Source organism: Melospiza georgiana, chromosome 16 (assembly GCF_028018845.1).
Source record: "Melospiza georgiana isolate bMelGeo1 chromosome 16, bMelGeo1.pri, whole genome shotgun sequence".
NCBI classification, from domain to species: Eukaryota; Metazoa; Chordata; class Aves; order Passeriformes; family Passerellidae; genus Melospiza; species Melospiza georgiana.
In genome coordinates, this window is record NC_080445.1 from 6,082,994 (window position 1) to 6,227,172 (window position 144,179).

General features: G+C 43.7%; 1 protein-coding gene across 1 annotated transcript; it reads right to left on the reverse strand.

Annotated features, from left to right (window-relative positions):
- Window positions 1–24,928: 24,928 nt before the first annotated feature.
- FAM20C (FAM20C golgi associated secretory pathway kinase) lies at window positions 24,929–81,274 on the reverse strand. Its single transcript, XM_058035765.1, has 10 exons — window positions 79,561–81,274; window positions 77,470–77,645; window positions 68,952–69,030; window positions 38,040–38,132; window positions 36,181–36,296; window positions 29,088–29,268; window positions 28,490–28,599; window positions 26,988–27,069; window positions 26,832–26,891; window positions 24,929–26,105 (listed from the first exon to the last, which is right to left on the reverse strand). Exons 1-10 carry the CDS (start codon window positions 80,079–80,081, stop codon window positions 25,853–25,855), a joined length of 1,671 nt encoding a protein of 556 aa, XP_057891748.1. The 5' UTR covers window positions 80,082–81,274; the 3' UTR covers window positions 24,929–25,852.
- Between the last annotated feature and the right edge of the window lie 62,905 nt (window positions 81,275–144,179).

The following is a 144,179-nucleotide window of genomic DNA, read 5'->3' on the forward strand; positions in this document are numbered from 1 at the left end:
TTTTTTCTTGTAGTTATTTTGATATAGGATGAGGAGAAGGAGACTTCCCCAAACTTGGATGGATATTTGGCTCTCCCTGTGAGAGATCTCATGGCATTCAACTTGGTGACCCTTTTTCCTAGGAAAAGGATGAGGCTTGTCTCACTGCCCACCTGAATTTCACCCTAAATGTCTCTCTGCTTCACCCACACCCCTCAGCTGAATTCCTTTCCCTTCTGCATCTCCTTTGTGTTCACGTGCAGAACTTCATGGAAATAAAATTTCCACCGCAATTTGTGGTTTTCTGCTGGAGTTCAGTGAGAATTGTTTATATTTCCTAGCTAGGGGGTTATTTGGAAAAGCATTCCTCATCTGTATGCCTGCTAGCTGCAGCAGTGTAGAGCTCATGCATAAAACCCAGCACGTGTTTCTACCAAAACAGGAACGTGGGTAAGGAACCTTCAATGAGAATTCATCACATCAGAGGTGGAAAATAAGTGAGCAACTACAGACATTCAGACATTTTTATCCCTGCCCTGGCTGCATGAAGAGATCCACAAGGCATATGTGAAAATTCAGTTCTGGAGATTCATTCTCAGTTGTGTTTTGGCAGTGAAGAATAAGAAAAGGAGGATTCCCAGGGTGAAAAGTCTGTTGTCCTACCTACTCTGGTGTTTTGAGTCTTTTGCTGTCATGAATTCATGGCTTCAGAGACAGTGGAGGGAGAATGTGGACAAGTCTCTAGCTTTTAGACACTTATTAAGTGAAATTCTTCAATTTTTCTAACACGTTTTCTACTTAACCCCAAATGTAATGGATTTAATATTTTAAAAGTTTTATAAATAATTGGAAAATAAATAAATAGTTACTTTTGGTTTGACAAAATTGTTTGGGTGGACCCAAAAGGACAATTAAAATTTTATATTCCATCCTTGGGTTGCCCAGCACCTTTCTGCTGGAGGGATGTTGGTGGTTAAAAGGATTAAAAGGACACATCCCTGTTTCTCTTTTTGATATGGGTACATGAGGCAGAGGTTCAGAGTTTGTGTGCTTCTGATTTGGCATTCTTCTCCTTCTTGGCAGCACAAAATTGAATCTCTCTGTCTGAGATTGCAGATAGAAACACAGGAGGGGATGAGCAAGCTTGCACCAGGGACCTGCCAGGCAACCACAGAATGGTTTGGATTGGAAAGGACCTTCAAGCTCACCCCATTCCACTCCTGCCATGGGCAGGGACCCCTTCTACTATCCCAGGTTGGTCCAAGTCCCATCCAGCCTGGCATTGGGCACTTGCGGGAATGGGGAAGCCTCAGCTTCTCTGGGCACCCTGTGCCAGGGCCTCACAGGGAATAATTTCATCTTAACGTGTAGTTTATCCTATATATTAGTGGGATTTCTTCTTAACATGTAGTCTATCCTATACATTAGTGGGATTTTTCCTGTTTCAGCTATGAAAGTCTCTGAAATCCTGATCCATGGGGCTTTGGAGCCAAGAAGGAAGAGCTGAGGGTGAGTTGAGAGGTGATGCCCATTCTTTGCCACACCTTGGGCTGGCACCACATTCACCCCCCAGCTCAGAGTGAGCTTGTTTACCAGACATGGACACAGCCCTGGCACAGCTGCCTCACCTCGTCCTCCTCTGGCCATTGCTCATTCCAGCTGTCCAGAATCATTTGGCCAAAGGCCTCCCTTCATACATTGTTTGAATTCTGCACCAGACACAGCTAATAACTCGGGCCAGGAAACTTGTTCCAGATGTTAATTAACTCCCTCTGCATTAACTGGAATCACACAATTAAGGCCTGATTATTTATAAAACCATTTTGTCAAGAGAATTAGGAGAATTAGAAACATCCTGGCTCACACTTTCACACAAATGTCCATGTGCTGTTAAATTGTGGAAACTGGCACGAGTTGTCCCACACATTTATTTTCAGCCATCATAATTATTCCAGAGGAGAAGGGGCAAGAGTCAGCCAGGCGTGGAGGAGCAGCACTGGAGCAAAGGAACAGATTCTCAGCTGGGCAAAGGTCTGCTGCTGTGGTACCAGCATCCCTCAGAGATTCCAGCTGTCCCACAGGCAGGGTGTCTTTCCTAGGGCCATCAAGCTCAGTGATGCTCAGACACAAATTGCAATATTTAGGTACTCAGGAGCTGAGGGCCAGAGCTTTGTGGGTCTGTGGTGCTTTGTCAGCTCTCTACCACACATCCATTGGTTTAAGGGATTTTTCTGGGGGTCACACAAGCACTTGACAAATCCAAACCAGCAAATTTGAACTAATCCAAAGCTGTTCCTCCCATCTGCCTTGCACACATTTCAGACAATCTGGGAGTTTTCATTCTCTGATATGGACAGAATGGACAAATTCGAGGCAAACAAATGCAAGGAGCACAAGCTTTGCCCAGGCTGGCTGGACACACGAGGTCCTGCAAAGGGAGTGGTGATGCCCCATGGTGATGCAGGGGGTGGATGAGGAGGGGAATGGATGGATGGATGGATGGATGGATGGATGGATGGATGGATGGATGGATGGATGGATGGATGGATGGATGGGTGGATGGGTGGATGGGTGGATGGATGGATGGATGGATGGATGGATGGATGGATGGATGGATGGATGGATGGATGGATGGATGGATGGATGGATGTGGTGATGCAGTGGGTGGATGGGGAGGGGGCTCTGAGCAGCTGGAGCCCATGCACAGCAGTGTCTGTGTCTCCAGCCACCAGAGACAGTCCCTGGGAGCAGCTGTGACCCTGCAGGGGCTGTTTAAACCAAGGCTGAGTGGTCAGCTGGGGTCAAGGATCCCCTGGTGGATCAGCAGAGAGGCTGAGCAGGGGATGGTCACTCACTGCCTCTTCCTGGACCCTGCTGACCCCTTCACTGTCACAAACCCTGCACCTCAGGGAGCAGGGGGGATAGGGAGAGGCAGCACTGTGTTTTGCTGATTTTATTTTCCTTTGAAAGCAGTAATTCATTCCAGTTCACTTACTCACAGCTCTCCCCCACGCAGAGGTTTTCTGGGAGCTGCATGAACAATCCCAAAACAATGCAGATCAGACTGGCAGGGCAAAAGCAACTGAAAACTGGCCCCTATGCAAGTGCTGGTATTTCTTTAGGGGAAGGGGATGGCAGGCAGGTTTACCTCCCCCCAGGCTCTCAATGCACTGGTTTCTCTTTGGTATAATCCCTTCAAATTTATCCATAAGGTGCAACCTGTGGATGCACAAACTTCCTAGGATAGTCCAGTTTTCCACAATCCCCACCTTTATAATAGAATCACATTTTGTCATCTGATTCCCAAATCTTAATTACCAAGCAACAATAATATTTCACCATTACCAATATGACTTCTTCTCTCGCATAACTCAACCCTCCTCACTCATAATTCTGATTTGATGCATTTCACCCTGTTAGTAAATTCAATTGTCAAGGGTTTTCTTCATTCTGAAAAAAAAAAAAAACCAACCCAGTTCATGTTTTGATAATACCAGTTAAACTATTCAACTTCCTTCCAGGATAAACACTTGATGGTTAATGTGTCAGGGACATGGGATTACATTTTCCTCAAAGCCAGACATAAGCTGCCTTCTCTTCCTCTGAATTAGAATTACCATTCACCGTTCATCATTTACCATCCTTCAAGTATTTGGTTTTCCGCCACATGAAAGCCACTTGCAGCAGAGAACCAGAGCTAACATTGTGTTCTGAGGTTACTGCTGATAGCGCCTTAAAGAGCTGTGAACTCCCTCCTTGCTTTTTTCCCTCCTTTTCATCTTAAGAGAGGCTTTCTGATGCACACGGCAGCGTCTAAAGAGAAATAAGCTTTGATCTCTGCCACTTCAAGTGCATCCTCACCATCAGTAATTTCAGGTGAAAGTATTTGTAGAGTAATGCCAGTCCTCAGTGCTGCTGAATTGAGCGAGGTTGGGAGCTTCGCTGTGTGCCTGTTTGTGAAGTCATGGTTTATGTCTGAGCTGGTTAAGTGTAATAAAAAGACTCTCCACATAAATATAAACCAGCTTTTTTTCTGCTTCTTCTCATTAAGTTTTGACTTTAGATTATTTCTTATTATTTATTAGATTATTTATTAGTTACTGTTATTTAGGTTATTTATTATTATTTAGTTATCAGCTATGTTATTATTATCAGTTATCAGCTTGAAATTTCTTTGGGATTTTTTTGTAGCACCAGAAGTTTTTCATTTTCAGTGTCTTTTAGGCAGGTGAATTTAACAAAATGGGACCTTCAAGAAGCCAAGTATTTTAATGGAAGCTCAGCTTTTTCCCATTAATCTGGTGTATGGTGTTTTTAGAAATATATAGGCAAGATCTCAGTAAACCACACATCTTGATTAAGAGTAGATTTTGTTATTTGTCCTGTGTATTTTCTGACTAACCTTTTCTGCAGCAGTTCATTTGGCTGTGTGTAAGTGAAGGACTCGTTATTCACAAGCACATCTCTCTGTTAATGAGTATTTGTGAGAGTAGTTTATTTTTCTTTATTATCTGCCTTATTTTCCAAGTTGTTCCTTCATTCCTATGAATAATTCTCAGGAGTTCTGAATTTAGAAATTATGGTCCTAATTCTTGAGCTCTGGCTAGAATGCTTTTAGGGAAATAATAGAAGGTGATTTATAGTATTTTGCTGCTGGTGTGAATTTCCAGGCAAACGGCAATTTATGAAACTTCAAGGATTCAGGACAAGGAGTGTGTCTATATTTAATTGCAGCTCCTGTTGTTAATGATACTGTGAAGGAGGAACTTTGGGGTTACCATTTGTAGGCTGGTCCTCAGCAGGGTGATCAGTGGGTGGAGGTGAGATATGGATCATTTCAACCATTATTTCAACCATATTTTCCATTTCATCCATATTTTACAACCATTATTTCAACCATATTTTCCATTTCATCCATATTTTACAACCATTATTTCAACCATATCTTCTTTAAAGCTGCTTAGGAGTCTTGAAAATTTGACCTCTTCTTTTGTTCAATACCAGTCAATTTGGAAAACAAAAAGATAGCCAAAAGGGATTTTAAATGCTCAGATCCTGATGGAGAATGTAATGACTCTCCAAATCATGCATTGCCCCTGCCCAGCACCCTGCATGGTTGAAATGAAGCAATGGTACAAATCCTGGTTATTTCACTTCATATCTCCAGTTTCAGTCCACCCAAGCAACACTGCCCATGCTGAAATGATAAGCAGTGATCTGCAGGACCAGTGACCCCACTCTGGAGCTGCCTTTTCCACCAGTACCCAGCAGCAGAGCTCTTTGCTGATTTACCTGGGCTTGGTGGCTCTTTGTGATTTCCTCAGGGAGTTTGGGAAAGGCCTGAAGCAGCCCCTCTGCTGCCTGAGATGGGTTCTGGGCTGCTCAAGGCCATTTGTGCTGTGGCAGAAGCCTACAAACAGAAACAATCTGGAAAATTGCTCAGATGCATTGGTGCTGACAAAGGACACTGGGGTGGGAAAGGGTTTCTAGGAAGCAGGATGCAAAGAAGGCAAATTTTCACTTAAAATAAGCAGAGAATTCTATTCTGGCATGTGCTGCAGAAAGATCTGCTGGTGGTGCATCACTCTGCCCTGGTGGTTGGGAAAACTGGAGCATGGGAGTTTTAGGGGTCACACAATGTGCTTTGAGCTATTCTGCACTAACTGAGCTTGGGAGGAAACACATCTTTTTTGTTTATTTTATCCCATAAGTAAAAATCAGGCACCAGGATGAGAAGATTGTAGAAAGAGTATCTGAATCATTAACTCCTATTTGCATTTTGAAATAGAACTCAGTAGAAATCTTGGATCCCAAAGCCCTCTAAATTTGGAGCATTCAGAATTCATCCCAGTTTTTTGTGGTTAATGGCTTATATATCTCTATCTTTTGTGGGTAAAGCATCTTCTAGGAAAAAAAAAAAAAATCATTGCAGCTTTTTATGTTTGTTTGGTACAGGGCTGAACAGCATTGAGCAGAGAGCCAGAAATGTATTTAGAGTCATTCCCCTGGAATATGAGTGGGGATAGACATGTTCTTAATTAACTCCTGGAGTTTAGAAGATTGTTTCCCAAGGTTTATTTTTGGTTGCAGAAGTCTGGATCTGAAGCTTGTTGCCTGGCTCCAACCCCAATGCATTCATATCTGATTTGGGCAGTTTAGAACTTAATCTTTATTTGGAAGAAAAGAAGAGCAACCATTCCCCAGTTTGAAGGGGTGTCCCCAGTTTCCTTAGGACAGTGTAAAGCTGTTTGAACCATCTGAATCTCACAGACCTCCCCATCTTGCAGTAATCTGAGTCTTACAAGCATCTCTCCTGCAGCTTGTCAGTGTATTTTCCTGCCAGATGGGAAACCTCTGAATTTCCTGGAGGAAAAGACACCACCTTTGGGGAAGACCACTCAGCTGAATAGATTCCTCATCCTGTTCCCCTGCTCTGGCATCATCTCCCCATGTTTTGGTGCTCACATGGCCCAGGCTGTGCCATGGTGGGAAAAGAAATGGGAATGTGCTGGAATGGGAATGGTGCTCCATCAGGAGCCCCTGATTATCCATTTGGGGCTTATTTAACACAATTCAAAGGGGCTGAACTGCTGTAAATGCTCAGTATTCAGAAGAAATAACTAATGTGTCCATTCTGAGGAAGCTAATCCAGTGCAGATAATGAAAGCATCCTAAAAACCTGCATTGCATCAGGTCATCAGAAGCAATTTGGTTTCAAGTTGTGACATCAATTTGCATTCAGGAACTGGCAAAAATGGGAATTGCATGAAGACATGGTCTATCTGCAGCAGGAAGTTTCTTGCCTCAATCTCTAGGCTTATTTCAAACAGTTCTAGCAGCAGTTGAAACTGTTATTGAATTAATATTATTGATGATTTGTTTATTAGCTGATGGGAAAGCTGAATTTGGACTTACTGGCTGTCTGGGACACCACAGTGACCTTTTTGCATTTTGGAGGCAGAGATTGGTGGATTTGCCAAGCTTTGCTGTTTCCTGGACATGCAATGTCTTTCTTGTCATGAGGAGCCCCAAACTCAATCCAGGCTTTGAGGGACAATCCCTGCCCTGGTCCTGCTGGCCCAACTATTGACCCAGGCCAGGTGCCATTGGTCTTCTTGGCCACCTGGACACACCTGCTCACGTTCATTCACTGGTCCTTTCTCACTGGGCAGCTTTGCCAGCACTCTGCCCCAGTCCTGCGGCACTGCAAAGGTTGTTGTGACCCAAATGCAGGACCTGGTACTGAGCCATGGTTGGATGTGTTAATAACCTGATAATAAACTGATTAATGGTTTGATATATCAGATGTCACACTGCAAAGCAGGAAATACTTCCCTTGCCAAATAAGAGGCCACTACGAAGCCTAATGTGAATTTAATGAGAGCACACACACAGCTGCTGGCTCCAGGTGGTGGGCACAGGTCAGGGCCATGTCCTGTGCTCACCTTGACAGCAATTCACACAAAGAGAGGAAAGTCTTTTCATCAGCGTGTGTTCCAGCAGAGCTGCCCTGATGGCAGCAGGGACATGGGAGTGTTTTCTGTGCAGTAGGACAGAGCAGTGTCTCCATCACTGGTACCCTCCCGAGCCGGGTGATGCTGCTGCTGCTGCTGCTGCCCTCTAGATGGTGCAGTCCGATAAAAATTTGAGAGAAGACAATAATTTGCTTCGACTTTTTTTTTTTTTTTTTTTTTTTTTCTTCTTCTTTTCTTTCTTTTTTTCTTTTCTTTTTCTGGGGAGAGACTTTTTAATTGCATTTACAGGAGGGCATATTGCTAATGGGTGAAAACTGGAACACTGCGCTGCTGGTGATTCCCTTAAGTGCAGGAGTGGGAGCCTGATCCACCTGGTTTATGCATATTTTGTAAAACCTGGTACCGTATTGTATTTTGAGACATTTTGCACTTTAAGTTTCTACCTATACTGTTCTATATTCATTTTTTTATTATAATTTTTTTTCCTTTAAACCAGGATTCTGTGTAATGAAATGCAATGTGTTTTGGAGGTCAGACTGGGAAATAATCACAGACCCGAGTACAAAACCTGATTTAATTGTTTGGGTGTTTCTATCTTGGAATCACAGGTTGCTGACTGCAAATTTTTAGAGAACAAACCCAGTAGTGTATATGTTGTGCTGCAAAGGAGATATTTCTCTAAGCTGATCACCACCAAGTGGAACTGATAGAAAAACCAAAAGAAAAAGGAAAGAAAATAGGGAAAATAGGAATAGGAATATGCCAATTCTTAAAATGCAAAATCTTCACCTAAGACAGAAAACAGCAATTTGAGGTGAAAGCCTGCTTTTGATCCTCTGATGAAATACATTCACCAGCTGGAGTGAAAAAAAGCAATCTACACCACATGGGGAAATGTGTGTGCAGGGATGGGCAGCAGCCAAATCAGACTGGGTACAGCCATTTGGTACAGAAAATAAATGAGGTGAAGATAAAGATCCAAAAATCTAGAGCAGGAAGGGTTAAGAAAAACAAAAAAGATATTTGTTTGCAAGTAAAAACATATCCTAGCAACATCACTGGGCTAATATAAGGTGGAGATACTGATGCTGGTGCAGCCATGAGAAAGGGAGAGGTATCCAGAAGATGCTTTCTGTATCTGGAAAGCCACTCTCTTCTCACACAGCCTTGGCTGTAACCTCCTGGTTCAACCAGCTAGGAAACACAAGGCATCATCTGCTAGAGGAAAAATCAGATTTAATTATTCTCACCACTAAGCATCTCAGAGGAAGTGGCCAAAGAAATTTCTGGCCGATGAGAAATCATTTTTGGGTAGGTTGGACACAGTAAAGTCCAGGACTACAAAGATGCTGCTGCTACATCAGCATTAGAACCAGGCCAGCCATTCCTGCTCACGGGACTTTTTGTCATCCAAGAGGTGAAGAGTGAATCCTATGAAGATAAAATGCACGGACAGGACTATCATTAACACTAATCAACTGGAAAATGAACTTTCTAGATAAGATCTAGGTTTACAAAGCTGGCAATTTCCTAGGTGGGATCTGACTGGAGAGGAGGCAGACAGGAGAAGGTTTGGTTTTGGTGAATACCAGTGCTGGGGCTGTTCATGCATGGAGGGGTTTGGGAGGGCTGGCAGGAGCTCAGCAGAGACTGGCACTGCCAAACTGGAAAAGCTGAGCTGGAAGGAAAGCTGTAAGGGGATGTGACTGCAGGATCTGTATAAGGTGGTGAGAGGGGACAGAGCACAGGGGTGACACATTCAGGCTGGAGAGGAGGCACTGGGCTGGAATGGAGAGCATGAGGAGAATGGCCAAGGGAGCAAATCATCACTTTGTCATTCCCTTGTGGTTTCAAACCAACTGGAGCTGCCTTTCAGGTAACTGCTGTGGTCATATAATTATGGGGTCACTCTGGGGATAATGGGTGAAATGTTGACAGAAGGAAGATCAGGTTTAGATCTGGTCTGAGGTCTCTTCCTGGCCTTTAACTCTGGAGCTGTGAAAATCATTCTGAAGAAAGATTGATAAAGACAGTGCACAAGAGGAAAGGGAAAAGCTGGAAGTTTTCTTCTGCCCCTTGTTCTTGTAATTTGAATTTCCTTATTTCTTATCTCAAGCTTGTGCACGTCCACACCAGCAATAATCTGCCCAGCAATAAGTCAAAACAGAAAGCTGAAAATTTGTCTCAATTCATTTTTTTGTGCATTTTTAATTTTTTAATTTTGAAATCTTTACTCTTCTGAGTTTGCAATTGCTATTTCCAATGAATTCTCCCTCTCCTGCCCTTTGGAAGTGGCCTTTGCTCAGACCTTGCCTCTTCTCCAGGCTGTAAGGGGGACAGCAGGACTGGAGCAGCTGTGGCTCCATCAGAACAGGGAATGTGGTGGCAAAGAATGTGCCTGTTTTCTGCAATAGAATCTAAGCTCCAGTCCAGTGGGTTTTTAAAAGTATTATCAGAAGTGAAAGGCTACATTTAAAAATGTATAAGCAGGAACTTTCAGCACTGCATGCCTTCATTCATAATTCACCAGTGCTCGTTTCTAAAGAAGATTTGATATTTTTACAAGGTAAATGTACTTTAAAACCTTTCTTTACTTTGCAGTGAGTGTGCAATTAAGTGAACTTACTGAAAAGGAGAGGGAATCAAGGTTTAGAATAGAGTTGTCCCGATGGCCATGAAATTATCGTAATTTTCATGTAACTCAACTTTGATTGGGAAATGTTGCTGCATTCCTGTTAATAGTAATGCCATGTTTGGGGCTGGTGTAACACCTTTTCTGACAAGATCTCCAAATTTGTGGCTGGTGACTTTACCTGCACCTTTATGCCCAAAGATCTGTAGTGGAGAAGACACAATTTTCAACTCACATCTCCCAGCCCCACATTTCTGAAACCAGCTCAGCAGCCTGGTGTGGCCTGGAAGTTGCACCAGCATGTCCCAAGACCCAGAGCAGCTCCCAGGACCTGCTGGTATCTGTGGTGCTTGCCCAGAGCTGAGCTTGAGGAAGGATTGAAGTGTTTATTTCGACAAGAGATCCCCACTGCTCCAGTCTCCACAGTAATTATGGGGGACAGAGCACTTTGCAAGCACCTTCCCTGCACCTTTCCTACAGACACAGCGTGAGCTGCAGCCATTAATCAGACAAAGCTGCTGGAGATAACTGCTAATTAAGAGCAGCAGTGGCTCCCTGAAGTTCCCTCCCTCCTTCCATCCATGCTGAAAGACATCATCACTTGTTCTTTGTGTTTTTGTTCTTTGTGCTGCTGCTCAGGAGCAGGTTGTGCTTGTACTCCTCTGCTGAGCAGGGTTTGGAGGAGGGACAGTGTTTATATAAAATACAGCCCATGTGTTTGTGTCCACAGAGTGAGACCTGGCATCACCATTCCAGTTCTGCAAGAAGAGGGAAAATGGTGAGGCTGATTAGGAAGCAGTTGGAGAATCTCCATGGACATCCGACTTTGAACATCCAAACGGGTGGCCACCAGCATGAGAAGTGTTTGCAGCTGGTGCTGGAAAACTCACTGAGGCTGTGTTGCAGTGCCCATCACATCAATGTAAGGAGGATATGTTTTTTGGACTAATTATCCTCTTAAAGCCAGAAAGCCACTGGTGGGGAAAAGTGCAGCTCAGCAGCAGAGCCCCTGAGCAGGACTTGCTGAGTTGACACAAAGAAATGAAGAAAAAACTGTAATCACAAATCTGTCTGGATAAATTAGGTGGAAAATTCATGGAAAACACTGAAGTTCCAGCACAGTGAAACCAGAGTTAAAGGAATCAGCCAAGCTCTATGTCCCAGATGTGCCACACCACACTTAGCAATCTCCAGACAAGGTGACTTTTACCTCAAACACTGTGGAACAGCACCTGCTGCTTTATTTTCTAGCCAAACCCAGCATTTCCACCCTCACTCTCATTTTCTGCTGATGGATCCATTGTCCCCTATCATGCTCAGATAAAAGGGCTCTATTAAAAAGCAGGTTAAGACGGGATGAACTACAAGAGACTTTTGGCGTGGCACACCCCTCTTGGGCACTCTTGCCCTTCTCTTTGGGGCTGGCATCAGCAGTTTGGGCCCCTCCAGATGTGCAGGGTGGGACAGGGACAGTCCCCTTGTTGTCTCTGCAAGGGCATGGGGAACTACCACTGGCTGGACCCAAGAGAACTCTTTGTTCCTGTTGGAACTCAGGGCATCCCTCTGACTGTCCTGGATTGCCTGAACCCCTCCCAGGGGGCTCAGAGATCCTGGCACAGAGCCCATGACACCTGTGATTTTGATTATGACCCATGGAAAAAATTACCAACCTTATATGAAGATCTGCAAGCCACGAAATTTGAAGTAGAATAATAATTAATTTGTCATGGGGTGAAAAATAGATTTTTTTGGGTTTTTAGAATGGGGGTTCAGGAGGCAAGATGGAGGAATCTGGGCATGTCCAGCCTTTCTCCTTCTTCTTCTTGGCCTCCATCTTCTGCTGTGATGGTGGCACTTTTAGATTGGTTTAAGGTAGAAGCTCACTGTCTAACATAGGTGATAGGCATTGGGAAGTTATGGTAAATAATGTACACGTAGTTTTAGTATAAAAGGATAACACCAGTGTGCCTCTGTCTGACCTGCTGAGCAGACCTTGGCAGGCCAGAGAAAGAATTTAATAGATAAAAAACAATAAACAACCTTGAGAATGAGAACTGAAGAGTTCTGACTCCTCCTTCAACAGCTGGGCTGGGAAAAGAGAATTTCTAACGCATCTCACGGTCCCTCTGACCAGCAGAAGTCCCAAAATGTTCCTGCTTGGTTTTGTCCCTAACTCCATTTTATTATTGAAAGGAAGTCTTTCCAGGGGAAAAGTCTCTGTCCCTAACAGGGCCATTTGGGGACAGACTCTGTCTAAGCTTGTTCCCATGTAACCCTCAGCTGGGTCTGGCTTTTTTCCCTTCACTGCTCTGTTCTTCATCCTTTAAGAGTTTCCCAGGACTTGGGGATGAAAGCCTGCCTCCTTCCCTCAAAGGATCAAATCATTAGGCCTGTTTTCCAACTTGATTGATGTTTATATCTATTAATTGTTTTCCCTCTCATTTTCTGATTTCCTACTGATATCACAGAAAACCCTGAAGAAAACAATCTTTGATGGAGAATAACATATTTCAGAAGACAACTTCCCACCTCCAGTGTTTGTGGGTAATTAGAAGATTGAATATAAATGGCTTGTGAAGCTGTTTATTAACATATTTTTCTTACCTAAAATCATCCATTCCCCTGTGCATTTTGGACATCCCGGGACCTTTTCCATGCCAAAAGCAAAGGTCACTCCCTCTCTGCCTGTTGTCCATGTTCTGCCAGCTGTAAAATGATAAAAATATCATATTTATCATATTTTTAGCATCTGCTGTGAGGTGACTCCTGGTGTTTACATGCTGCTCTATCTTCCACGTGCATTAGCAAGTGGGACCAGGCTTCCACACCCTTCCCAAGGGATACAGATCCTGCCAGGCTCCAGAGATGGACAAACGGAGGTGAAAAACCCAGTGACACCATGAGACCACAGGGGCAGTCAGAATGAACTCTGGAAATGGAGATTTTCCTCCCCAGTGACCCTTGGCTCCACATGAAGGGATGCATTAATGATGGGATGTGACCTTATCTAAGTAAGGTTAAGATTTTTAACTTTGAACAAAGACCAAGCTGGGAATTCAACGGAAAAATCTTTTGAGTCATACTATATGGCAAATTCATATTCAGGACAGATGGTATTTTCTAAAAGTAGCTGTTTACTCCTAGAATTACTCTTCTTCCTTCCTGTGGCATTTTTTTTCCCCTCATTCTGTGGTTCTTCTGCCCACAAACTTGTCTTTTTCAGTAAATTTCTAGTGACAATTTTAACGATCTCCTAAAAAAACCCAGCTATAAAAAAACTCTCTCCCTGTCCATGTCTTCTTACCTTCATGACCCTCTAGGGCAATATCCCGCCCTAATTATGGATTAAAGTACAATATTTAGCTATTTTGGAAAATGTCTTTTGTCTTCATACAGGAGGTCTAATTAGGAGTTAAGTTCATCTTGCTTTTTTGTCCAGCTAAATGCCACACTCTGTTTGTGTTGCTGCTGCTGCTCCCAACTAATTAGGGAAATCAAGAATAGATTGAAAAAAACCTCCAAAAACTGCCAAAAAACAAAAAAAAACCCTATCTTTCTTTATTTTCTTTTAGAAAACGATTTCAGCTGCACTCTTGTCTCCTCCTTTCACCCTTTGAGAAGGAGAGCAGGCTGTTTCAGATTTCTGCCACCTCGATCTCTCCCCTCTGACAAATCCCCTCTGACTTGTGCCCAGATCCAAATCCAGACAGAGCAGGACTTGGCCCAGCAGCCCCACCAGGAACCAAACACAGGGCCCAGGCACCAAATGGGGCAGAACTAAATTAAAAACCCAATTAATGCCCCAATTAAACACCTTGAAGTTGCAGCCTGTGTCAGCCTCATGGTCCTGTGGCAGGGCTGGGCTCTTGGATTTCCCAGGCACAGTCTTGAACGTTAGGTTTTCTGTTATTTAAGTAATATTTTCTTTCAGTTTGGACGGCAGTGGCTTTCCACTGGCACCACACTCATTAGAAGGTCTCTAAGTCCACAGCTGTATTCAGAAGTGTTGCTCATTAAACCTTGGAAAGCAGACAACCTTCCTCTTGTGTGATGGTGAGGATGAAAGATCTTATAAAAGTCTTCTTTGTAGAAATAAAAATAGTCCCAGAAGCACAGTTTTTGGGTTTTTTTCCTTCCTATTCCACACAGGGTTCTCTGTTAACAATTGCAGCTAATTTTGTCTTCTGTTATTTCTGGATATATTTATGATAACCCCAGAATAATCTGACAGAGATTCTTCTCTTCACATAAGTAACCAGCATTCTTGCTGTAGTGTCTCACTGGTACCCATCACCCTGGTTTCAACACTCATTCCAGATATAAAATTAGAGACACAGATGCTGAATATTGTACTATTCAAAATGCTACATTTTGTTTGGTCTGCTTCTTTTCCTTTTAAGTTTGCTTCTCATTAAATTAAAGACATTCCAACTCTCAAATTATGGAGCAGCACTTATTTTAGGGATAATTAACAGCAAACGTGGTCATTAACTTGTTTGCTTGAGGGAGAGAGAGAAAAGGTAAGAGAATTATTGTTGGACCAGCAAAAGAAATAGGAGAAAAAAATAGCTGGCTTCAGATTACACATAATATGTGACTGACAAAATGGAGCCAAGTGGGAACCTGCGACGCCAAACTCCAATTAATCCTGGCTCACCAAAGCTTGAAAAGCAGATTTTCAGCTGACGTGAATTGCACAGCACCTTGATTGGGCAGGCAGCAGCTCCCTCAGCTGTCTGCAAGAGCAGAATTGGGGTGAGCAGGGGCAGGAAGGGGCTGTGGACATTCAGCCTGGTTGATGCTGCTGAGGCTCTGCCTGCTCCAGGGGGATCAGGGTAATGGCATCAGTTAAAATCAGATTAAAACAGCAAACAAAATCCATGCCTTGCTCAGTGCACAGTGCAGGGCTGGATGTGGATCAGATGTCACCTGTGCAGGGCAGCACCAGAGGGACCCCAAACACCCCAACAGCAGCAGCAGCATCACTGCCAGGGCACCACAGCTGGGCAGGAGTGAACAGGATTTTCAGTTAAAATATTGTAAGGTTACATGTTAGGAAAGAGTTCTGTTAATGAGCATTTTCAGCATCACTTTCTTGTTCTTACTAATTTTTCCCCTGTGAAACAAAAGCTCTTTTCCTTTCCATTCATCTGAATTTTGGTCTTTGAAACCCTGTTTTTTGTAAGTTTTAAAAAGGGGTTAGGCTTTAGTGTAGGGATTGGCATTTAAGGAGATAAATCCCACTTTACTGTCAATTGAAAAAACATACTGTGAGATAACTCCTGCAGCTGAATTCCCATGGAAGACTTTGTCCGTCTTCCTTGCCTGGGTGGGTCCATTCTCCAGGTCTCTTCCCAAAGTCCCTGTCCTTGTTTGGGTTTGGTTTTATACCTCCACCTCTGTTTTATGTTGCTGAATTGGAAGTGTGTACATTATGCAAGCAGCTGCCTTGAACCCAGTCAGGTTTTCCCCACCAGAGCCTGTTCATAAATCTGGGCATGCAGGATCTTTAAAGACAATATTTAATGCTACTGTAAGGGCAGGAAAGAGCAGCTCCTTTCATTGGCAAGCACCAAGCATATTTCTGCAGTCAGACACAGAGCAATGGGCTCATGAGCAACACTTACTTCCACTATTGTTCATGCCCATGCCAAAGATTAATCTCTTTGCCCACAGCAGACTCCTTGTCTGATTTATTTGTGTGTATGAAAGGGACCCTGCCCAGGGCTCTGGCTCTGGGCAGCCATGGCAAGGACATCCAATTATCAGTTCATCATTTTATTTGGATTAAATGGTAGTTATGATGAACAGCCCCACTTGCATTGCGTCCTCCTTTGTGTGGCTATTAACACATGCCTGGCATGGCTGCACAAGAGAGCAGCCCTTGCCTGCATGCAAAGCCAGCTGGACTCAAAAAGAGCCTTTGTAGTCACTTCAGACAACCTTGGAGCCAGGCTCTGATGTAAAGTATCACAAGCTGGTAGTGATAATAATTTGCTTTTTTCAATCACAGGAAACTCCATGCTTCTAGATGCAACCAGCTCAAATAAATACATATTCAATAGAGAACACACCATAGGTGGGAAGAGAAATATAATTGCACCCAATTTTGCAATTGCACTTGTCCTACAGGAGCTAAAATGAGATTTTTAATATACTTATTTTGAATATGTGCATCTGCTCTGTCATTTTTGCATAATGAGCACATTCCTGATACTTAAAGAATTAGCTTTCTCTCTTGCTAAGATATAGGCAAAATGAGCCATGCTGTTATTCATGGATTTATTTATTCATTCATTATTTCTTTTGCGTGAAGCACACTGGGCAATCCATCTCGTTCCCAGGAAAACCCCAGGGGCTATGGGGAAGGCTCAGCATTCAGCTCTGAACTCAATTATCACAAGTCTCATCCTATAAATTAGAACGTGTTGCAGAGAAAGAAGAAAATGCAGCTCCCTGTAGTAGATTCCCTGAAAGAGAGAGAAAATGGTTTTGGACTGATGCTTTGAGAAATGCAGGGAGGGAGTTTATCCAGTCACCCCCAGATCCATGCTGCAGCAAGGGAAGGGGCCCTTAGCTCTATTTTCAAATATGTTTTGCCATGTCATGGTTTCATAGATGAGCAAAGTCCAAAGCACAGGGGTGGACATGGACAGCCCACAGCAGCCTCCACTCCAGGATGCATCCAGAGCTCAGGCATGATCCTCCCCTCAAAGGAAAGCAACTTTTCTTGCTCAAGTGAACCAAATAATGAGCTTTTATTTCCCCTTTTAATGACTCAGAGGATAGTTCTAAAAATACATTATTTCCCAGAGTAATTCAGGTGCCAGAAACCCATCAGGAGAGCACCTACAGGATATTCCTGTGGCGGTAACTCCATGGTAGGTGACCCATGGAGCTCCCACAGACCTGCTCCACAGCTGCAGGATGTGCACCAACACCTCTGAATGCTGTGATTTAGAGGTGATTTCCAGAAAAAGAATCACCAGCTCCTGGGTTTTGACGTGCTTGTAGCACCAGTCTTGCTAACAGGTTGACAGAGAGGGTATTTTCCTCCCAGTGGCGTTGGTGAGAAGGTGTGATTCACAGCCAGAATAATTGCTGGGGCCCTTCTATTGACTGCACTCCCAGCCAAAGCTGGACACCCACATGTGCTGGGAACAGGGGAGCAGGGTGTGCCAGGCGTGCTGGTGAAGCTGAGGAAGGAGGAGCTGCTCTTTAAAACTCACTGATACTGGTGCGTTGATGACTTTATTTAAATAGCGCTCCTATTTAAGCATGTTTCCTTGTTTTATATAAATTTTAAACTTATTTAGGTTCCGAATTATCCTGGGCATCTTCCATAGCCTTTGTGGCAGTGGGACATCACTGTCCCTACAGGTTTGCTCAGATGGCCAAGCAGCACAGACAACCACAGCTCCACGTTGTGCTGGTTTAGTTGAATTGCTGCAAAGGGGCCTGAAGGCTGATGAATGAATAAGAAGCTTGTTGTCTGGCTGAAGCAGAGTCTAAACAGCCAGCTCACCACCATCCCTAGCACCAGAGGGGACTGTGAAGCTCTCTCAGGCTGCTGTGGGATGCTGTCAGACAGGCAGCATCCCTGCAAATTGCCAGCATTCCTTGTTGGAATCATTCAGTCTGGGGTGCAAAGTGTGGAGACCTGGTAAAAATAGTGTCTGAACCTCTCAAAATGCTAATCAACCATCACAGGCTTGAGGTAGGATGTCTAATAAGGGTGAGGATGTGAGATGTTGTCATAAATATGCAGCAGCCTGCCAGCTGGTTTGGAGACTGCACAGGATCGTGTTGTCCATATTTTTTCTTTTGACTTCTTACCCTCCCTCCTTGGTAGGGAATATCTATTTTCTCCTGCTGCAAACTGAAGCTCAGGTAAACAACTATGGCATTACTCTTTAAGTAGGAACCACATATACCACCACCAGGTCAAATAAAATAACTTTTAATTTTTAACATCCCTGTTTTCAGGGCATTTCTCAGAAGCTCAGGTGAGCAGCTCTGTATCTCTGCAGCTGCTGTAGTCTGGATCCAAAGAAAATTGAAACAGCTTGGAAGGTTTCCATTAACTTCACTAGACTGGGTCCTGTAACAGGAAAATATTCCTAATTTCAGGCTTCATGGGATGGCTCTGCCATTGCCTCTTTAATAGGTAAAAAAATGAACTGTGGGGACCACACATCCTGAACAGCACAAAACCAATTTTTCCACTAGAGCTATAGAATCACAGGAATGTTTAGGTTGGAAAAGACCTCTGAGATCATTGAGCCCAGCCATTAATGCAGCACTGCCAAGTCCACCAGTAAATCATGTCCCTCAGAACCTCATCATTAAATCCCTCCAGGGATGGTGACTCAGCCACTGCCCTGCACAGCCTGTTCCAGTGCTTGGCTATCACTGAAACATGAGTCATGATACATTTTGTAACCTTATCTGAGCTTCTCCTGGAAGAAGAGCTTCCTTCCACCTCCTGCATCAAACCTGAGGACTCCTGGAGGCTCCTGTGGTTTGCCTGCTCTGAGGAGCTGCTGGAGCCTTCAGGACAGCAAGGAATCAGGAGAAAACCCCACACAAACTCTGGTGTTTGAGCAGTGCTGGAAATTCAAAACCTCAGGTTCAGTGCAAGAGCCAAGATAACAGCTGGAGTCAGGAGGATCTGTGGGTGCTGAATCGATGAAACTGGATTATTTCTTACACCACACAAGGGGGTGCCAACAACATTTACAATCCCTCCCGATAAATTTAAGGAGGAGTAAGTGATTTCACAGGAACTACAGAATCCTAGAATGGTTTGGGTTGGAAGGGATGTCCAAGATGATCTCATTCAAACATCCCTAGACCACATTCCCCCAGACCAGGTTCCTAAAGTGCCATCCAACCTGGCCTGGAGCACTTCCAGGGATTCTCACTCAAGCTCCTGTTTCAGTCCACCAGACATGTCACAAAGTGAAGGCACCATCAAGGAAAGGAAACTTGCTGCAAAACTAGAAAATAAAGTTCACTTCCAGCATTTAAAAAAAGCCCTAATTACAATGAAAAGGGTTGGCTATAGATGCCTCAAGTTATAAATAATGAATGTTGGTGTTTATTCAGGCAAAAACCACAACCATTAAAAATGGAAATCCAGTGCAAATCAGTGAAGCAAACACCTAGAAATAGAGGGAAAAGATAAACAATAATAATAAATTATTAAAGCTTATAACTAAGAAAGCCATGGGAATGTCAGAGAGACCATTCATCTGTAAATGGAGCGGTGAAAGAACATAATGCACCTAAATTCTACATCTGTGAAACTCTCACTGACTTCACTGGTTAGGAAAAAGTTGCTTAAAAATCAGCAGAAAGGGTTCTGATTTGATCTAGAAAACAATGCAAACTTCACTCAATGGATAAACCAGAAATGCTTTTTATCATTGCTATTTATAAATGCTGCCTGTGGCAATGACTCCTGGTGCATAAATTTGTTATGGTGAAGGACTACCAGGAAAAGCTACAAGGAAAGCACTTTGCAGTTTTGGATAGCCTGATTTGCTTAGTTTACAATCAATTTGTCCTCCATCTCCAAAGCTCAGACTGATCACAGCAATAAGTGCTGCTCCTTAGGTGTTGGTGTTCACAAGAATGGATTTGGCCATCAGCTTGCCTCTGTCATTTTTGGGTTGTTCCTTTTCCCCAGCTCCCTCAGCTGCATTCCTCACATTTTGCTTACAGCTTTAGCTCTCATTTCTCATTTATGTGTGCATGAGGAGTCAGAAGATGCTGGCAGATTGCTGTCCTGCCTTGATTTATGGCACCTTATGCAGCACCCAGGTGCTCCAGTGATCCAGGGTGCACAGGATCACCGTGTTCCAGGGACACAGGGATGCTTCTGACACAGCCACAGCAGCTGGGGGGCTGAGATTTTCAATTCTCTGTCTTAAGACACCCTGGGATGTTTTTTGAAGTTATGTCAAGGTCAACCAGCAGATGCCATCGGTGCTTTTGTGCATGTGTCCGTCAGCCAGCACCTTTCCAGAAGTGTCAGAGGAGTTTATGATGAGATCCTAATGCAATTCATGACTGTGGCCAAGGCACAACGTGACCCAGATTGCCACATTCACGGAAGTGGAGAGTGCTCTGACCTGACATCTCCAATTTTGGGATGCTCTGTTTTGGTTCCAGCTGCTGATTCCATCTGCAGGCTGCTGGGTTTGGGCCCATACCTGAGCAAGATTCAAGGTTTAACACAAGTTAATTGTGACAGGGGATGGGGATGATTGTGTAGCAAAGTCATTTGAAAGAGAGGAGCTGATCTCCCAGCACCCAAATCCTCACAGAGAAGATTGGATACAGATGTGAGCATTCCCTCCATCCTGCTCAGAACCCCCTTAGCTGGTCATCATAATTACATCAGAGTAGTCTAAATGGAAAACCATGAAAAATATTTAATATGTCTAAAATGGTGGAGCACCTGGTATTCCAGCAGCTTTTTTCTAGACACAGATCTTTGCTCTGCCCTTGCAGTGGGGGAAGAGGAATTGGTGCTGCCACATCAACAGCCTCCTTTTTGCTGATGCTTCATTCCTAACCATGGCCAGAACTTGGCTGACCTCAATTCTCGAGTCTTTTGACCCACCAAATTGAATTGCTTTTAATTTTTTTCTAGCCAGCCCCCAAAAGCATTGAAGTGGTACTTTACTGATGCAAATGGAGAGGGGAGCAGATAATTGAGTTTGATCTGGTCAGACAGAGTTAGGGCTGGAGGCTACCTAGGAAGACTTTAAGCATAAAAATATTATTCTCAAGAAAGCCATCAGCTTCCAACTGGTAATAACTTGAAATTCCATGTGAAAACTCATCCCACAACACTCAAAATTTCCTCCAAACACACTCAATTTAGTTTCAAAAGAATTTTCCTTGTGCACAATTATTTCTGTGTATTGAGCCCCAAATAAACAACCCTGGGCAAGAAATTCTGTAGTAACAACTGATAGCTGGAATAATTTCTGGAAAATGAACTTTGTGGTTATACAGTAAGTGCTAGAAGAAAGATTTTCTCCCTCAGGATGCAAATTATCAATGGTTTAGTGTGTGTCCAGCTTTGAGCAGGACACTCAGCACTTTCAGGCTGGGGTCACAAGAGCCTTGCTGGCAGGCATTAGTGGGGTCTGGATGTGCCAAGGGGACAAAGCCATTGCTGGACTATTCTATTTGCTAGAAATGCCCCAAGGAAGGCAGAAATGATGAATCTGACTCCGTGTTCTCAGAAAGCTAATTTATTATTTTATGATATATATTATATTAAAGAATACTATATTATATTAAAGAATTCTTTAATTCTTAATTAAAGAATTACTAACTAAAGAATGTTAGTGTATTATAACATTCTTTAATATAATGTAGTAATATAACTACATTATATTAAAGAATGTTATACTATACTAAAAGTATAGTATGCTAAAAAGTATACTATGCTTTTTAGCATTGAGTAAGTATTGTTTCCTATACAGAAAGGAAACTTACTAAATGCTAAAAAGATAATAATGAAAACTCCTGACTCTCTCCAGAGCCCTGACACAGCTTGGCACTGATTGGCCAATGAGTCAAAATAACTCGCACCAGAAACCAATGGAACAATCACCTGTGGGTAACAATCTCCAAACACATCCCACATGAGCACAACACAGGAGAAGCAAATGAGATAAGAACTGTTTTCCTTTTCTCTGAAGCTTCTCAGCTTCCCAGGAGAAAAATCCTGGGCAACGGAATTTTTCAGAGGATGTGGATGCCACAGTGCAGGGGACAGCAGGGTGTCCCCCTCGGACCCACACCACGTCCAGGCCCAGCAGATGGAACCAGAACAGCCTTGGGATGCTCGTCCCTGGAACGCCCGCTGAGGTTCATGTTCAGTTCAGTGCCCAAGGGCAGCAGCCAGGCTGAAATCCCAGTTTCCCTCCTCCTACACAGCACATCTTGCTGCTGCTTACACTGCAATCTGCTCCAGGCTTCCAGCCTGTGTGTACATCACGGCCTCTGCTGATCACAACACTGATACCTACTTCAAACAATGGGAGCTTTTTGCCTGCAATTTCCCTTTGATGCTTAAATAACAAAAAAACCACAAAAATAAATGAAGCTCTCCTCTGAATTACTCAGGAGAATACGGTAAACTATTCTGTGCTGTCAGATACTGTTGTAATTAGGTGCTTTTAGAAATATATTATCTATTTTTATCCGTTATTTATTGTGCATACTGTATTTATTGTGCTGAACACATTATGCCCCTGACAGGCTATCACAGATTTCTCAGTGTGTTAATTGCCTGGGCCCTGCTGCTACACCAGCTTCTGAGATTCAGAGACAAACCAATTGAATTCTGACATTTATTTATCTTCCTAGAGTGAACATTTTTGTCTGGTAAATATGTAGGGCTCCTAAAGAGATGTTACACCACGTCACACTAATCCTGCCCAGTTCCTGATTACTGACCAAACACACAATGACAGCATTCTAAGAGCCACGGGCTCAGACAGCAACATCCTTTGCCTAAAGGCAAACCCACAAGGTTTCCAGAAGGAATTTAGACCAGCTGTGTCTTGGGGCAATGCAGATGCACCCCAAAAGTGGGGGTTTGCCCCTCCCTGGGCTGTACAGAGCCATCCTCAGGGCTGTGTTACCCCAAGAACTGCAAGGCAGAACCCCAAGTTCACTCCCTGGCTCCAGTTTCCTGTCTCTTGTGCCCACTCACCCCTGCCCACATAAAAAAAGCAATAGCAGAACAAGGCAATAATTCTTTTTCCCTTCTCAAAATCCTAGAAAATGAACATGAGTCAAAGCTCCAGCTGCCTGGCAGCGGGAATGCAAACACACTAGAGCTTCCTGGTAGATACTGAGGAGTAACTGCACAGCCTTTTAATTAATTAATTAATCATCCCTTCCAGCCCTGCAGCATCCTGCAGATGAGCTGTGTCCTCAGCTGCCCGGACCACAGGTGGGGTCTGGGCTCAGCTCTTGCCATCCATCTCCTGAGCAGCCTGCAGTGAATTCAGGCTTGCATGGCCCACGTGGGGCTCTTTCACCCCAGTTTCTCATCAGAGGCACCAGAGAAAGGAAACCTCTCCTTCATGTGAGGCAGGGTCTCCATCCTTCCAAGGTATGTGCATGTCTCATGCCAAAGAAAAGCTTCCCCTTCAGCTTTTCTGTATGCCTGATTTAAGAGTAGAAATGGGAAGAATTTTTATGAGTCTAGAAAGCTGCAGCACAGAGCTTACAAGGGGGAGCATCAAAGTCCAGGAGAAGGAAACTGGAGTCCCTCAGAACTCTTTACAATGTGGCAAGGATTAATGACCTTAAGTTCTTTACACCCTGTACAAACACTACCTATTCCATACTTAGCAACATTTAATCTATAAAAACCTACTGATTTTGCTTGTAGAAATTCAGAGTCAGGTCCGTAACAGTAAGTTCATATCCCTGACAGCACCAGGCAGCCTTCTGCAGAGAGAGAAGCTTGAACCACCCTGGCAGGAGCCCCTGACCTACACCCAGCCCCTAAGGAGCCAAGACCTTCACTGATCTGATCCTCTTTGAGCAAAGAGGCTGCCAAGTGCTGCTTTCCTAAAGCAAACCAGGTTTGCAGAGCTGAGCCCAGAAGCAGAGAGCAGAGCTGCCCTGGGAAGGTGATTCTATCACTCCTCTGCTGCCCTGGCACAATTTCATGGTGAGAAAAAGCTGCACTTGCAGGAAAACCACAGCCAGGCATTGAAGATAGACCAAGGATAATACCACCCATTTCACCTTTTTATATTCCCATGTTTTGGTTTTGGTTTATTGGTTTTTTGTTTTTGTTTTTGTTTTTTGTTTTTGGCTAACAGAGAACATTGCAGTTCCAGTGCTGTGTTGCAGAGGAATCCTTGTCATTATAGGTGGGTCTTCAAAGGTGAAAAAAAGCCATGAAAATTTCCAAGTTCATGAACAGCTGTACAATTTGAGATATTCTCTTGTCTTTGTATGCGTGTATGTGCGAACCATGGGAATTCAAAATGGGCAATAAAATATAAAATACATGTGTTTTTTAGTGATAATATATCCACCTAAGAAGGGAATGAGCCAATAGAGCAGCTTTTTCTCTCATTCATAATTTTAATATGCTGAAATGCCTACATTTTAGTCTACCTGGCTTTTAAAGTATATGGTTATGAATCCCTGGGAAAAAAGACATCAAATGAAATAAATGGCAGCTTTGAATTAAAGTTGTGATGAACACTGTCACAATAAATTCTCTCCTCACCCAGAGGAGTGATGAGGGATTCCTGCTGTACCACACCATGTTTTCACAAGTCAAATACAGCCACGTGTTCAATTTATAGCTTGCTTTTGGGCTGAGAGTCTCCACAAATCTTAAATGGATGCAACTAAGCATAATTCAAGGCTATTTGGATAAGAATACCATGTTTCCAGCTAATTTAGGCTGGGATTTTCTAGGCTGTGCAAAGGTTTTTGCAGCCCAAGTCAGAGGCACTGGTGTTTCTAAACCCTCTGGGCAGCGTGTCAAGGCGTAATCTTTGAGAGCTGTTGCTCCACAGCTTGTTTCTACAGCCATAACTGCAAGAGGAAGGGATGCTGAAATGACATCAAAACAATGCTTTCATAGGAAAGATTTAACCCTTTTCAACACCCCAGCCCTTACTGGCACTGCAGTGTGCATTAATCACCAATTAATCACCAGTTCCCTGCTCCAGCTCCATTTGCTATTCCACAAAAGGGGATGGCAATTTCAACAACCACTTGGCTGGTGCACAGAGCTTTGCTCTGAACAAGATGAATGAATCCATTTAGACAAGATGGCTACACATTTTGCATATCTTTATTGCACTTTTACCACGTTGCAAACAATTCCACAAAAATGCTGCAAAAGTAAGCCTAGAGCTGCTGAAAGCAGCTTTTTACCCATATATGTATATATTTACACAAAACTATCAAAAGCAAAATTGAAAAGTAGCAGCTCAGCTATAATAGTCTAGAAAGATAAGAGCTGCCACCTCCTTATGGACAAATAGTACAACTTGTCATTTTACATCACTTTGTAAAACCAACATTCAAGTATTCCTGTCAAAGCACAATTAGTGAAATTCCCTTCTGGTAACCCCTGTATTTATTATCATTATTATCATTATTATTATTATTTTTTGCCTTTAAAAGTTCATAATGCCTTAACCCTTTAAATGCTGAGTAGCTGGGGGGAAAATAAGCATTCAATTTAAATAAGATACAGTGGATTAGAGCACTTAAAGGGTTAACACAAAATACTAAGTGGACTGTCACCACAAATAAAGTGTGAGTCACAAAACTATGCTGTCCCTCTTAGTTAAATTTGGAAGGTAGGTCTGGGGTTTCATAGATATACCATATATAAATACAAAATATTAAGTAAAGGCCTCCTTTCTATACAAAAAGGACAGGAGGTGTTTTGCTATCAGACTGCTGTCTGTCCATGATTGAGTATTTTCTGAATCTTTTCATAATCTCTCTTCAGGAACTAATGAAAAGCATCACATTAGACTTATTTTCTTAATGAACTAATCCTTTGCAGAGTCTACACTTTACCTACTTTGGGAACAATTATATCTCATTTCTGAATTCACTGAATTCACAAAGTAGCATACACAGTCTTTTGCAAGACTTTATTTTTATTTCGTTGCTGTTATTTTGCTTCTTTTCCTTCTTTGAATCTTCTTGACTCGGCTGGTAAAAACGTAGTCTTGCCATTTCACTACCTCTCAGTGGCAACAGTGTTAACATCAGTGTTAAAGTCATTTTCCACCACGTTGTCATAGCCATCCTTCTCTATGCAGTCACTGACCGCCTTGAGCACAATCCGCAGCCGCCTGTCCATGGCCTCCAAGTGAGGCTGGTACAGGATTGGGGCTATTTTGTCTTTTAGCAAAGATTCTTTCATCAGGAGACTGAGTTTGTACTCCTCCTTGGCTAGCAGCTGTAATCGCAGATAGGTAGATTTCCTGATTCTAAGAAAAGGAGGGGAAAAAAAATGCAAATCAGTTATTTCCACCACTGTTGATCTCGACAGTGCTAAAAGGCCAGAATTGCAGTAATAGTGTAATTATTCTGTGATCTGAAATGAGGAGAGCCAGGCACTGTCACAGTCCTAGCGAGCAGCTGGCGTTGTCACCTGTCACTGCTCTTTGGGGCCCTCAGAGGTGCAGAGGTTTTGGAGCGCAGATCCAAGGGGCAGAGCAGGCAGCCCTCACATCCCTCACCTGGAAAAGCACCAAGTGGAGCTGGTGCAGCATTCACAGGGCCGTGTCCACCTTGGAATGACACGTGTGACACACATGGCACTGAGCAGGGACATGTGTGACAGCAGCAGGGGCTCCTCAGGCTCACCCTGCAAATCTGAAACTCTAAATGTCACCCTCTGAAAACCCTGAACATGGGCACCAAGGAAAGCTGTTGAGAAGCACGTGAACAAGCTAGGGTTTTGTCACTTGACTTCCATGGCATCTGTATTTTGTCTTAAAGCTTCTCTCCCAACATCTCACAGCCGTGTTCCTACAAGGTCCTGATCCCACAGAGCACTGAATGTGGCAGTGCCAATGCTCAGGGCTAGCTGGGCAGGATCACACCACCTCCTCCTCTCCACAGTGTGCAATGAAAGATTCAATCAAAATTTTCAGTCCTGTTAGTGGAAACCATGGTACAAACCAAGAAACACCTCCAGAGGGAAAACATACCTGCAGCACTGGTTTAAAGGCACCAAAATGGAAAGTTCATCATGGGAATATTTTCCAAACCTATTTAAAGATAAGAGCAAGAATGTAACAAAGGCTGTTTTAAAGACTGACTTTTTTTTTTCCTTTAACCCCAAAAAGATTATTAAAGATATTTACCCTCTTCCATTATCTAAGTGGATAATAAAAGTTTCATTTCCAAACTTCTCAAAGGTTTCGTAGTGATGTCGATCCATGTTACCTATGGGACAAAGAGAAGAAAAAGAACATTTTCACTCTGGCTTGAGCCTGCAATGCAAAAAGCTAGTGCTCCCCAAAAATGTAGCAGAGAAAGCATCAAATCTGCAGAGCTCATTTGCTCCTACAGCAGACACCCCAAAGTGTGTGATACTGGAAGGGCTGTTAAACCTCTGGCAGCTTTTCAAGTTCTCTGTGCTTTTTGTACTTAAGCTCTAAAAGGCCCATCAGGAGGCAAAGAAACCTTTCCCCCCTCCATGAACCCCTCCTGGGGTACACCAAGGAACCCCCTCTCCATCCCCAGGGATCTCAGCAGCCTGGGGAGCCTGGGCACCTGCAGGGCAGCTGTGCTCCTGCTGCTGCAGCCTGGGCTCAGCAGGGTGTGTGAGGCAGACATGGAACATTTCACAAGTGCAAGGGTAGGAGAAAATGCCCTGCACTGAGCAGGGGTGTTAACCCTGATCACTTTGTTAATACTGCATTCAGCTTCCTGAACCCCAACCAAGCATCCTGGTTTTCCTCTGGTAAGAAGTTTGCCCCAGTTGCTGGCTGCCTGGGAAGCCAGAACAGCTTCATGTCTGTGAAATATGGACCAGGATGGCGCTGATCTGCACAGCTGCACAGCTCTCCCTGTGTGAGCTGCTTTTTAAGGCCAATGTGCAGAGCACTGCTGCCAAGCTGTGAATTTTGTCTCACTGGCAGGGGTCTTGAGCTACTTATAGATGCCACATATGGCTCCTGAGCTGTCACCTGGCCTCTCCTGCTGGAGCCCAGTGCAGCAATCTCAGTGGGGGCAATGGCACAGGATGTGTCCATGCTGGCATGTGCCCAAGGATGTAGGTTAGTTACTTAGAGGTGTATTTGCTGCAGCAGCAAAGGTTTCATATGAGAATGAGAATTAGGCTTGGAATGGATCACTAGTACCTGGCTGTAAATAATTATTTTATTGAGATCAGGTTACATTAACAGAAAAATTCCTGATACAATCCACAGCTGCCTTTGTGACAAAGCAATGCCTCTTCCCCCCCAACACTGACATTTTATACAGAACACTCCTGCAGGATGAAAACAAAGCACCATAATGAGCAGTCCTTGCATGTGCATCCAGGAGCCATATATTAGAGGGGCAAAGCACTCACTAAAGCAAACTGTGAAGCCCTTCACTGTTGTGAAGGAGACTGGCCTGACCTGCATTCATCACCACTCTGCATTTCTGAACATCTTTGTTCCTTTAATCTGCACTGATGGGAATACATAACCATGTAAATCTGCATTTTCCCATAATCATCTAGAAAAGCACATACAGTAAATGCAGCTTCAGCCACGCTTTAGCAAACTGCTGAGCTATGCAGAGCAGTGCAGAAAGAAATGGTTCTTATTCTAATTAAATGTTGCATTTAATTTTTGAAAGAGATGAAACATACCCATTAGGAAATCAAAAACTGTCATATCCATTATATCCAGAATTCTGGTCCCACTGTCATATGGGGGTGTTTGTTTAACCTCTTCACAATAATCTGGATCAACTTCCCATCTGGAAAAGGCAATATTTTGATATTTTATGAGACATACAAAGCTTACTGAAAATGACAAAAAAAATGTTATTTTGCAAAGATCTACTTTTATCATGATTAAGGGCAGGGTCAGGTAGAGGCAGCAAATTCCAGCAATGCAGGCAAGCAAGGAAGATTGTGGCTGATGAAAAAGGAAGAAAATCACAAGACTGAAAGCTATCTGCTTCAGGATTTAGGAGACTAGCTGCACCCTTAGTGATATGGTGCAAACAGCTCAGGGCTGCTGAGATCAGTGCACCTTTATCCCTCTGACAGGACTTGGACAGGTCCCATTGCATCCTGTCCATGCCACTGGAGGTACCTGTCCCATGAGGGAACTGTGCCACTGAATTTGTGTTCAGGAGCACAAACTGCAGCTCCTGGCATGTGAAATGCTCTGTCCCTTCCCAGGGGCAAGGACTGGGTTATTTCCCTGCCACCCTGTGCAGCTCTGCTCCCCACTACTCACTCTGCTTTCTTGCGCTTGTGGTAGGAACGCCTCCAGGGGTTTCTCCAGGTTTTCCTTTTTGCTAAGGACAAGTCAGGCAGGAAAGCAGCCAGGGACCCCTCGATCTGGTCTGGTTTCCCACACAGGGCGTGCTCTGTTGAGCAGTAGTAGGAGCACTCCCCGTAGAAGCAGATGTTGTTGGCTGGCAAAGAAAGGAAAAGAGCTTTAAAGCCTACCCTTAAATTAGTACTGAGAATTCATAAAAGCACTGATGTATGTAGGAGCAGAAATAAATCCAAACCCCTGTTACCACACATAGTTTTCCTCCACTGAAAACACTACAAAGACATTATTTCAGTGGCTCGGATCACGCCCTGTGCAAAGCTCTTTGTGACTATTTCCAGCCTATTTATATTCCCCAAACCATTTTTTTTTGAATCCTGTCCTTTCTCTTTTGTTTTCCCAGACTGATACATTCCTTGAGAGCTATTTGCTACCCTAGGCTGGAACCCCAAATCCCACAGCTGAACAAGTGGCATGTGCCCAAGATTAAGTCACTTCTCAAAATCTTGGCTTGTTTCTTTAAGACCAGAGAACATTTCATTCATTTCCTTGCTGGTATGAGAAGAACTGGCAGTTTTTGCAAGGAGAATTATTTACCATCCAGAGTCCTGTGGGGGTGTGCATGGAAGGTGGAAATAGCACGGACGTAACGCTGTCAGCACGCATCTCAAACACTAATTCCTTCCTCCACACCTCACATTACTCCAACAACCACAGAAAAAGAATCTGCAGCAGGTTTTGGACCGTGTGTTACCTTAAAACCTCCCCAAAACTGCCACCACATATTTCTGTACCAACAGGAACACCCACATCTTTACAAGAACATCCTGCCCACAGGAATTCACTGAAGGTGAGAGAGAGCAGCTCATCCCCAAAGCCCACCAACACCAGACTGTGCACAGGAATAGGAGCACACTGCTGCTCTTGCCAGTGTGCTACAACTCTTGTGACATTGCTTTATGCACATAAAATGTCATTAGACGAAGGCTGTGCCTTTTCCTCATGCTAATGCATGAAGCTGAGAAGTCACATTGCTTCCTGATTCCCCACAAGGCCTCTAAATTCAAATATTGTTTCTGAGCTCCTCTCCCTCTGGGCAGGCTCGGTGCAAATGAGGCAGGAAGGGCTGGGAGTAGCAGGAGGTGATTTTCTGCCTGCCATGGGAAGGTGAGTGTGGGTTTGCATGGCAGTGGTGCCCTGCAGCACACAGCCCTGCATGGCACTGTGACATCCCACATCCAGCACAGTGCCCCGTGCAGATGGGCACTGCCAGGGGGAGATGGTGAGTCAGGAGGACAGGGACAGCTCTGGGGATGACAGGAGGGAGGGAGGAACACAGCAAGGAGCTGTGGTTGAGCAAGGAGGGGTAGGGGAACATGGAACAGCAAAAGGTCTCCTGATGGTTTTATTAATCAGCTGCATTATCTGGGGCTGGCTGTTAAACCATGGAATTATTCTGAATAACCACACTACAAGGCTGATGTGTTGCTACTTGACAACCTGTCCCAGCTTCCCACTGATGTCCCAGCTTTCTCTGTTGATGGCCACCTGATTTGCCCATGAAGTTGTGATTGCTTTACCCTAAGACAGCCCTTTTGCATCACCCTGCTGTGGCTGACTCATGAGGGCCACCCATCCATCCATGCTCAGAACAACTTGCCCAAACTGTATATTTATATTTACAGGGATGGATCATAGCAGTTAAATATATCCTGGCTAAGTCCACAAATATTTACTCTGTGGCCAAAAAGCTTGTTGACAATTACTCAAGGAAAAGAAAAGTACTTCAGGGAAAAGAAGAACAGAAATTACAAAAGGGAGGAAGGGATCACTCAAACATGTCTGTACTTCTGAGTTTATAATTAAAGAATTTTACTAAGTGGAATATCCTCTCAAAAATTGTGTTTCTGCTGATTTGAAGCTGCACTGGGGCTTGGGCTTCAATTCAGCTGTGTCAGCATCACCCCCTCATCATTGGAGGGAGGGAACCATGCAGATTTATCTTGACTGCCTGAGATAACTTATCTTCCAGGTTTCTATGACTTGACTTCCACCTGGCAGCAGGAAGCCAGTGCTCATTTATCTCCTCCAGGACCAGTTCTGTAAAGAGCAAAAGTCCCAGCAAACACCCCCCACACCATCACAGCCTCTGCTGCTCACTATGTAAATCTGACCTTTCAAGAAAAAGGAGTTGTATTAAACACAGCATTTTGCTCAGTGGGAAGATAAATACTCTGTTTAACAGTTTGTTTCTGCATTCAGCTTGGGGAACAATGAAACCCTGCTCTGTATTTTCAGCGAAAGCAACTGGGGCTAATCAGTAATCACACTGGTACCCAGGTAAATCTTGAGGAGAGCTGGGGGCTCTGCTGTTTGCTGCTCTGCAAACAGGGCTGTGCAGTGAGCACATGTGCTGCCTGCCACTCATCCCACTCATCCCTGCCAGCATCTTCCAGCTATTGATCCTCCACAGAGCCCCATTGCCTGCTCCAGCATCCAGGGCCCTGAGCAATGGCAGGATGTGTCCTGCCACTAAGAGAGCGAACTTGCAGTAAAACCACAAGTGTATTTCTCACTGACAAGTTACATTTAATGGTAAATCCTTTTCTGCCAGCAGTTATTCCCCCCCATGGCCTCAGACCTGTGGTACCCACTCCCTGCAGCTCCTGTTCAATTTCTGGGGATAGCAGAGGTGCAAGGATGCTGGATCTCAAGCTAAAGAAATTAACTGCCTTGATTGATGCAGAACAGACATCTTATTATGTCTGCCCTAGTCCTTACATACCAGCAGTAAGATGAAGCAGCCTGAATTATCAGGGGAAACATTCATTTTTAAGGCTTTTAAAAAATGTAAGGAAAAAAAAAAAAAAAGAGGGACCAAATATAGAAAAGCACAGATCTCATTTAAGACTTCAAGGTGCTCCAGCAAGGCTCTTTGAAACCTAAGTAGGTGACCCACATTCTGCACAGCAGGCTGAGGGTGAAATTCCAGCTAGAGACACAAGCCCAGCGCTTGATGGCAAGCCCACGCTGAGAGCAGGGTTTGGCTTCCCGAAGCAAAAACCAGAGAGAAAGGGGAGATGAGCTCCCCACTGGGGCACAGCCCTTCTCCTCTCACTAAAATTGCCCAAACCATATCTTCCTCTCACAGATAAAGGTGTTTCTTGCATAAGTACACCTGCAAAAGGAGCAACAGCCAGGAATTTGTGCTCCTGCAGGGTGGGCAGGGATGGCAACAGCAGCAGTGCTGGCAAACCAGACAGGGAGGGGTGTTTATACATGCTGGCATGTCCAAGTGCTGAGCATTTCCAACGTGCAAAAACACTTCTTCACTGCAAACCAAAATTGTTTCCCCAAAGCACCAGAAAGACAAGAGAGCCCCGTGTTGCAGTGTCTGATTTTCATTATCTGGGGAGGAATGGATGTGGTTTGTAATGAAATGCAGGCAAAAATCATGGTCTGGTGATCGAAACTCCAACTAATTACAACAATTAAGAACCAGAGTGTCTGTGTACTCATCTGCAAATTCTCTGTGCTTCCTCCTGATAGCTGAACAATAATTCTTCTCAGGAAGAAAAGGAACAAGGGGGGATACCTTGAAGCAAATTGCTCAGCAGAGCAATTCTTTTATTCAGCTTTGCATGACTGTTAATAGAGGACATTTAGCAAGCATATGCAATTGGAGTACTGGGAAGAATCCTGAATATTTACTACAGCAATGCATGAAAAGATCTTTCATTTACCTGCTCAAAATAATAGGTAATTCTGAACTCTATTGTATGCTGAGAGGGAAAAAAATCCATAATCTCTTGGAATTGGTTAATATGAACAAAAACATAGTGCTTACTAGCTGTGTAACATTGATTTCTTTAAGCTGCTGCCTCAATTACTTCCAAAATGAAGGCTGACATCATTAATATGTCTCTTTTTTCCTAGCAAATTACCATTCATTTGTAAAAGTAGCAGGGCTACTGCAGTCTGCCTTGCTGCAAAGGACGTAAAATTAATTTAAATAATTACCGACCTAATTCCATTTCTCATGTTTAAGTCCAAACTGCCTGAAAGTGCACTTTTCTGCAATCTGCTTTCCCTCTGAGTGCAGCCTAATGCATCCCCCGACCTGCCTGCTCACAGCCATTGTCACTTTTCCATGGGAGCAGGGATGCTGCTGCGCTCTGAAGCTGCCTGCGGCTCCCTGGCCCTGATTTCCACGCCTGATGGGACAAGGGAGGGGGCCCGGGAGTGGAAATGCAGGGAGGTTTCTTCCAACACATCCCCACACAGGTCTGGGGAATAACAAACTGTGTGCTTGGGGTCCCCTGAGTAGGGCCAGGAGTGGACTTAATGACCCTGATGGGCCCCCTCCAATTCAGTGAATTCCATGGCCCTGTGATTGATTAATATTATCAATAATCATCCCCTGAGTGTGCAAACCATGGGCTCCCAGCTCAAGGGGAACATCTTCCTATAAAATCAATTTCACTTAGTGCTCGTTTGTTTTTAGAGCTGTGTATGTGTGCATGGAGAGGGATATTCTGCCAGCAGGCACCAAGTGTCCCCATGGCCATTGACTGTCACTGCTGGGGATGGAGATGCAGTAACAGAGCCACCTGAAAGGGGGTCCCAGAGGGTCCTCCACAGGCTAATGTTGGTGCACAGCCTGGTTTGTGCATGCACACAGAGGTCTCACCTCCATTCCTCACCTTTGGAGGCATCTCTCCCTCAAAACCAGCAGGGGTTTGGAGGCTCACACCTCAATTTCTCACATTTTGAGGCATCTCTCCCTCAAAACCAACAGCCTCAGCCGCCCTCCATCTGCCAGAGGGGCAAGTCAGCCCCTGAGCCTTCCTCAGGCTCCCTATTCCCTCTTCATCCTCACCTCCCAGATCATGAGTCTCACCCCAGCTCCTCCCTCTTCTCTTCCTTCCCTGCCCTCAATCTGCTGCCTGAGCTGCCTGCTGGCCTTGTGGAAGTTGTTCCTAAAAGCTTAATTTAGGTTCTTTGTTATTTTTTCATTAAGCATTAATTAATGCCTGCCTTTTAAGGTCAGTGTGAAGTACAAGACAGAGGTTGGGCATATGTTAATGAGAATCTGACTAATTAAGCTGGGGACTTGTAGGGAAGAGTTCTGACAAGTAACCAACATGATTTAACCAAAGTATATTGATTCAGGAAATGTAAAATGGACAGAAAAATTAATTGCCTGAGCATTTTATTCTCCAGAAAAGCCTGATTCATAGTTAATCAAATATTTTAATTGAATTTATCTGAGACCTCCAAATAAATTTAAATAAAGGATTATGCTTGGATGTCTGGAATTTCATAATGGCAAGATAAAGATCTTCATCCAAACCGGCAGCCTTAACTCTGTGTTGCCCTGCTCTGGCTGCTGTACACTGCTCAGTACTTGAGAACAGTTTGTAATTCTCAGAAACAATTCAAGTTCATCCCTAAGTCTTGAAATATAACCTAGGAACACCAAAAATCAAGCAAACCCATTAATCCACATCTTACTTGCCAAAATAGGAATAAAATGGCTTATGTTCACAAAGCACCTTGTGCACAGACAAAATATTTTTTGCCATTTTTTGCACGTATTTACAAAAATCAAGCCAAAACAAAAAAAAAAAAAAAAAGAGTATAGAGAAACAAAGAAGGAGGGAAAGCAAGTAAGCAAATGCAGAAATGTTGTGTCCCCCAGGTTTGGTGAACATCTATTGTCACTGTAACTGTGCATGTAAAACTGGAGTGCTCATAATGCAGGGTAGAATGAAACCTTCTGCAATTATGTAATGTAATTTACAAGTGAAGTTCCTGGAATAAATAACTGTCTGCTCAACTGTGTCCTGCAGAGCTGAACATAAATAGCTAAAAATAGCAGCCGTAATAATGACTTTATTGGGGATCAGAAAAGTGTGATAAACATGTTAAGAGCAAAAGCTCGGCAATGACAGGGCCCTGGTTTCTAGCTAACAGCAATAAATTACAGTTACATTGGGAGAAACTGTAATTAAGTCTTTGGATCTTGACTTTAGGGATCTGGGATAAACAGCTCCTGGCCAATCACACACAGAGCAAGGGAGAGATCTCCAGAGGTTTCTGCTCCAGATTGCCTCTTACACAAGTCACAGCCTCAGATCAGCAAAGCACACTTGCACACAGCTGAAAAAATATGAATTCAACTACTGGAACGTGGCACTGTGCTTTAAATTGAACATACAACCTATAAATTCTATATGTAAGAACAAACTTAAACATTTCTGTGCCTTAACTCAGAGCCTTAATTTCTCCATCTCAGCATCCCAGATGTTAAATAAGAGATGCTACCACTTTTGTCCATTTTTCCCTATTCCAGTTGTATATTCTGGTGAGCAGGATAGGGTTTTATCCTGTGCCTGTAAAATTCCCACCTGTGACCAGGTCCACAGAATGTTGTGAAAGGCTGAGGAGTGAGTGGTATCAGCTTCTGGGTCAGCCCTCGAAGCAAGAGTGAGGACTGGGAACAATTCAGGTCACCTCTAGCCCAACAGAGAATTTGAGCTGCAGGCAGGATATATTGCAGATCTATTTCCTGATTTTTTTGTCCAAACTCCTGTTGTAATAAAACCTGAATGGCTCTGAGAAATTAGGTTTGCTACTCCAGTCAAACCCACAAATAAATGCATCTGACCAACAGAAGTGACAGATCACATTGCAGTGGGAAAAAAAAAAACAACAACCTGAATAACTAATGGGCTGGGTAATAAGGGTTTGGATAAACTGAGAACACCAGAAAAAATTGTATTAGAAACTGTTCTACATAAAACATTTTTTGAATACACTTTGGTGAACATAAAAGCCTCTCTCTGCAGATAATTTGTCAAGGGGAGAAGGCACTCAACTCAAAACAATAAAGTCTTCTTTGTAAGCTATGTCTCCACATTTATTTTTATTCAAAGCTCCAGAAGACAGTTTTATTAGAAATATCTGAGCAATTAGGCAATCTACACATCGTTTCCTTAAGTACGTGTTCAGCGGGATAGAGAGAAGAGAGAGTTATTTCCAGGGCTACCTGGTGAGATGAAAAATGTTCTCCACAGCTTCTTGTCACGAGTAACATCTCGAATTTCCCTGGTCATGTTCACCAGCCTGCCTGCCACCGGGGGCACGCGCCGGAAATCCAGGATCCTGCAGGAGGCACAGGAGACGCGGGTTATGGAAGGGATTAAAGTGTAATGAGAGTTACAGCTTTTAGGAAGCTTCATTACACTCTGAAGGCACATTTATCTGTGGGTTTTAAAGAGTATAAAGCCCATCACTTTAAACTGGATAATTCCTCATGTAGTGTATTACAAAATATGTCCTGATTATGATGAGCTCTGCATTGCCTATGTAGTGTGGAGTAAAACACAAGAAAAGTATGGAGGGCATTGTTCCATGATAAAAATGAAGATACATATGATTCCAAAGACCAGAGACAGCAAAAATTTATTTTTTCACTTTGTGCTACTTCATGGTTGTTATGACATGCATTTTGCTCACCAGTTTTTAAGTGAGTTGGGGAATGGGATTTCAGCCTCTTTCCTCCATAAACACCATGTAATTCTTTTTCTGACAGCCTTAGTATGTGTTTGATTTATTTCCTTCTGCTCCTCTCTGCTTTAATACCCTTATACCAACCTAAACAATCTCCCTGAGACCAAAAATCTTCCCACAGGCAAAGGCTGGGAGAAGAGCCTCTCCCTACCCCAAACCCTCCCGCCTTCATAGATCATAAAACCTCCCTGTGAAGCACTGCTATGAGATACAGGAAAAGAGCAAAGACCCCATACAAAGTCTCCCCATAGGCAGGATTTTTATATCCACTGTCTGCTGTTCAGATTTCCTTCACTGGGTAGCAACTGCTTTTCCTGCTTAGTGTGTGGATATTTAACACACCCCCCGTAGGAACTCCACTGATGTTTTTTTCTACAGCACCATCTGCTTAAAACGGCAATATAAAATATAAAGCAGAAGGGATCAATCCCAAGGTCAAGAACAATGAAATAGAGAAGATCCTTGAAGGATCTGACCAGGGTTGGGTTTTACTGGAAAACCTACCCTGTGCCACCCACTGACACGTTCCCATACCCCAGCCATCATTCCAGAAGGCAGCAATGCTACACAAAACCCCAAATAATTTGTGGCCCCAAAGCTTTGTGCTTGTGAAACGATGTTTCTTGGCCTTTCACAGTGTGAAAGATGCTTCAGTGAAATGCCACAGTTTCCAGACATACTGTTAATCACTAATTAGTAAATAAATCACTAATTCCACCCTTAATCTGGGCAGGCAGGGAGAGCTGCAGTCTTGGGGTGTCCACCATGCCCTGCACTAACTCTGGAGGGGGGACATCTTCAGCAACAGGAGCATGAGATGGCCACCACTGCCCTCTCCTTCCCACCAACTTGTGCCATAAATATGCTCCTGACGTGGGACAGTCTCAGCCTTTTGCTGTGAATCCAGAACTCCCTTCCATCTCAAGGACTCCTCTCTGAATGCACCACTCCCCTTGGCTCCTTTGGATCTCTGTGCCCTGGGGCTAATTGGGGTGAGCCAGGCTCCTGTCACACTAACGTGACACATTCCCTGGGAGATGGGTCCTCTCCACATCTACTGCAAGATCACAAGGGAAATTAATTTCTCAGCTTCTCTTCAATATAACTACTCTTTCTTTTTGAGAATTACTTATTGCCAGGTTTCTCATTCCCAGAGTAAGTCGCATTTCCTAATTATTAACTTACTCTTTCATCATCTGCCATTTCATTTATTCATGGCACTTGCCCACCTTTGTTCCACTTTCCCCTTTTAAAAAGTAATTCAGTTTCAGGAATGGCCAAATGCAGGAGCTTATCACAATATTTCCCCTTTTAATGTAAATCTGTTCCACTTGCCTGTCGAGATGAAATGCTGCTATTTCTGCATTATGTCTCTCATAGTCTGAGAAGTAAAAAAAGTCAGGCGGGGTTTCTTGTTCTCTGGTTTGCCTGCAAAGGAAAACAAGGGAAGTGTTTTAATGAAGGGTTAGCATTCCTAAGGAGCAGTGCTCAGTCATCAACATGCTGTTCAGGAGTTCAGTATTGTTTGCTTAATGGAAGACCTTTAAATACCTCATTTGTGCATTATTTGCCATGCAGCCTTCATTTAATCTTCTTTTTTGAGCTACTCTAACAAAAAAATAGGAATTCAAGACTTGTGCAGGCAGTGTGCTGTCACAAAGCTGTTCCACTCAAAACTCTCGCTCTATTTAACAAGATCTGTTTTATCACTCTCAAACATTTCATTAGCGATAGCAGTGAAGACAATGTCATTTCATTAAATTATCATTAACTGTAATTATGAAATTTCCAAAAGTAATAACATTTTTCTTTCATCTTTGGCAGCCATGCAGCTCCCATCTAGAATGTGCCTCTCCCTTTGTATTACTTAGAGCCAAAAGTGACATGTTTTTCTCATTTCAGAAGGAACAGGATCATTGCAGTTTGATGGCCACAACACTTGTCATGTTTCAAAGAACATTAACAAGACTGTGCTTGAGAGAGGATGCAGAGTTTGGTGTTTCTTCAGTTTAGGAGCAAATAAAAAATGTCATTCTGATAGGAAGGTTGGAAATAGGAAGGCTAAAGCTTCCACACCACAGAACAAGAAAAATATAAATCTCTGTGTAAGAGAGGATCAAATCTCTGTCTCACTTCAAGCACCTTCCAGTCCTTTTGGATGGAGCACAGCTCAAGCAGCTGACCAATGCAACATCTGGGTTCCACCTCTACCTGTTCTGAAACCCTCAGAAGGAGATAAGCACAGCAAAGCCGCCTACAGAGCATCTGCAAGGGAGGACAGCTCTCCAGAAGAGGAAAATAAAGCTCTTTCTCTTTCCCTGCTGCCACAGGTGGCCCAGCTGACAGCTCATGTGTCACTCATGCTGCTTGCTGGCAAATCAAATACAGCTCCTGCATGGGACCTTGGTGCATGGGAGGCTTTGGGATCATGCTGGTGCAGAGCTCAAACCTCCCCTGAAGTCCTAATTTTGGGGTTGTTGGGGACCTGAAGCTGTGTCTGCCCACCACTGTGACTACCAGAGCTGCTGTCTGCCCACAAACCCACCTGGGGCTCTCCTAGCTGCTGGAGAAACCAGGTAAGTGCTGTGGTTTTTGGCTGTATGAAGATTTTGCTGTGCACCCAGCAGGATTTGAAAGCCTGATATCCTTTCTCAGACATTAACATCTGAGCAAGGTACTCTATCTTGCCCTAAATGATGAACAACATCAAGCTACTTGCGTCCAACAGAACCCAAGGTCAGAGTGACCTTAAACACCCCAGTGATGCTCTGGCAAAATGTCACTGACCATTGTCACAGCATGGTCATGGAGGTGGCCAACACCTGGCAGAAGTCCTGCCAAGGACACAGAGAGTTCACAAGAACACAAGCTAAAAGAGAGCCTGGCATAAAATAAAAAATAGTATTTTGCTTTGTCTCCATAAGAAATGCAAAAGGGAAAGGAGCACACCCACAAAGAGCAATAGGGGAGAACAGAACCTCTCACTAAGCAGTCAAGACAAGAGTTAGGAGAGCTGCAAGCTCATTGTGCATATTCCCTTAAAAGATGAAGGAAATAAGCCCTGAATATTAATTCAAAGAAAAAAGATTAACCTATTTCTGCTGGCCATAAAATTATATATTTGTATGTTAGCTACCCTCCTCTTCAGATTTAAAAACGGTTGATTTCTTCAACAAATCCTCACCCTAAGATTTTGCAAACTTTGCGCACATCAAGAACAACAGGTTAAGTGCAGAAAATATTACTAATTAGCTAATCAATGCCATCTGCTTTTTATCTCCTGGACACTTTAGAAGAAACCATGGCTGTTCCTTTAGGAGAAAATCTTGCTGCAGAAAATCAGACTGAGCTGGGGGCTGGATCTCAGCCTGGCAAGCACAGCCCTGCCCCAGCCCAGTCCAGCTCCCTGTGCTCCCTGCCACCCCTGCAAGGGCTGAGGATATTTTTCATTTGAGAATAAGTACAGCTGTCCTGCAGGCTCAGGCTTGTGTGTACATATTTTCCTGCTGTCATAATGTATTATCAAGTGGTTGCACACCCTCCTAAGCAAATAATGAAAATGATTGCCCTAAAACCTTCAAAAACGGGCACGGAATCCACATTGCAATACAGACAATGGAAATACCAGTGTTTTTTGAACCTGATGACACATCATAAAACAACTCCCAAGTTTCTGCAGTGCTTAAGGTGCTTCCCTCTACAAAAAGCCACTTTTCACTTGGTTCCTGCCCATGTCCAACACATGGTACTCACTTCTCTGCCTCTTGAAAATACCATGTTATACAGAAAGTAGACTGTAAGGAGGATTTGCCAACCCCTCAAGATGCTTTACATTCCTTATATTCCTCTGCAGAGCTCTCCAGAACTAAGACGTAGCAGAACCAAACATGAAACCCTCTCCTGAACCAACCTTGAAATATCCTTTGTGCTGACTTACTCCCATCTTCCACAGATATAACAGAAACCTGGTTTCTTGGATCTAATATTAACTAGGCAGGTTTTTACTCAAGCAGATATTTATTTTTAATTTGATGTGTGCAGTAGTACCTGAAGAGGTTCCTTGGGAGTCCCCCAGGCAGAGCAAGCTGCCACACCACCAGCAAACACTAACATGTGTGTGGGTTGGAGCCCAAGAAACACAACTGAGCTCACAAAGCCACATCAGTCTGACAGAGCTCTGAACCAATGCCATTAACAGAGAATATGAGAATGGCTTCAAGTGTCAAAGGGCACCTACATCATAATCTAGAATGTTTACTTTATCCAACTGCATTGATATATAATTTTATTTTATCCATGTTAAAAATTACCTTTTTTTTTTTAGATTGTGCACAATCTAATCAAGTCTGGTTTTTGCCTATTCTAATGATTTATTCTGATGGAAAAATATAGAGAGGTGGAAGATTAAACTTCTCTCAGCAAGTCCAGTCAGTTAGATCATGGTAACTAGTCTTCAGCCCCTAAGTGACAGGCTGGGAAAGGGGAATGAGCTCCCAGACCCTTCCAGGTCAAGTAAAACATCTTTTAAAACAACACTGGAACTGATCTACACCAATGCATGTTTTAAATAAGAATTGCATTTTAAAAGGGAAAAAACCCCACCCCTACATACCAGTTAGTTTGATTTTATCTGATGGTTATTGAAGGTTATTGTCTAATAAAATGACACATATGATGAGATACTTGAGGCAAGAGACCACCACAGCTTCTGAGGGACAATGAATTCCATTCTGAGCCCCCCAGTGCCAGCAGTGCCATCCCACCCCGAGCAGGGACAGGTTCTGCACAGGTTGCAGACGGTGGGAGAGGATTTTTTGGCAGCAGCTCTTATTTTGCAAACAGTTGGAATCTGGTGATCCTCTCTTTGGAGAAGGATTTGGCAGATATTTATAACGGCAGGCTGGAAAGCTCTGGAGGAGAGACAGATGGAGGTCTGTTGATACTGCACACAGTTAAAAATTACACGGTGGCACCAGCCCAATTACAGCATGAGGAAAAGACAAATCAGCACGGGAACACGTGTAGGGAGGAAGGAAGAACTAAGGGGAATCAAAGCCCATGAAGATTTTCCCACCATGGCACAACTCAAAGAACACATAGGAAGCAAAGAATGATTTTAAACAGGACAGGGATACGTTTGTGTTGACACAAGACAAGATGCAACTGTGATCTGATCTGGTGGCTATAGAAGTGAGTCATGCTTACAAAGAGAAGAGAGAAAGCTGCTCTGATAAATGAACAGTCATGAATAAATCTGGTGAGTCAGCTCCTTTCTAGCTATGGTTGGGACCTGGTTGGGTGTTCAGTAGTATTTGGATAAATCAACATAGTGATTTGTGTTCAGAAATAATTGAAAATTATTTCTCAAGCTTGAGAAATAATTATTCATATTTATATTTCAAGCTTCTCTTCAATGTTTCTGTAAACATTTTTTTCTTTTTTTGCCAATTACTTGGTCCCCCAGCCTCAACATTAATAACTTCTCAGGAGTTTTCTTTTTGCTCTTCACGAACCAAATCACCACAGGGCAACTGCAGGCACTGCAGACACTCTGGTATTTCAGAAAATAGCATTATAAAAACCAAACCTCTGCCATGGAAATCTGTGTTTAGTTTCTAGGATCACTAACATACACCTGCCTAAACTACCAGGATTAATACCCACCAGGGCTGTGCATTACTCGAAAGAATCCTGCTCAGTGCCAGACTTCCTCTGCTCTGGAGGGGTTCTATTATCTGTACAGCAGCCAGAAAGCCAGAAAATAGGGCAAAGAGCCCAAAGTGAGCTAAGTGCTATCCTGACAGACACATGCTGTCCTCCCATGCTGCAGCCCAGAGCCATCTCTGAGACACCTCTTGTGTCAAACCCACATCCCTGAGCTGAGGAGAGGAAGTGCTGCTGCTTGGAAAACAGCTCCTTTTAAACAGGCTGCCCTCGTGTTCTGACACATAATCAGGGGAATCAGCTGCTGGGATTAGGGGTGATTAGGGAGCACGACAAGGAGCTTTGCAGCAGCAGGGAGCAGGTTTGCTTGGGTCAGGCCATTTTGCAGACAGAGCCCCTGCCTGACCCAGCCAGGGGAATTGGGCAGCAGCAAACTCACTAAGAGATATAAACCAGTGAGGCTTTGTAATTGCATTGGCAGGGACAGGACTAACCCTGATAGGAGCATAATTTGGCTATGGGAACAGATAACAGGAGATTAACTGGGTCCACCCACAGCTATAGGTTGCTATTCTTCTCCTTTGGAAAGCAGCTTTCCTCTCTTCATGTGGAGCACTTAAATACCTGTCCTGAAGCCCAGTTGCAGGCTTAACAGTTCATACACAGTGTTAGCTAAATGATAAAACATAGCTAATACCAGACTAAAAGGATAGTTACTGCAAGACTCAAAGGTAGCCACTCAGCAGTTTGCTGCAGTTTCAATGATTTTATGGCCTGGAATGGACTTGGGAAGTCACAAGCAGACCCTTGATCCAGCACAAATGCTCCATCAATTCCAGAGAGCCTTTCTTCCAGCACAGACAGGCATGAAATCTCCCAAGCCCCCGCTGATGAACTTCTTCTTTGTACTAATGGGAAACTCAGACTGAAAGTCCGGTGTCTGCTTGCAAGATTTTCTCCCTCCCTCCCCTCCATGCAACACTTATGTCAAATTGGATTGTGCAGCAGGGGGATCTAGAGTGCCCTGAGATCATCTAAAGCTTATTATTCTAAGTAAAGGAGGCAGCCCATGGGAAAAAAGAAGAAGAAGAAAAAAAAAAAGGTGTCTCTGAGGCAGCTGCAGTCTTTAGGAGGGCACTGAGATTTTGCATGCAGAGTTGTATCCTCTGGGAGGGTTTTCAATGCACTTGGCACCAGTTAGAACAGGTGGGAAAAACACCATTTAATTTTATAATACATTTTAATGGCTTAGAAAGTCCTTAGGACGAGAAATGATACGGCTAATGCAGCTACATCTACAGCAGCAGAGATATCTGGTGCCTATTTCTGCCTCCTTATGGAGCTTTGGCAGCTGATGGCTCTGGCTTTATCAAAGCATTGTGCTACAAAGAGCACTCCCAGGGACCATAGGAGCTGTTTACAAGAGCAGAATATGGGCCAGAAAATGAGTGGCCAACGCAGGAATGCAAAGACATGCAATTTGAGTGGTACAGAAAGGATGTTTGGCCCCTTTCACCGCTATCAACCAAATGACAATATGGGCCCCTGCAGGATATTCAGGCTTCTCCAGTTTAAGTAGCAGCTCTGCAGCTTGGAAAAATGAGAGAATATTTACTGTGGCAGAGAGACAGAAATCCGAGCAGGGATGTGATAGCAATAGGAATAATTAGCAAACTGCCAAAAGGATAAATACCCAGATCATGCTCTGGTGTGCCAGCCCCAGAGCACTTTTCTCCTGAGCAGACGGAGAGAGCTTGACAACAGCACATGCTCAAGGACCAGTTAGCTTAATATAAACCATAAAGTTATGCAGAGAATAACAATAAGCTTCTGAAAGCACATTTGTATGTATAAATATCTTGTTACCTGGCACAGAAGGACAGTGGGGAGAAGAGGGTACGAAAATCCACAGGGACACAGTTTATTGAGGTGGGTTTTCTTTCTGTTTCCAGTGGAAAAGCAAAAGGAGGCTCAGGAGGTCACCTAGGCCATCCCCTGGCCCCAGGGTGAGATCAGCTAGAGCTAAATCATTCTTGACAGACATTGCTTAAACATGATATTCAAAATGCACTTTTGTGATCACACAGCCACAGCCCTCCTGCATGCTGGCCTCCCTCCCCTGCTTATTCCCAGCCTTGCTCTTTCCCCTCATTCCATGATCAAGGCAAAACCACCCCAGAGACACCTGCTGCAGCTGATGTGAGTGCCTTTCTGAGGGGGGACACATGTGACAAACACAGCAAAGCAACTGGCTCCATTCCTGAAAAGAGCATCCCCAAGCCAAGACCTGGGAATGAACACCCTGCAGATGCCTCAGCTTCGAAGCCTCTTCTTTACTAAGCACAATTAATTCATTTTTAACTCATTAAAAATCCAACTAACCCAGAGCCCTGGAAGCCTATTTTAGGTTTTGCCATTGAAACCTGCACTGTTGCTAAAAGATAAAGAAGCAATCTCTAATTCCTCTGCACAGGTCAGTGCATTTGTGAAAATGCTGTGAAAAATCTGTCCCTTGCTAGGAGCAGCACCAGTGGAAGGTTCCTGCCATTCCCTGCACTAGATGTCTACATATAAAAATAAATAAATAAATAAATAAATATTTTAAAAAGCAGATTTTCACCTGAGCAAAACATTGAGTTACCACTCCTGGCTACACAAGCAGACACGATATGAAGGGATGAATAATCCAGGAAAATAATATGATCCAAGAATATGACAAATTGATTTTATTCTCTACTAAAGTATAAAAATAATAACACACCCAGACATTTTCCTCTTTTGGGGGGCTTTTCTGTTTCTTTTAGTGGCATTAATATCTCAAAATGCACCTTCTCTATACTGCTGCCTTTACTGACATTGTGCTGACAGTAAAGTCAAGGCATAATCTCACCAATCATCATTTCATTGTCTACCAGCTCAGAAGAATAGCTCTTTTCTCATTCATTCTTTTGTGCTTTCAAATGCATGAGACATGAAGAGAATCTTTGATCAGCACAAAATACATAAGAGTTTGATCAACTGCGAAAATTTCCCTCAGCAATTCAGAATATCACTTCCAGCTCTGCCCAGTAAGTAGCTGACTGTCTGCATGGGAAAAGCAAATGGAAAAAAAATCTATTAGTGTAAGCACATTTATCAGGATGCGTTCCCCACCTGTGCTTTTTGGTGCGACAGCCACTGGTCCCCTCTCTGTCCCCTGGGAATGTGGCTGAGGAGATGGGGTGAGATGGGTGCTGAGCTCAGCTTGGTCAGAGCTCAGATTTACAGGATGTTGTGATTCTTATTCTTATTTATTCTAATTCTTATTCTTTTATTCTTTTTCTTGTTGTTGTTATTGTTTAGGAGGTGGCTGTAAATAAAGCCACGTTAATGAAATGCTGTTACAGAGCAGGGAAGCCCTACAAAACCAGAGAGATGAGCTCCAGCGCTACCCAGCTCCAGATGCATTTTATGTACATACAGCAATATCTAACACTGCCTGCTGTGGTTTGGACATGATGTGACCAGACAAGTAGGATCATGCTTTGTAACATTTGCCACTATTTCCCCTGCACTCTGCAAACACTAGTGAGGTGCTTTTTTGCCTTTCTTTAAGAGATCTTTAAATTTAAAAGGCAGGCATAGTGTTGGAAAGCACACAAGTTTTAAAAACATTTGAGGTGAGATGAGTTTTTGCAGTGATTATGGGGCTGGTCTCAGTTATTATGGAAAAGCAGCCACCCTGGATGCTGAGATAAAGGAAATAAAGCTGCTTTCACAACCACTGCAGGGCTGGCACACACAGCTGCTTCATGGCCAGCAGTGGGGACTGGAGTCTGTATTCCCAAAATCAGAAGCTCAGATCTTCCCACCCTGGTTTAGAGAAGCCTTCCCCAGCCCAGGGAGCTCAGCAGGAGGGTTGCAATCCATACTGGAGTGAATTGAAGTGAATTGCGCTGGAGGCAGCACACACCCCCAGGAATTACAGGGGTGCAAAGGTGGGACTCGCTGAAATTCATCTTTGTCTCCCTCCTTGAGATGCTGATGGGAATAGGGAATGTAGAGAGCAGATGAACACTGATGCACAGTGGCTAAGTGGCAGTGCTTGTTGGGCAGAAATGTTTTTCCATCATCCAGAATAAGCAGGGCTTGCACAGAAAAACCAGAGTCACGGTGTGAAAAGAAAGGCAAGCTCTGGGAAGCTCCTGTCACTAATTTATGCTGCAGATAAAACAAAATTCTTGACCCAGAAATAAGGTTTGGTTCATCCTCGAGGTAGAAACCTGACTTGACATACAAGAATTGGAAGATTAAAAGGTACTTGACAGCACAACAAAAGACCTCCCAGTGCCAATGTTAACATGGTCAATGCTGTTGTCACAGCAGGGAGAAAAAATCCTCACAGCAATTAAAAAAGCAGGAGATGTCATTAATGAGGTGTTGCAGTGATATTTTGTGTCTTTTTAAAGACATCTTCATTAAGAAATTATACCACCATTAATATTTTCTGTCCCTGCATGGCCTAGATTCCTTTATGCTCTTAAGCAAGGGGTGTGAGCATTTTTGCCATGCCAAGCCCATGCTATCTGTCATGTTTTATCCCTTTGAGGCTCCACTGTGCATTGTCTGCTCACCACAAATTGCAAACATGAAAAATGATACAGCTGCAAAAACTATATCTGAAAAACTGTCAAAAGCAAACAGAGCTCCATGTGAGCCCAGTTACCTGCAGCCTCCCTTCAGAAAAAAGACTGCAGAGTATTTTCTACAGAGGTTTTTCAATATATAACACATTTAGAGGTCTGAGAGCACAGGAGGAAAAAAATATGTGTAAAATTAGAAGTCTGAAGCATTTCTTCAGCCCTGAGAATGTTATTTAATATGTCTGGGGTCATGAAGGGTAGGGATTTAATGGAACAATAATATTAAACATATTAGAAGCATAGCAGAGCTCAAGTTTCTTTCAGCTTTTTGGATTTTTTCTTCTCACTGTACGTGATGTATGTGCCCATTGAAATTCCTGGGTTCACAATAGGTTTATAGGTTGGAAAAAGTAATTACTGTGAGTCTGATGTATTGATACATAATTTCTTCCTTTTTATTCATGAGTTTCCTTGCTATCATTACTAGAACCATGAATACTAGTAAGTTTGTCCTCAAAATCTCCCAGGAAAATCTTAGTCCCGTTTTTCAGCAAAAGCTGCAAAACCAAGGAGCTATTAAGGATTCAGCCCTGCCCTGAGCGAAGCACTCGAGCCTCATTAAGCACATGCTTAACTTTGGGCACACATCTAGCCAGTGAACTGTGTGTGTCCTTGACAGCCAAGCACAGAATTAATCCTTCCTCGGAGCTGTTTGTGCTCAGCACTTTGCAGGAAGGAGCCAGAGATCAGCACCAGACCCCTGCAGCAGCCCTGGCCACTCAGCCTGGCCCCTGCCACACTCAGAACTGCTTCTCCTTCTCCTTCTCCTTCTCCTTCTCCTTCTCCTTCTCCTTCTCCTTCTCCTTCTCCTTCTCCTTCTCCTTCTCCTTCTCCTTCTCCTTCTCCTTCTCCTTCTCCTTCTCCTTCTCCTTCTCCTTCTCCTTCTCCTTCTCCTTCTCCTTCTCCTTCTCCTTCTCCTTCTCCTTCTCCTTCTCCTTCTCCTTCTCCTTCTCCTTCTCCTTCTCCTCCTCCTCCTCCTCCTTCTCCTTCTCCTTCTCCTTCTCCTTCTCCTTCTCCTTCTCCTTCTCCTTCTTCCCACCCATGACAATAACAACAACTCCTTTGAGGAAAAAATCATTCCCCCAAAAGCTTTCTGCCAAAAGCACAAGTCAGTTTGGCCGCAGGCTTTGGTAGGCCCCAAAGTCAACTTTGAGGTTGGCCCTGAGGCCTGCAGTTCCCTGGTGGGATCAAGACTCCTTAAAAGTGAAAAAAGAGGCTCAAATCAAAGTTTCAGTACAAAATGAGAAAACAGGGGATCAGAGCATCTTGCGCAATCTCCTGCTGCAAATCCTAGAGCTTGTGAGTGCCAGCAGACAGCTCAGCCCCATTCTGATTTCCCTTGAGAATGCCCCACAGAGGGGCCAGAGGATGCACTGGTGCCCATCCTTCAGCCCATCAGAGGGGACTTTCACCCAGTTTTATTTCAAGCTTGCTCCAATCCCAGATCCTGAGACTCTTCCATAATTCTGCCACTGAGGACGGCAGGCATGTGGTTCCTGTGAGATAATTGCTCCACAGGACTGTATCCAATTCCTCAGAGGTGTGAGTTCCCAGTAAAGCACACACACCCCTGAACTCGCCTTCCTGCTGCTGTGAACATTCCTTAACCTGTGGCAAAGGGTGATGTGCCTCTCTGAGCTGGAAAGGAGGTGTAATTGCCTGCCTCAGACTGCTTCATGGTTACAAAAGAAAAGGGAGCTGCTTTGATATGGTGTGGTTATTTCATTGCTCTAATAAAGCAAACCACGCAACCTCTCTGTTTCCTCATTTATTTTATTTTAACTCCTGCCTCATTACCACTCCTGCCAGCAAACACAATCTCTGTGAAGAGTGCCCAACTTATTCTCTGCCCTCAGCTGCTTCTGCAGTTTGTGGGTAACCCCTCATTTTCTCATGTGTTTTCTTCCCAACCAGAATTTTGCCTAGACAGGGAATATGGAGCAGCACTTTGCTGCTGGCTGAGCTCTGGCACTGGCCCCATCTCACTGCAAAGCCCTGCAGGTGCTCAGTACACCTCTGAGGCTGATTTCCCCTCACCCACACACCTCCCACCTGGATTATTTCCATCTGCAGAGGGTTACATGTTTGGCAATGTGCTGATATCACCACTTTGAGCGTTTCTAAGGGAGTTACTTACTGCCTGCGGACTGCCAAGGTGACTTACAAGTGCAAATATTCCTGGGTGCTCCTAAACCTCTCAACAATTTGGGAACAGCATTCCTCAGCCTCAGTCAGAGGATGCCTTAGCTTCTCAAGTAGAACACAGTAGAAGTAGTGGATTATCTTGGTATTAACCCAAATGTTTCACTTCCTGGCTAAATTTGATGTAGTTAACTCCATCTTCCTCAGCCTTGGTTGTTCATTTATTGCATGAGAAAGAGCATACTGGGTTGGAAGCTTTTTTAGTAGCCTTTTCACAGAATAATCACACTGTTTTACAGACCTATAAAAAAACCCCTTTTCTTTCTCTCTAAACTTCTCCTTTTCCAGGCTGGAAACCTTCCCTGCTAATCCACACTTTATATTAAGGGCACCACATGAGTCACAAATTACTCTGGAAATTACACATCAGGGTCCTTTAAGCTTACAAATGTCTGCATGAAGTGTGGGTTCATGCTCTGCAGCCCACAGGGAGTCACTGGGTTATTCCCAGGGGAAAATCAAACCATATTAGCATCTCTTCCCTCTTCTCCACCTCCACTGAGAAGGAGGATTTCAACCTCCTGGCCTCCATGTGGGCCCTGCTGCTGGGGAGCTGCAAATATAGTCCCTGCTTGCCACAGAGCATCATCCTTCTCCTCCTTGTATCCCAGTTACAGACACAGCATTTTAGGAGAAAAATGGAGGTTCAGCTTTGGAGGAGAATCACTTTAAATGGCAGAGGATGCAGGATTTCAAAAGGGCTCAGTATTGACCTAAACTCCTTTTGAAAAATAATTTTTAAAAAAGACCTATTGAAACCTCTGAAAAATATTCCATATGAAAAGATAAAGAGCAAAAGGATGTTAGGGGAAAGATCTCTGTGGCCCTGCAAGGGAAGGAAGGCTGTGGCTGGCTTGGCTGCTCAGGGCAATCACTGTTTTATATAAACATCTCCCATCAAGTGCAATCACTCGGGGAACTCCCACGCTCGAGGTGCAGACCAATATTCACGCTCGGTGGGTTGCAAAAATGCACCCACTCAGAGCTGGAGTGGAGATAAAGAGAGGGATCTGTGTGTGTGTGTGTGCAGGCAGACACAGGGAATACTTCCCTCTGCTGTGCTGAGCCAGTGCTCAATGTGAAACAGGTGTGCCCCACTCTTAGACATTCATTTCAGCTGATTTAAAGTCTTATCTACATTGAGGATGTTTGGTAAGATAAGGGGAGATTTTAATAAAGTGTGTGAGGGGTGATAAAAAAAAAGCAGAGCTCAGAAAAAACAACACGTGAAAAAAACAGGCAAGAGTAGAGGACAAGAGAGGGGAGGAAAATTATGCAAAAGATGAGGAGTAAAAGCTTTAGTGAAATGATATTGTTGCCAGATTTTTTTCTTTTTTTATGGAGCTGATTTATGACATGCAGCTGCTTTTCTCTAACAGTGAATGTCTGGTTACCTCTCCTTGCATTTTAAACTGTGTTTAAATGTCTACAAAATGTGAAACTTATCTACTGTATGTACAGTGTGGTAGCTGTGTGTGTGCACAGCCCACAGAAGTTTGATTTCAAAGACAGAATGATGTTTTTCCCAAAGCCAAGGACACTTGTATTTCAGTTTTCCTACTGTGTGGATAAGTAAATGGCAGAGCAAAGCAGTTGTGTGCTTTAACCATTGGACTTCATTGTCCCATTCCTGCAGCACTTACTGCTTTTCCTCTGGGTTTGATCCAACTTTCCTTCCACTCAGTGAAAGGTTTCCCATGAGTTCAAGGTGAATTAGATCAGGAAAGACAGAGCCAGTTCATAAACTGGGACCTGACCTGGATGTACTCAAATATAAAGAACAGTGAATTCATGGGAAAAGCTCCCTGTTGACTCCAGAGGATTGTGGAGCAGATGCAGACTCAACCAAATAACTGAATGAGCCACCTGTGACAGCAAACACCCTGTTCTCATCCATGCCTGGATGAGGGGGACAGAAGACATAACCTCTGGTTTTAGCATTTAGTTTGAATACACCCATGATATCCTCCACAGCTCTTGCCAATATCAAGGAGGATAATGCAGGATTAAGCAAGAGCAGGAGCTGAAGAATATTAAATTAATATTGGAATTTCCACTCTGTCTAGAGCACAGTGAGTGTCTGACACTTTCAGGACCTAAGATCTCAGACAGCAAAGAATACACAAACCATCTTTTTGTGTTTTATTACAGGTCCCTCAAGTTCCCTCCTTAAGCAATCTCCAATAGTCTGCTCTTACCAAATGCCTGAGTAGATTCCAATAAAATTGAGTGAAGATCTTCATTTTATCACAAATATTGGCAAGAATTAAACCTGGGGTTTTTTTCTTTTTTTTTCCCTGTGTGCTGTTTTCCATGCAGCTCACAGGCAGTGATTGTATTGACAGGAGTGCTCAACATCAATATGAATGTCAGGGAAGTATTACAGGATTAGTTACAGACAGCCAGGGCACCTCTGGACTCAATCAGCTTAGTGGTTCAAACAAGTGGAAGAAGAAACCAAAAGAAAAAAAACAAAGTGGTTTCCTTGCTCACCTCCAGAAAAACGAGGAAAAGGTGTAAAGATTAAATTTGACATTTCATTTTTTATACATATACAGATCTTTTTAGTCACCTCTTTAAAAATATTAGCTTTAGCCTTTGATTTCCAGCATCACAAATGCTGGTGCTACAATGTCACAGTATTTTCAATGTCCCTTTTGCTCCAGCAGGTGCAGAGGCCAGAGCAATGGGGACACTGAAAACACAAAAAAACTAAAAACCCAATGTTTGCATAAAATCCTATAAGAATTAAACACTCAGTTGTTCTTAATCCTTTTCACCCAGAGGAGAAAATAAGAGGACAAATCAAGTGAAGTCTTTTAGGGCATATTTCCAGCTACACCTTTTCAATAAGTCTTTAAATGACATCCTAAATCTGATTGCCTTTGTAGCTGACCAGTAAGCCCCGTGGACAAATAGCAGATCTATTTTTGATATGACCTTAATAGTTTAAACCCTGCCATTAGGTACACGCACACAGCTCCCAGGGACATAGCAAGAGTTCTCCTTCATCTTGCAGTGCTGGTTTTGCTAATGATTAATATTCAGCTCTGTAAGCTTAATGAAGACATTGTTTCCACTTATCTACAGGTCAGATGGCAACTGCAAAGCAACTGAGTTGTTAGATGGCTGTGGATTCCCTGCTGATATGTCTGATTATTTATGCACAGTGTGCATTTTTAATAGATGACCATATTAAATTATATGCTTCTCCCTTATTTTTTCATGATTTTTAATGGTTTTCAATTTGTAAGAAGGAAGGAACAATGACTCAATCCTGCTAATGAAGTACCTATGTACCATATCTGCATCTTTAAAATTATTGGAATTTCTTCCTTGAGAAATATCAGACCATTAGCTTGAAATTGTTGATTTTTATCACGAAAATAAAGATGAGAATTAAGATTGAGCCCTTTTTCTGAAAAGTGAGATTTTTCTTCTTTCTGAACTATTCTGTGTGATCCGGCCAAAACTTTTCACAGCGAGCCTTGTGCCCAGCTGAATTCCCTCCTGCACAAAGCTCCTTTGTGCCAATTCCACCCAACTCCAGCTCTGAAAACTGATCTTCTCCAACACCACTGGGCAAACACCTGCACTCCATGCAGGTATCACCTCAGAGGGATGGAAAAACCTGTCCTGGAGTGCTAAAGAACAGCCACGGTCCACTTCCAGAGTAGAGCATGTGGCTCAAGCAGGCTGGGAGGGAAGGAGGAAAGGCACAAGGGCCCACAAAGCTGCTTTATTTAGTTTAAATCCATGTCTGAGCTGCCACTCCTTCACCTGCAATCACACAGGCACGTGGCACTCAGCTTCTCCTCTGGGACACAGAGTGTGGGGACACTGAGGGTGGAAATGAGATCCAGAGAGAAGGGTCTGTCAATTGCAGGAGAATTTTCTCACTTCTTTATAAATGTGACTACTACTGTAACGTTATTGAACTAAAAATAACCGAGCCAGTTCTGGCTCCAAATGTGATCAGCCCATAAATAGTGGGATAAACTCCTTCCAGGCACATCATGTACTTGATTTCCATTTGCAACACGTACTAAAGCTCTGCTTGTGCATAAGTAATGCCCACGGATGGGAGATGGCAAATTTTCCTTTTTCCACCACACAAACCACTCTCACCTTAGTGAGCACAGACATGATGCTGCTTTCACACACTGAGTGATCTCTGAGCACTGCAAGAGCCACGGCTGGTTTTCTACAGGGGAGGTTTTAACACCAGAATTGCAGATTTCAAAAAGCAACATATGCTCACAGACAAAAGCAAGGCTGTGAGGAATTTATGGGGACCTTACATTTTCAGAACTGCTTAAAAGAAATTCCATTTACACCATGCTCATCGACTGTGTGTGTTTGGGGTGGCTCCAGAGCTCTTCATTTCCCTTCACTTATTTTGCACTTCCAAGTCCTAACCCTCGGTTACAAATTCAGAGCCACTTTGATGGATCACAGTTTGGCTGCCATGATGTTAAGTTAAACAACAGTCTCATTCCACACAATAATTACTGCAAACAATTTCATTGTCTGAGGGGTGCTTTGCAAGGTTATGCATTAGCTAATGCTGCTTCTGTCACTGTTCATCACATGAATATTCCCTTTACCTGCTGTGTCTGTGTGTGCCTGAAAGAACTGTGGCATTTTTAATGGCATAATTTCCCGGGATGAACTGAAAATCAGCACAGCATGGCCTGCATTATTTATATGCTGAGTCCTACAAATGGCAAGGAAAATACTCCAGTTTTCCTGGAAATAAATATATTCATTATCTTGAAGCTTTGTGCACAGTAGACTTCATGTCACTGAAAGAATTTAATTACTACCTGAAAAGCATCTTCATTTTGCTAGATTTGTAACAAAAATAGAATGTCTAGACACATTATAATTCAAAGACAAAAGACTCCTTACCCACCCAAAAATACCCAATGATGATAAATGTTGAAGCATGCCCTACTGTTGCTGCTAATCAGTAGAAAATTCTTAGCATTTTTACAGCATGAGATAAATTGTAGATTGAGCCAATTGGGAATACTAATGACAGAAGCCATAAAATATTTTGTAACATCAATTATGACTAAAGGAAAAGGACTTGCACCACAGATCAGCAGAATATTTTGCAGCCGTGCTTCATTTAAGACTATGATTTCTGAACACGATTTGGGAGTTGATTTGCCAAGAAGAATGTTCAGGAATATATAATTGGCAGCTCTGCAACTGTGGTGCTTCTGCAGTTCAGCTGTAGCTGCAGAATTGCCCTCGATGGGAGGCTGCAGGTCTGTGGAGCCTGACAGATCACCAGACTCCAGCTGAGTTGTTCAAATCATACAGGACTCAATAATAAATTATCTGATTGCAGTTAGAGCCTTAAAATGGTTCTGTTACGTTCAATCCTAAACTAAAAAGCGATCTGAGAACTAAAAAAGCACTTTTACTAAAACCCAGATTTGTTTTTACATGTTCCTTATTGTTATGCCCAGACTACATCCCTGACCACGCTCCACAGTCAGATTCCAAGGAAATGCCAATTTCTGCCTTTTGACATGCAGGTCTTATCAGAGGAGGCCACTATTTTCTGCTTTACACTCTGTCACATATTTCAAAACATCATTGTAACTTCACCAGCTTGTTTTTTAAAACCTGCTTATAAGGATCCTTCCATCCTGATGGAATTGCCATTTTAAAACCAGAGATGATAACCAGAGAAATAAATTGAAATGGGGACTGTGACAAGGAGAAAAGTTACATAGCAAAGAGGAAAAGCCAGGCTCATATTTTCTTCCTCTCCTTGACACAAAAATTATTTCCTTGCCCCAAAATAAACCAACCAGTAGATTCCAAATCAACAAATTTAAAAGCAGCTGTCCTCCTCCTGCTGCAGAATGAATTCCCAATAGTTACACACCACAGGAAAATAACTTCCCACCCAGATACCTCTTGCACTCCTCACACCAGCCTTGCTGCAGCTCCCCATTAAACACAGACAATATTTGGTCACAAGGTGGTTAAATTAAATCTTTCCTCAATACAGGGGAGTTATCCATGTTCAGCCTACAGTGTTCCAGCCAAATAATGCTTTGCTAATGATGTCTGCAGTTAGATGACAAATCAGGCTATTTAAATTGCCTCAGCACATACATCCTTTACAGGCAGGGTATCCAGGTAACCATCCTAGCACGGCTTCGAGGTGGGAGGGAGAAAGCAAGAGCTAATTTCTTCAGCTAGGTGGAAAATTAATCCTGAAGAGATCTGTCTGGTTTGTTATGGTCAATTTAAAGGCAAAACGATTTAAAAGTAATTGTTTAAAAAGTATTTTTAAGATAGGCGGTTAGGCAGGAAAGGACAAAATTACTGTGTTTCAAAAATACAATAATGGCTAGTTTTGTTCCTGAAAATAATTAAAAGTATTTAAAGGCCCTCAATAGGAAGCTTCAAATGCCATGAAAATACCAGGGAGGAATGTCAGATGCTGCAACCAATCCTCTTTTTGTAAGTGTAATGCTAAATAAAATATAAAATACTGGATTGTCTTGTTTTTGTTTTGTCTTCCCTGAAACAAGTTCAGCAACATTTTCCATCCCTGGTCAAGGAAATGTCATTTCTGTGTTAGATGCTGCTGTGGCCCCACTTGAGCCATGTCTGTTGATGTCCTTGAACACCTTTGAGAAGGTTCAGCTCATCAGTGATTTTTGCTTTGGGTGGACATGGGGGATATGGAAACTTTTCTGTGACCTTGTTCAGGGTCTCAGCCTCCGCTGTGGTCTCCAGTCTGGGTGCCCTGGACATCTTTGGACATCCTAAATATTTTAGGGAGGGGAAGGGGATTCATTCAGCTGATTCACACACAGAAATGCTGGGATGGGACAAGAGAGCAGATTTTATTTCCTCCAAGGCAAAGGAACCACTCACACCCTGGTGCTGCTCCTCTACTGATGCACACCAGATTTTAAGTGTTCACTAAGTCTATTAAACAGGAAAATACAAACAACTTCTGATATCCCTTTCCTTGAAAACTATTTTGGAAAAGATGACTCATTTACTGCTCTTCTAAACAGGAGAAGTAACATTTTCCAGCACTCCCTGAGGATGCATGTAAGTAGAAGCTAAGCCAGATGTAGAAATGTCCTTTCTTAAAAAAAAAAAAAAAAAAAAAAAAAAAAAAAAAAAAAAAAAAGAGAGAGAGAAAAAAAAAGAAAGAAAAATCGCAAAAGAAGAGTTAAGGTATTATTGGGTTTTAAAGCGCTGTTGGTCTTTTGATTACCCTTAAAACCAGATCAGATCACAAAGAAACACACAGCGTATGAGCAGCTAGAGAAGGTCACATTGCAAGAGGATGCAGTTGGTCTCATTTTTTAACAGTGAATGCAACAGAAGCACAAATCTTCCAGCCACCAAGCAGCCTCTCCTGGCTTGGCAATTGCCATGTATAATATCTGATGAACTCTGATGTCTCACTGCTCAAGGATAAAATCCCAGCAGGCAGGGGCTGTAGGAACAGCTACACAGTCAGAGGGGAAAAAAATCCCCTATTATTCCAGAAACCACTTATTTTATTCACCAGAATTTAAAAGCTCTTCACGGACAAAAATCGGGATATTTTTTTCATCCCATAAAGCAATTTTAGATTTCTATAGAATCACTCAAAAGCAATTAAAATCCTGCTCCTGTTGATGGATTTGTATTTCTTGCTCACAGTGATGTCAGGCTTTGAAATTCAGGGCTGTTGAGTGTAATTCTTTGGGGCTTTGGAGTCACTGCTGAGTGCCAGAAAATACATTCCTTAAGTTCACAGATATTAAATAGCTTTGGTAACACCAAAATAGTTTCAATACATGTAGCTTTTAAATCTAGAAGATATTGCAATAAAGAATCTGTGCAATATCAGGCAATTCAATACATTTTTTAGGAGAAGGGAAAGGTGAGAGAATCCAATATGATACTAAGAGTACAATTAGCTATGAGGGATCAGGGAGCTTTTCTAAACTGTCCTACTGCAAGAGTGACAGGCTTACATTGTCAGGGAAAATTATAAAAAATAAAAAAATCCTTCAAAAACAGGCAAGTAAACAACACAAACCCAGGATCTACATTAAAATTATTCATAGTCCTCATCCACTTAAAGGTCTGTGTTATTCAAACCAGACAGTGAGCCTCCAACACCACTGTTTGCTTTGGCATAATTTTGTGTAACAAAGGAAATTGTTGTTAAAAATGTGATTCAGATGTCAGCAACAGGAGGCTGTTCCCAATTGCAGAGACACAAAGTGGCAGGATTCATGCTGCTGGGCCTGGAACGGAGGGATGAGCACTGATTTATAGCCCTGAGCAAAAAGAGCCAGCCACGCCAAGAATAACAGGGTCTGGGCACCTCCTGCAGCCCAGGTACCATCCTGACCACTGAGAAGGTTTTTCTCCTGCCAAAGGACACAGAACAGCAAAAGTGTAGGGTGAGCAATATTGCACACAGAACAGAACATCAGCAAAGCACTGCTCAGTGGTTATGGTTATTGGCTTATCAGCACCACTGGTGTCTTCCTGAGGCTGGCATCACCCCAGGAATCTGGTGTTTGTGGGCAAACAGGGCAATTTCTGCCCTTAGGCCGCATTTAGACTTCAGAATCGCTGCTTTGTTGCTCCTTGAAAAGGCAAATGCAGACAAAATGAGTGAAATAAAGCTATAATCATGCTGCTGCCTGACAGGGACATTGTTGGTGGCCACTAGGCAGAACTGGCACAAGATATGGGCTGGCTCAAGAGGATGAGAGCAAAATTCAAGGGCACCAGCAAAGCCCAGCTGAAGTCAGCAGGAGAAAAACTGTCCCTTGTGCTGCTGGTCTGGGTGCAGATCAGCCCTTCAGCACAGTTTGAGGCTGGAGAGCTGTGGGGAGGGAGGGAATCATGATGGGGTAAAAAAATAGAGGCTGGACTGGCTTCTTGTCCTAATTTTGGGCTTATGCAGCACAGCCATTCCAATAGGAGGGATGGGACATTGGAACCTGTGTTATATCAGGGACAGATCCTTTATCCCTCACAGCATCACAGCCTACACAGCGGGGAACAAGGGGAGTCAGAAAGGCAACAACTAGCTCTTCAATTTTTTTTTCCATTTTCCTCCTCCTCTAAACTGCGAGTAATAGATACAAAGAGCTGCTCTCCTGCAAAACTTGTTTGAACTGTGGCTGCCAGGAAATGAAGGCAGTTGATGGGGGCCTGTAAAAGGCTGTTCATTAGTCCTGCCCTCTTTATGAGCTTCTTCAGTCCCAAAGCCAGATGGGTGTGGGAATGCAGCAGAGCAGGGGACTCCAGCGTTCAAAGAAATGACAGGATCCAGCCCTGCAAGGAATTCCTTCCCATCCCTTCAGATGATGGGGTTAATTAATAACAGTTAATTAATGATGTGTCAATCATCATGCAGTGCATGCCTGTGTGAGGAGAGCTGCCCCTCAGGGTGATGAGCATTAAGGCCTTCTCTGGAGAAAGTCCCTGTGACAATTTCCGAAGCCTCCAAGAGGATGTTTTAATCCCTTTATCTCAGGATTCACTTCTCACAGGAAACCACCTAGCAGAGGTAGTTCAAGAAATAATTGCAATGCTGTTGCCTTCAAGGTGAGTCTCTGGAGGACACAGGATGGTGGCAGGTGCCAGCTGTCCCCAGAGGGGAGCTCAGGCTGAAAGCATCTCAGAAACTGCCTCATCCTCAGTGATGGAGGAGCAGGAGCCCAGGGCAGGATGTGGGGTACCATCTCTGCTGTGAAACACCTCGTGCCCATGCCAGACACCCCTGGGCCTGCTCCTCCCAGGGTAACTGCAGCAGGGACAGGCATTTGGACAGGAGCAGCGAGGAGCTCAGCTCCCATTCCCCTCTGCCAGCTGAGCATCCCAGGCTCTTGGCTGCCAGGCCAGCCAGCCCATCTGCTCACATGGCACCCTGCCCGCTCACAACTTGTCAGACAATTTCACGGGTGCCAAAGGAACCTGGACTTGAATAGGTGGCCTGGATCTGCTGCAGAATCCACCTCTCAGTGGCTGCAAACAGAGCAGGGCCTGTCTGTGCTCACAGAGCCCGGGGCTGCGGGCTCACCCTGGACTGGCACTGCCCTCCATGCTGCAGTGTGAGAGCTTTGCGTCGCTCCAGGCAAATCAGTGTGCTACTGAAGCACAGCAAAACCAGCTTCTGAACCAAAATACCCAGAGCATGCCAAGATAACTTCAAGGCACCATGATAGCACTGGGCACAAAGGCCTGACTCTTGGAAGAGAAGCACGAGCGGAGCAGAAACCCCCGCGGCTCCCCACGGGCTGTGACAAGTAGGTCAGGCAGAGCATAAAAGGGCAAGTTTTGGGCTAAAATCCCAGTTACCCAGCTCCTGTACCTGAGAGGCTGCAAAAAAATTGGAGCTGGCTCTGGGAATGGGAAAATTAGGTAATGGGAAAAGCCGGCTCTGCTCTCGTGGTGGCACTGGGTCAAGCTGAAGGGACAGCTGCTGTCCCCACCTTTTCCAGAAATGCTTCTTGCTGCACCCCATCCTTGCACTGTCAACAACCCCTAGCCCCACATTTCAATCCTATGGAGAAAACCAGGATTTTGCTGTCAATTGTCTGCCATTGCCAGCCCACAAGGCAGAGCTGGCTCAGAACTACAGCACTGCTCTCCATCCTCTTGGCTGGGGCTCACTCGGGGCCCTGACACAAAACCTGGGTTTGCAACATGAAAGGCTGAAAAATCTATGCATTTTATGCCCTGGGAATCAGATTTTCTGCCTAATAAACCCCCTAAAGAATCGGATGCAAAAGAGGTTTGTTTGAAATTTTTGGCTGGGTTGTCTTAGAGTGGTGATTCAAACAGGCACAGAATACAGGAAAACACAAATATACTGGGTCAAAATTCCCTTTTTGTTTATCAAGAGATACACTCAAACTGAATACAAGTCAGTCATACTGGAAACCAAAGAAATTTATACCAATTATTGCCAGATTTCTCATTACACCTACAGATTTATTTAACATCTCAATTTCTTTTGCTGCTGGTGCCAGCTAATCAAAGCAGTTTAAAATCCATATACAGCCTGTGTGTAGCTGAGGTCTGTGTGCAATATTTCTGCTATCATAGGTCTCCATGGCCAGCCTTATGTATCCTCTGGCCAGGTGAACACCCTGGCGGGAAGAATTTGGACAATTAATTAGCAAGGTTTACCAAAAGGGCCTTGAAGTGCAAACAGGATCACTTGGATGCTGCTGCTGAGAACAGTATCTGGCTCGTGTGCTGGCTTGGGGTGTTTTATTATCCACAGCACATAATCCTGCACTTTAAGCTGCTTCTATTTACAACAGTTTTGCTGTCCCCCTGCTACTCTCCAGCTCCCACACGTTTGCAGATGCTACTTACTCTGTGTTTCTGCTACTTCTTCACATGCAAATGAGTCTTTCAGGCTTTCTCACTTGTATTTACCCATATGCAGAACACTACAGCAGGGTGACAAATTATAAATTAAGAAGAAAAGTACTAAGACTATTGAAAAGGAAAAAATAAAAACTCAGGAACTTTCAATGTGCTCTAAATCTGTGTTATTAACAGCTATTATGGCTATTTGAAGTACACTTTTTTTGTTGTTTTACAGCAGTGAGTCACCCACAGCACCATGGCAAGGGTGTAATTTGGATTTGTGCTGTGCCCTCTCTCCTAAGTTTTGCCAAACCCTTCCTGTCCCAACCTGCAGGACAGGCTGTGGGTCTGTCCTAAATGCCACAGCATTTTTGCACTGTCACAGACCTCAGAACTGTGCTCCCTGAACTGGTGACCTCTGAGAAGCTGAGCACGGGTCCTCAGCCCAACACTTGCTGTTTCATCAGATCCATTTCACTGCTGTTATCTCCTGCCCCTTTGGATGGCCAGCAGCCCTAACTAAAAAACCTGTAGAAATTTTGAGGCTTAAATGAGCTGACAAACTTCAAACAAATCTTGGAGCAAGTGGCCAAATCCCCAATTGCCTCCTCCAAAGCTCTGGTGATCCCCAGAGCTATCTCTGTGTGAGATAAAGACCAGGGGCAGAGAAAGAGCAATTTAGCTCCATAAAACATCCAAAAATAACTCCTCCCAAAGGGCAAGATGAGGATGGTGCAACTCATCCTCAGGAAAAAGCCATGTGTGCTGCTCCAGAGAGAAAACAGCCTGTGGTTTATGCCACAAGTCTTGCACAAATCATTTTCCCCTCCCTGAATTTCTGCCTCCAGAGACTACTTTAAGGATTATAAATTGTACAGAAACAGAGACAAATTCCCATGGAATGTTTCAGGGTAGCAGTATCTGCATATCCCACTGAAAACATTGTGGACACATTTTTTGTTTTTGCCTAGATTTATTAGGAAATCTTACCTCAGTGCTCCACCAGTCCCCTGTGTGCCAAGCCCTGCTACTCAGCAGTAAATTACAGACTGTGCATTTCATGCCAGCTCTCCGCTTTTCTGCACCATTGATACATGGTAAACTGTGTGAAGTAAGGAACTGAGGAGCTAAAGTGCCTCTCTGATTAAAAGACAAAGCCACAGGACTGCACTTCTTGGTATGCAGAAAATTAAAGTGAAGAAGTGGCTTGATTAAAATCAGACACTGAAGATGCTTCTTTCCTAATATACTGTGGTAATGGAAAAAAAAAAAAAAAAAAAAAAAAAAAAAGAAAAGTTAGCTGCTGCAATAACTGGCTTTTAAAGGAAAAATAAACACCAGCATACCTTTGTTCCCAAAGACTAATTAGCAAGAGTCTGTGAGTACCTAGAAGGCAGCTAATCAAGCAGAGACAATCCTGTACTGTAAAATGTGACTGCAGACTCAGGTCTCCCTTCAAACAGTGTTAAGGGGCAGGTACAGGCAGCACCTGTGCCCATTTGTGTCAGTGCAAGACAAGAACAAAAAGAGATATTGAGCATCCTGTTATCATCTGCCAAAAACAGCCCAACAAATGAGATGAGGGAAAATGGAAGGCCGTGCAAAAAGCCCCAGACAGAGATTGTGCTGTTGGCATTTCTGTGAGCTACAGAGCAAAGTCTTCTCTGTCAGGAGCTGAAGATGCCATGGGGAAGACAGGAGAGCAGGATTTTGGGGATAATTCACCAGGAGTGGTGGATGGCAGCTTCCCAGCGCTGGGATGGAGCTGAACCCCATGGAGATGGTGATTTCCAGCACACAGCCCTGGTTTGCTGGAAGAAGGTCTGGTCCCTCCCAGCCCTGGGACCCACATTGCCCAGCCCTGGCTCTGAGCAGATCCTGCCCTGCTCCAGGAGGGGATAATGCAGGGCCAGCACAGCAGAGCTGCTGCCCACAAGAGGGAAGGAAATTTATCTTCCCTTCCTGGCTGCTGGCACAGTGAAATCTGCTGTCACAGGTCCCTGCAGACCCTGATCTGAACAGACAACCTTTGAGCTACCTGGCCTTGCAGACATTGACTCTGGGGTTATTCCATGAACTTGTTTGCAGAATTCAAGAACAAATTGCTCCTGAGCTGGATGGGATTGATCAATATTCCAACCAGCAGCTGCTGAGCTGTGGCAAGGGGAAATGCAGAGCACAGTGGTGGACAGAGATTGCATTTCACTGCTGTCCAGGGCCATCAGTCAGCCTCAATCCTGATACAGCTCCCCTTGAAGTCACCACAAATTTTCCAATCTGCATAAATGAGATTTGGACCAGAGGCACTGCTGAGTCCTGGAACACAATTGGCACTGAAATACTGAAGAAGTCTGATCTGATGAACAGGATTAGTTACAAAAGAGAAAAACAACTCATGCATAATATATCAAAAGTTAAAGAGCTAAAATACTACACAGCATCCTCCACTGTCCTTATTTAGGACCACATTCAGATCTCATGCACTTTAAATATCAAAGGATATAATTCATCCAGTTAACTCTAGATTTATTCCTGATATAAGTACAATCAAATGTGCCTATCAGTCTCATTCAGGTAAACATTTCAGCAGGGATTTGGCTGGCAAGGATTTGAATGCCCTTAAAAAGCCCCAAATCTCATGGATGAGGTCCATTGAATACCTGATTACTAATTATTCCTTGCAGCAGCAATGAAAGCACTTCCTCTTCGTGACACAACGAGAGCATTCCTGGCAATTTTAAAATACTCCTACATGAACTGAAGGCTGGGATTGCCACTTTCAACCCTTCCAAGCAGTTCATTGAACCTCAGATCTCCAATAACCCACCTTGCACAGAGGCAGTGACTGGCACAGCAGCACTGCCCATCCCAGGGACAGACCCCAGGGGCTGGGCTGCACCTTGACCAGTGACCATCAGCTGGGTGTCACACAGCACATTCCAGAGTGCCAAAGTGCTCATCCTGCAAGGCTCCTAGCAAGGCAGCCACTGGATGCACATCTCACTTCTCCAGCAGCTCAGAGAAAACACTGCAATTTGATTTAATTGCTATGTTGACTTATAACAGTGTGTTTATACTGGATGCCTGCCAGCTCACATGTAACAGGTTGGCAAAACGTATTTCCTCAAAACAGCATGAGATGCAATGTAATAAGGAAAGCAATCTTTCAGCAGCCTCCATCCTGGAGTTCATTTCAACTCCTCTGGCTTGGAAGCAGTGCCACCAGTGCAGAAGGATTACAGCACCCTAATTGATATGATAATCAAGCCTGGAGGCTGCACTTCCCAGGTACAACAGCCACAACTTCAGACAGGGAATAGAACTGTGGGAAATGAAAGTGATTAACAGTTGTTTGTTTTACAGGGATTGTTTGGACTGTTTAATATCCCTATCAAAGGATGCATTATTTGTTGAACAGTCCTGAAAGCAAATCAAAGAGAAACTTGAAGAATGTTGCTAATCCTTTGCCACTCTATGGATGACATCTAAAAGCCAGTGAAAAGCTGTGCTTTGCCAATTGAAACAAAAAGTCACAGAATCATATTCTCATTTACAATGGGAGAGACCCCTAAGATCATTGAGTCCAACCACCAACACAGCACTGCCAAGCCCAGCTCCCAAATCAATATCCAGCACACGGTGCTGAGCACTAAAGCACATCCCCAGGTGTCACATCCACACCCCTGAGGGACAGTATTAGCTTGTCCATGACTTTGGCTGCTTGTTCTCAGCCCAGCTGTGTCTTTGAGCCATGAGATAGCTACAGGAACATCACAGCACTGAAGGTGAGTGTGCTTGTGCCAGCAGAGAAGCAGGTTGCCCCAGTCTGTGGCTACCAGCCAGTTTTGTGGGATGGGTCAGGGCTCTGAAGGCTGCAGGAGCATGGAGATGCTCCCATGGGCAGCATTATTTCCACAGCAGCAAGTTTCAGGAGGGACAGTGAGAGTCAAAGTCTCAAATAACACAGTCAGCAGTGTTTGATCAGTTAATGAATGCTCATGATTCAAGGGGACTGCATTTCACCACCCCAAAATCCTTTTCTGGCCTGTTATCCCCCTGAGACTAATTGGCTCTACTTTATTAAAGACTTCAACTGCAAACTTCATCAACTGGAAGAAAAGTCACGTGGCTCTTTCTAATCCTGTTCTGTGACTTGCAAAATCAGAAGAAAAGAAAGAAGATGTTAAAAATATCAAGTAAAATCTAAAGTTGGAACAGAACTGGCTTTTATGTGTTCAGTCAAAACTGAGTTCACTAGATACAGTAGTATTTCTTTGAATGGAACAAATAAGCCTCAAAGATTTTATAATGAATACCCCTTGCACGCATTTGTACAATGCAGTCTATAAAAATGGGAATGAGAGATGTCATTCCTAAACACAGACCATAGGACATTTTTCTCTCAACTCCAATAACAAGGTATAATTTTCTATCTGATCCTATTTGGCTTTTCCATAAGGAACTGTAAAAACCTCTCTCAAAATCCTGGCACCACTGTGTGCAATAGGAATCCTAACACTGGCTCTGCTGGAGCAGAATTTCCCTCTTCAAGAATAAAGCCTTGGGAGGAAAAAAAATGGTGTGTTGGTTTTGTGGCTGAGCCAGCTATTTAACTCCACAAGCCAGCAGAAACAAAGGGAAACCAAATAAAACTACAAAGCTACAAATGCTCCTTTGGACAAGTGAGGCAAAAATCTTTTGACATTTATGGCTTTACCCATCCCTGCCTGATAAGTCATACAGAAAGTTGCAACTGCAGATATCAGCAGTCATGGAAATAAATTTTATAATGCTGTATGTACAGTACTAGTACAGTTAGATACACTAATCATGGGAGGAGGGGAGGTTGCTATTTTTTTGCTGTCCCATATGGTAATAATTTTGTATGATTGAACTGTTAGGAGCTAAATAAAAGTACACATTAACTGTAAGATACATTGCAAATACATTAAATCTTCCCTGGAGTTTTAGCAAGTACGTGCTTTTTCTATCATGCATTTGGAATTATTATTACTGGGCCATAGGATTTATAAATAGATTTGGCTTCTTCTGCAATACTTTATGGGCAATTATTTCAGAAATGAAGATGCAGAGCCATGGATAAATAAAATAATTGCAGCTGATCAGGCTTTATTTACTGCTATCACATTTCCCTGACTGCTACACTTCCCTCATTTGCTCCACTAGCCTGAATCAATGACCAGATGAAGAGCTGTCAGTTAATGTCAGACACAGAGCACAAAAGATGCCAAAGGCTGATCCGCATTTCCCCATTTCCAAATTCTGCCTGGGCTCTTCCGGAGCTGGCTTGCTCCCTGGATAAATTCAGAGTGGAATTGGGAGGCTGGGAAAGGGCAGAGGAGCTCTGCAGTGTGTTCAGCAGCTTTCCAGGGAGCACATTTTGCTGTGGCTGCCTTGTGGAAGGCACTGCCAAAGGTCTGGAGAGCTCCCCTTCCATGAGCAGATGCCCAGCTGTGTCAGGGAAGGGCTGGCATGGTCTGTGCTATCTGCTGCACTGCCACCCCAACAGGTATTAATTCAGTTGGAAGGCGCTGAGTACAGCTTTGTGTGGCAAAAACAGCTTTCCAGGCAATTCCAGCAAAACAAATCAAAGCTGAGCATGAGACTGGCCTCATGTCTACAGAATACCTCACAGCAGCAGCTTTCAGTATTTGAGATCTCAGACAGGATGGGAAACTCTGGATTATCAACATTCCTTGGGATCAGGCTTCAAATCCCACACTCAGCCCTATCTAATAGTTGTGTTACCTGGGGTTCAGGAAGGAGGTTGCTTGTCTGAAGAGGCTTATCAAGTCATGAGGAAAAAAAATGTAATTTCTGCTGCTTTGAAAAGCCACAGAGCTGATAACACAGAAACAAGTGAAATGTGTAGGATGCACCAGGTGGAGACAAACTGAGTACCCACCAATAGCTTCCTTCAATGAGCTCATCTCAGAAGTAGCCAGGATGACATTTCATGGCTCTAAACTACTTAGAAAAAAATTGTCTGCCAGCCCTGATGAGCAAAAATGTCTCTGAGCTACCTACAGCCTCTGTCCTGGGAAGGAATATCCAGTTTTGTGAAGTCTGGATAAAAAGGGTACCCTATAGAAAAGAGAAAGCACAAGAAACATCATGGAAGCTTCAAGGACCTTAAGAAGATCCTACAAGCATAAGTCTCATAGACTTAAAGCCTGTTTTTTTTATTTTTTATATTTTCTTTATTTCATTCTAGGCTGCTTATTTCTGTATAAAGCAATGATGCTGCAAACCTCTCCAAGAACTTCATCAACCACAGTCCATAAGGTGGAGAAAGAGGCCAGTGGGACCGGATGCCAAAGGAGCTGGGAAGATTTATGCTAGCTGAGCATCTGGCTCCCTGTTCCCTGTTATCAGAGTGAAGACAAATGCCTGCAAACACCCTCATTCCAAACCACTAATGTGCTCAGCCCCACTCAGCACAATTGCAGCAGTGCTGCTCCTGGAAGGTGCTCTGCCTGGAAAGCAGCTGCTGAGTGCTCCTTCCAGGGGTTTATGCACTGCAGAGAGCAGTGAGAAAAGAGGGGGTTGCTGCCCCTCAAATCAAGCCAAGGGAATGATTAAGACATCATCATTTTCTGGTTTTGTTCTAGTAGGTGGTAGTAATTGCTTCTACACAGGAACGTGGCTACACCTCTGTTGTCATCCATCATCTTGCTGGGGCTGTGCAGTGTGCAGTATTTTGATTTGACCTCATTAGCACTCCCAGAATCACAATGTCATAGCAATGACAAAGGCTGAGATTATCTGCATCTGAGGAGATGCACAAGGAGCATAGCACACACTGTGAAAAGCCAACAGTGCAACCACGACTCTGCCAAATACTCAAAGGCAGCCTGAATAATCCCCCCAGCTCTTGATTTTGCATGTGGGACAAGAAATTATTTGGAATTGTGCCTATATGCATCAAACCTGCAGATAAAGGGGATGGGCTCATGCCCTGGTGATCTAAACCCTCAGGGAGAGCACAGGGAGAGGAAGGGCAGGTGCTGGAGCAGATGCTCTCTGCTACCACCTTCCCTCTGAGCTGCCAGTATCATCTGTGCTTCCTCCAGCCTCTCCCAGGCAGCCAGCAATCCCCTGGAAATGTGGAGAGATTTGTGTGCCATTTGGGAAATGACACAGAGGCACTTGGCCTTTGCAGAAATGCCTTGTGCTCTCTGGAAGGTCACAGGGTTTTCTTGTGATTCCCAGGATGGAGGCACATAGGGAGGGTTCCTGCTCAGACTTGGGTTGAAGGAAGATCAAGCCAATTTTTTGACCCTTCTGGCAGTCAAATAAAATCAAATCAAATCTGTACTTGTCTGAAGTCAATCTACAGCAAAATCTGTTGTGGAACAGGGAATTTCTCAGTCTTTAACCAGCAGTTCCCCCCTGAGCTGTGCTCCCCACTACAGCTCACATATTCCAGACCTCCCATTCTCAGCTACTCTAGTTTTCTATGGATCATCTTAGAGGAAATTAACTGAACTTCCCTACAGTGGGAACAGAAAAAGGAAATGAATTGATGATTCCAGTGGTACCCATGACACAGATTCTGAATAGCTCCATTAAACACTTTGCAGCCCTGGGGGTCTTTGCTAAACCCTCTACAACAAGCACAGAGTCATTTTCCTTACAACACAAACACACAGGTCAGGATTCAGGAGTCTGTTTTATATCTGAATAATTTCTCTCATCTCAATGGGATCCAGGCAGGCACAAATCAAGGCTGCACAATCCTGGTCCCTCCCTTTCTCTCCAGAGTCATTACCTTGCAGTACCACTCTTGGATAAACTCATTTTCACAGACTCAGCATAGACCCAATGAAATGACTAATACAACTCTTTAATGCAAACAACAATAAATCAACTGATTAAATTCTAATTTATCAGACAAATACTCTTTAGCTCTTCCCAAAGCTGTTCTGAATCATCTCTCTTGTCTGGCCATGCTCCAGAGGAGCACTGACACTAGATAAATCTCAGACCTATGGAATAAGTTCACAAAAGATAGAAATGCTGAAAACATCCTGTATTTATGACAGGAGATTTCACAGAGATCACAGTGAATCACATTCCTGAGAAGACTGTAATGTCTCTGAAGCCTCCTCAGCATCTCTTCCCAAGACCAGTCTAGCAGGACAAGGGATCAACAGACCCTGGAGCTCCAGGCTCAGCAGCAAGGCTCAGGAAGCAGACACATTAACCTTGGGAGATCCTACAGCAAAATTTAACAGCTGAGAAAATGGCTGCTCCGCCACAATTCCACTTTAAATCACAGGCTTTTTTAACTTACTTCATTGGTTTGAACAATGCTTGTCCATAGTTCTGGAATGTCATGATCAGCTTCAGCTGGGTGCCTCCTGATTTCATTGCTGTGGGGGAAAAACACAAAACAGCTTTAAAATGAGACATGTGGATCTACTGACACTCATTTTCCTGGAAACCAAACCATATCTGGTTTTCTCTGTATCAGTTCAGCACTGTGGCATCAGAGTGATCGGGGTCACCCCAGTTGGGCAGTAGATTATTCAGCAGAGTAGAGGGAAGGGCATTGAGTGCTGACCAGGGCTAAACATGGATTGTATTTCCTGATAATTTTTGCCTTTTTCTGGCCATCATGGGCTCCATAAGCACCCCAGATGAACAGTACCCGTAGGAGCAGAGAATTGGAAGGGCTTTGTGTGCTGTCCAGGACTAAACAGGGATTGTATTTACTGACAATTTTTGCCTTTTTCTGGCCATCATGGGCTCCATAAGCATCCCAGATGAACAGCACCCATAGGAGCAGAGAATTGGAGTCTTGTTTTCTCCATCTCTTGCTTTTGCAGTCCCTTTTAACAAGGGACTCACACTGGGGAAGGAGATGGGGCTCTCTCAGAGGCAGCTGCAGCTGGGGTGTACAGCCCAGTGCACAGCAGACAGCTCCTTAATTAAAAGTATGAGCAGATACTGTGGCAATCTCTGATCTCTGCTGTGATTTTAATAACTGTTCCTGAGCAGCAGATATATGTAAATTCCCCTCCTCTGTGCACAATGGAAATGTAGCCAAGCCCAGCCATCACCTTCAGGGATCCTAAGGTGGTTCATGCATGAGAGCCTGGCCTGGCTGGGAGGGCACAGGAGGACAGCGAAGGTGACAAGGACAGTGACTTTGCTCATCTCCCAGCTGGGAGTTAATGGGAATTTGATACTCATTCATACCGTTCTGAAACACTTGGACAATGACACAGTAACAGCTGGATTATAGTGTTTTTAAAATTAGGATTTTTTAAATAACATATATAAGAATTCATAAAAATGCATTTTGCTTGATGATAAGGCTACTTAAAAAAGATAAACATAAGCTTCAGAAAACAGGTGCTTTTCTGCTGCCTCAATCACAAGCTTCCTAATAAATGAAATGACCTATAGCCTGACTCCTAAATGCACCTTTGTGCTGGGGAGGCCAGCAGGGCTGTGTGGATGAGTCAGTCTTTTAAAGATGCTGTCTAGGAATCATCAGATAATCAATCCCTTTCTTTGCAGTTCTGACAAAAGCCATGTCAACTGGAGAACTACATAAATGTCAAGTTATCTTGCTCTGTAAATTCTGGCTGAGGGTTGCCCTTGTTCCACCTATGCAGCTGTACATGTTTTTTCTCTAACCAATGCCATTAGCTGCACATCTTTTTAATTACTCATCTCTGAGCCTTATCACTGATAGTTCATCAGCTCACTTTCAGCACTTGTAACCTATATTTTTGCAACAAAATGCTATGCAAATCTGGTCAGTGTAATTACACTTCTCCTAGAATAAAATCCCTCCTCTCCTGCTGTTTTGCTGATCCCAGCCTTCTCTCGCCTTTCCACTTTATCCCAGAGGAACAAATAAATAATTAGAAATTAAAGGGCATTAAGCAATTTGCACTGAGCGGGTAAAGCAGAAGCAGAGGGATTTCCTGGATTAAACTCCCCCCTCTGTGCAGGACAGGTCAGTTGAGCTGCACCTGAGGGCAGGAGGAGCACAAGGCATTTTTCATGCCCAGCTCAGGGCCTGAGGACAATGAGAAGCAGAAACTTTCCAGCCCATACCCTGCCTGTGGTGCCCTGGAGCCATCTGTGCACTCTGGAAACAGCCCTGGTTAGTATGGGCAGCTGGAGCTGGAAACATGGAATTACACAATGGTCTGGGTTGGAAAGGACTCTAAAGATCCACTAATCTAACCCCCATGCCATCACAGCAATGCAAAGAGGGGAAAAAAAAGGAAGTTCCAGCACACCCTTCTCTAGGCACAGAGCTTCAGATACTCAAAGGACTGGTTTCTCAGCTAATTAAAGCCACTCAACAGATAATGATTTTGTTAGCAGCCAAACTCAACAGCAAGGATGTCATCACCAAGCAGGGAGAAGCATGAAGAAGATTAACAATTCAGAATAATTCTTCCATGAGACACAAAAGCCTGCTTTCCTGTCAGAAGGAACTGAGCTGAAGTAAGACAAAAGCATCTCCCTCATCTTTTTAGATCCACCTTATTGTATTGCCTCAATTGCTTGCACCAGTGGCTTCACCCCAACACAAGTTTTGCTGGCTCCTCCACTGATGCTTTGGAACTCTGAAAGCAGAGTGGGGACTGTGTCCCATTGTGCTTTAGGGCAGGGCAGGGTGGAACCCACATGGAGCATGGAAAATGCCCCAATGCCAGAGCTCCACCTTGGCTTCTCCCCAATGCCAGAGCTGCCCCTTGGCTTCCTCCCAGTGCCAGAGCTCCACCTTAACTTCTCCCAGTGCCAGAGCTCCATCTTGGCTTCTCCCCAATGCCAGAGCTGCCCCTTGGCTTCCCCCCAGTGCCAGAGCTCCATCTTTACTTCCCCTCAATGCCAGAGTTGCATCTTGGCTTCCCCCATTGCCCAGACTCACTGCAGCTGTTCCCACTTTGTCTGCTCTTCCAGTGTCACATCTGTGCTGGCCAGGCTGGGGCTGAGGCAAGGCCACCCTCCACATCCAAGCTGGATTTTAACATGTAATCCCTGCAGAGAGGGGAACACCTAAGCCTGGACTGTTCCTTTGAGCTTGACAAGGCCCTTGCTGTATCTGCAAACCTTGCTGTACCTTGCTGCACCTGCAAACTCCAGCCTTGGAGCAACCCAGGGTGCCCAAATTTAGGGGGTGGCAATGCCAGACAAGAGCAGATGTCACTGGAGATGATCCAGTCTATGTCAGATCACTTCCCCTGTCCTAATTTAGCATCACACCTGCACACTGGCTCTCCTATGCTTTTCTGAGCTGTGCTCCTCCCTTTCCTAAACATGTCCCTCTGGCCATTGTGGCCTGTCATCTTCCAGAGGTTTGTCCCAAACAAACATCATTTGCTCATCTGGAGACATCCTGGTGCCTTTATCTGCTGCCCACAGGCCATTCCTGAGGAATGCACAGCCCCCAGGAGCAGCACACCCCATGCTCCAAGGGGAGCAGGACGCTGCACCACTGCAGTCTGTCACATCTGTGATCAGCAGCCCCAGGGATTTTTACAAAAGCCTTGCAACACAAGGCTGTGCTGGATCCAAAGGAACCACTAGTCACACTCTAAATTCACCTTTTTTTTTTTTTGAAGTATTTTAATATACTGTAACACCATAGGTCACAAACAGCTCTGTACAGGCTTTATAAACCTGCTAGCTCACAGCAGGTACTTCAAATCAAGTATCACACAGCTCCTGGATGTACTGGCACACTGCTAAAAACAAATCCCAATGCCATCATTACTTTTCATCTTCAGGCAATTCAAAGCCTCTCTTTTCCCTCCAAATAGGAGGAAATGGAAAGCAGCATTAACCTTTCCTGTTAACCCAGTGTAAGGGCTCTAGGGTGTGATCAGAAATCTTCCTAACTTCAGGAGGCTTTGCAAAAAATTCCCTGAGATATCTTTTTGCTTGAATGTTTGGGATTAGAGTCTTGTCCAAAGATTAGTGAAATAGGTGGGATTCCTTCTGTTTTCTCTGGCAGACTTTGGATCAAGCCTGCCAAGGGGAAAAATCCCCCTCCATTTCCATTTCTGGCTTTCCACCTCCTCTGCTTTGCTGCATGGCAGCCCTGATGCTACCAGCCTGTCCAAACCACATGGTTTTCTGATAGAGAGAGAGAGAGTCCCAACAGGATCTCTGAACTTTGCCTGATTCTTTTGGTCAGCAGCCAACAAACATTTTAAAATGTATTTAATTATGCAGGGCTAATGCCTGAGAGGTGAGATGCAGTCACAGCCTGGGATGCAGTTAACATCTGAAACAGAGGATGCTCAGATCCATTTTGGATTCCTATTTATAGATCAAGCTTAAATTTAACATAAACATGTTGATTGGCTTTAACAAGTAATGCTCTGCCCCAGGCTGGAGACATGGCCCTGTACAATAAATTCAAGCCCTCATCATCTCTTAGTTTGTCCTTGCTTGGCCAATTCTGCTAACTTGTTTTTAAAGGACTTTTTTTGACTTTTAGTGGAGAAAGTGAAAGATTTCTGCAGGGGAAGAGCTCTGTGAAATTATTCTAAGGCTTTGCTGTACATTTAAAGTCCTCTCCTTTCATCTGGAATTGTACATTAAATCAGTCTGTTGACTCTTGGCAGATTCATTGTTTCCCTAAGCAGTAAATCAAAGATGCTACATTTCATTGTTTCTCACAAGTTCTCGAAAGCACTTCTTCCTTTCCTTTGGATGAGATGCTCACGATTTTCTTTAGAGCCAGAATTTACGTTCAATATTTAGAGTCTTGTCACTCCCTTTTCTCTTTTCTCTCCCTGCCTTGAAGCAGAGTCCACCTCAGGTAATTGCAGCTTTTATTCCCAGTGTGAGTAATCTCACACACTTGCTTTCTAATTACTGCCTGCACAAAGTGAAGGCATCACAGATTCACAAATTACCTCAGCCAGGTAGTCAGCTCTCTTTACAACCACAGAATTAAAGAATCAAAAAAGAATAAAAAAATAAGTCCCAGCTCCTCAGAGGAATTACAAAGTCTATAAAAATCTCTGGACAGCAAGACCAAGCCCACAGTGCCCCTCCAATGCCCCATGCCAGAGCTGGTGCTAAACTGCTGATAGTGCTGCCACAATTATGCACAGACATCTTGTAAATATGCAAGAAAATAGCTAACTATGGTTATTTATGCATGCAATAAGCAGCTATGAAAGGCAAAGGAAATGTGCAATTGCCTGTGCATGTGCTTCTGAAAGCCAGGCTTCAGTGCTCAGTGGAAAAACAATTCTCTCTAGGCTCCTATTTATGGCAAGAGGAAATTTTCGGTGAATTAAATCAAATTAAGAGCTATCCCTTTATGCTGAACGAAATGAATAGGAAATATGTGTATATATAGATGCAGGGGACAGAAACAATCCCAGCCCAGGCCGGGGTAACCCTGTCCTTTCCCGGACCAGCTCTAGGTGTCACTGTGGGAGCTGCATGCGATGGGATGGGATGGGAAGGGATGGGATGGGATGCTCCCTCCCATCCAGGGATTTGTTCCATTTAAACTTCAACATCAAGAAAAATGTCACCTTGGTGCTCCCTGCTCCTGGGAATTGCTTCTGTCACCGTTTTCATTTTGAACCCCCAGTGCACACGGCAGAGGGGTGTGAGTGGTGCTGGCAGATGTGGGGGCTCAGCCTGCTCCCCACTCCCCCCCATAAATAATGCAGGGTGAGCAGAGAAATCACAGCGTGGCCAGGAATGCTGCTCTGCTGCAGCTTGGATCTAATTACTGCAGGTATCAGGCAAATTATCTAATTCTATTAGAGCCAGAGTAAATCTGAACACTGGCAAGAAACTGGATAAAGCCATATCCCATTTCACCTAATGCATGTAACCCTGTATATTTAATTGTCCTGCTTGCTAAAAGGAGCCTGAAGACCAGGCATTATCAAGGTTTCAATTTATTTTATACTCCTAACTTGACATCTTTCCAGCTGCCTTGAAAAGAAAAAAAACAACCCAGCAAAAATTGACCATAAGGAAAAAAACCACCAAGGCTAATTAGAAGATAAGCAGGAATATGCAAAGAATGTAACAGCCCTATAAATGTCCTTTGGTCAAAAATATTACTCTTTATTAATCAGCTTACATGCTTTTGAATCCCTCTGCTGTTCTGCAGTAAAGCTGAAAACTGGCAGGAATTACTTTAAAACATGTATTTTTAAACATCCAAAGAATTTGCAACATAAGAGAAGTTGCATTGTGCAAAAAGTAATTAAAAAATGTGTATTAGCAATATGCTCTTTATTTCTTCGCAAGCTGACAAAGCTCCTGGATCCCCACAGGGTCAGGCAGTGTATGCTAACACCAAAATTCAGATCCTGGCATCTCCATATTGGCAAAAGTCTCCTCCCATTTCCATATACTTGATTTTAGATTGGGATTTATGTGTAGGAATCATTCCCTGTCAGTTCCCATAGCGGCCAACAACACCACCAAATACATCTTGTGGTTTAATTTATGGAAATGATCCTGATTCATTGCTAGAAACCATGGCTCTGTGTTTTTGTTAGAGGCATAAGAGGCCCTACCATGCTCTTAAGAGCCTTGTTCAAACATTAACAGAGACAATCCCAAAGGGACTTGCTAATAGCAACCATAAATCTTCCCCTGTGCTCCCATGGCCCTTTCCCCCTATTGATCAGAAAGCTCCATCAAGATCAGAATTAATGGAAAGCCCATGGTACATCTGTATGACACATTAGGTGAAATCATGGCCCCAGGGAAGCCAATGGCAGAAACTTCCACTGTCGTCACCAGGGTCAGGATCTCACTCCCATTTTTTATGATAATAATTCTTTGTTGCTGGGCCAGCTGAAGCAGGGAGAGGTGAAGCCACATGCCCAGAAATACAAGTGAACACCAAGTCCAGAAGATCAAGTGAAGAGTGAGCACTAAACTACTATTTTTGCTCTTATCTCCCTTTTTCCCAGCTTTTATGTCCCTAATCCACCTCAGCCACCCCCTGCTCTGCAGGATGGACAGACTCCATGGCTCGAGCACACTGCTGGGTTTGCTGCAGACCTCTCCTCCTGCACAGACAGTGCAGCTGAGCTCTGGACTGCTGGGGAGCTGAGCAAAGATCAGTACTCAGCAGCCATGTGGTACAAACTGCTGCAGACAGTGCTCTTTGTGCAAACCTCAAGGGATGGCTCTGTTGGCATCACCTCTGCCCTCTGGGGACAGCCTCTGTGTGGGGACAGGGATGGGCACAGGCTGCATCTGTGGATGTGCCCAAGGAGCAATGTTCACTCACATGTTACCAAGGGCTGGCTCAATCCCCATTTGCATGTACCACTAATATTCCAAAAATTGGTGGGTATTGAGGTGTAAGGTCAGGAAAGGTGAGGGCTGTGTCTGGGGGAAAATGACCCAGGTTGTGTCCATACAGTGCCCTCATCACCCTCCAGTGCAGAACAGAGGAGCATGGGCAGTCTGCTGCTACCCGCAGTGTCACCTCTGAGCTGGGGAAGGGAAAACACATAATGGGCTTAATGGGCAAACACGACCCCCTAATGAACCTGATCCAGACTTTTGGGGACAGAAAACCCATCACAGGTTAATAAACCTGTTTGTCCTCTTTCCTGAGCTACAAGTCCACTGGACCCTTGAATCCAACATGTGGGATGGCACCCGGGTACCGCAAATGCTTTATTCAAAGTGCTGCTCCAGCAGAGCTGTGCACTGAGCACAGCCAAGATTCACTGGGCTGAAGGTCTCCTGTGGCATCCTGCACTTTACACCTACTCCATCCCAACCAGCTAAATCAGCCCACTGCTGATGACCAAGGATCTCCTTTATTCCTGCTCAGCAGCTGCTGTGATTCACACAATGGAAACTGTAAACCTTCGGGCTGCTTGAGCTATTCTTGCCCAGACCGTTTCCTGCTGAAGCCAGGGGAATTTTTGCCTTGCAGGGTTAAAGACCTGCTGACCTCATCCCACGGTGCCAGCACACCATCAGCACTTTCACAGAGCTCCTGCTATTTCATCCCTCTGAAAGGGACTTTGCAACTTTGTGGTCAGCACAAGCAACTCCATTTTCTGCCTGCTGGATGGAAAGCACTGCCTGTGCTGCAACTCCCTGCCTCTGGAAACCACGGGGTGTGCGCTTGTTTAGTATCCCAGGGCTTTCATCTGAGGTTGTGACATTTCTTTCCCTGTGCAGCTACACAGTTAATTCAAGAAGACACACGTTGCCATTAAACAACCCTGCAGAAAAGCCCTGAACGGTGTCACCTTGTTTAACCAGAGCCACAGGCTGACATGGGCACATCCCTGTTGAGGATTTAGAGGCAGAGCAAACAGATCTGAGCTCTGCTCACGAGGAGGCTGCCCTGCCTGGAGCTGCCTGCCATGCCTGGGGAAGCTGCAGCTCCTGCAGCCGCAGAGCCCGCGGTGCCACCGCAGCCACTGCAGGGCAGCCTCTCCTCCCCTGGCACAGCCTTGTAAATAATAATCAGCCAGAAATACAAATCTAGCTGCTGTCTGCTTCCTGCCATTCCCCCTTCTTTTTGTTTCTGTCAGCGCATTTATTTTAAATAACTGAAGAGGGCACTTTCAGCCTGGTCGTGACTAAAGGATCTCTGACACAAATGGGGTTTGCCTTGCTGGCAGACTTGGCAATTATTCAGGTAATACAGAGCTGGAATTATCTCTTTGTGTTTAGCAGGGAAAATGAGCAGGGAAGTCGGAAAGCAAAGTTGCAGGGAGGCTGGAGAGAAGCCATGCAAAATATCAATACTCAAACAGCAGTGACATCCTGAACAAAGAGCAAATAATGATAAAAAAATAGCATATATCCAAACATACCAACACTGGTTATCTTTTGGGAGACAAGGTCTTGCAGTAAAGCCTCAATTGCAGGATTATGTCTGGAATACAGCTCGTACCGATTAATGCCAATGTGGAATTTTAACCAGTTTGGGTAGGAGTCTATGGAGGTCTCTCCAGTTGGCAAAAATTCTTCATGATGATCTTCATTTTGCCTAACACCAAAAAAAAAAAAAAAAAAAAAAAAAAAAAAAAAAAAAAAAAAAAAAAAGAGCAAGAGAAAAACCCAAAGTTGAGAAGTTGAGGAGAAAGAAGTAATGTTACAGTTTGTAGCACTCATCAAGAAACAGGGCTTCAAAATGTGACAACTTGGAAAGGCAACGAGCTGCAGAAGGGAGAGAGATCCTGGGTTCCTCCCTGCACCAGGAGCCTTCTCTCACCTGGGACCAGTGGGGAGATGGATTCCCACTTCCCCTCATCCTGCCTGGCTTAGCACCCATGAAAGTTAGGAGCAGAACTCAGAGAGGCATCACTGAGAAGGGCAGAGGCCCTTCTATAGCAGAAACACAGAGCTCAAGTTTTACCTTGTGTTTACGTTGCATTATGCTGCACAGAGCTTTTACAGGTCTGACTCAAATATCAGCATCATCCTGAACCTTTATTTAACAGGGGACATGGGGCAGAAAACCAAGATTTCAGCAGAACCTGAGCTGTGGTACCCAATGCACCCCTCCCCTGCTCCTTCTCAAAGAAGGATAATGAGAGAAACTGCATCACTCTGAACTGGCTGCTAAAGAAGAATTGGCTGATCTTGCCCCTCCTTGAGCAGTAGGAACCTACTACAGCAAAGAATTAACTAAAATGTTCACTACCTTCTGAAATTCACTTTAGTTCTGCGAACCTTGGCTGCAGCCACTAAGGAAAATATGTACAACAGGCAGCTGCATTGTGGATATCATGTTGATTTCACTCTTCGCCCACTGAACAGACTAACCCATATTTTGATCCAGAGTTCTCTGTGTTTACAGTCATCTCCAGATGTTCAGGCATTTGTGACTTTTTTTTTACTTTCTTTTTCTTTCAGAGAACCCAAAGCTTTCCAGGTTATTTCCCTTCACAGTCAGTTAGGATTATTAGATGGAATGGGCCTGGACAATTCACATGCTCATAGGGCGGAAATCAGAATTATTTATCCTCTCTTTCTAAAGGTTTAGATCATGCTGGCTGCTCTGCAGCTTGACAGAGCTTTTGCACGGTACAATGCAGCTGTTTAAACATTACAATGTCAGTGTGTTTGGAAGAGGGTGCTGTTGTATTAGACAACCCTTTTGATTTTTCAGTCATTGAATTTCTCAGCATTTCTTAGGAGCCAACAGGGCATACGATTCACAGAGGCAACTGACTGCTTTGAAGGCTGGAGAGCAGCGGAGGTGCAGGGCACTGGGAATTAATTGAGGATGAAAAATGTAGCCCAGATCAGATCCTGAAAGCGGAAATACCTGCCAGGATGAATGCCTTTGTGGCACTCGAGCCTGCTTTGGACAAAAGTTAATGTATTACTGTCTGGCCTCACTGCTCAGCCCCTTCACCTCTGGGTGGGAGACTGGGAAGGTGCTGGAGAGGAAGGCTCGCTGCGAGCTCACCCTCTTCCTCACACCGTTCTGGCAGCACCTTCTCAGCTGCAGCTGCAGATGGGGCAGACCGACCCCCTGGCCTCAGCGCTCCAGCGCTGCCGTGCTCCCGTGTTTATTCTGTATTTCGGGGCATTTATTTTCCGAAGGAACACGACCGGGCGAGCATGTGAAGGGTTTCTCTTTTTCCCGGTGACCCCGAAACGCTCCGTGCTTATTCTGTATTTTGGGGCATTTATTTTCCCAAGGAACACAACCGGGCGAGCATGTGAAGGGTTTCTCTTTTTCCTGGTGACCCCGAAACGCTCTGTGTTTATTCTGTATTTCAGGGCATTTATTTTCTGAAGGAACACAACCGGACGAGCATATGAACGGTTGCTCTTTTTACCGGTGACCCCCAAACCCCTCTGCCCGCTTCCACCCTAAAGCCACGACACCCTAAATCCCGCACTCCCACGCAAGGGGGACACGCCACGTCGCCACCCGCGGTCCCACTCACCACTCGGGCTGCTCGGCCGCGCGCGGGTTGAACCTGATGTCGCTGTTGACATTGAAGAGGAGGTCGCCGTCGGCCAGCGGGGGCAGGGCGGCGCGGTACAGCGGGTGCTCGAAGAGCGCGGCCAGCGGGGCGGCGTTGCCGGCGGGGGGCGGCGGGCGCGGCGCCCCGGGGCCGATCAAGCGCCGCGCCCTCCCCGCCGCCGCCGCCGCCGCCGCCGCGCCCCCGCCGCCCGCGCCGCCCGCCGCCCGCTCCGCCGCCGCCTCCCGCGACTGCGACGAGAGGTTGGAGGCCGGCTCGGCGCTGAAGTCCTGCAGGATCCGCAGCGTGTGCTTGCTGGGCCAGCGCGGCGCGGCGGCGCGGGGCGGCGCGGCGGCGGGCGGCGGGCAGGAGCAGCCCGGGCGGCTCTCGGGGCCGCGGCGCTCCAGGCGCGGCAGCAGGTCGATCATGATGTGCATGGTGCAGGCGACGAGGAAAACCATCAGGATGAGCACCCGGAACTTGCGGACCAGGAGCATTTTCATGGCCGGGGCGGCTGATGAATTACCGGGGGAGGGGGAGGGAGGGGAGGCGGCGGACAGAGCCCCCCCGGGTCGGGAAGCGAGCGATCAAGTCAATAAAGTTACCTCCATAGGCGCCGGGAAATAAACAGGCTAAACCCGATAGGTCCTCATGTCTCAGTATCATCAAGAACTTGGGAGGGGGGAGGGAAAAAAATATAAAAGAGAAAAAAAAAAATTAAAAAAAAAAAAAAGGAGCTCCGGACCGAGCCTTTAAAATCAACAGGAAAACAATGCCAGCGGCATGGTAATATAGAAAGCCATCTGTTCACGATTTCTCCCTCTTTTTATTACAGGGATCACAACAAACAGGGAAATCTGGCTCTCGGAGAGAAACCGGCATCAGACACAGTGGCCGATTAAATAAAATTTAAAAAAAAATGGGGAGGAGGAAGGGGAAAAGAAAAATATTAAGAAAACCTGTGCAGAAAGGCGACAGAAGAAAAAAAATCATCCATAATATTTGGCTGTGCTGGAAACGCTGACTCCTTTCCCTTGGATTTGAGCAGTGATGCAGCAGAAGCGCTCCCCGCTCGCTCTCGCTCCCTCTCTTCTCTCAGACTCTTTAAGAACATTGGCTGGAAAATCATTTTCTTAGAGCGGTTCCAGTTTCTTCATCCATCGCGTCCAGTGCTTGGGAGAGATTAGTAAGTTCAACTGAGATCGAGTCTGGGTGGCTGCTGTATCCGAGCTGGGCTTGTGCTTTGGCTTGAGTTGGTTTTTTTTGGCTGCAAAACTGTCTGATGGCACAACTGCAACATAAAGGTTAAATATGGCACAGGAAAAAAAAAAAAAAAAAGAGGGGGGAGAAGGAAGGATTAGAGGAAAGAAACTAATATAAATCAGTAGAGGTTCTTTTTAGCGAAGAGGTCTTTGATCTCTGCTGGGTCTTACAGATCTTTCTTTTAAAGAGAGAGAGAATGGAAGAGAGAAGGGGGGAGAGAAGGAAAAGGGGGAGAGATCTTTGGCAGGTGCAGAGTGAAAACCTCTTTCAGCTACACTGAATTCTGGAGACTGGTTGGACTAGTAGCTCTGCAGCTCCAGCTTTCAGTGGGTGTGTTAAATATTATGAGCGAGCCATGATTCCTGCCTTCCTCACGTCATAGTTAGGAGATTGGCTAAATAAACGCTACAGTGATAGTAACAGGAAAACCTCAACCAAAAGAGGGTTTTTTTCCCTCCTCTCCTCCCTCCTTCCCACCCCCCCCCCCTCCTTTTCATTCTACTGCAGCTCCAACTGGGGCAAGGAGAGGGCGTCTGTTCCACAAAGGTTTGGGGGGGAAAAATATATATATAAAGGGGGAAAGGAGAGAAGCGGTAGAGGAGAGAGGGATCGGCAGGAGCAGCACAGCGGAGCAGCAGCGCGGTGTGTGTGTGCGTGTGCCAAGGCTGGCATCGCCCGTGGCGCATTCATTGCCCGCTGCGCTCTGCCCCGCCCGGCAAGGGCAGCCCGGGCAGCCGCTCCGCTGCCCCCCTGCCCACCCCGAGATCCCCCAAGCGGGGCTGATAACCCGGCAGCGAGCTGCCCTCCCTCCTGCTGGCTCCGCGCCTGGTGGCACAGCGGGCTGATGGAAGGGTGGCCATGGGGCCAGCGCAGCCCCGAGAGCGCTGCTGGCAGCGCTCCGACAGCGAGGGCACTCTGGAGGAAGGAACGAGCTGTTCCTGGTTCTTCAGGTGATCAGGCACGGATGCTCAGAACTGGCAGAATCAGGCAGGAACTCGGATTTCTGTCTTTGGCCAGCGTTGTCCTGGATTCTGCGGTCCATAGCAGGGCTCCAAGAGCTGCTGAGTTGGGCTGTAGGACTGAGAAAGATGAAGTGCTTACCCCGACCCACCACCACCTTTCCACAGAATCATCTCAATGCTGAATGTGGCAGTCCATTTCTCCCTGAATTAAACCACATCAGAGTATTTCCTTTCCTTAAAAACTCTTTCCTTACCCACCAGGCTCCATCCAGCACTGTTCCCTCACTGGCACTTCTGCAGAGTCCCGTGCTTTGCACTCCTCTGGAGCACATCCATGCAGTGTTAGTGTCACCCTGTTTTGCACAAGGGAAATCACTGGCTTTCCAGCAGGAAAAAACAGATTGATGAACCAAAAAATAAAAAACCAAAAAAACCAAAAAAACCCCTCCAAAACCAAAACACCTAACAGGATCATGATCCTATAGACTGCTCTGCACCTTTGTGTAGAGACAAAACTTGCTGTCCTAGAGAGACCCTGTGGTGGCAGGGTTCAGAGGTACAACTGGATCCTTCAGGTATGGGTGTACTCAGTCACAGAAACACATTTTGCTACAGAGCCAGAAGCAAGGCTTTCTGTCTTTTCCCACCTTTTTTCACCAAGATCAGCGTGGACAAAGGCTGTATGGACATTGACTACGCGGCTGATGGCAGCGAGGGGTGAGTGCAGGGTAAGTGGTTCCCTGTGTATCACTTAAGTTACACTCTGCTGTGGTTTTTTAAGGAGTTCTGGGGGAGCTGTTTGCAGCGCTTCAAGTGAGGATAGATAAAATAACACATTATCTCCTTTAGCAAGGCACAGTAGAATTTGTAAGTTGCAAATTTTGGCTACATTTTCTTAGTGTTGGCTCTACTAAAACTAAGGCCTGTGGTGTTAGATGAGGGTGAAACTGAACAGCTCTGAGGCGAAAGTTGCAAATTACTTAAATGAGTTCTTAAAGTTGTTTGAATTTACTTTACAGTAAAAGAACATTGTGTCAAACATGTTGTAACTCCTTGTGTAAGAGCTTTGTAATGAAAGGGAGACTGGCTTTGAAATATAATGCAAACAACTAGATGTAGTTAATTACATGACTTTCAAGAGGTGAAAATGACAGTACTGTGAAAAAGTAACTAATTCCTCTAAACAACATGTTTTTGTTTTCATCAGTGTGACCTTTAGTGCACATTGGCTATTTAGTTAAGTATGGTTTCATCTAAATTGTGTCTGCCTGTAAACTGAATCTCCCTGTCTCCCACAAGCTGTTTATTCCTTGAGCCTTTTCAACATTTGAGTTTTATCTCAGGATGTGAGATTGATAGATGTACTGTATTCTGTTCTGTAACTGGCCTTTGTGGACAAGTTTTGCTTGGACCAAAGTGCCTCAGAGATGTGAATAAAAGAGTGAAAGGGCTGTCTTATGTCTCTGTATTTTTTTCTTGACTTCAGTATCTACAAATGCCTTCAGCCACTGATGGGTCATCTGTGAAATGAGATGTACTGGCAGGTTGGTGAACTCTGGCAGAGAGTGAACCTGTAGCTTTTCTTTGGACAATGGGAAATGCATATTTCCTTGTTCCCTGAGCCTTTCTTCCCCTGTCCTGAAGGCTGGTAATGGTCAGCACCAGCAGTGTGTTCCAGCCCCTCTGTGCCCCTCAGCTGTGCTGATCGGTGCAGCCCAGGGGATGCAGCCAGAGCTCAGCTGGCTCTCCCCAAACCCTGTGTGCTCCCCTGTATCCCATCTCACAAGGAGGATGCCAACACACCTGTTTTCTTATGCGAAGAGCACAGCCCTGCTCCTGTCCTGCAGTCACTGTGCCCTCTCACCTCTCTAAATCATCAGTCTGGGGACACAGAATTAGTGCCAAGGTCACATTTGCATTCCATGGGGCTGGCAGAGAGCCTGGGGTTCTGGCCAGGGGGATGGGAACAGAAGGATGTGCTGGCTTGGGAGGGCTGAGGTGGCTGTGGTCAGGAAGCCACGGATTGTTGGTGTGTGAAACCACTGGGAGAAGTCAGGAGTGGGCTGCAGGGCAGGATAGCCTGGAAATTGGGCAGCAGGCAGGCTCAGGGACCAGGTCTGAGGTTTTCCAAGGCTGGTGCAGCCTCCCAGGACAACCTCATGGGCAAATGTGGGCTTGGTGCAAGAGTTTGTGCTTGTGCTGGGATCTGGGGGTTCAGTGATCCACCCCTGCTAGGGAAGAATTCTCTTTTTCTGCTGCAAGGAAGAAATGGGGATTTCTGTCCCTACATTCCTGCCCAGGTACTGTGAGGCCCTGGCCCCTTCGCTTCCAGTGCAAGTGCAATATTTGCATGCAAGTTACCTCCTCTGGCTTCAAATATTTGCCTTCAAGGCTTGCCTTCAAGACCCAAAATTTTTGGTAACTGCTGATTATTGTTCAAACAAGATTTTAAGTACCAAACTTGTGTGCATAGAGCCACAGGGTCTTTGTAATCATGCCTGATTTGGACAGCTGTTAGAAGATAGTTGTTTATCATTTAGTTTTCCAAGTTGACTTGGTCTTAGTAAAGAATATTTAAATATTTCTCCTTCACTAAACTCTACACCTTCATATGGAATTCCAGTATATGGCAAAGAGCTTTCTATTTCTGCTGTGCTGTGTGTTGGACCAGCATTACCCCTGTAATTTCTGGCATTATGTAAACAAGAAAATAATAAGTTCCTAATGGAATATTATGACATCAATAAGTCATTGCATACAGCTCATTTCAATAATATAAATGAAATCAAGTCATTCACATCAACTCTTTATTTTATTTTTGGTCATTGAATTAAAATCTTTCTTTTATTGAAGTACTTGAATGTTATTGGGAATTTCACATTGAATTGCTACAATCACAAGCCAGGATTGCTTTGGATCTAACAGGCTCCTTAATTTGGTATTACAGATTGGCATTCAGCACTTCTTTGCATGTTCTACCCTTGCTTTTATTTGATAATACAATCAAGAATTCAGGAGGGGTTACTGTCATACGTCCTGGCATTTCTTCATTGTTCTGTGCATGAATTAATACCTTATCTGCTGCTGAAATCTGGGTAGATGTTTATTTTCCCCATTTTTGCCTGCTTGCCTGGCTGAGCAGTGACAATGGTCAGTGTACGTGACAGTGTGTTCAGGTGAATAAATGAAGCATGGTTTGGGGTGAGCAAACATCCCCAGCTATTATTTTCTGCTATAACGGTTTACAGCCTTCTGATGTAAAGCCTGAATGCAGCAGGGCAAGCTGTAAGTCAGGCCTGATTGCACATTTTGAATCAGTGTAATATTTTTATTGTTACTTCTAATGGCAAAATGGATTTTCCTTCCTGAGAGCCTCTGTCTGTGATGCTGGAAGTCCTGAGGGCACCACAAGCCTTGCCTGGCCCCTGTGGCCTTGCTGCCCAGGGTGCTCTTCCTGCTCTCCCTCTCCTTCCTCCCTCTGAAGATTCATGTGCTGACCTAATTTATTGGTGCTTTGCCTTATAAACACAGATTACACTGGCACTCTGATGGGTACTGCATATTAACCTCCCACACTGCCAAAATCACTTTTATTGCTGAGGAATACACTTGGTGCTGAACAGGAGGTGGTTCCATAAGCTTGATTTCACTGTCAGCTTTTTCTGTGTATGAAGAATCAGCAGCACACGTTTCAAGTGGTGTGCTGGTATTTTTTCAATAATGCATACTAATGTTCTTTTGGCTGCCTTCTGGCCCAGGGTTTTGTTAGGTATTTGGTATTTTTTTTGGAATAAATCTCCACTCCCAAATCATAGAGGCAGTGTGGTCACCATGGTGGCTTTGCTGAGGTTGCCTGAAGGGGCACTGAGCTGCAAGCTGGAGCTCAAAGAGCTGAAAGGAGGAACTGGTCCTGTCAGATCCTCGGGGCAAAGGGGGGCTCTGTGTGGAAATGCATCACCAGCCTCAACTGATTTCAGAAAGTCAAAGCTTCCAGCTCCAGCCTTTTCCTTTTGAGTGTTCCCATTCTTTAAATTGGGATACAATATTCTGGATGATCTAAACCCCCAGGGATTTCTTGATCAACCTGCTGGAAGCACTGAGCTGGTTATTCCATCAAGGCAGTGGAACAGGAGGGTTTTTTTTCCCTGCCTGTTTGTTACTCCTTAGCTGTTGCTGCTGCAGATCAAGGGCTGGCTCCTCAGCTGGTATCAGCTGGCCCTGGTTTCAATGAAATGCCATCTAATTATATCAGCTGAGGATCTGGGCCACAATGCTTAATTCTTCCACTGTTTGGAACAAAGAGCTTCCTGGCCATGCAAGAACAAAATTCTTGTTGTTGCTGGAGTGATGGGGTTGGGCCTGTGGAGGGATCACATTTGCTGCAGGCATTCAAGTGGAGTAGTGATCCTGCATATATCTACATTACAGAGGGGCTGAGAAATTACCTTCCTGAGTGGTAGGATGGTATAAAGAAAATTAGTTACTAGGAGGTTGTGTTCTTATCTAAAAATTATCCCTGAGACCAAGTCAAAACAAATTATCTTGATGTGCATGACATAAGAGCATGCACTGCTTGAGTTATCATAATTTCATCTTCTTGCAGCAACTAATTCCTCTAAAAATAATTGTGATCAAATAGCCTGTGCTCCTTGTGGACTTTCTGAGTTAGTGCATAAATCTTTGTAAAGCATGGAAAACATGGCTTGCTAAATTACACATAAAATAATTTTGCAGTTTCGGTGAAATTGAGGAAGCTACCTGATTTATGCCAGGAAAAAATGCATCCTGCTGCTAAAACAAGCTACCCAGGCACACAGAAAGCTTCTGCCTACTGCAGTCACACATGGACCCATTTGAGTGCATACAGAACTATGAACAGCTTCATTGCATACTGAAGAATCTCTTCTGGGAATTATTTTTTATTTTTTTAGTCTAATTTTGTTTTGTTATGGATGTTTTGACACCTCAACTTGAGCTTTTTTTCCTCTTGGATGGCTAATTTTTCAATCAGATAATTTAAAAAAAAGCCACCTGAGAAGTTGAGAGCAAACCACAAGACATTTTAAACATGTGACAGCCTGAAATAGAAATTAAAATACTAATAGAAACCCTCTTGGGAGAACCTTAAAACTAGGCAGTGTATCCTGATAGGCTGTGAATTACTGTGCCCCTGGGAGACACCAGGATTCTCCCCAGCTTGGGCGCTCCTTGCCAATGTGATTCTGAGAAGTTGCTTCGGTTCTGTCTCCTTCTCTGATGGGAAGGATACCCTGGAGCACTCTGAGATCTATTAATAAAAGCCACTAAAACAGGGAAATGGTGGTGTTTTAGGTCTTGCTTCTTTGGAGAATAATTCATACTCCTGACTTTAACCCCACGAGAAATTCGGAATCCTAAAAACATCCTTTATAGGAAGGTCTGAAACACAGGGACTTGGGTGAGTCCTTGAGTCATGAAACCCCTCAAACTTGGCAGTGCTGTTATTTCTTGGCTTGGTGGGAGCATCCTTCCTGATGAATTGCTCCTTGCCCTGCGGTTTGGGCCTCTCCTTGCCCCCCTCTGCCAGGGCACCCCCCTGCTGCTGCAGCCCTGCTGAGGCAGCTGCTCCAGTGCCAGGTGTGCAGCTCCTGCTGCACAGCCCTGAGCTCAGAATTAACCCATTCCAGCCTGAATTAGGGTGGGCCCAGGGCTGGCTCAGCCTCGATGGAGATGTGGGGAGTCTGCTGTTATTTTGCCAAGGGAATTGGTGTTTCTTGGGGGTCTCTCTCCCTCCCTTCCCTTCAGCAGGATGGGTTTTCTTGGAACTGTTTTGCTGTCAGTGATTTCTGCTCTTCTTGTGCTAATCTGTTTTTGTTTCCCTAAGGGCTTTTTTTAATACTGTCTCACTTTCTGGATTGTTATTTTTGATATGTTGCAACAGTAAATTTTAGCAATTAGATGTGGCTATTTTGCATTTGCTGTTGGAGGTTGGAGGTGTGTAGCCCTTGTTGGGCTGTTATGGGGGAGAGATGATCTGTGAGCTTGGGAATGTGTCGGGGTGCTGGGGGCAAGTTTGTTTTCTGTACCCATTTTTTCTTGTCAGGCCTTGGGCTTCTCCAAGGCGTGGGTCCAAAAACCAGAGACAATTGAGACAATTTAGGTGCCTGAGCTGGAGGCATAATTGCCATAGACTCCCTTGTAAATCAGACCTAATTGCCTTTGGGTCTATCATTTAGTTGAGAGACCAACATGGTTTTCCACATATAGGTTGGAGTAATAAGATTTGATTTATCTGCTCTGTCTCTTCAGAGAGGGGTGCTTTGGGGCAGGGTGTCTTCTCTGTTCTGAGTTTGCACAGAGCTTACAGCAAGAGAGCTGTGTCCCCAGGTGGAATCCAGGCTGGAAGGAGGGTGGGGATGATATCCATACCCAGCACCCGTAATCCAGGGGCAGAAGGAGTTGCTCACTTACCTTCACTGCTGGAAGATAAAACTCCAGGCAGTTGCCAAGAAATGTGTCAAGGTTGTGGCTCTCAGGTGGGCTGGAAACACCAATGTCAGACATGCAAAGTGAAAGTGGCTTCCAGTGCAGGCTTTGTCCTTGTTGGGTTCTTTGAAGATTGAGGTGACTTAAAAAGAAGGGGGGGATAAAAAAGGTTTCCATGGAAATTTTTTGAAGCCAGAGGAGTGAATATTGGTGTTCCCTTTGTTCTGTGTTCTTCACAGCTGATAGAAGTCACAGTGTAAATGGACTTAACTGCTGAGTGACCTTTGACAAAGCCAGATAGGAAGTCTTTGTTGTTGTTGTCAGTGATTGTAATTTCCTTTTTTTTTTCCAAGGTAAGAAGTCTTTTTCAGTGTGGTGATTCACTAGTTTTAACTGAAACTTTGAGACAGAGACATGGTGACAAGATAGTGATTGCAGTGAATAACAAGGCTCAGTCAATTATTGACCAGCCCATCTCAGCACCTTTGTTTTCCTTGCTGACAAAATATCACAACCTTTATACAAAGAGCTGAGCCTGCAGGAACCCAGCATTGCTCATTCTGGATGTCACTGTGAGAAATGAACGTTTGCTTGTTATAAAGTGAATTGAATTCTCTCCTTGCAAAGTTTCTTCCCATTATCTTTTGGATTAGTGCTCTGTACATGGCTGTCTGCTCTGATTTCTGTCCTTTCTCATAGGAAAACAAGCAGAAGAGGTAAAAGCCAATGCAATGGCTGTTTTCTGAAATATTTTACAAGACACTAGCACAGCCAGCTAGAGCAGGGCTAGGATGGCCCAGATCTCATCTGAACCCTTCAGACATGACTGCCATACACACAAATGCTAATTTGTTGACTCATAGTTGTGAATCCTCCTTCAGGAGTCGTATCTGCTATTGATACTGGAGATGATAATTCTAAGGGCAAATGGGCTTTGTAGTGACAGTGGCTGCAAAGCTCTGCTGTGCTCATATTTTGTGGTTCCAAGTTGTGCAGCTCCCTTGCTCCTTTCAAATATAGGTTGTGTCCTTCTGGCAGGTGAGCCAGGGCACAGGGATGGGACTTTTCTGTGCATTTTTCATAGGTGTTACTCCATTCAGCACTGGTGTAGCTCTGAGAAAGGGTTCATGCCTGAGATCCCTGAAGGGGTAGTGACATGGCTCAAAGCTTTTTGACTCGATGTGATGGGAAGAGCCTTTTTCAATTGGATCTGATTCCCTCAGCTTGAGGTGAGCCAGCAAAACCTCCTTGCTAGTTCACTGAAATCAACAGAAATTTGATATTCAAACTGAACAGATTGAAGTGAGAGGCTGGTGAAGCCCTTTCACATAATTCCATCACCAGGAGCAGAGGTCCTGCTCAGCTCATAGTGAGTAACACCATAAATGTGAGCAGACTTCCTTCCCAACTCACTAATGATCACCCCTTTGCTGGAGTAAGTTCTGCAAGACTCAAATCAATGATATTGGAGACCTCCATGTAAGGCCACAAATGTGTTTTGCTTGTTAGCCAAAGGGCCCACTTTAGAATTCCAGTCTACAAATGTAGTTGAGGTGGGAAAGTCAAGTTCTAGGGGTAAAAAAGTGAAAATTAAATTTAGTAGGTACAGTGTGCAGTGATGCAATAAGGTTCCTGGCATCTGATTGCTTCTGTCCCACAGATAACAAATAAACCAGCAAGAAAAAATAAAAGTTGCATGAAGAGCAAAGGAGCAGCAAATTCAAAAATGCATCAAAGACAGCACGTTGAAACTGGCAAAGTTTACAAAAAAGCTTTTGAAAAAAATCAAAAGTTAAAAGGATAAAGATCAAAGGAAGAGCAAAAGGAAATAAGGACAAGTAAATTAAAGAACAAAATTATGAAGCAAGAGAGCAAAATGTCTTATACAGGAGGACTGAAAATGAAGGACAATGAAAAATAATGAAACAAGGGAATAACAAACGGTGAGAGCAGCTTTGAGAATCATTTGCGTAGGTGTTGGTAGTGCAATACGAGCACTTCCTTTATAATTTTCATTTTCTTTTCTTTTATTGTTTCTCAACCCAGAAAAGATAATTATAAGTTCCTTCTAATAATAATTACAGGTAGGCTGTGCTTCCTGCCTCTAGGATCTCTCAGAAGCAGCGCTGTGGGTAGCCCAGACCTGCTGGGAGGCTTTGCTGTGTGCCCCTGGCACAAGTGGGTGGGTGGGGGCTGCAGATGGCAAAGGGCAGAGCCCTGGAAAGTGCTGGAGTTTGGGCAGGACTTGGGGGTGTTCCTGACACTCGGGTGATGGATGGGGAGGAGTCTTTGATGGAGGTCTGACAATGTGTGACTGGTCCCATCTGCTGCCTGTGGAGTGGTGCAGAGGAACATGAAGCACTTCTGCAGTCCACAGGGTCCTTTCTGCACCAAGGAAAATGCCATTTTCCAGATCTGGTCACGTTGCTGTTAGCTGGAAACTCGATGTGGAGGTCAGCACATGAATTAGGGTCAGAAGGTCCCCATGTGCCCCCCTGCACTGGTGCTCAGGGCACAGCAGCCCCAGTGAGGGCTGAGGCTGCTCTGGGGGTGTAGCACATGCCCAAACACACTCCAGGGTGATCTCATTACAGAGGCAGCACAAAAATCCCTTAATCACCCTATTTTCCACCTGTTTGGTGTTACAAACCTGTGGCAAAATGGGGGTGAAGTGGTTGTTGTATCTCATGGGTCCAGCCAGACCTAAACCATTTCCCTTGTAAAGAACCTTCCCCTCCACACTTGATCTGGCATTTTGGTTTATCCACAGAAGGGAGAGGTTAACATTGCTGCAAAACAGTTCAGAGTTCAGTTTTATTTGTACTAAAATACAAATAGTCTGGTGAATTGACCCTAGATGGACACCAGGTACCCACCAAAACTGCTCTATCAGCTGGACAGGGGAGGAGGCAAAATATAACAAAAGGCTTGAGGGCTGAGATAAAGGCAAGGATAGATTAATCAACAATTACTGTTACAGGCAAAGGAGTCTCAACTTGGGTAAACAAATTTAATTTTTTGCCTGTCAAATTAGAGGAGGATAATGAGAAATTAAATAAAATCTTAAAAATGTTTTCTTTTGGTTCCTTTCTTCCCAGGATCAGCTTCATTTGTGTGGTCTCTACCTGCTGCCCCCAAAGGGGCACAGGGGGTCAGGGAATGGTCCTTTCCCTCAGACTGCAGGCAACTCTCTGCTCTGACATTTGGAGCACCCCTTTCCCCTCCCTCACTGACCTGGGTGTCTGCAGGGCTGTTGCTCTTGTGTGGCCTCTCCTCTCCTAGCTGCACTTCTCAGGTTTTGTGGGGTTATTCCTGTTCTTAAGCAGGGATCCCAGAGATGCTGATGGGCTCTGTGGCAGGTCACTCTTGGAGCTGGCATTGGTTCCATTGGACACAGGGGAAGCTTCTGGCAGCTTCCCACTGAAGCCACCCCTGTCTACCCAAACCTTGCCATGCAAAATGAATATATAACCCTACCCCAGAGGGAAATATTGGCAGTTTCTATGCCCTGGAGCCTCTTTTTCCACCATTAAATTTATTGAGGCCATGCTCTGGTGCAGCTGCTTGTCTGTTCCTGCCCTGGCAGCAGGAAATGGGGGGAGACAGCAAATGTGCTCCTGGCTGTACCCCACAGGAGGTGCCATCTGAAAGAATTCTGTTCTTCACTTCTGGCACCTGACAGCCAGGAAAGGCTGAGGAACAAACTGCAGTACAGGGGAGTGAGGAGAGAAAAAAGGACTGAGCCTTAAAGAGGTGAGAGACACAGGAGAGGCAGTCACTGCTGAAGTCCTTTAATAGAAAATCATTTTCCCCTTTTCTTTGCTCTCCAGACCCCAGTGTTCAGAGGGCAGGGGCAACTCTGACTGCTGCCAGCTGGATCCTCCAGAGGTGCCATTCTTTCAGCTAGGGCAGGCTAATGCCAATAGTGGGAAAATACCCTGGATGCTGAATATTCACATTTGCATTCTTGAAACCCAAGCTGAACTTTTATTTAGTCTGAGTCATGATTCAAAAAATAAAATATGCACGGATCACAGTTGTGAAGAAAAGCAGCAGAAGTGGCTTTTTGGCACAAACATATGCAAGCCATATTTCTCTAGAAGTAATTTCCCATGGAAATTTAACCTCTGAAGGACACTGAAGTTAAATTAAACTGTAGGTTTTGTAACATAAGATGCTATTGTCAGTCTGGCAAGTCTGGCAGCCATGGAGGAGTAACACAATATGAAAGAAATGGTATACCCGTATTTAGAGCTAAAAAACAAGGAGCTTTTCCCAGAGTCTGCATTAATGTTGCCATCTCTTTGTTACTATGGCCATGTCATTTAATCTCATTGCATCATCTGAAAATGGCTGTGAAATTATTACCATATGTAGCCAGCATATAAGGGTTAGGGGAATAAATCACAGTGAGAGAAGATCCTAAGCTTTGTCCTTAAAGAGGAGAGGTTTGGGAATGTGCAATTCTGAAGTGACTTGACCTGGTGGGCACGTGGTGAATGTTTGCCCTGCTTGAGGTGAGGGGAGGCAGTGGCATCTCTGTGGTGATGATCACAGGAGGTGGATGAGCCCTGCAGCTGCCCCAGTTGCTGACAGCTCCATGGTGGTGATGGTCTGGGACCTGTGAGTGCTGGGGGCTGCCTGTGCTGGGCTGGCCTGGCCAGCCAGATGTGCCTCTGCTAATAATAACAGGAATTGCCCTACGAGCAAAGCTTCATCTGGGTCACTTGTGTAAGCTCGGGGTATCAGCTCCTCTCCTCCAGGACAGGTTATGTAATCGCATCAGAAATCAAATACACGATTTGGATTTCACCTTTTTCTGAACATCTGGCTGTTCACGTTTTGGGCCTGCTGATTTCATAGGGATCCTGATTAGAAGAAGGTTTTCTGTGCATGCAAGAATGGAAAACAAATGCTGAAAGGTTGCCCAGACAGTGACCTTGGAATTAATTCTCAAATTTGAGTGAATTTCTTTACATTTCCTCCTCTGAAAGTTTCAATAAGAGCAGTGCTGTGGTGTGTGACCTCTCTAGCCCTAACTGGGTGTTTCTTTGAAAGTCCCTCTTTTCTCTAATGCTGCATTGCTGCCTTTGAAATCAGCAGAGAGAAGGGCAGTGGAGCCCTGCAATGAGATGCGACCTAAAGCTGGTGGCATCTACAAAGAGAGACCAGTTGACTTCAGCAGCCTTTGGAGTGAGCTCCTAAAAGGCTGCTGCCAGTGACGCCCTCACAGTGGTTTAATTCCCTCTCTTTACTGGTCTCAGATAGTGTGAACCCACTGACCTCTGGTGCATGCTGACCATCCTCTGTTTTTTGCCAGGGAAGCAAAGCTTGGGACAAGTTTTGCTGGAGAATTGTCAGAGAAGTGATTGCAGCTTTTAATTTGCTTGACTTACTGGCTGGGGTCCACGTTGGCAGAGCCTTCAGCAGCTCGTTATTGTTGGAGGCTTTTCTTGCTGGGTGTTCTCTGCAGCTGTGCTGAGGGTATCTGCTGCACCCTGAGCTCTGTGCCCAGCCCCAGGATCCTCTCTCCAAAGCCAGTGGGATTTTTTTTGTCCCAGCAGCAGCATGTAAACATAAAGAAAGGTTTCACAGCCTTGTTCTTGCTGGTTTTGAGTCCAGAGACTTGGAGGAAATAAGATAAGTGCGATATCTGTTCCTTCAAAGTCCCCACAGCATTTTTAACTGTACTTCTGATCACTGTAGCAGATAATAAATACAATACATGCACCCATGCACATAAAACAGTGTTGTTTTGTGCTTAGTCCATGTGTTTCATGTAGAAATCTGGATGATGGCCAGATCAGTAAATGAATCTCATTTTTAATGGAAATCAGAAACACAACAGATGTACTGTACACTGAAAAGAGTTAAAAATAGCTGTTTGCAATCTCTGTGCTTGCCTTTAAACAAAGTACATGGTACAGAGCAGTGGTGGTTTAGCATATGGAGGCTCTAACATCCGATATTTCTGAGAGTTTGCCAGGTTTGTGCAGGGAGGTCTTGAAGTTAATGGCAAGTTTCACAGACAGGATTTCTGCTAACATCTTAACTCTCTCCATGGTCAAATCCTCTGGCTCCTGTGAAACTCTTTATGGTCACTTGTATGTTGCAGTAAATTTGTGAAAAGATAGGGAAAGCCCAGTAGAAGTTGGTTCCCCTCCCTGCCCTAGTGGGGAGCTGGGTATTTTTATTTGGTTTTTATCTGTATAAATTGAGATGTTAATTCTGGGTCACACAGCAAAATATTTTTAATGCTGGTGCCTCCTTCTTATGGCTGGTGCCACTTCTTTCTCATTACAAATCAGAATAACTAGAGCAGCATTACATGGGGGATTGGCTGCACCTGGCAAAACTGGATTAATTCCAACGTGCTGCATAACTCCAGACTGACTGCAGTCCTTGGGAGAAAAGGATTTGCCTTTAAGAGTTAGCCTAAGTCCTGTCCCAATATGTACATCTTCCAGTGTGCTTGGCCTCATTGCCGTTGTCAAAAGACTGGAGAGCCTTTATGTAAATCATTTTGATAATACACATTTGTAAGCTGGTGTAAAGAAAACATTTTCTTATGAATGTTATATAGTGGAGGAGCTTCATCTCCATATCACACTTATGCTTTAATGCACAACAACTTTTAGTAGTCTCCATGTCAGATGCTCTGTGAAGACTCAGAAAGAAGTCTTAGAGAGCAATTACTCAAACTACCTGAAAGACTGATTTTTTAAAAGAGGAATTTTATCTATTTCTGCTGACTTCCATACAGCGCATTTTTGATTCAATATGTTTTTCATGTTTAAAAAAGACCTTGTTTTCCCAGAGTGCTAAAAAAAGCCCTTTGAAACCCCATGAGACTATAGTGATGAGCTATGCTAGAGAAACCAATATTATATATTTCATCATTTGTCTGGTGTCCTTGCCAAACTTCTAATTTAGCAGCACACAGTAGTGCACCAAAGTGAGTCATGAATTCTTCAGTATAATTACCACGCAGTGCAAAACCAAGGCTACAGAAGTCTGAACCTTTTCCTGTCTGTCGTTTTTCCCTTCTACTCTCTTTTCAAATACCATATGCTGTGCAGGAAAGCTGTGCATTGCATCACAGCTTCAGCCCTGCTCTCAGCAGATATGATTAAAGGCTAAATTTTGAGTTAATAACTAAAAGTCTTTTTCCATGGGACAGTCACGAGAAAAAGAAGAAAAAGGTGTTTGGTTTCTTTTACAGCTAAAATGTGGGGCTTTTTAGGGAAAACACCCTGGTAGAGACAGCCACTGTGGAGTTGTACAGCTTGATATGAGATCTGAGTAAATGCTAAGAGAAGGTCTTGTTGACATTTTAAAATTAGTTTTCCCTTGAATTGATTTTTATGTCTTTATATTTGTCATTTTAGAAAGTGAGCCTTACATGTAAGGCAGTTGCAAAGGGCAATTGGAAACCTCGTGTGTTCATTCAGGGTTCACCCCCAGGAATAACCCGCCCCAGAATCGTGGTGATAACTTGGTGTTATCAGTGATGTACCTGCAATCTAGAGTTTCCAAACTGCGGCTATATCCAAATTCATGTTCAGTTCAGTGTCTGCATTGAGGCTCACTATTTTTTACCTCTTTTTTAAGTGAGTATACACAAAGGCTCACATTCTAAAAGGGCATCACAGAAGCCAAAGATTTACAGAGTTGCTGACAGATAAAGTCTTTCTTCAGAAAGACCCATTTCAGGTTGGTTTTCAAATTTTGCAGCATTCCAGTTGCTGCACGTGACTTACAGACTCCTGTCTCCTTTTGAAAGTAAGAGCTTAGAAACTCAACACAATTTCTGCCATACTTGTGTTTCTTCAGACTGCAAGAGATGAATTGTCTTTGCAAGCTGAAATGTGTTGATATGTTAAATATTATTTGTGTTTGAACTATTCCTGCCTCCCTGCCTGTGTTATGGGATGGTTTCAGCACAGATTTTACCAGAGCACAAAGAGATGAGACAAAGAGAACTGGGGGACTTTGCCTCCTTCAGCTGCTGGGAGGTTGGTCACTGTTCAGTTTTGTTTCTAGATGTTGTGTAAAGCTGTTTCCTGAGCAATTAACTGCAGAATTTTGCTTCCTGCAGGAGGCACAGGAAAATGTGGTTGCATTTCTGAAGGCGCAGTTACATTTCAGAGAGCTACTACAGAAATACTGCCATTGCAAGGTTCATCTACATGATTCTTCCCACCTCCCTCCGAATATTTCTTTAGTATTTCTTACTATTTCCCTGTTTTCTAGGGAAATTTGCCTTTCAGACCTAGGTCTGCTCATAAACTGTAGATTAAAGATAATTATTTTCTAATGGTGACTGTGGAAAAATATAAAGACAAAAGAAGTTCCAAACTCCCCTTGTGTTTCTGGAAACTTCTTCACATCCATTCTAGTTGCTATTTTGTTTGCTGTATCTTCTGTTTCTGGCTTGTGGCTCAGCCTTGCACTTGTTTCATGCTTGGATAAAAGCAGATAAGGCAAAGGCCTTGCTCATGTGAGTGTGGCTGTACAGATGCAGAGCACCCTCAGTTCACTGTCACTGTACCCTGCCCACACTCCTTCCCCACTCTCAACCACCCCTTTTCAGTAATTGCATTAATGCAATGCAACAGTCTGACAAATTCCCAGATGTGTCATTTTTTCCCTTCCATAACTATGTTTAAAGGAACACACTGTGGTGAGAAGTTAATTCTACATCCACGCTAAATTAGTTGTGTTGGTTCCTTTTTTTCTCCCCCCTCAAATATTCTGTTTCAGAACTGCAAAGTAAGAGCTTAAATAGAGGTGAGACTATTGTGTCATTGTGGGCACAGTATTCCTTTGCTTGGCAGTTGAATAGTAAGTTATATTTGTAAGGAGGGGGATGGCTCAGGTTAGGGAGGTTTTAGGCTTGTCTATTGTATGATCTGCTCTCTTCAGTTGCTGCAGCATCAGAACACTTCTCCCATTTAATTTTTTTTGTACTTCCACAGATGCATGAAAAATTGCAAAAAGTAAGTAAAATCACATTCTAAAAGAGTGCACAGCCTAATCTTGAATGTATATCATGAGGAGAAAATAGCAGGTGATAGAACACCCTTGGTATGAAAGACTACATAATTATGTGGTGTGATCACTGGGGCAGGTGAACAAATTGGGTGTTTTGATGAGAATGTGCTGGATGGAAAACTTAGACAAGAGTTGCTGGGAAAGAGCTTATGCCAGAGATGAGGCATGGTGGATCAAATCCAACTTGAGGCACTGGGACAGCATGAACCAACCCTGCTACTCACTGTGATTAGAATAGCAGCCTGAGAGAGATGGGCTCAGTCTGAATGCTGCATTACTTTGATTTTTGTCAATTAAAGCCTGATGCAATTAGATGAAGCCCTTGCTCTGCGTACTTGACACTGCAAGATGCTGAGGAGGCTGGCCCTGATCCAGCAAAGCACTTAAATGATTCCATTAGTTTAAATGGCTCTACCTGTATGCTTAAAATTAAGCATGCACTGAAGTGCTTTGCTGGGCTGATGCCAGTGTGTGCAATGGGTGGCAAGATCAGATTTTTAGTGACCACCACCACAGCCTTTCTTTGGTTTTGCATGCAGGGGAACTCTAAGGTTTCCTTTATGGCCTCTTTAGGTTGGCTGTCTAGCTCGTGATTTTGATAAAAATAAGTGGCAACACTACATAAATCACCCCCCAAAAAGTGCTTCTCTCACAGAATTTTTACAATGCACTCTATCAGAAACTGTCCAGCCAGAGTATTGCTAAACTGAGCCATTCCAGAGAACAGCACTGAGCTGTTTGAGGTAGTTAAATCCGGAGGCCTGATGCCTTGTAACCAGTGAATGTTTTTTTTAGAAGCAGTTGAAAACCATTATTTGAAATCGCTGATGTTCTTGACAGAGTGAAGGCCACGTAGCCAGATGTCTAATGACATTCTTGGATTAAATGGAGCTATAGTCTGTGTATAATTGTGATAAAAGTATATCATAAAATACTATAATTATAATCAAGAGGTTTATATGCTATTCTTAAAAAATAATCTCTAGGCACTCTTAATTCAGAATTAAGCACATCCACCATGTCTGCAAACTTAGAGGTCATATAGGTGCAAGACTGTATGGAGAAATTTGAGCTGATTTACCCTAAATTAAATAAAATGGGCTTGGAAGAGACCTGAGGAGTTCACTTAGTTCATCTGCCTCTTTAAACCACCAACACCATCTACTCCCCAGTGTCCCTAAGCTATCTGTTTCAGGACATAACAGTCTTTACCATTAGAAAGTATTTCCTGATGTCTGAATTAAATTTCCCTAGCTGTAATTTTATCTCATTATTTCTTGTCTAACCTACCATGCACATGAAGGATGGATTATTCCCTTCCCATATGCAGCCTCCTTTTACAGCAGTCTCAGGGCAGTGCTGAACTACTGTTCCTCCTGTGATTCTTCCTAATTGTTCTATTTTTTTCCATTTTCCCACTTCTCTTATTTCCATCCCTCTAGGATCTTCTTCTGGACAACCACCTGCAAGGGACTAAGAAAGGAACTGAGACTGTGCTCCTGGGGTTTTGGGCAGCAGGAAAGTCTGGTGGGTAGAAAAAATTGTGCATTTCTGCTTTGCTGGCTCTCTCCAGCACATCTGAGTGCAGAGTCCTACTACATGGGCTGGTGTATGTGACTTTATTTAGATTTCTTTTTATTAGAGAAACATCTAATTATCAAACTTGTAATTTCCTTCACAGCAAGTGAAGGAGAACACAAAGCTGTGGTCAGAGGCAGCTGCCACTGACAGGTCTGTGTTTAGCTGAGTGCTGGATTTGCATTCCTGCTCTTTCTGGGTGCTGCTGCTGACTTGCTCCTCACAAAGGAGGCTCAGTTCTGACTTTTGGTTCTGTTGGTCACCAGACAAAAGCCCAAGGCTGGAGCAGTTTGTGAACCACAATGCAATTTCTGCAAGCTTTGGCTGGCCAGCTTTTAAAAAGAGACCAAGACCTTGCAGGGAGGTGTGGAACAGGAAAAAAGAAGTCAAGCAACTCCTGAAAGCCTTCTGCACTTCTTTAGCTCAAATCCAAGAAAGGCTATTTCAGGCTTGGGAAGTTTCAGTTACATTCCAGTGATTGATTTTTATTTCTCTGCTAAAGATCAGGTTTTCTTAACAGCCTGGCACACTTGATAACCATATCTCAGCATTTGGGCACACTTTAGGTGCAGAATTCTTTCCTCACACGGCTCTACCAGTATTAAACATTATTTTTTTCCCCAGGAACATCCCTGAGGGCAGCCTGTAACCATCAGGGATTCAGAGGGCAGCTCTGGCACTGACCGTGCTTGCAGAGCAGCCCTTCCTTCCACGTGCTCTGCTCTCTTTAGGATTCCCACAGCACCTCAGGAAAGTTGTGCAGCCCCAGCCCTGCCTTCCCTGAGCTCTGATAATGCTGCCCTGGTGACAGATGATACTCACGTGGGTGCAAAGCCAGTTCTATTTACATTTACACTCTCCCAGCAGGCTCAGTGCAGTTGTCACAACTTGTCAGTGGTCGGGGCCCAACGGTTTGTGGTCGGCGTAAAGATATTTTTCTGTTACAGAATCTGCTGTGTTTAAAAGGGAGCTGGCTGACTGTGATTATTAAGATGTAATCAAATGCATTAAGGCAGCTATTTCCTTTGCCATTAATAATGAGAAAGCTGGCAATATAATCTCCCCTTCGTTCTCTTGTTTCACTTTTGTGGTGAGAAATGAAATGAAAGCAATCAGGAGCTCCAGGAGCCTTTGGCACTGTGTATTTTTGTTGTCATAAAAATCATAAAGTAAGTACTTCTGTCATGTATTTTTAGTTAAAAATTTTGCTGAGGAAAATCTGTCCTTTATCATAGCTCCTAAGTGTTTCCATAAATAAGAATTAGGTTCTTAATTCATTGAGATACTTTGGAAAACTCTCTTCAACCACACTTGCAGTGTGTCTGTCGCCTTCCCAGGTAATCATCAGTTTTCAATTTCTATAGGGTATATTTATTTGTTTACTAAAGCTTATATAATTTATTTTAAATCCTCCCGAAGAGTTAAGGGATTAGAAAATGATGGGTTATAACAATAATTTAAAATCATGTTTAATACCTTAAATACTTTTCCACTACAGCAGGTTAAATAGTCACCAGCCTTTACCTTATAAAGCCTCATTTAAACCTAATGCTCAAGGAGAAATGCTGTAGAAATTACCATTTAACACTTGTGTTTGACATGGGTTTATGATGTTTTCTCAGCTGAGGAAAATGAGAAAAACTGAGTTGAAACAGTTGAATTCCATTATCTTTGATTCTGCTCTTTTTAAAAACTGATGATCTCACAGTTTGTCTAATGATTCCCTCAAGTTTGTTAACCTTTGCAATAATGCCATTTAATTTTTCATCTACCTCTTTAGTCATTTTTAGTAGAATCAGGACAATTTCTTCATATTCTGGAGTAAGTACTGTGTTCCCACTAGAACCTGGAGCTCTAATTAGACACCCAAGGCTGAGGTCTTCTGTTGTGCTTTGCCTGTGTTGGTCTTAGACCCCTCTGGCTGTAATTCCCACTGAGAGGCCTCAAAGGTGAACTGGGAAATCTCAAAGATAATTCCGTGGAATTTATTTATTCTTGATTTCCAAAGTGATAAAGTGAGTGACAAGGAGCCTGCAATGACTTGTGCAAGATGACAGAGGTAATCCAAAAGTCCTCATGGTGAATGGCAAGGCTGCTCTCATTTTAGTGGTTTTGGAGCTGGTCTTCTGAAGCAGAGCAAGTGATGCTCAGTGGATCTGGGGGGATAGAATGTAAGAGAACAGTGCAGAAGGTAATCCCACACCTGAGGAGTTGCAGCTGTAATAATCACCAAAGATTAGGAACAGGCCTGCCCTTAGTGAGCCACAGCTGTGCCCAAGAAGCAGAGTGCTACAAAAGATTGGGTTAGCTGGCTGAGGAGAGGGATGGAGTTTGTTGGGTGTGCTGTGAGGAAGAAGAAGTCAGTGCTGCAAGGAGCTGCCCATGAGCAATCACCAAGAAGTGATTTGCAATAAGATGACAGCAAGCAGATGCATCTTCAAAGGTTGGATGAGGAAAGCCCTTGAGATACAACCAGGTCTCTGTCTCCAGATTTCCCTTATGCTGTGTCCATCCCTTGCAGGGATTTCTCATGGTACTTTCACTAACTCAAAGGCTTTAAATCCTCAGAAACATGCTTTGTTCTGCGCTGCTTCTGTGGGCCCTCAGGTCCTTCTCTGTGTTTTCTCATTCTGGGCAATGAGAGCATGGTTTTAGTCCTGCAGCAGAAGCCCAAAGCCCTTTCTTCAAGGACAAGAAGTGTTTTTGCTTTGGACCTGCATGCTGAGTGTCCCCAAAGCTGCCAGTGTCTCTTTATGAGATGCTGAGCTCCTGTAAGGCCGGGGAGGAGCCCTGGCTGCTCACTCTAATTCCTCCTGAGGCAGTGCCATGCTCAAAGAGAGACATTTGGAAACAGGCTGTTCCCAGCAGCTCCTTCCACCAGTGCCAGCCTCAGGGTGGCAGGGAGACCTTCCCCATGCCCTCATGTGCCACTGTGATCTCCTGCTTCTGGGAAGCTCTCAGGATGGCTCCTCCAAGAGAATCATCTGTGTTTGCAGTGATAAAGGCTGGGATCTGTCCTTGCCTTCCAGCAGCTGGAGGGTGCTGGGCACAGGCTGGCTGCTTCCTGCCGTGGCTGAGTCCCTCTCCAGATGTTCCCTGTGCCAGGGGAGGGTTTGCCTGCAGCCTGCTCCTCCCCAGCCCCTGTGGGTCATTCTCCTACAGAGCTAGGGCTTCTGATGGGGTTTGCTGCTCCTCTGGAACTGACAGAGCATCCTGCTGTGTTTCCAGTCCTCCCCAGCCTGGTTTTGGTCTCTCCTCTTTGCTCCTTGTCTCTGCAGTGTCTGACTCTGCTCTCCCATTCCCTGGAGCTGTTGTAGAGGTGGGCTGAGATTTGCAAAGGGATTTTTTTTTTCTTTTGGAAGAGACCATATCCTGTAGTCTCTGTCTGTATCACTTGATGCCTGCATTTTGTTCCATTTCTCAGGGGCCATCCTGTGCTCTGTCAGCCCTTCCCTGCAGGGCTGTACAAACCCTGTGTTGTCCTTTTACTGCTGGATAAGGGGATGGCTTTGCCCAGACTTTTTCTGCATTATTATTTTTCCTCTCCCCAAAACACCAAACTGTCAGCTCTGCCTCTGATGGAGGAGCAAAGGAAAAGCACTCTTTATTAATTTTTGCATAGGAAATCAGCTGCAGCACTGCAAGGATGAATTTATCTTCTAGCTCTTTGGCTTGTACTTTAGTCACACTTTGTCAACCAGACAATGCTCATCACTTATATATAAAATCCTTCCACAGAATATACAGGTAAGAAGAATACATGTATAATGAAATAACAAGTCTTGGCATTTTCTACAGAAGCAGCCAAACATTCAGCTGTGATCAGTTTTATTAAGAGGAGAAACTGCTGGAAACAATAGTGTCCCAAATAATTGATGAGAGATGAATTTGATCTCTGGTTGGTGGCTGTAATAAATTTCTCTTGTCTGCTCAGTCCACTTACTGCAGGTGGGAACCAACCCTGTGCAGTGATTAAAGAAGCAAAATATTTTAGGCATAATAGAATAGAGAAATTCTCCTGGTAAGCTGGACAAAAATAGCTCCACAGGTAGAAAAATGGAAGGGGAAGTGCTTTTATTGAAGTCCACATTAAATTAGGGAGCTGTTATTTTTGTTCCTCACCCCTTGCAGCTGACAGTGAAGCAAAATGATATTTTTGGGATATTGCCTTGTACAGGCTCTGTCCAGCCTTTTCATTAGCACCTCAGGAGCCGAGGCAGGGAAAGGAGCTGCCTTCCCTTGGTGGAATTATTGGGCAGGAGAGGAGGAAAGGTCAGAGGAGGGGAGGGAAAGCTCATCTTTGGGTTTGCTTTGGGTTTAACTCCAGGTGGTGTGCATGACCTGGATGTCCTCTCTGCCAGCACCAGGGCTGGGCATCACTGCAGGGCAGAGCCAGGGTGTGGGCAGGGGGTTCCCACACAGCCCCTCCTTTGTGCATGCTCCTGCCATGGCAGAATCGAACTAGTGCTGTGCTCTAAAATGTGAAATTTGGTTTCTTGAGGATGTTGTGACTGCAGCCCAGACTCCCTATATTTAGGATTAGACAGAGAAAGCCCTGTCTAATATTGCCCTTTCAGCAGGGCAATATTAGACTAGAAGGCACTATTAGGGCCAAAGACAGCAGCCATACATAACTCCTTTAATCTGCGCAAGAAAATGAGTAAATAACAACATCGTCCTATGAAACAGTTATGTCTAATGTTTCGTTAATGCTTTGCCAACATCGATAATTCTTTTTATATAATTTAGCATGCTGGGCTCCTCTATCCCTGGAGTTCTTTCCAGATGGGGTAGTGCGTCCCAGAGAGCAGGGAGTGTCAGGGCCATCAGCATGTCATTAGAGCTAATGCAGGAGTTGTCAAATGATGCCTGCTCACTGCTGAAAAGCTCTGTATTAGCACAAGGCTGCAGAACTGCAGCATTCATCACCAGGGAGTGTTATTTGAAAAGATCATTTAGTATCTGCCAAGGCTGCTGTAATATTTTTTTTGGCCAAAGAATTTAAGTGGGAAGATGTGTGTGTGTGTGCGCGCCTCCACTTGTGTTTAATTGTAATCTCACATAATGCACTCCTTAGCTTGACATTTTTAAAGTAAGGGGTAGGTTGGTTGATTCCTGAAATTAATTATAATTCAGATTTTGGACTGTGCAAAATGGATAGAGAGCTTTCTATAAACCTTTTAGACACAGCTAGAATTTGGACTGATTTATTATGCACTTCTACTATGCTCTGCTGCTCATGTAGCAGAATCTTTAGGAATTTATTGCAAGAAAATGGCTCCTCTTCACAAATTTGATGCAAGGAGAAGATGGAATTTGGGTTTTAATTGCATTTTGGTAAGGAAAACCAAAACCTTTCAAGACTTTGGCCCTTTGTACATTGGATGAATTGAGTCTCTGGTGTTCCTAACTCAGGGTAAGAGAATCTTCTATCTGCATTAATGCCTGCATGAAAGTTTTAAAGACATGAAAATGACAAATGCTGGGTTAGTTTACTTGTTTTCCCTTGCAGGAATAAATTAGCAAAGTCAAAATACTTCCTGATGCTCCAGCAGAAGAGATTTTAGTTGATTCTCCTTTAGGTGTTTCACTCATTGATGCATTTCGTTAGAAAGATTAAGTGGACTCCAAGTTCTCCTGAAACAGCAGAGATCTTAACTTCTGAATTAATGGATGGCCCAAAAACAGTCTGCCCTGGAGATGGTGTTTTAGAATGACAGCTGTCTGCACAAGGAGTTTGTGGGGAAACAACCATTGCAGACCGCTGGTTTAATCCCAATCACCTTTCATGTATAAACATGGTGAACTTTATCACACTTAACAATCTTTAACATTTATGAAGCAAGTTTCCAGCTGAGGAATCCAATAACACCTGCATGGACCTCAGCAGCCCAGCAGAAGAGGGGGAAAAAAGATGGTGAAATGCTGTCTGGGCCCTTGTAGAAGAGCTCAGATGTGTGATTTGGATCTAAAGGAATGTTTGTAGCAGTGTGATGGGAATCAGTGTATCTCCATCAGGTATCAGTGCCTGGCTGGGAGCTGGGAGCAGATTGCTCCTGAAGAACAATAAGGTTTTTTCATTAAGTTCTTCCCTGTTGGCTAGGATAGATAAGAAAGCCTCCTCCCCTACTTGACTCATGCAGTAGATAAGATAAATATCTATATAAGAGATAAAGCTTAAGTGCAGTAGGAACTTGGAAGAGACATTTTCTAGGAGAAAAAAGCTTAGCAGGCATCAGTTTATAAAATATAAAACAGGCATGGATTTGTACTGCGTTCTAGTAAAAGCAGAGCCCCATTGTTGGCTCAGTGTGTTTTCTGTTGGAGACTGGATTGTAACCAAGGCATCATCTGCAGGTTGTAATTCTCCCCTCTGGAGCTTTTGGAGCTGGGGAAGTTCAGTTTGCTCTGGTACAGCCTTCATGCCATGCTAACATGTGTGGCAGTCATTTGCAAAAACTGCAGACCTCAGCAGGCTGCAAGGCTTGTGTCTTACGAGGATGAGTATTTCCATCCACATTTGAATTTCCTTCTTATAGTGGGGTGAAAAAGGCCTTTTACAGGTTTATCATTCCTGAGCCTTGGTGGTGGCAGCATTCCCAGTCATTAGGGCAGCTCAAAACCAAGGTTTAATTTCTTTTCTGGGAACACTGTCTTTTCAAAGCAGTGACAGAGCAAGAGGAATTGTCCATTTTTTTTCCCTTGAAGAACTTATTTCCATTTTCTCTTAATTATCTGCACCACTGGTTTCTGCCTGTGTGCTGGGTTTGGCTGAGGTAGAGTTAATATTCATCACAGTAGCTGGTCTGAGGCTGTATTCTGGATTTGTTGGTAAGTCTGGGATGTTTTAGCTATTGCAGAGCAGAGCTCACACAGAGTCAGTGCCTTTCCTGCTCCTCACCCCACACACCTGCCAGGAGAATGGAGGTGCATGAGGAGCTGGGAGGGGACACAGCCAGGACAGGTGACCACAACTGACCCAAGGGATATCCCAGGCCATATGGATGATGCTCCATGTTTAAAGCTGGAGTGAGAAATAAGGAAAGGGGAACACAATCAGAATGATTTGTGGGAAGGTGTTTGCCTTCCCAAGCCACTGTTACATGTGATAGAGCTCTGCTTCCCTGGGGTAGCTGAGCCTGCCTGCCCATGGGAAGTGGTGGATGAACTCTGAAATGACTTTTCTTGTGGGTATGGACTTTGCTTTACCTATTAACTGTCTGAGGTTGGTTTTTTTGTTGTTTTTTTTTTTTTTTTTTCTTTAATTTTACCCTTCTGCTTCTCTCCCCATCCCACAAGGGGACAGTGAGTGAGCAGCTGCTTGGGGATGAGTTTCTGTCTGGGGTTCAACCATGGCTGCACATTATCTACCTCACTGGCTCTCATGAATAAAAATTCCAGGGATTGTACTCACACATTTCCCCTTGCTCTGTGCTCTCCCAGTGCTCTGTGCAGTGCTCTAGTAGCATATATAGGTCAGATTATATATTACATTCTGAGTTTGCATGATGAGCTCTGACTGAAGCACCTAGAGACAAATAACCCAAATACAGGCCAGTATTCCTCTAGTAACTTGGTTGTAGTACAGTGCTCATTATGTGAGTGCTTGAGTACCTATCCCTTCATGATTAAAGAGATGCAAAATATAATTTAGGTGTTCCACTGTCTGCTTGCTCAGGGAATATTTCCCTTCTAGGTGAATAAATCCCTTAGCTTGAAAAATGCAGTTATAACTTCCATGTTATCCAAGTTTGTGGGGTGTTCTCCACTACCTTCACCTTTATATAGGTACACTGCAGGTTCTCTAGAGGAGAATTTTCCCCGGAAACCCAGGGTAAATTTCAGAGGAAAAACTAGATAATTAATATTAACTAGATTTAAACAGAAAGTTGGAGCACATACAAAACTCTTTATTAAGCAGCTCTACATTGAGTCCCTGTTAAAAAATGGTCAAAGAACCTTCAAGGGAAAAGAAGACATGAACCAAAGGGGTCTTCTGTGCTAGACAATGATTGACTGAGGCAGAGACTTGAGAAGAAAAGATTATTTGCTTTTGGTTGTGTTGGATATGCTGCATTTTAGGTGTGCCTGTGTGCTGCAAGAAAGCTGGGCTGGCAGCAGATAATTAATGAGAGGATGAAAGTGTGAAGAAAAGAGAAGAGTAGGATCATCAGGTATCTTCCAAAATGGATTGTAATAGAAAGTGGCAGAATATGCTGGCAATAAAATCCAAAGATGAAGAGCTTTCATTTAATCAATTAAGATCGATTAGTGGAATCAAAGGTACAGTATGGGTAGCAGCTAATGCAGAGGTTAAAGCATTTTATCACTAGTAATTATAAAATTGGCTCAATTTTCTATTTCAAATCCTCATGTTTGCAGTAAGCATTATAAATAATAAAATGTTATTATGTTTTATTTAATATTTATCACCCATCTTAGCTGCTTGAGTAAAATCATGCCATACTTAAAACCATGGCATGTTTTTCTAATTCTAAATTGCTAATTTCCCTCACCTTTTTGTGACCTCTCTTTAAACCTGTTTCATAAGAGTATCCACCCATGATTTCTTTCAGTGAAATGAAAAATGATCAGGATTATAGACCTTTGCTTTTGAAAAACCGGTCTTTTTTTATTTTATTTTTCACATGCTGACCCTCACTTCACCACTTCACAGGAGCACGATTTTTCTACATATCCTTTTGTTTCCATTTTGGAGAAAAGCTTTAATGGAGACATGCTTACACAGCAACACCATCCTTTTTCTGTAAGAGCTGGTTTGCTCAGGGAGCCAGCCCAAGTTAGCTATCCTGACAAATGAATTCTTTTATGGGTGTGAGCTCTATTTCCCTTGGGGCTGTGTGTAGTCAAGTTGTACCAGCACATCCTTGCTAATGCAAGCCAGTCCCAGGCTTGGGGCAAGAAGGGACAGGACAGGGACCCTTCTGCTGCTGAGGACACCCAGAGAAGCAGGGGGTGCTGAGCAGGGGCTCTGTGGGAGCTTTGGACAGTTCACAACAAGCACCTTCCTTTAAAGCTTTTCCCCATCCTTCTGGCCCTATCAAATAAGAGAAGTTTTTGGCTCAGAGAGAAAGATGTTTTCAAATGACTCTTGGCTTTCAAACCTGAGCTCCACCCTGCTCCCAGGCTGCTGATTTAAATGCAATTATAGAACTGTATTGAATGCAGCTGAAAAAATAGGGCTGGTGAAAAAAAAGGTGAAAAATCTAGAGCAAGGCGCTTTTTCTTCACCTGCACACACAGAATATTTCATGCAGACCCCTTCCCTTTGTTAGCTCTAAGAGGTGAATTTTTTTCCTGAGTGCTGCTTGTTCCCAGACATTGAGGGGTCAGAAAGCTGTGTTTTTTCCATGTGTTGATGAGGGTGGGCTGTTCCTGTGTGTCTGGGTTTTGGGAGAATCCCTGAGAGATCCCCCTGGTGTGCCACACACTGAGGTGGAGCCAGGGGCTGTGATAGATAAGATTGGACCAAGAAAGGAAATAATCATCATATATACAACTTTTGCTCCAGAAAAAGGGAGGAGTTCTGCACACCCTTGTGTTTTCTAAGCCCTTCATGTGCAATATTTTTTTTACATAGTTGTTTTTTCCTTGGATCCTGATCCTCTGAGGGTGGAAATCTGCCTCCCATCTTTGATGCCTGAGTAAGGCAGGAGGAGCTCTACCCTGGATCCAGCAAATGCAGCAAAACCAACAGTGGAAAAAAAGCTGTCAGGCTCAAATCACTGTGGGACCAGAGCTGCAGTGCTCTTTTGTTATGTGTGGTGTTCAGACTTGAGCCTCCTCAGAGAAAGTTTGTTTCAGTTCAGGACCCTAGGCAGAGAAATATATTTTCTATATTACAGAAAGTAGGATAGTTCCTGACACATTGCAAACCATTAGTGTAAGATTTTGAGGTGAGCTGTTCTCTGCTTTTCTATTAAAAATCCATAAAACTGAGCTTCTCCCACCCACTCAAGCTGATAAAGCACAAAACCACAAAAACTTGTAAATAAAACATGAGGCAGAGGAATTCTCAGTGTCTTTGGGGGAAGGAAGAGACAATAGCAAAATATGTAGCAGCCTAAAGCCAAACCCCACATGAACAGCAATTTGTACTTGATGCAGAGCAAAAAAATAATCACTCCACCCTCCCCAAGGTAGTTCATGAGTTCTGTGAAACCCCCTTGAACAGCTGATATAACAATTTAGATGGGTCTTTTTTCCTGAAGACCTGAAGTTCCTGCTCATCTCCAAAAACTCAGTTTAAGCTAAACTGCCTCATGTGATACAAAATATCTCTCATTTTAAATCCTTGCTCAGGATCAGAGAACCCCTGCACTTGTGGAGTCCTGTGCTGAGCTGCAGCTTGGCCAACTCAAACTTCACATCCCACCCTGCTGCAGAAAGGTTGTGTTGATGGAGCAAAGGAAGGAGGGGGAAAAGATAGTGCGAGAAAGGGTGCTGGACAGTACAGACACATCTGCAAGCAAAAAAAGGCAGAGCAAAACCTCCCTGTTCAGCTGCAGGTGCTGATTGGTACCTTTGACAACACAAATGAACTGCTCATAGGGATATTCATTGAGTCTGAATTCTGCCAGAACCAAAACTGTTTGTGAAATCATATTGTTTAGTCATTTTGTTGTTGTTGTAAAAGAAACAAGAAAAAAAGAAAAAAAAGACAAGGAAATTACAGCAGCATGGGTCTGGTCTATGTCTGCATTAGTAAAATAAGAAACTGCAATTTCCCCTTGGGGAATTTAAAATTATATTTTTCCTACTGTCATAGAAACTGTCAAAAATAAGAAGTAATTCATGCCAAAACCAAATGTTTTGATAAATGCAAAGCAACCATTTCCTTAAAAAATTTCTTTTGCCAGGAATTTTGAAATGTTGGTCTGTTCTATTGTGGAAGAGAAATTCATCTGAATATATTCTCCATGAAACAAGATGTCCAGTTGTGACCCAGAGCTGCAATAAAATGTTCTTACTGATTAGGTTCTAGTGGTCTAAGCACCATCAAGGATTTGGTGAATGTGGCCTTAAATAATTTCATTATCATAGATTTTGTTATATTTAAATAGTTCAGTCTTTCTTCACCTCTTATCTATGCAGAAATTACCAGGACTCTGCATCATAGAGCTGTAGATGAAAATCATGAGAGGATCTAAAGATTTCAGGTAGAGCTGAGTTACCAAAGAAACATAATTCTACAAAAAGTGAAGTGAATTCTCTGCTCTGGGAAGCAGGGCTGGACATGAGATTTTGGGTGGGATTCTTTTCTGTGGAGTGGGCAGGGCTCAGCACAGGTAGAAAAATACTCAATGGTTTTCTGGGCATCTTAACTGCAAAAGTTGTGGAGAGAGAAAGTGCAAGGCATTAAGAAAAGCCCATCTGTCTAAACCATAAAATGAATAAAATCCTAATCTGCCTTGTTGATTGGTATGAACATGTTTTCTTATTTTTCTTTCATCTGTATTGAAAAAAACACGTAAGCATAGAGGCATCTTACCCTTCAACAAGAGTGTACAGTAAGCAGGATTATGTTGTTCTCATACAAGAATGGAAATTAAACAAAGAATTGCTCTTCTTTGTCCTGTTTCTGCAAGACAAAGCAGATCCTGCTGTAAGATCTCCTGTGTAGTGCCTGACGTGTGCAAATGCTCTTGGTGGGTATATGAAGTGTCTGCATCACTTCCACAGGTAAAGGCAGTTCTTGGTGTTTATTCTCTGATTTAGAGCTGTGTATGATCTCTAGGCCCACAAATGGGCTCTGAGCTTTCATCCCCCCAGAGTCAATGGGAGTGTAGACACCTGGAAATTTGCTTTATTTCTGAAACTAGTGTTTTGAGCATCTCAGTTCTCCTTGGAAGAGGTAAGCTGTCTCAGATGGGAGTTGGCTCCAGCTGAGACATCCACAGGTACATCCCTCTGGCTGAGGATTGCTGGCACAAGCCCCAGAGGAGCCCAGCAGTGACTCAGTTCCTTTCCTTCTCTGAAGTTTCTTCATTAAAAGCTATGTGAGTTGAATCTGTGATCACTTCACCTTAAGTTGTCCCTCCCAGTTGTGATTTTCCACAGCAAATATCTGGATCTGGGAAGCCAGAGATAATGTTTAACCACATAGTTCCAGATTTGATGATGATGTGATCTATTCTGGGAACAAGGACCATGGTTTCAGTACATATTTACGAGGGTGGCGAGGTGCCCAACAGGAAGCATGACGTGAATCTCCAAATTCAGGGCAGCCCTGCAAGGTGGTTTGGATGAACTGTGTGTCCCATGGAGTGGAGCAGGGGGCAGCAGCCAGGAGGCATGAATGGGTATACATGGACAAAAGGTATTTTTCCACTTCTGCTGCTGAGCCCAGGCTGGCTCGAGGTGAGAGCTCAGCACCCTGGTATCCAGACACATCTTAGCTAGTGTTTGAGTGTGAGCAGCTGCACAGGGAGGCCATCAGTGCTGCCAGGCCTGCCTGTGCCAACCATCCTTCTGTCAGCACAGGGACTGGCCAGGTGCAGGTTGGGGGTGCCCTCTGCACCCTGACCCTCTCACATGCTGTAGCCAAACCCCATGGGCTTGTTGGGGTGTTTTTCTCAGGAGTGCTGTGTGGAAATAAGGCTGTTGTGGTTTCAAAACCCCTGGTTCTCCCAGGTGTCCCACACACCCCAACCTCAGCTGAGCTTGAGTATTGTAAATCAAAGGCGACTCCAATGAAGGGAAGAGAACGATGAGGAAGACTCCATCAGAAGGCTAATTAATTACTTTATTATACTATACTACATACATTTCATCTAAACTGAATTTGCCAAGCACTCAACCCTGCACACACTGCACATAATCTTCTGACTATCAGCAACAGTCCCGACACACTGATAGGCCCTGACAGGCCAAGGAACAAAACACCCTCACTGTGGGTAAACAATCTCCATATTGCATTCTACTTTGGCCCAACATAGGCACAGCAAGTGTGTTTTCCCTTTCTCTGAGGTTCAGAGAACGGGAATCTCAGAAATCCTTGGGAAGAATTGTGCCTTGCTTTTCTCTGTGAAGGGAAATGTGGCGACACTTGAAGCCGCTGAAGGTCCGGGCCCTGCTTGAGGCTGCCGCAGGTGCAGGCCCTGCTGTGGTCACACACTGATGGAATGGATATTCCAGCCTGGATCCATCTGTTTGGGAGCTGTGTTGGTCAATTCCTCCTGTCCTGTCATCCCCTTCAAACTGCCAGGAGTGGTGATCACTGCACAGGTAGGGACAGGCAAGGGCTGAGTTGCTCCATCTCCCAGGGGCAGCGCTGATCCCAAGGAGCACGTTGGTGCCTGCAGTGAGAGCACTGATCTGCTCAATGCCCAGAACCAGGCTCTGCGTCTTGTTCAGAGGAGTTTTTGAAGGCTGTGTTTGCTGAACACAATGCTTAGAAAATCTGTGGCAAATTTAGGAAGGGCATCATGGATACGTCTGACAGGGTTTGTGAAATGTCACAGTTTTAGGGGCCGCTTCATGACTCCTTTCAATATTTTTATAGTAAAAGCAGGGCTACAGCATTAGTTTATGATAGAAATAGGTGCATCAGTAGATACTAAACAAAGAAAGGACTGTTTTTACTGTTGCAGATCTGTCTTGGATCTCAAACAGGAAACAGTATTAATCCTCAGAGTTTGCTCCATAGCTGCACTTAGCTGTACTACCAAGTACAGTGCAATCTTTTAAAGGCAATCTCAAGAAAATGCCACCTGGGAATTTTCATGCGCCTGAATTAAGAGGAAACAGTGTTAAGTATGGTGAAAGTGTGGGAAACACCCTAAGGCCCAGTTGAGAAGGAGAAACCACACACTTACCATTATTTTCTGTCCTGGGAGATTCTGCTCTTTTTTTATCACACTATCCAGATTAAAATGTTTGCTTATGACCTGCAGCACTGTGCACCTGATTCTGCTCCTGCTGATGTCTGTGGCAGGGGTACATTAGTGTGATCTTCCAAGCATTCACTTCTCTGTGAAAGGAAGAGAGAAGCAGAGTGGCCTCACAGGCTCCAATGACCATTTCCAGCACAAAATCTGATGCAATTAGGCTCTATTTGAGCCTATTATAGTGGAATTTTCCTGCCAATATTGTGCTGTGAATGTACCATATATGAGCAGTGGGGATGCCTGGCTTGTCCTGGTGGCTTGGAGAGGACAAAGGCTGTTCAGGATATGTCTGTGCTGTGGGATGCAGCTTCCCACATGGCCAGGGCAGGCAGAAATGGCTTTAAGGTAATCAAATGAGCTGCTGTACCCACAGGGATGGCTCAAAGTAGTTTTTAAGGACTTTTGGTAAACAGCGTGTCCAGCATGGGCTTCCTTAGCTATGGTTTGAGAGTGATAGTCCTGCCTTGTGTGACAAGGTGAAATCCAGCTGGGCACATTGTGCTGCCAGGACCTTCCTCTGCACCAGAGGCACCCAGGGATAGGCTGGAAGGGAGTTGGTCCCTGTCAGCCATGAACATGTTTTTCTCACAGCTCTCAGATGTTTTTCTGATCCTCCCCAGACCTTTGTTCATGCTCCAAAATCCCGCCAGAGCCACTGGAGGAAAACAAGTCTCAGGGAAAGGCCTCCAACGGTGACACAAATTATGTGAGGATTCAAACAAGTCCTAACCTGACATTTTTCAAAGTGAAATGCAGGACCTGCCGCTCGCTGATTGCTTTTGGCCTGTAACAGCAGCTGAAGCACAAACAACATCATTTGCTGTGCATGATGACAAGGAGAGAAAAGAGGAATGGGGAAGTGAGAAAAAAAGAAATATTGAATCAAATTATGGAGGAAAAGCAGCTTCTTTATAGACAGTTTTGATCAAACTATTAATTTTGTGTGTATGCATAGAAATTATTGTGATGTATTCACTGCCCATGCCAGAGCTATAAAGCTTGTTTTATCAAATACTGAAGAAAGAGGAATTCTCTTCCCTTCCTCAGCAGGGCTTGACCTCTAGGGCAGGAAAACCTGAGGGCTTCATGCATTCCATGCCAATGGGGAAGGTTGAAAGGAATTTCCCCAGGATGCTCTGGGCTGGGATGCCCAGGGCTGCCATCTGAGAGGGGTTTGTGCAAATGGGGCCCATTTTGTGCAGCCCATCATGGACATTTCCCCTCTTTCCCCAGCAAACCAGGCAGCAGGTTCTTACTCATGATATTGAAATTGTCTGTGGTTGCAGGGGGAGTTCTCTCAGAAAGGTGAGCTGAGGTGAGACACCTCCAAGCATTACCCACAGCTTGCAGAACTAACTTCTGCAGGAAACCTATAAAAGTAGGGAGAGAGGAATAAAAACTATATTGCATTCCAGTGGAGCAAAGACCATGGTCTCTTTAAATGTTATTGAGTCAATAATTAAGTGAATTTGGAGTGTGAACTGTGTATCCACTTTAAATGGATTAATGATATGAGAATTCATACAAAATTGCTGTGTTGATTTTATGTTAATGGCTTTTTGAATATAAGCTGAACTATTAACCAAGGATAAGTGGAACTAATGTGGCAGCAGTACAATAGAAATATAATTGAAGGGATGGTCTGCCATTTTTAAAGGGCCTTGTTTCTCTGGAGTGTGTTGGGAGAACAAAGGGTCCCTTGGACAGATTAGAAGGATGTCAGTGGGGTGGGAGGGCTTTACATAGAGGGATGCTCAAAAGAGCCCTGAATGCTTAAATGAAAGCTCAGGGAGGAGTGCAATTCAGATATCAACAGTGACACTGGAGACAGACAGCTGGGCAGGGTATCTACTTTGTTCACCAGTTTGTGCCTGAAATCTCTCAGGATATTCCCAGGACTGCTGCATTTATGCCAGCAGCCAAGGAGAAAATATTCCCAAGATCTTGAGGAAAGATTTGTGCTTCAAGCTGCATTTTACATGACTCAACCTTTCCCTTGGCTTCATCCCATCCTGAGCATAGCATGGCAGGGACAGGGCAAGCACAGGAAAAATTGTGTTGGTTGGTAGGGAGAGGCACAGTGAGTGGGAACAGCATGAAAAATGAGCAGAAGGAAATGTAAGCTGGCTGGCAGTGTGGTTTTTTCCAAACAGCAAATTCTGGTGTATTGTGGAATCCCCATTACTTGAATTATTTAAATATAAACTGGATAAAAGCCCTCGTGAAAATACTACAGAGTCCTGACTTGGGTGACCTATTCAGTCTTTCCAGCTCTTAGTTTTTGGCAACTGTGGTTAAAATACTGGATTGAAACAGCTGGTGGATGACCTTCTTTGTTCCTCTTTGATTCCTTTCCCTCCTCTCTCAGAGGCAGCATCCAAGGTGCTGAGTGGACAGCCTGGGTGCAGCCCACAAAGGCAGGAGCAATTTGGGGTACCCAGGGATGCTGAAGCCTTGAATCTCCCCTCACTTATGGCTCTCTCATGCTCTACTGTGGTTCCTTTTGATTTGTGCAGGGTTAAGATCAGGCTCGAGGCATTTCATGCCGATAATTTTATATAATGCTGTGGTAATACCGTGGCAGTCCTTGGCAGTAAGTTGGCTCTGGGGGTGCAGAAGTGTGGGTTGAAGGTAACTGTGGTAAAATTGCTGACTGGGTGGGAAATGTGGATAGTTGCTGTATTGGGGTGGAACTGGCTCAGTGGGATGTCTCACAAGGGCTAGGCCGTGCAGAGAGGAGGTTGGAGAAGGGGCAGAGAGAGGAGGGAGGATGGTTCTTACATTTAGCAATGGCAGCCAGTGGGTCTGCTCAGGTGCACCAAGTAACTTCACACTATGCCTGTCTGAAACCGAGGGATAAAATGTGCATGGATTTCAGAGCTACTGCTAAAGAGCCACCCACAAGAGGAGATCTGCTCTTTGTAAAAACTTGTTCACCTCTGCCTCTCCAAGGACTGGTTTTAAACCACAGACTTTATATTTTGAGGTGAAGCTGCAAGATCTCTGTTGCTCTTGTGTTATTGCCAGTGATTGAAAAAATACTGATGGGACCTGGTTGAATGCCCAGATGTCTGTGAAAGCCATTGATTCTTTAATGAGGGTTAGATCAGGCTCCAGAGGTCTGCACATAAAAGCAGCAAAGTTTTATCAAAAAACCCAAATCAGTGCTCTGAATTTATGGGCATTATATACACAGAATTGGGTTGGTGATTAGAGGTGTCATTTATAAAATAATGCTGCTGATAGTTAAGAAAATGTAAATAAATCCTTAATCATGTTGTGCATCCTTGTAAAGCCTGTCTGCCAGAACTACAAACAAACACACAATAGCAGCATATAGGTGTTTGGAAAATAAACTGCCTGATTAGCTAATCTCATCTAACTGGGGCTTAATAATAAACTGAATTGTTTGACCTAAATATGATTGTGTTTCAAGGTCAGAATTTTGATTCCTTTAACTTAATAAAAATGCATGCTTCAAAGATATTAAAGTTGTTTTGTGTTATAGACTGAAAACATAAGGCATCTTACAGTTTTGGGTGAAATTCTGCCACTATTGGTTGGGTCTGGCTATTGATACACAAAATCCTGATTCTTTGTTATTTTCTTTTCCTCAGAGAGAGTCGAATCTCCACATTTCCAAAATACTCAGTACACTTAGAAATCTACATCTTTGTGTGCAAATTTACATTTGCAAATATACAAATGCATATTTGCATATTTAAATGTTCAATTTGTCAAAACCCTTTCCCCATTGATATTAACATACATATTATCATGCTCAGTGCTTCAGGTCTGTTCCCTCCTCTCTCTGGGACCCAGCTCAGTGCAGCTGAGCATAATTCTCCATTTGTGGTGGGATGAATGCTTCCTTAGTGCTGCATTTTGATGCATTTACTCATCTCCCTTGAATATCCCTTTATTTCACCAGCAGTCCAGTCTAGTAATGGACATACCAGTCAGCTATTTTGCACTTACAGAGTAATGCAGTTCTTAACAGATGGGAAGATCTATGAGCAGCTATTCATAAAGGGGAGGAGGAATGACTGCAGGTCAGCCCAGGAGTGTGCAGGGTGGGATTGCCAGAGGCTGGGAATAGCTTTGATTTTTTTCATAGTACCAGGGCTATATATCCTTTCACTGCCAGACATATGGGAAGCCCCTAATGAGGCTTACATTATTGCTACTTAATATGCAAGTTGTTTCAAAGCAAGTGAAACTTGCAGTGGTAATGAACACTTAAGCAAAACACATTTTTCTTCACTGGCCCATTACTATCCAGATATAGTTAATATCTGCTAAATGATTTTTCTCTCAAAGATAATGCCCAGAGAAGCTGTTACTGCCTCCTCCCATGCAAAAATTATGTCAGATTCTCTAAAAGTAGGAGGTTGACTTTACAACCACAGTCTCTGAGAGCAAAATATAAAGTCTGGCAACCTTTCCACTTGCCTCTGGTGCCTACAGGGAATGCCCAGGTTATGTTTTTGAGGTTTTCTCCAAAGTCATCAGAGCAAAACAGTTGTGTTGTGTTTTGTTTGTTTCGATGGTTAAAATTATCAGTTAATTAAATGTTTCCAGTAGGTAACACTTTTATAAAGGTGCCAAGCATCACAGGAAGAGTGTTGTGGGCACCAGTGAGTGACCGCGCCGCAGCTCAGCGAGAGAGCACACACCCACAGAGTATCTGCCACGATGGTTTTGGGCAGAGGCACTTCCTCCAGCAGCAATGATAGCCATTGTCTGACTGCTGTCAAAGCAGCTCTTCTTAGAGGCAAAGACAACTTGTGCACAACCTCCTGCCTGCCCCCTGGAACACAGCAGCTCTGATGGTCATGTGCCTCCTCAGCGTCACAACAGTTGTCCCCAACAAAGCGCCCCTTTATGTGAGCTTGGCTGCTCTGTTAGCAGCAGAGAGGTTTTGGCACTGCCAGCAGCATCACTTGGCTGCAGCAGACTTCAGCAAACCCTTTCTGAATGCTCGAGGAATGAATTGGAACCCTCTGTTCATTTGCAAGCCTGGGTGTGTTGGAGAGCAGCGACGCTGTGGAGGCACCCAGAGCGTGTTCAGCCCCTGGCACCTGGACAGGCAGAGGAGAAACTCAGCTTGGGAGCAGGGTGACTGCAAGAATTGCATCATATATGTGTGTCATTTGCCCCTCTGGTTCAAGGCTGGTTAATACAGGCTGCTCTTTGCCCCAAGGGCAGAATTTCCTTGGCTCAGAGCTGGCTCTGGTTGCAGTCCTATGGAAACCAGAGGAGAAGCAGATGAGCCATGTGCTTGGAGACTTACTTTGCAGAAGATGTCTTTGCTTCTTGCCAGCCCATCTCAGCCAAAAAAAGTTGTTCTTCCTCTGGGAGGCTCCATGGAGGGTCATTCCCTTAAGGGAAGAAAACTCTTTCTCTTCTCTGCCTTTCCAGTTAGGACCTATCTCCTTCTCTTCTCCTCCCCACCATCCCCATGACTGTTTCTCATCCAGTGCCAACAAGTCCTTTCTACCTGAAAAAATTACTCAGATTACTCAGGTTGCTATTCTACCTCCAGATACAGAGTTTGTATTCCCAATTTGTTTCATAATCTAGACAGTTAAATTAGAATAATATTAAAGGGCAGTTTAGCAAGGATGAAATGCAAACAGTGCTGCCAACTTCAATAGAAAAATATATTGAGTCAGGTTTTCATGAATTACACAGTAATCTTAAAAATCACAGTTAAAATGGCTAAATTGGTCCCTTTTTCATTTTGTGTCCTGATTTCTGGGTCTTTAGGGTATAACCATAAAGTCTAGAAAATTACTGTTAATAAAAATTAAGAGAGGAGCTCGCGGAGTTTCTCATGTCATTGCATGCTTCTGGCAGCCAAGGCTGGAGAACACTCAGAAATCATAAGACTCAAGATAAAAATCATGTGAGTTGGCAATACTGCTGCAAGACTCCCCAGAGACTCAGTACCTTCTTCAGGGAGAATAACTGTTCTTTTAAAACATTGCAAAATTAATCAGGGGAGAGGATCAGCTGGAATAGAGGGGAGGGAGTTTTGCCATCACTGGGGTTTATGGCCGGAGGAGGCTGACTCATGGCTCGCTGCAGCTCTGCTGCATGTCCTGTCACGCTGCTCATTCGGGGCCCCAGACACGTCTGGGATGAGATGAAGGCACGTTGTGTGTCCTGACTTCCTATGGAGAATCAGCAGAATTGCCGTTCCCTGGGTCGGGGAGATTAAACAGCTTCTTATCAGGAGAGCGGCACGGCAGCAGGGAGTTGAAATCTCTACATGACCACGGTGCAGGAAAGCCTTGTTTTCTTCCCTCACTAGAGGGAAAGGCCAATTTTCATCTTCCTCCAGCCTAGACAATATTTCTGAAGTTAGTTATACTCCTGTTTGTGGCCACAGAGTTATACTTAGTCTGTCAGACCCTATTGATTTCCAAGTGTCAAAATTTTATTGCAATATTATTAAGTACATTATAGCTGTTTGAATAGTACTTTCAGGGCTCTGTTCCCTGGTTGATCTGTGAATGATTTACAAACTGCTGCTGGTTTCTGAGCTTACCATTAGTTTCTGGATCATGTAGTTATTTGGAATTGTGTATAATTCAAGCAAATCATTGACAGCACACAAAATGTTCCTGTACAAAGGGAGATGTTCTAAAGCACAGAGGTGCCACATGAATGACAAACAAGCACTGAAAGACTGGAAAAGCTCAGCTTCCATGTCCTAGATGTACAACCTTTTAGGGGACTTTGTTATTTACTATTTGTGGAGTATAATCAGCCACCTTGGTTTTGACTTTGTGATGTGATGGTTACAGAAGGAAAATGATGTGAAGGGAGGAGCAGATGGTGAATCTGACCACCACCAGCCAGGCAAAGCCTGCATCTTGCTCCTTGGGGTCCCAGATTGATGTTCCCCATAATTACAACATGCTTTGGTCGGGATTGTGGAAGATTTGCCTCATCATCATGAGAACCAAGGAGCTGTGATCTCCCCATGGGTGGAGGAGAAGATATTTCCAAATGTTTTCACTGCTTCATCACATGTCTGTAGTGAAGTATTTGAATTAGATGTAGCTTCTTTAAAAACTGTGGTCTCAAAGTTGGTAGATGGGGAAAATCTAAGGAAGGTGCCCAAGTTTACAACAAGCTGAGTCCCCCTGAGTCCTTCATTTCACTTGGAGGGAGGATGGTATGCAGTTCTCAGCTCTGACTGAGATTCTGCCATGTACTTACTCCAAATACACCTTAAACAAATGTGTGGAGCAGCATTTAATTTTTTTACTTCTTGACTATGGTGCTAGAAAGATAAAGGGAATAGCTGTAAACACCTGGCAAGGGTTGGAGATGGGTGGAAGACATGCTGGTACATGTTAGAGACTAGTTTTGGAAACAGAGTCCTAATTCTCCTTTCATTGATATTGTACAATTTAGGGATAACTCCATGGCAGTCAGGAGGAAAACAGAGAAAAAAATGTCTTCCCACCAAAAAGGTGTTTCTTGGCAGATGCATTCTGGCTGTGGCCTGTAGGTTGCAGCAGTGTATGCTTTTCATTAGAACACGCCACTTCATCTTTTGTTTCCCCAAACTGGAATTCCCCAATGAGATAAACCAACTCAGATTTGGTCATATCACTTAAAAAAATAAATAACCAGCCTTGATCTTGCCGGTGAGACAAAAGGATGTTGTTCTTTTAGCTTTTTGCTGTGTGGGTGTGAGCTATGCTGAGCCCATTGGACCAGTGAATCAGCACCATGAGGTCCAGCAGCACAGGAGGGCCTTCCCAGCAAGATGGGAAAACAGTGGGAAAGGCAAGGAGATTAGAAATGCTGGGAAAAACTGGCCCTGGAGGTCACATCCCATTAGGTCAATTAAATTTCTATGTTTTCTGTTATTTTTGGATCTGAGGTTTGCACAAATCCATGTGGTTGTCTGTTAATCCAATGTATTGTGCAGCGATGGAGGTGTGCAAATAATGTCCCACCATGTACAGGATTGCAGAGAGAAACTGCTCTACTTTAACATGATCCTGTCATGTGCTGCACAAATTAAAAACTTTAGCAGATGGCACTGATGTAACTCTGCTGCAAAGATAGGAATAAACATCAACTTCATATGTCAAGTTCATTCACTTTGTTGATTACCCACAAAATATTAATTTTTTTTACTTTGTGACTGTAGTGCTAGAAAGATAAAGAGAATAATTGTAAGAATAACAGCTAGTAGGTAAGAGAAATAGTACAAACCAAAATTCTGTCCATGTTTAAATGACAAAATGTTCTGTTTTGCACCAAGAGGTCCTGAGAGGAGTCCAGCACTTTGTAAAGCGAGTCATAAACATATAAGAATATATGAATGCCAATGGAACTTATTGACTGAACAATCTCCTTTTTGGTGGGAAATGTTTTATCAATATTTATGCTGCTCTGCCTGAAATACTAAAGGGAGAATGGAAGAAAACAGTCAAAACTCTGAAAAATTTAGAGCGTGTTCTCAACTGGCTGAAAACCAGAAGTCATCATGTGATTTTTTTTTTTTTTTAAAGAAAAGGCACTCTCTGTTACTTCAGATTCATTTGGCTTAAGGCCAGAAAGGACCTTTAGATCATTTACTTTGGCATTTTGTTTAATGAAGGCCAGTTACCCCTATATTTAGCCTGAAAACTTATATTTGGTTAACTTTTTTTTCCAGAAATGCAAATAGAGTCTAGTTTTGACTTGTATAGACTGAGAACTGCAGAACCCACCATTTCCTCTGTATTTGCTATGAGCAGTGTACAACTTTTCCAATTAAAATGTGCTGTGATTGTTCCCTTAAAATTGTCTTCACATTTCAGACCTTCCTTCTTGTCATGCTTTGCTGCTTTAGATGAAAGGGTCCTCCAGTTTTTTCTCCTTTTGTGTGTATAAACACACTGCAATCACCTTTCCATTGTTTTGCTGCTTAACCAGATTGATTGAATTCCATAAAAAGTATATGACATTTTACTAAATTACTTTAGACTCATTCCTTATTCAAGTTTTCAGCAGCTTGAAAAAATGCAAGTGCTAAAACAGGACAGTTTTGCTGGTGCTGTGTGCAGAGGTAAGAATCCACCCCCAATTCTCTTCTTTTAGAATATCCAAAGGTCAAATTTGCTTATTTGCCTTTTTTTTTTTCCTCTTTTCTAGAACGAGGGCTCACATTCAGTTGCTTAACTCTCTCCCAACCCTCTGCTTTGTGGAGTCTTCCTTGCTGCCTGTATGATGACCTACATTCCTCACTGATGGCTGTCAAACTTTGGGGTTGGTGAAATTAAACATACCTTGTTTTTAGAGCCCAAAACTGATAAATAATGCATATTGATCCCCATGATTAACCCCTTGTATTCTGATCCTGCACATCAGATTGCTGCAGCTTTGCAGCCACTGGCTCTGCTTGCCTTGCAACCCTGTCATGCTACAAACAACAATTCTTTACAGATGTTTCATAATGGTTTTATAACCACCAGGTTGAGTTCTGCTGAGTCCTGAGACTCACCAAACTCCATGTGTTGCATCTCTGTGGTTCTCTTTATCAAGGAAATTTGTAATTTCATCAGGGAGTGACATCAGATTTATGTGATGAGGCCTGCTTACCATAAGCCATGATTACTGGCGTTAATTATATTTCTCTACTAGATTATTTTAATTAATTATCTTTATTAATCAGTGTTTTTATCGGCTTTGCCTCGGCTGGCATTGATGCTGGCCAGCTGGCTCACACTTGAGCTCCACTTGACTCTTGGCACCACATGAGCTGTCGTCCACTTTTCAGGAATTTCCTCCATGTTAGCATACTTATTAAAACTAATTCCAGCAGGCTCGATCTCTGTGGCTCAGACACTTCATGTCACTGCTGTTCTCTGAGCCCTTCCTCTCCAGAGGCTTTCCTAGTAAGAGCTGGGAGGGGACACTGTCATCACAGCACTGTCATCCAGCAATTCCTCTGCGTCACAGCAACTTTCATATTGAATTGGCAGATGTTATCACCTTTGGGCTTTTCTGTCATTACTGAGTGATTGTTTTAGTTCTCCTTCTTATTGTGGGGATAAAATCAGATGATAGAAGCATTGCACCTAAAACTTGCGGACAGATAAATGAGATCTACAAGCTTTAGCAAGCACGTCTCCAGAAGTCTTCTCTTGTGTGAAGGTTTCTGCAGTTCTGCCATAGTCAGAGGCAGTGAATCACTCAAATCTGTCCTGTGCTGAGGCTAGCATTACTCCAGAGAGCTCAGCCAGCAGGAATCTCCCAATGATCCATGCAGGCTCACATCCATTTCCCCACCAGCACAGGCCATGGCTGAGTTCCTGGGGACCAATATTGGCCTTGTGTGGGCTGCAGTGGAGACTTGAGCTGTGACGTTTCCATGTGAGCAGCACTAAAAACAGCCTCAGGCACTCTGGGAGTCTTTCAAACAGAGCTTCTATTTAATTTGGTGTGTTATGGAAAACTCTGGGCAAGCTTTCCACTCAGAGACATTATATTTTAAGGGCACTCTGTGAAGTACAGCATTCTTTTTTTATCATTTATCTCTAGGAAAATAAATAGAAGTCCTTATAACAATTAAATACCCATCTGTTACTCTCAGGAAGCTAGGGGTATAATTCCAGAAAAGTAAACCAATCTTTTAATCAGTTGTTGGGTATTTAGATTCAAAGATCAAGAAGACAGTTCAATGAAACACATATTCTAGTTTATATGGCTAAAGGAGGAGGAAAATCATGCCAGAAGGACCATTTGTGCCCAACCAAAAACTAAATTAAATGCAAATGCATCCAGATGCACCATGGAACCATCTATCTACAGATTCCCTTCCTTCTTGGAAGTGCCAGTGACGCTGTGGTAGAATTGGTTGCTATAGGTCCATTGGCAAATGGATCTATAGCACAAAATGTGTGATCAAAACCAAATTTGTGAGTGAGAGTGAGGAATTTTGCCAAAGAATCTGGTAATTTAGAACAGATTTAAAAATGTCTGTCTCAGCAATAAGTAGCAGTCTCATTAGCAGTACCTCCACCCTCCACATATCCCTGTTGCCTGTTGTTCTGGGAAAAATCTTATGCACAAGCAATGGATGCTCTGATTTGGGCTGTGTTCATAGAATAGTTTCAAAATCTGGCTAACAAGTGCCAAAATCTTGACTGAAAAGTTGTGATATCAGAAGCACTTGTTAAAGCTGCCTGCAAACATATCTTTCATCATCCCCATTTTGCATACCCAGAGGTTAGCTCAAATAACTGACAATAATGTCAAGCATTTCTCATTTATGCTATAATTATCTTTACTCACATATGTCACCAAACATAATTGTTTTCTCAGTGTTTTAAGAGTCCTTTTAGAGACAGGGAGATGTGGAAATGTCTTTCTGACATGAGTTTAGGAGCATCTGAAAGAAGCTGCAGCTGAAGAGAGGCTGGGATGTGCACAGCTGTTTGTGCTTCCAGCTGGTTTTTGTATATTCTCGGGGTGGAGCAGACATTGATAGCTGCTCCCTTATAAAATATGGAACAGTACTTTATGACCTAATACATTTTCCAGTCCCAAGGCCTGATCCAGAGTCCTCTTGGCTCCCTGAGCAGGCTTCCAGTGCCACCAGTAGAGCTCTATCAAGTTCTTAATGACCCAAGGCTAGTGAGGGGTAATTTAGGGCCATTATCTTTGTAGGGTTGCATATGGTTCGGTGATGCTCCAACATTTCCCTCCAGAGCTGTCTCCCTGCTGCTTCCCTTGCTTTCATGAGCTGTTTTTCCACCACCCTTCAGAGATTTAAACACGACAGCTCACACTGACTGAGGCCACTTGCCACGGAGTCAGCAGTGGTGCTCCCTTGCCTCCTTGGCAGCCTTCCCCCGGAGAGCTGCAGGCCTCAGGGGGGTTGATATTGTCTGGTGACATTTTGTGGCACTCCTTCAGCCTTGTCAGTCTTGTCATACCTCCCTGTGTCATGCGTTGTCAACTGCAGCCTCCCAATTGCAACTTGATATTGAAGTTCACTGGCAAGGGTGGTTTGTGGGTCAGCCCGTGCTTCCAGGGCCTCAGAGAGTGGAGTGGCAGGGAGAGCTCTGCAGAGCTTTTCTCAAGAAGCTCATTTCCACACACAGGGTGTAGCCTGAATTTGGGACACAGGGAATGTGAGCGAGGGCAGAGCCAGACTGCTGAAAACAGAGAGGCTAAAACCAGCCAGAGGGAAGGGGAAGGTTCTGTGCTTGCCTACGGGCTTGGAACTCAACATCCCAGTTGAAACCCTTCTCTGCCTTCTTTAGGTCACAAAAAATATGGCTTCAAAGCCAGGATCTGGCCTTTCTGCCAGCAAATTCTGTGTGCTTCCCTCATTATGAGCACAGGGTGCTTGAACAAACACACACTGCTTTGCCTCTTCTGCAGAAGAGTAGGCTCTACTGGCTTTCCCTCACCTTGGAGATGATCCAAAAGGGCTAAAGGAATTTCAAAGCAAGCAGGGGTGTGCCAAGTACATATACATCTCACTGGTTTGATGTGGTTGTGCTGGGACTCCAAATATTTCACACCTACTGAATGTTTCTGGGAAATGTTGTTTCCACTCCTGCAGTTCCTGGTTTTTGCTCTTGTTTGTGCTTGTCCTTAGATCAAATGAGGCTAATGACTGAGGGATAGCCGTGCTTCCCAGGGAATTTGAGGACTTAAATGGTTGAAAGTTATTAAGAGACCGTGCTCTGCTGTTGAATACATTGAAGCCTTTTGCTGCAGGGGATCATCCTAAAGGCTGTAAGAAAACAACAGCTCAGTATTTTGACAACATCCACTCACAACTTTGTTTTAGAACAGTCTTTTTCTGATCCTAATGTAGGTCATCACTGCAAGTTAATTTGTTCCATGTGCCATTATGATGCAGAATACATTCAGAAAAACAGGGTTTTCCCAGGGTGAGAAAAAATTATGTTTACTAAGCAGTTGTAGTCTGGTTTAGTTTTTATTTTCTCCCTTGTGCTTTCCCATGCTTTGCTTCTGCCTCCTCCCTTCTTTTCCTGCATTAGTAGCCTGGTACACAGGACTGGGGTAACCAGTTTAACTCCCTGTGCTCTCCAGACCTCTGGATGTGCAGGCAGAGAGGATCCATCCCAACCTCCTCAGGGCTCCTCTGCAGCTCCCCTGGGCTTTGGACACTGCATAAACTGAGGCAGTGCCTTATTTCAATAAATGTGTTTGATTATGGATTTTAAGGCTTGGTTGGTGATGATAGGGAGAGGCTTTGCAAGTGGCTCTCCAGCGCTATTGCAGTGAATTTGCTCTGCTATCACAAATTTGTGCAGGAGAATGAAAATCCTAATTACTGCTACCTGAGATGAGAGCCCTGTAATCATGATTACAGAACAATTAATCATACAATACATCACCAGACTGATTTTTTCTATTTGGTTTCTAAGTTCTGCAGATTTCAAGGAACTGCTGGAGCAAGAGAGATGTGGGGTTTGGAATCTCATTCCAATACAGCTGGCTGGGGAATCCCAGGGGGGACACCAGCACAGAGGTTGTTCAACAACCTGCCTTCACTCAAAACTTCACCTACTGTTGCACAGGCTCTCTGTGAGCCTGGAAAAGTATTCCTGGCAATTTGAACTAAACTAATTCAGGCCCTTTGAAGACTATAGAGCCTGGAGAAAGAATAATATATATATATATATACACGTTGAACTTCTGTCAATATATGTTATTTAATTTTGTTTTAGAGTGGTTGTGTTAAAATGGCCCAAGACAAAAGCATGGTAGGATGAGCCCTCACTGTGGAAAAAACATTGAAAATTTAATGAATCTATCTGATAGATGTCCAGGCTGAAATTTTAAGCCTTTTTCCTGGAGTGTCTTTGCCAGCTGCTAAGTCAGTCACATGAAGACTGGGTCACTGTGATTATTTGGGATCCTTAAGTAAAAAAGGCACTGAAAGTCACATTTTCTCTGTTTAGCTTTTAACTTCATTGTACTGCATTTCCAGGAAGTCTTGATATTTTACAGCATGTTAGAGAGCAGGTCTTGTTTGAATGGTGCATCTCCACCTAAGTCAGTAGATCTCAGATGGTTTGTGGTAATTAAGGGTGGCATTGATCCTGAGAACTGTCAGAGAAAGGAAAATGTTTAGTTTCTCTACAGATAATGGATATTTATTAGCTGTTGAAAATAAGAAAAAAATATTTTGAATTAATGTGCTGCACACCAGTAAAAGAGGCATTTTATCACTTTCACCTGATGTGTGAAAATGTTTTACAGATTTACAAGCAGTAAAAGTGTGATCAACAGAGACAGACACTGTGTTATTTATTCAAAAGAAACAGCACAATGTAAATATTTATAAAAAGACAAAGTAATGTATGAAAAATTATCTTAGAATTGAGACATATGCATGCTATCACCAAGGATAATGCAGAGAGAGAAAAACAACCAAATAAAAAAATGCCTTATAGAGATTTTGGCATAATCTAGTACAATGCATGTGGCTACACAGTACAGTTTGGTTCTGCAGTTTTAAATTCAGGAAAATATCTCTCAGGATGACATTAGTGACAACATCTCATACCTGTGCCCAGCGAGAAACTGCTTTTCACCCCTCAGATCTGTCTCATGTTGGACAACAACTTCCATTTCTTGTTAAGACAAACTCCCATCACTCTCATGGTGCTAAATTATCATTTGCATGGAGATGGAAGGACTGAGGGATGTCATTCTCAGGTCACAATGCCAGATTTCCAATCAGATCATCAAAATTAAAAAGCAGTTTGAAAAACCAAATTTTCCAGCTGAAAACACAGTATTCATAATAATTGTAATCTTTGTAAATAATTTCTGACCCAGTTTTCATATATAAATGTCCTTGCAGCACTGGCATTTTTTCTTTCTCTTTTCAGGGCCTATTTGCAGTTTCTTGCTGAGACATAAAACATTATCATGTAAATGGTAGTTTCCTTAGAAAGCAAATCCACTGGGATTTTTAATTAGAATATCTTTGTGAACATCTGAACCAAACTGTAGCACACTGTGATGTCTTGAAGTGATGCTGAGCAGTGCTGCTCACGTTGTTATTTCCCATTTGCTGTTAGAACTATTTGGCAAAGATAAGATTTCAAAGTACACAGCTCAGTCATATAAAAGTTGGAGAGCTTGAAATATATACATAAACCTTCTTTGGTAGAAGGAGCAGGGCAAAATGTGCAATGAGAAATTATATTAGTAATCTTTAATTTATTATGAGGGCAATTTTCAAAATGCAATGTCAAGGTCCTTCATGTTTATGAACATTTTCTGCACTCACCTAATAACTGAGAGTCAAGGAGAATTTATCAAATTAATTTTAGTTTTGGCTGGAGAGTTAGACTTTTTAAAGAATGCTAATGATTGTGCCCAGACATTAATAAATCTGCAGTAAAGCCCAGCATGCAAAATAAAAATGAAGGGACATTTTTGTCCTTCATTCCCTTTCTCTTGGAAGGCTGGAAATGCTATTTGTCTGTGCTCCTGGTGCTAGGGGCAGATTTCATTGTGGGACAAGATCCAAAAGGCAGTGAGGGTTAGAGAGACAACTCCCACAAAGGTCAGTGTTAACCCTTTGTCTGCAGGGAGATGCCACTGTCCCAGTGCTGGAAATTTGAGGGAGCAGCATCACCTTCACAAAGCAGAAATGGAGCTCTGTAAATTGTGTCTGAGAAGGGTGGGTCTGTGCAGATCCTCATTCTGAGCTTTTCACTGAGCACCTTTTGATGAGCACTGCTGCAGACAGGCACTCCTGAGCTGTCCTGGCGCAGCCTGGCTCTTCTCAGGAGCTTTTCCTTAATTGCACAGCAGCCCCAGCCCCTGGTGTCCCACAGGAATGGGGGTTACAGCCCAGGGGTTGTGTCCATGCAGAAATCCATTTAACTAAAGTGAAAACCTGAGCATCTCTAACTCCCATTTGCCTCACTGCCAGCTGAAGATATTAATCATCTTGCACAGGACCCTGAGCATATTTTGTAATCCTAAATGAGGATAAACAATGATGTTGACTTTATTTTTTGCAGAAAAGTGATGTTACTGAATGTGAAGCCCAGAACACAGTTTAGTCTCTTGCTGCCATTTCTGCAGGGAAAAATGTAATTATATTTGAGCTCTAAGTAACTTTGTTTGGGACAAGTTATTTAGTCTCCCTGAAAGTACCAGTCCAATCCCCAGAGCATTTAAAAATGAGTGCTGGTGTCCAGCCCATTGCCATGGCAGCCCAGTGAGGGTTTATGTGATACACAGCACACCAGCATCTTCCAATAATTCCTCTGTAGGTTAATACTGAAACCAGAGCTCTGTAAGTCCAGGCTAATACAATATGCAGAGGTACAGCAAAGCCTGGGCAGACATTTAAAGTGAAGGGAAGTGGTGGACAGAAGCCAAAACCCCAGTTTTTCTCCACTCTAATTTCCTCATAAATACAAATACTCAACATGCAGTGCTCTCTCTGCAGTGTCACATGCTTGGATTGAATGCTGTGAGTGTCCATTTCTGCTATCAGTGATGAATAAATTCTCAATGAACTGCTCCCAGACAGCACATGGATTTTTCTAGGTGGCATCATTCAAGAAGCTTCTTGCAAATTCTGTCTCAGTTTAAGAGACTGAAGGATTAACAGAGAGACACAGAGAGGAAAGCAAGCCGTGGGATTTCAAAGCAGCCAAAGCAAACTTACTCTGGAAAATAGACCTGAGGATCTTTGATAGCTTTGAGTAGTTTGGTTTGGTTTTTTTAAGAGCTGTAGTGCTATTTCTCTTTAAATGGGTTATGGGTGGGGTTCAGGAGTCTTTTTCTGCCCTCCAGCTTTCTGTACATGCATTTTCTCCCCATAGATACAGCAAATTCTCTCTTTCCTGAGCAGGATCAGTGAAGAGTATAGGCTCAGGGTGAAATCTCTCCAGCATTATCTGATGTCAAATATGCATCTGGATTGACTCCCAGGTCCATTTTCATCTCTTTAAACTTGCAAAGCCGTGGAAAGAATCCAGGAAAGAGGTGGGAAATCCTGTAAATTTCAGAGTGCTCACTACACCCAAATACTTAAAATCTGAAGGTATTGCCCAAGGAGTTTGCTGTGCAAAGGAATTATAGTATAGAAGGCAACAAAAAGACAAACAAATTTAAGCTGATGGACAGAGACATTTGTAAAACCACCTCCTTTTCTATCTTGGCATAAATTCTCTCTGCTCCTCTTTCCTCCACTTGGGTTATAGGTTTAAATGGAGCAAAATACTTAGATCATGTTCTTTCACACATAGTTATGTAAATGAAAACTCAGAAACACCAGGTGAGGCCTTGATTCTGCAAAGAGATGACACATGGAGCTGTCTGCTGGTGTGCAGGCCCCAGGGGTTGGTGCAGCTCTGTGCAGAGAGGTTCTGCCCTCCAGGGATGTTCTCACCCACCATGACAGAATTCACGCTGCTCTTTCTGCTCCTGTAAGCTGAGAAGAGCTGAGTTGGAATTTTCCATCAAGATGCTTTTTCTCAAGAAAATATAATTTCCGAAGGCGGGGGAGATGGTGCCTTTTTGCAGTTTTAATTGGAAAAATAAATTCGCCTTGGGAGTTACAGGCTCATATTGCCTTGATAAACACAAATATATTCTGGCAAATGGAACAACACTGACGTGTCATTTCCTTGAGAGTAAGGAGCAGATCCCTGAGTATTGCTGAGAAGAATCAGATTATTCTTTTTGGCTACCTCACACTAGAGAAAATTTCCCTACTTGAGCATGTTTAATAGGCACTTCAAGGCTTGCACATAAATCATTTAGAGTTTAAAGGGTTTTCTTAATGCTTTGAAAAAAAAAGTATAGGGGTAAGGAACCCTTTTCTAGTACTTTTTGATATTGCAAGATTTTTGCCTCACTAGATAACAGGGATCAGACCCAAGGTGTCTGATCTGTGGGTCTCTACATGAGAGAATCAGCACTCAGTGTGCCAAAGTACATATCTGGCCAGCAGGTCAACACATTTGTGGGAAAAGCCATGTTCCACTACAACTTATAACACACAACTAATGCTTGTTGGTTTAAAAAAACCCCACACCCCAAAATATACAGATTTGCTATTGCAAAAATAAATTGCATGAGGGAAGAGAAGAGAGAGAAGAGAAGAGAAGAGAAGAGAAGAGAAGAGAAGAAAGAGAAGAGAAGAGAAGAGAAGAGAAGAGAAGAGAAGAGAAAGAGAAGAGAAGAGAAGAGAAGAGAAGAGAAGAGAAGAGAAGAGAAGAGAAGAGAAGAGAAGAGAAGAGAAGAGAAGAGAAGAGAAGAGAAGAGAGAAGAGAGAGAGGGGAGAGGAGAGGAGAGGAGAGGAGAGGAGAGGAGAGGAGAGGAGAGGAGAGGAGAGGAGAGGAGAGGAGAGGAGAGGGAGAGGAGAGGAGAGAGAAGAGAAGAGAAGAGAAGAGAAGAGAAGAGAAGAGAAGAGAAGAGAAGAGAAGAGAAGAGAAGAGTAAGAAGAGAGAGAAGAGAAGAGAAGAGAAGAGAAGAGAAGAGAAGAGAAGAGAAGAGAAGGAAAAAGAAAAGAAAAGAAAAGAAAAGAAAAGAAAAGAAAAGAAAAGAAAAGAAAGAAAAGAAAAGAAAAAAGACTGTTTATTTTTCTATGGAAGCCATCGTCCCCCACGATGGAAACAGGCAAAAATTGAGCTCATAAGGATTTCTGATGATGGGATAACCATAGGTTCTTCATTCTGAATATAAATTGCTGCATTAAAATGTGCTCATAAGAACTACAGCTTCAGTGTGAGTAGCCAAGAATAAGAAACTCAGCTTCATAAAATGACACCTAATGTGAAAGCTGTCCAAAAGACATTACTCCACATACTCTCCAAAAAAGGCCCATTTGCTTTGAGCAAAAGAACAGGTAAAAAATGCAGAGTGCACCAGACACTTGTTTTTCAGGAGTGGGTTTGTGTATAGGTTTGGAAGTTGGTTCTTCTTTATTAAAAGCCTTTATAACCCAGTCAAGCCAATTCCAAGAAAATTAGCTTTTGCTGGTTTCATTTTCCTTTGTGGAATGATTTGGTTCATGAAAAGAGTCCTCTGAGCTGGTGGAATCATTATTTCTCGCTCCAGAAAAAAGTCCAAGGTTGAAATTTTACCCTGTGTATTCAGCCACAGTGTTGACACCAAGCTTTTGCCCACTTTCCCTAGATATGGAGGCATGTGCTAATTTGCTTTTCGGTCACATGAGTATGTGGGGAATGGTTCTACCAGCTGTAGGAATGACACTCAGCATCTACCTCTTAATGCTGGAGTGAAGCCAAGATTTTGATAAACAAAATTTAAATGATATAGATTAAATTTCCATTAACTGATTCTCACTTAACTTATGCTGACTTGATGTCAGTGTAGTTCCAGGCATATACAAACAGAATTTGAAATGATGAAAGCCCTTTGGGAGATCAGAACTGAAAGCAGTGTAATTTTTTTTTCCAATGTAAGTAAAGCTGGCTTGAAACTAATTGTATTAGGCTTTATACCCTTTCTGCTAGAGCAGCTGAGGATATGAATGTTTTAAATTAGTGAAGGCAGTTTCTTAGTGGAAATGAGCCTTGGTGGCTGCTTAGACAGACAGGTAGGGAGAATAAGCTCAACACTTTTCATGAGTGCAGGCATCTGGGCAAGGAAGAGAAATCCTATTAGTGCCCAGTTAAGAGAATGGCTGTATCATGAATTCAGTGCTTATTAGAGGATCCAGAGGGACTCCCAGCATACAGATGCAAATCCACAGGAAATTAGGTCCCTGAATTCTAGCGCTCAACAAAATCACTGTTTTTGTGGAGGTGCTCTCAAATATGAATGGTGAGAAATTGGTCTCATTTATATTTCTGTAAATCAAGAATAACCACAGAGCAAGGAGATGGAGTCATCATTCTTAGATATTTCAACAGCTCCCATGGCCTCAGAATCTGAGTGTTTCTATATCTACGTGGATCAATTACTGCCTGTGAGCTGGGGAGATGCTAATATCCTCACTGCACAGACTGCAGCTGAGACAGAGAAAGGAGACTACTTCCCTAACAAGATTTAAATGTGTAATTTCTATCGGTTTCACTACCGATCAAGGGACTTTAGATGCCCTGTACTAGGCAGTTTTTGGTTTTTATTTTCCAGAAAATTTATGTTGAAGGATGGAACTGAGCTGACATATTTTACATTCATGGTTACCTCTTTAATCACAGAATCTGCTTCCCTGGCTGGAGAATTCTGTGGCTCTTCCTCACTGTGCAATGGCCTGCAGGAGGTAAATGGGAAGGGGAAAGATGGGGAGAAGGTTGGTTTTGTTTTCCCTTTATCATTTTTGGAGGTGATCAGATGCTGCAGCATTCTGCAAGGACAGGGTAAATAACAGAATCCATCCTCTGATGGCAGCTGCTCATTTGCAGTGTCTCACTTCAGGGCGTTGTTTTTTGCTGGTGTTTCCAGAGAAATTTCCTCCTGGGGTAATGATGAAAAACTAGTCACAAATCAACACAATTCAGAATCTATGAGAATCATAAAATATTGCAAAATAAAGCAAACAATACAAAAGCTCAGTGCTTTCATCGTTCAGGGAAAGGCCTCCAGAACACCAAGGAATTTTGGAGCTGTTTCAGAGACTCAGAAATCATGAAACTTGGATATTTTTCATCTCAAGGCTTTTCTTTCTCTCTTTCCTCTCTCCTCCCCAATGAATCACTCAGTAAAAGAATACATTACCTGGAAACACAGCAGGAGTCTTGGCCTTAGCATAAGAGAGTAGATTATAATGAGTATCATACTAAAGAAGAGGGAATAAAGAGCACTAGCAGCCAAAAAAGATAGGCAATTTGAGGGATATGATGTAACTCAGACAAGATGTCAGTGATGGGCTGGAAATAAAACAATGTCAGTCACTGTGAATTAATTATTCTATAAAAACAAGTCAGTGGAGCAGCATAGCACAGAGTTGGACTGAGTCATAAGGTTTGGCTGTCAGACAGGGAAATGGTCACTTCACACTGCCCCAGGGCATGTATGAGAGGCTGGTGGGTACTGAGAGTCCCATAGCAGGGGAGGCAGGTTCTCAGAGTAGTGGAAAAATTGCAATTTCCATTATAATCCCTTTGTATAGAAGCACTCATAAAGCCAGCCAGAAAATTTCGCTTTAGGCTGTAACTGAGCTGACAAGGTCTCAGCACAAGAGTGAGTGTATCCAGTGGGGAGTGCTCTCCATTGAGGAGAACAAGGTTTGATTTAATGAATGAGAGAAGGTAAGGCCATAATTATTCTCTTGGAGAGAAGGAGAACAAGCAAAACATTTAAGCATACACAACACCAATTCCCAGGTCTATTGGAAAGTACAGGTATGTGTTACATCAGTCACAGGTATCTCTGCAAGGCCACAGAGCTGCTGCTCTGCTTCATGGCAGAGTTGGGTTTCATACGCTGCTTGGCAATTTGAAATACCTGACAAAAACTCCTGAATGTGCCTAAACTTTGGCTCCTCCTTCAAACAGGACATGTCCCACCTTTCTGTTATAATATTCTCCATCTCCATCTCAGATGGGGAAAGGTGGAAGCAAAGATCCCCACCCTGAGTGTGCACAGAGCAGAATTTGCCATCACATCTTGCTGTCTTGTCATCCTTTGGGTAGCTGTAGCAGAACAGCCTGTAAATGGTGTTGGAGATTGAATTGCCCAAAGCCCCTGGAGGGTTGTAATGATGCTTCAGTGTTTTTTACAGATAATTTGGAAAAAAATCTGTGCTCTTAATCATGCCCTTTATTCCATGCTGACAGTGCTTCCCATCCTAACAGTCAGCATTCATTAAAAAGCAACTGGAGAAGAGTTGAAACAGGGACAGGGGCACATATTCACTTGGGTGGGCAGGATGGGTGTGAAGTTGCTATCTGCTTTTTTTCTATGCTATCTGCATCTTTTTTCACATTTTTCCCCTCTAAGCCAAGATTTAGCTGAAGAGGTGGGTTCAGAGTCACACTGTCAACTTCCTTGCTGAGCATTTGGCTTGTGCTGTTAGTGAACACTTGGGGCTTCTGAGGGCTTCCAAAGTGAACTGCTGCAGGCACAGATGTAATATTTTACAACCAAAAAAATCCCCCCCAAAAACCTTTCTTATTGTTTCCATCTTCCGGGCTGACATTGTACATACATGGAGGAGTTGATAGCCAAAGGAGATGATTTTTTTTGTCTGGGATTTTCAGAGAGGCTCAGAGGAGGACCATTACCAGTTATCAGTGATGACAGACTCTGTTGGAGCTGTAACTTTCTCACAGAAGAAGGAGGAGTTTAACAAGTCACTGCAGGGGGAACAAAGTGTGGAAGTTGCAGCTCTTTGAGTACCCCTAAGAGCTGCTCCTTCCCTGCTACCCTGTAAATGAGCAAAGCCTCAGTTAAGTGAGGATTCCTGTATGCAGGAAATGCTGTAGCAGCTAGAAACAGGCAATTACTGCCAAATAATGGAGTGCCCAGAGGTTCATGCTGAGGGTAATCCCTCAGTAACCCCTGGCCAAACCCTTTGAAGATCCCAGGCTCTGACAGCTGACACAGGGGCTCAGCAGAGCCGAGCTCCCAGAGCCTGCATCAGCACAACAACTTATTCTTGCACCAAAATCTTCCTCTGACATTTTAAGCAGATGGTGACATCAACGTGTACATCACCACTGTGTAGTAATCAGGGGTTTTATTGCATCTGGGATTGGGAGACCAAATGACTCACTCATGCCATCCTTGGATGAGTGGACAAGCACAAGTTCAAACTCTGGGGGTGAAACCCATTTTCTCAAGTCCCCTGTTGTGCTTGGACTTGAAAGAAGAGGTTTCTACAACTCACCATCTTGCAGGGGTAAGGGAATCCTCTTCTGCTTGTGCATAGCCTGAGCAGATCATGCATTTACCTGCTGTCTGTATTTTTACATTTTATGAATGAAATGTGCTTCAATATTTGCCACTGAGTAATCGAAAACCATCTTGGAACTTTTTCAAAGGATCACTAGTAAGAAAGCTTGTTTTATCTATGTACATATGCTAGTCTCTGATTTGGAAATTCCTGCTTTATGGATTTGATCCATCTAGATATCCTTAAACAGCTTTTCTCTCAAGCCTGCCAGCAGCTCTCTCACACTGGGATTTACCCCAGAGAGGGATAGTGTGATGCTAATGGCACTCAGAAGTGTCTCTGCACTGAGAATTGCACAAAGTGCATGGGCCAAAGGGACAATGGGACAATGGGGCTGCCCACTTGAACCTATTCACATCCCCAAAGGTGACATTTGGGCCAGGCCACACGTTGGTGTAATGCTAAAACCATGGGAAATCTAGGGCAGACTTAGTGGTGTGTCCCAATGAAAATCCTGGTTTTAAATGGAGCATCAGTTTCCCTGTCTTAGGTGAGGACAGAGGGTAAATATGTTTGTGAATGATGACTGGTCTGAAGTGCTATCAAAGGTTCTTTTCAGGCAGATGTTCAAAACCTTTATTCTCTGCCCCTCTCCCTCTCTCTGCTCCTAACACAGCTATTTCAAGGTTATAAATGGGGAGAAAATCTCTGGAGAGGAAGATATTGCAAATAAAATCTAATCTATAAATGTCTCTCTTTAAAGGCACAGCCCAAGCTCTCCATTTTATCTTCTTGACAAAGCAAAACAACTCAATTTTGAACTTGCTCACATTGATTTTACATCAGGGAATTCCACCAATTTCTGGGAGATTATTGATTTAAGCAAGATCAAAATCCATGCTTTTTCTTTCTTTTCCTTCAAAATTCTGTTTTATCTATTGATTATGGTTGTGTGCTGTGGCTTATTGGCTCTGATCTAATAATGACCAAGTGCTTTGGGACAAACCAAATTGCTTAATGGGCCACAACACCAGAATTGATCCCTGTAATGACCCAGAAATTAATTAAAGTAATCATTCTCATGTAGTCACATACCAGGAAGTCTCTAGGATTGTCACCCACCTGGCTACAGTATTTAAGCCCATGCAATTCCAGCTGTTGAAAATTTGAAAGGATCATCCACATCTCACATCTCTAAGTGAGGTCAGCAGGCTGTGACCCTCACCAACACCCTGATGGGCCAGGTCTCTGTAGCACAGTCAGGATCAAGCCAACTCTAAGAAATACCAGTTTTTTGCCCTTGTTTCTTCTTTTTTTTTTTTTTTTTTTCTTTTTTGGGAGGTCAGATGGTTCACATTAATGAAAGGACATATTTCTTCCTGATCACTGAGAGCCAGTAATCATTTCTTGCAGCGTTTACACGCCTTGGTGTTTTTAAAATATATTTACAGGGCTTGGCTTCCTTAGTGAGCAGATCCAGATGGAGGATAAAAGCTGCAGCCCTGGGAGGGTGTGTGCTGAGCAGAGTTGTAGCTTGTTCTTCCCAGTCCAGAGGAGGAAGGCAATGGATTAATTTTGCACAATGGCATAAACCCCTGTCAAGTGGCATGCAGGAGCTTGCAGGGCAAGCCACAGTCCAAGCTCCGACCTGGAATGTCTAATGGCAGGAGAAGCTCTGTCTGTGGACAGTGAAGGTGTCCTGAGGCCACATGAAGTGACTGTGTGGTCCCTGGTGGCACTGATTAAGTACTAGACTCCCCTATTTAATGCCTGTGGATAAAACACAAGCACATGCTGGTTTTGGAGGCTAAAATGTCTGGTTTCTTCTCTGCTCTGACTGCCCATTGAACTTTGCCAGTTTACCGAGTTGCCCCTTGTTCCCCAAAGCTGCAGGCTGGACCCCATGTTTTTGTAAGAATGTTGTTTTTACTGTATCCTTTTTTCTGTAATTCCACATGGGCCTCTTTGTCCTTTCAGTAAAACCACTGTAAACCAGAGAATTCCTCCCATGTCCAGGGGTGTGGTGCAGAATGAGACATGGCTTGTAAAGGAGATTCAGGCCAGAGGTTAGAAGTGAACATGTCTGTGGGAAATATTGAGGCTGAGGGACCAAAATGCTTTCACAGAAAATGGAGAATACACATTCATGGAGAAATCTCCTTTCTCAAATCTTCCAGCCTGCATTACTTGGAACAAAGAGCATGGTCCATTCCACATCCACATCTACTCCCTCTTCCTCTGCCTCCTGGGATTTGTGGTTACTGGCAATACTCTTGCTGTCAGGGTGATATTTTCCTCTGGCACGTGGAGTAATTTACCCAAGCAATCCAATTCACATTCCCCTGCTCCTCCCTGTGGGGTGAACCAAATCTGGGGACCTCTGGGACATTGTCCTTAGAGAGTCTCTGTAATCTGAACTATCACACTAATGCAAAATCACCATCTGCTGTCTCTGTTCTGTGTGGTGCAGATCCACTGAGCTCAGAGTCCTTCAGGAACCTCTGGAGACTCTTTTATTGCCAGGTGATGAAATCCCAGAAAAGAAGAAATTAGAAATCAAAAGGGGAAACCAGAATGGCATGTGGTGTGGTCACTGTGCAGGGGAGGAGCACAGTCTGGCAAGTGTTTCTGTTTGGAAAACGAATTTGTTTCAGCTGTAAGGTTGATGGTTATCCTGCACAAGATTTCATCAAGAGCCATCAGCCTCCTTCCCCTTCTGTGTGGTCTGCAGCCCTCATTTGGGGCTGGCAGGGGAGGGGTTCAAGGGCTGCTCTGTAGCAGAAGAGGCCTCAGCTGTGTGCCCTGAGTCCATGGGGTGCCAGGGCAGGGACAGCTGGCCTGGGTGAGGGGATTCCCTCACATATTTAATTAATTTGCTCCAGCAAACTTGCTTGACTGAGCCCAGTCTGCGTGGAGGTTGGAGTTTGTGCAGGTTTAGGGTAGGGTGAAAAATGTGCTTCTTCCTCTCCTCTTTATTTTTCTCATACAAGAGTTGTTGGGTTAAATAGCAGTTTTTAAGAAGTTGGCTTTTCTGAAGTGCTCTGAACCCAGGATTTTTGGGAGGGGTAATAATTAGATGCTGCTTCTCTGAAGCTGTTTTCTTACCCTCTCTGTGCCTTTTCTATGAAAGAAAAATATCAAATGAAATGAAATTTCAAATCAAATTCCATTTTTCAAATCAAATGAAATGAAATTTCTATGAAAGAAAAATATCAAAAATATCTCCTGAGAAGGCATTTCAGGAGATTAAACCAAAGAAGGGAACAGGAAGGAAAGAAACAAATCATGATGAAACAGCACTATAGATCTCAGATAAATTAAGATACATTAATAGAAAGATTTATACAAAAATGTGCCCAGATTTCTCTATTTGAGTAAGTGGCCTTGTTGGCATCTAAATCTTTAAGCACAGAGCTGCTTTCCCAAGGGCAGACTCAGCCCTGGTAGTGGGATTCACCTCAGCCCTCCTGTGCTTTGTCTGTCCTGCAGGGAAGGAGGCTGATGGCACCTGGCTGTTTGTTCCTGCAAGCAGAGAGCACATTTTCAGCAGCATCCTGGAATCACAGAGCTTTATAAGGTATGGATAAATCCCCAGAGATTTGCTGGGAGAAGGGCTTTATGTTAACTCCTCTGGCCAGATATATTTTCTGCCTTGAAAACACTGCACAGAGTGAATGGTGAGTGAGTGATCTTGAGTTTTCTGTCTCTTGGAAGGAGCAACTGACTGTATAGGACTCATTAATTATTGATGCACACGTGTTAGAGGGAAATAGGGAGATTCCTTGCCCTGTGCAGAACAGCTCTGCAGAGAGAAACAGATGCTGGATGTATCTGTTTAATCTCACCCTGGGGGAGATGCCCAAGGAACGAGCTGAGCCTTGTGTCTGTCTGTCTGTCTGGTGTGCTGTAGGCACAGGCCAGCTGTGGATTAGCCTTGCCAAAGAAATAGGAGGATAATTGGGCTTTGGATGGTCTTTTAATTCCAAGACCACCCCTTGCCTTGCGTTTCATCCAATGCTAAAATGGAAAGATGCTTTAGTGGCTGCAGAGTTTTAAAATCAGCAGCCCATCATCAAGCAAGCCCTGGGGTGCTGCTGGGGACCCTGGTGCTGTCAGGGCAGCATGGAACCCCCTGCTCTGTCCTGTTGTGTTGTGCAATAACACACTCAGCCAGGCTCAGCTCATGGAGGTCGCTGAGGGCTGCTCGTTAGGCAGCACAGATGAAAGTGCTGCTCCATCCCCTTAATTCAAGGGCAGTAAGTGAGACTGGAATGGATTGTTCACTAGTGCTGAAGGTAATAAAGCTGAGATTTCATAGTGTCTGCCCAGGCTGGTCAGGATGTACAGAGTGCAGAGCTTTAGCTGTGCTCACAGGGAAGAAAACTCTGCAAATTCCCTGGGACCAGGGAGCCCAGCTGCTCCCTGGGTGCTGCTCTGTTCCTGGGTGTCCAACTACCTGCAGACGCCTCCTGTGTCCAAGAGGATGTAAATAACTTTAGAGGGGATTTTCCTCAGAAAGGTTAGGCAGGGAAAGCTCTTGGGGTGGATAACCCAGGAGGAATTAAAAGCAAAGGTTTGGCATGTTTCCCTCTTCAAATATATCTGAACTCTCCTGCCATGAACAAAGACCTGTTTTAATTTTCTTGCTTATAAACATGACTCATTTTTATAAACAACAGGAGAAATCTTATTTCTACTCCTAAGTTTTAAACTGCAATTAGCAAAGGCAATTCAAGGACTTTCCCAGTACTCAGTTAGGGATAACAAGCATTGACCAATTAAATCCCTTTTGCTTTGAAAATTTGATTCCTTAAACACAAAGAAAAGCTGTTACTGCTGTCTTTTCACCCTGTTAAAAAAAACTTTAAAAATATTAAGTTTAATTTGGCAATAATTCATTTTAGGCCAGTTTTATTTAAGCCATTTTCATCTTCAAAGTCTCCTTTTTGATCTGTCACAGCTGTTGTATTGGCACAGTCCACAACCAATTCATGTCCCATCTTTCTGTGCCCAACAAAAGCCAGTGTGTGCTATCTGTGTGCTGTGGGCATAAATTAATGTATGAAAAACTTGTTTCATTGAAGTTGCTGTTTACTGAAGTTACTTTTCTCCAGGGTGTGTGCGTGTTTGCATGCAAAATCACAGCAGCATTCTATCCTGAGAGATGGGCTTGGGTGTAACGAGAGAATGACCCAAGATTTCAGCCAAAGCCAAGAGACTTGTGACTTGTGGAAACCCGGCTTTGATTAAAATGCTGTTCGTGCAGCCTCAGCACACATGGCTCCTCTGCCAAGCCCCTTCTTGCTGCCAGCTTTGCAGTGCTGCTCACTGTGCTGGTGTCACTGAGCTGTGCTCGATTAGCTGATCTCCTGATTGCGCGCTGACGTTACACGGAGCAGCTCCAGCCTGCTCCTGAATTTACAACCTGGCTACATGATGGCAGCTAGATTCAGATGGCTTCTCTGGGAAATGCAAACACTGCATGTCCAAGCCCTGGGGTTTCTGAGAGATGAATGTGAACCGGTTTGTAAGAGGAGTGGCTCAGTGGTCAGTGGGACAACACCCATGACTGACCAAATAATTTTTCAGAAAATGCTCAAGCATGATAACAGTCCTAGGAGAAGGAACCCCTTGTTTGGCTTGATATAATGATCACGAGAGCTATCTGTCTTGCTAAAATGGTGAAAAGTCTGTCCCATCACAATGGCTATGCTGTCCCAGGTGGCCTGATTTGGTCAGGGAGAGGAGTTTATAGGATGGTGTGTCACACGCAACTCTGATGTGTTTTTTACTGGGATTAGCTGAGATGATGACACCGGGAGAAGATTTGGAGGGTCTTCTGGGTCATCAGGTCCAGTCCAGTGCAATTTCACTTGACTTTCTGCAATACTCTCCTTTAAAGCCAGGTTGAGCCAGGAGGAAGATTTTGGAGGGGAGGAGATGAGAAGGGTAGAGCAGGTTGTGCTAAAGACATCACTGTAGGGTACAGTTCGTGTCTCCACACAAAAACACCAGTTTCCCTCTGAAAGCTACAATCCTTGTTGCCAGTTCTAGAGCAGAGCCAGTGGCCAGGGGCTGCTCCAGGACTGCAGAAGGGCTTGGGAACCACCAGAGGACTGAGCTGCCTGGCTGGTGCTACTGCACTTCTCAGATCCACCACAAAATAGCCAGCAAGGAGTTAAACACCATGCAAAAAAAAATGCTTCCCTTATTTTCTCCTTCTTTCCCCGCCTCCTACCATGTGCTTTTATTTTTGTATTGAGCTAAGTAGAAATGTTGGCTTGGTTTTTTTTGTTTATTTTTTTTTCTTTTTTTTTACTTTGGCTTAGCTTATATCATTGTTTGATTTTTACCCAATCCTCAGGTATCTAATGAAATTGCCACATGCTCAAGGGAAAACAAGTTTCATAACAGAATGACAGTAAAACGTTGCTAAAATCCTTTAGGATAGAGAAAGGATTAGAAGAAGAAAATGCATAATAATGCAGACATTAGTTTAAACACAACAAAGGGTTTCTAGTCCACTGACATACTAGAATCCAACAGAAGTATTCATAATTACTAATAACAAAAGGCTGCTTTATTATGACTATTCCATTCAAACTAAAACACATGTAAAGCTCATGTGCTGGTGAGTGTATTTTGATGATAGGTCTGGTTTAAACCTAATCTGCTGAAATACAGACAGGATAGGAACAATGCTTTCTCTAGGGATCAACAACTTTGTCCCTGAACAGACTGCCTTATGTAAACACCCATAATTCTGTTAAAATTCATGCAGACAGCTTGGATTAAAAAGAAACAAAATATCAAGCAAATAAACAAAAGTCATGAGCAACAGGGGCTGGTAAAGTCATTGTGGGGAAAAGTGCTCTTTGAAGCATATGCCAGTGTATGCTACATCAAGAAAATTAATATTAAACACTACAGGTCACAATATTGAACATATGTTCCACCTTCTGAGAAAGTAGCTAGAAATTCTTTTTCCAAGAGTGGACATCTTGTTTAGTGTGTTTTTTAGTCTTAAAAAAAACCCAGCCCTGAACTGATAACTTAGGTGTTCACCACTTCTTTGGCCTCCACTTTTCATAACACTGTACAAAATAATGATTCTGGCTTGGAGTTTGCAGCTGGCACTAATTTATTCAACTGGGCATAAAAGTGGCTTACCCAGAAGGTTTAGACAGCTGGGGTTACATAGGTTATATTTTAACATGGTGAGGATAAAAATTAAATTTCTCAAGCATTTGTTCCCTTTCAGTGTCTTTTAGTTCATCAAAAGAGATTAAAATATGTCTTGGAGTTGACAGAATGACTTGGAGAAGTCTTGGACTCTGCTTTAACTGTTGACATAGGGAGAAAATTTCTTCTTTATTGGGTTTTTTGTTTGGTTTTGGAGGAGTTTGTTTGGGGTTTTTTATTGTTGTTGAGGTGGGTTGTTTGTTTTTTTTTTTTCCTCTTTTCCTTTACTCTCACATTTAAATTATATTCCACATGTCCCCAGTGAATATGGAAGTGTTGGATTTTCTTTAAAATTTCTGCTCTTTCTGTTGCTGCCACTTGCCAGTTTTTTATCCCTGTTAAAGGTTCTGGGAAAGGCTGTGTGTGAGACATCCCTGAGACTCAACAGGACTGACTTCAGCCTTCTATTTTTAGGGTAAGGTTTGTGACTCTGGGGACCCTCCTTGGCTAGCTTGTGCCACAAGACAGGTCAGCTTTAATGTGGGCATTTCAAGAAATATTCCCTATCTTTAGGTGAAGGGACAGGGAGGAAATCTGCAGGAAACTTTCCAAGCTGGTGGAAGAACATGGGAAAAAATAGCTGTAGCTCTGGAATCCAGCATATGGCCAGGGAGCTTGGGCTGAGGAACGTGCTGAGGGCAGGCTCTGGGATTCCTGAGCCAAGAAGTTGTTTGTTTTTCTGGCTGTGTTCAAAGAAACCAAACTCTGTATGCTTGCAAATAAATGGGGTGGTACCACAGGTGCACCTGACAGGTTTCAGTAGGAGAGAAGGAAAATAAAATCTTACAATGTCTGGCTAATTACAGTGGTTCAGATAATTCACTTCAAGAGAAAAGAGTTTAATAACTCCTTAGGCAACTTCCTGTTCGAGGTGCTTTCTCTTTCAGAACTTCTGTTCAGTGGATTTTCATGGATTTTCCTGCTTGGAACCACTGAAATTTGACTGAAACCTTTCAGTGGCTGTGTCATCTTTTCTTAGTTCATGACCTTATCTCCAGTTCCTATTAGTGACCTTAGCACAAGACCCTACTGTGACCATGATTTCCATCTTGTATGGGAGCTCTCTGGAAAAAGACTGAGAAGAAAAGCTGACAAATCTTGCATTCAAAAAGCATTCTCTGAGGGCTTGGTATTTAGCTCAGTTTTCAATTTCAGCACTGCTTACTTGTGTTGGAAAAGTTATTTTTGGTTTCTTTCTGCGCTTCATTATAATTCTGAAAATGACTAATTTGATGTGACATTTACTAATGTAGTATGATCAGACATAATTTGATCTTATTAACTTAG

Excerpts from the sequence above, each read along its gene's own strand:
- FAM20C (XM_058035765.1), bottom strand. The coding sequence starts at position 80,081 with ATGAAAATGCTCCTGGTCCGCAAGTTCCGGGTGCTCATCCTGATGGTT. Across the intron at positions 28,600-29,087 it reads CACAAGCGCAAGAAAGCAGA|ATGGGAAGTTGATCCAGATT; the intron begins GTGAGTAGTGGG and ends TGCCTTTTCCAG. Across the intron at positions 26,106-26,831 it reads CCTTTAAACCAGTGCTGCAG|AATCAGGAAATCTACCTATC; the intron begins GTATGTTTTCCC and ends TCCTTTTCTTAG.